The following is a 121,896-nucleotide window of genomic DNA, read 5'->3' on the forward strand; positions in this document are numbered from 1 at the left end:
TGCCCCTGTGGCTGCACAAGGACTGTCCCATAGGTATGGAAAAGCACTGCCAGGGAGAAGACCAGCTTAAAGAAAAGCAAAGGAGGAGTGATGTGATACTGGTGGTGAAATGAAGGAGGGAAGTGGGAAGGGTGATGAGAAGCTGCTTGTCCATGACTACATTCAGAGGAGGGAGGCAGCAGATTTCAGAGAAATAAGAGTTTCAGCCCATGACCCAGTTACAGCACATTTCTCTCCCATGTCTGCGTCCTTCCAGGCCACTGTCGGTGGCCCTTTTGCCATCACCCCATTCTCCAATTTACAGACACCATCCAGCAACGAGCCTTTGATGGAGGGGAGGACACCCGAGCTATTCGCTTTCCTTTGCACATGCTCCACACCTGAGGAAGAGCAACACAGCACAGCCCAAAATTCACTGTTATTTCTGGAATACTCTTAAGTTTACAGCTAGCAGGGTGATGTAGAAGTCATTGCTGTGCTGTGCAAGCCTACATAGTGCCAGGGGGTTGCTAACAGATCTATGATCATCTTCCAGAGTGGCAACAACAAATGTCTGGACTGCAGCTGCCCCATCCACCTCAATGCTTTGCAGCTCACAAACCAGAGGAAGCGCTTCCTGTAGCTCCAGGAAGACGGCTTTATCATGCAAACCTCCTGGATTCTCTTTTGGCCACCTCTGTCTTCATAGCATCCAAGTTCCAACCTCTGTAATTGTAAAGGAATGGTAGGGGAGGCTGCACGGCAAAATAGTGCAAGGAAAACCCAGGCTCCATTCACACCCTTGCATTCAAGAGGTCCAAAGCTATTTGCAATTGCTAGTCACTGTCACTGCTCTGGAAAAGGACCCGTCTCTGATTCACTATCTCTGTCTCTTGGCAGCAGTTCCTACAGCAGCACAAGGCAGAAACAAAGAAGAGCTGCGTTTCAGGTCTGCCCCTTTCAGAGATACAAAGTTTGGTCCCAGATCCAAACTTCTGCCTGTAAAATCATGGCTCCAAGCCCACTGGCGGCATAATTTTGGATTAAACCCCCTAGGTTTATCCTCCTCTAGAGAATATAAAGTTTCACTAGTTACATAGAGGCTTAACAAATGGTCTGAGCAGAGATTTCACAATGAACATGCGATGATTAACTGCGGGATCACAGAGATTAAAGGTGGGAAAGAGCTATTAGATCATTGCAGCCCTATGGCAGTTGCAGAGCTGCTCTCTGCAGCATATCCATCCCAGCACCTTGTTCAGGCTAGTTTTGAGTGGCTTAAGCAAAGGCTCTCCCAGTTTCTTTCTGGAGGCTGTTCCACACTCCAGCAGATCTTGCTGATATTCACTTGGTATTTAATTTCACCTTGCACCGTTCTATGCCTAAGAGCCATCTTAAATGATCCTTTTCCCCCACTGGTGCCCTCAAGTTTTCCACCCTTATGTCACTTGGTAAATCCACATCTATTTCTCTGTTTGCCATCATCTCCCATGATCACGATCAGCAGGGAGTAAACAGCATACTTCCATGTACACTAATCCCTTTCCAACCTCCACTAAAGCGATCCAGTCTTTCTTTGGACAGATGACATTGAATTTCTGTGGTTTGACTCATCATATCATCTCCTGCTCCTGCTTTTGACTCTTCATGAGGTGCCAGCACGACAGAGAGCAGGACCCACCAATTAATAAGATGTAAAGATAGAAGAAAGGGTGTCTGGAGATGATTGTTTTTGGCAGCTAAGTACGACAGGAGACAGATGTGGGCTCGACCTGAGACCACACGGATGGCCCCAAGTCAGTTCCTATAACCTAGGTCCTGGGTGTAGGAGTAAAGTGCCACAAGCTGGTGCTGATGAAAGGAAGTTTGATTCAGTCTTAGCATATAAGAGCAGCACACTGCAACTAACTCCACAGGCTGAGGCTGGGAAAAATATATCCCTCTCTTCAAGTCACGTTAATGGAATATTTTCTGCTGGATCAGGATCAAACATTATAAGGTAGACATTGTCTAATACAGAGAAGGATGTGGGATGAACAAATGCCAGCGCGAACAGTCCTAATGACCCTTGCTTTAAGGAGCCCCAGAGACAAGACAGAACAAGACCAGAGCTCCAGGAAACAGCCCAGTGAATGCGTGCACACATGTGTGTCCTCCAACAAGCTACGCCCAGCCTCCCTCCGGCACACCAAACAGAGCCTACCGCTGCCTGCGGGCGCCCTGCTTCAGAGAGGTTTCACGTTCCCCCAAACGACAGCGTACACACAGAGCTTTAGCTCCAAGAGCTATCACACGTGGGAGCGGCTGGTGGTGATCCCAGCACTTCTGAATTCCCTGCTCAGGTAGCGGAGGGTATGGAGCACAGAGGTGGCCTCAAAAGAAAAGAGATATATCCCAGCCACACAGACTTTGCTGTAGCAAAGTTCAGACTGGGAATTTGCATATGTAAATTCTTTATGAAGGTACTCCTATTAACAACTTGAACTGCACTCTGAAGAGATTACAGCAGTTGGGAAGAGGTAAATGAGCTCTGTCAAAACAGGAACAGCTCTAAGTGATTCCCCAAAGCAGGATCGGGGCATGCACCGTAGCATACTCTGGCAGTGGCTAGGGAAATGATGGAGGTGTTTCTCCTCTGCTTCAAAGCAGAGGATCTGGCAGAGTTTCTTGTCCAACGATGCAGGGTTTGAAAAAACTGGAGACAAAGCAGCGTTGATGCAAAGAAACAAAAACCTAAGAAAAAGAGTTGAGGCTCTAGGGCAGACACCACCGAATCACCTCCAGTTCCCCAGGTACAAAGGCACAGGAGCAGAGGGCTGACCCATGGGGTCACCTGCAGCAGAGGGCTGCACCCAAGATGCATCTTCCTGCAGGAGCAGCTACTTTGGGTGCTGTGCTTCTGGGAGCCTCAGCATGACTGCGGCTCTTCTTGTACCATATGAGAGCCATAAGGCAGCTGTTTCTTCCCCAGTTAAGTCCCACTCCAACACGAGCACAGCTCTCGAGCAGAATCTGCGTGTCCCAGGTAAGTCAGGTCGCAGGACAAACGCAAGGACAGCCAGATGCATGGAGGTCCTTCACACTGCAGATCCGGCTGTCACCAAAGAGCTGCGCACATCTGCCACCCCCCATAGGTGTCAGAAGCTGCACACAGACACACCTTCACAAAGCCCGCACAGAGAACTCTCCCATCTCCCTAATCTTCACCCATTTCCCAGGTTATGTCTTACAGACCTCTGTGATACCGGCCTGAAGGAAGCACAGTGGGTCTGGCAAGCATCAAGGGTTTAAAAGCCCTGCAGCCAGCTGCTCTCGCTGACCCCCAGACCTTTCCAATCCTGCTCAATCCCTGTTTCTTCTGTTCATCTCTGGGAGGAGAAGGAAATAACTCCATGGGTGTCCTGGTATGGTACGTGGCCCAGCAGATCGCTGACCCACCCTTGCTCAGGGGGCTGCCCCGTGCTGGGTTACTGATCTCCCTGGAGGTGCACCAGGGTGGATTATCTGCCCAGCCGGGCATGTTTTGCTTAAATTCACCACATTTTTGATCAAAGAGTGAAATGAGGACAAGAGAACTTGTAGAGCCTGTTTCCCCATGTAAGCAGTGCAAGCTTTAGAACACAGACACTGGCAACAGAGTTGGTGAAGCCGTATGGTTATTATAGAAAGGAGCAACCCATTTGCTGAAGTGACAGAAACAGGCTCAGAGGGAACAGCCCCGATGGTGCCTCTCCAAGGGCCAGGTAAGTGCCATTGGAGAGCCTAGGAAAGATTTCTCACAGGTGGGGCATACCACAGAATGCAGAATGGGGTGGAAAGGACCATAAGATCACCCAGCTCCAACCCCTGCCACGGGCAGGGACCCCTTCCACTAGAGCAGCTTGCTCCAAGCCCCTGTGTCCAACCTGGCCTTGAACACTGCCAGGGATGGGGCAGCCACAGCTTCTCTGGGCACCCTGTGCCAGCGCCTCAGCACCCTCACAGGGAAGAGCTTCTGCCTTAGATCCAACCTGAACTCCCCCTGTTTCAGTCTGAACCCATCACCCCTTGTCCTGTTGCTGCAGTCCCTGATGAAGAGTCCCTCGTCCCTCCCCAGCATCCTTGCAGCCCCCTTCAGACACTGGAAGCTGCTCTGAGGTCTCCACGCAGCTTCTCTTCTCCAGGCTGAACAGCCCCAATGTTCTCAGCCTGTCTCCATACGGGAGGTGCTGCAGCCCCTGAGCATCCTCATAGCCCTGATTCACCACACTTACAGGATCTCGCCACTGTGTATTTACTATGGACAGAGGAGACTGCCTCAGGGTCTGCGCTGTGCCCTGGGAGGGCAGGACTGAAGCCCTGTGGGCTGGCACTGCCTCACGCTCCCAAACCTGCAGGGAGCTTACCCCAAATTCTCACTTGTTTGAACTTCATCTGTGCTCATGTGCTGGGCTGTGCTCTGAGGCAGCAAATAAGCCTGCTCTGCTCTAAAAAGAAACAGCCTGTTTAAACCTCCTTTTTTTTTTCCCTGCCCTCTGAAACGAATTACTGTCAAGCATCACCCAATAACACTCCCTACCGCTGAATGCGTCGGCACTCTTTGTGTTTCCATGGCCATGTTTTCCTTAGGAAAACCAGTCCTGTTTTCTCCAGTGCTACAGGAAGGGCTCAGACAAACGTCAGAACAGTGACTGACAGACTGCACAGGCAAGGAGAGAACCTGCCTGTGTTCGGGGGCTGTCAAGTGCACCAAGTAAACAGAAGGCTGGATCTGGGTAATTTTTCCTCACGGATCTCTCTCAACAACAACTCCCATTTTCGACGTTAACTTGTGAAGGAAAGCACAACACAACGGCAGTGTGCTTTAAGTATAAAACGCCATCAGTTTTGACAAATGTTGCTCTGATAAATCTTATTATAACTGTGAGAGGCATAAAGCCTAAACACTATTGTGATTTTCAGAACCCTTTCAGTGTCAGGCTTCCTAAAACTGCCATTTAAGAACCATAACATGTTACTGTAACGCCCTGGTTTTGTCCTTCCTCAAAGCCAACCCCCAGCTCTTCCCCCAAAATTCTCTCTGCTTGAGGCTTAGCAGCCTTCCTATCCCGTGTACAACCAGGACGGAGCCCTAGGATCTTCCATGCTTTTTGCTCAACTTATCATAGAATCCCAGTCTGGTTTAGGGTTGGAAAGGACCTTAAGATCATCCAGTTCCACCCCATGCCACAGGCAGGGACACCTCACACCAGACCATGTCACTCAAGCCCCTGTGTCCAACCTGGCCTTGAACCCTGTCAGGGATGGGGCAGCCACAGCTTCTCTGGGCACCCTGGGCCAGCGCCTCAGCACCCTCACAGGGAAGAGCTTCTGCCTTAGATCTAACCTGAACTTGCTCTGTTTCAGTCTGAACCCATCACCCCTTGTCCCATGGCTGCAGTCCCTGATGAAGAGTCCCTCTTCAGCATCCTTGCAGCCCCCCCTTCAGACACTGGAAGCTGTTCTGAGGTCTCCGTGCAGCTTCTCTGCTCCAGGCTGAGCAGCCCCAATTTGCATCTCCCTACTTGATGAGGTTGTGCTGAATACAGATACCTGGGTGAAGAATATTCAGGTTTAGCAGAAACCACCACCACCACCATGGATGACAGAGCTCACACAGCTCCCCACTGCGGTACAGACTGCCTGCAGGGCTCAGAGACCTAACCTCCTAAACTGGGATTTATGCTCCTGCCTTGCCAGGGACTCTCAATCCAAGGGAGCAAGAGAAAGAGCTGCATACACAGGTTGGATTTTTAAATCCCTCTTTCTGACAGCGTGGTGCAGCTGTGTGCTGCAAGCACGTCTGACAGACCAGGGACTCAGGGGAGGATCAGCTTTGAAACACCTTCCCTGGGATATTTTTTCTCCGTCTACCTCATTCTCTGCACTTCCCTTAACTCCTGGGGTGGGTAATTTTCCTCAGCCAAAAACCAGACAAAAGAGGGGCGGCGGGAGGAGAGAGGTATGCTGCAGTGAGTGGGCAGGCACAAAGCAGCTTATTTCACACAAGCCAGCGCAGGGAGCGGGGTTAGCAAACGCCACAGGCCACTGCAGGCTCCGTCTGGCCTCTGCCGCAGGGCAGGAGCACCCGTGGCTGCGAGCAAGGTGGCAGAGGAGCACCGCATCCCCGGGCGCTCCCATGGGAAGGGACCCAGGCAGGGAGAGAAGCTTCCTGGGGGGGGTTTGTAACCTCTTGCACAAAGCATTCATGCTCCCCCAGAGCAGCTTAGCCGTTTGTTAGTGATGAAAGCAGAGCGAACCATTAAGTGCTTGCACCCACAGCTCTCTCCTTGGCAACCCACTGCCCACCGCTGGGGCCGAGAGGGGCCATCCGGCTGCTGTTCCAAGCCCACAAGCCTCGCACCCTCCATCCATCCGCTCCTGTACAGCGGGAAGGATTCACCCTGCATCCCACTCGGACCTTCCTGCCAGCCAGGAGAGCCACGCTCCCTCTGCACGCCAGGTGGCCACGCCGATGGCCACCGGCCCCTGGGCGCAGCTGCGTGCGCTTACAGCATGCCTGCGCTGCCGACGCTGAGCATTTGTGTTTGCCATCAGACTATTCAAACTGTTTCCTATTTATTTTCATTTTACTTCGTGTTTTCCCGGTTCTAGCTGGAATTCAGCTTTATGCAACACGCAACCCAACGTGTGAAGGTATCTCAAAGCTCAAAACGTACAATGCAACACTAGAACATAGCTCTTTGTGATGCTAATGATTTCTTCCTCCCAGCTGCTCCCGCAGCGAGTGCCAGGGGGAACAAACCCTTTCTGCTGCGAGGTCCCTTACGTCTGTGCCCCTGCCGGCACCCGCAAACCGAGCCCAGAGGTAAAACAAAACAGCCCCATACCGCAGCTCCACCGCCACGGGGAGCGCAAGCTAGGAATCAAAAAGCGATACCCTCTTGACAGTCAGGTTGCCATGATTTACATTCTCCTCTCGGGTCCCCTCCCCCTCCACATGCATCTTCTCGGCACTTGTGGGCAAAGGGGGGAAAACCGAAGCAGTGTGGGGAAAGATCCATCCAGTCAAACCTCAGAGGCTCTGCCGAGGCTCTGATTGCGGCACCCGCCGGGGGAGCGCCGTGCGAGCACCAAGGGCTGTTAGCGGGCTGGTGTCATCCTCCTGACAGCCAGAAAACGGTGCGCCTGCATTATTTAAAGGGAAATTAAGCTCCCAAATAACAGCAATAAAAAAAAAAAGGGGTTTCATGTATTCAAAATTCAAAGACTGAAATTACTGCCCGGCTTGCCTTTCGATTATTTATGTTGATCTGAGGTTAAAAGAGGGTTTGTCTTGCCCCTGTGTTTCTAGAGCCTAGAAAAATATGTTATGGATAGCATATGAAAAAAAAAACAAAGGAAAAAGGGAGCTCTGGCAGCTGGAAAGGTACCACTGGCAGCTTGAGAGGCTCACAGGACCACTGGGAACACGGGGCAAGCTCGCTAGCTGAACGCCTTGTTTATAATGGTCACTACTGAAAGACCTCCAAAGCTGACACTACACTCTCGTCTTTAAGCATCAGAACTAGCAAAGGGGTGCTTTCAGTGCAGGGATAAGCTCATACAATAAAAACCCCTGTCTCAGCCCACATGCAGACTAAGGAAAATGGTCTGACAGTGCCTTCTGCCCTGTCCATAGTTAAAGATTTTCTTCATGACTGTGATGATGATACAGGTTATTCTGAAGTTTCAGTATCGCAGCAATTCTTCAATGAAGGTACAAGTCAGGAGTGTGCTAACACCTCGTAACTTCCCATACCAAACACAAAAGGAAATTTGCCTTTATTGTACTGATTAATAAACCAGAATCCAATCTGTCACACAGAAGAAGGGGTCAAAGAAGGAATAACAGGTAAGCAGCACCAGCAGGTAAAATGCGAGCTGCTCAAGATCTAAAAATCAGTCAAGCTGTATTTTCAGGTTAATAACAATGACAGTATCGATAGAAATTGAGAAACACAGGTCCCTTTGGTCATACTTGGTGAGATTTGAGGATTTAATTCCTTGAATTTGAGGCAAACATACTACTAGTAGTACATTACACGTGCAGGGTAGCAACACATGACGTATGCGCACTGTCTGATGATTTGTAATATAAAGGACAACTGCATTTTAAGCCAAAACCACACTGCTTTGTTCAAAGGAATAAACGGCCCCATGGCAGCTATATGGCTAAGAGGATGTGGCTAGTAGGTGGGGCCTACTCACAGGATAAGTACAGAGGATTTCACCCCGAGAGCAGCAATGGATGGAGGCAATAAAAGCATACGAGGGATTTTAGGGTTGCTGAAGGAATAAAGCACAAAACTTACACATATACGGAGAGACAGGAACCATCTTGGAATTGAGGAATAAAACTAGATTAGAAAATGATCTGCTGCTCCACTCCAACTAACAGAGTCTCTCCCTTCCTAAAGGGGTAAATACGGAGCAGCTGGTCCCATGCTGTATGGGGTGGAGGAGGGGGATTGCCACATGAAACTTGTCCCGATTAAAAACTAAGACAAGAGGGAAAGGCAAAACCAATAATAACCAAAGCTGTGGGTGGTCAGCTGGTACAAGCAGGCACAACTTCTCCTAAACTCAGGGGCACAGCACCCTCTCATTCACTGCAAGGGTCTCACTGCCCATCACCCAGCTGCAGAGTGTTTCTGAAACATCAGCCAGCAAACTGCCAGAGAGCACTGGCGCCCAGACACAGGTTACAAGTGAAAATGCTCAATTGGAAATACAAGGCAGGTAGGAGAAAGGGCAAGCAATGCTGTGCTTCACCTTCCAACCAATGGAGACATACAGCCACGATAACTACAGACCACTTTCTCATGGAGAAGGCATGGCCACCAACCACTGCCACTCCACCAACCTCCTTTGCAGCAACCAGAGCCCTTAGCTGCTTCAGGATGAAGATACAGCACACAGTACAGAAAGAGGAGCCCAGTGGGGTATTCCACAGGGAAAGTACCACTGCAGGAGACAGCACTAAACAGACTGCCCCTGAGCAGACAGACGGTTTGCCTCCTTCCTCTGACTTTTCCTCTCGCTGCCCACGTTCCTCAGAAGGGGAGATTGAACACAGAGATTAAAATAAGTTAAAGCACTTGCCTACCTGGACTTTTGGCTGGATCTGGAGAGAAGCCTCCACACACCACGCAGCCCGCACGGCTTCTGCAAAGCTGAGGAACTGAAACCCCACCTTCCCCAAGGTGGGCTTAATTCCCTGCTACGATTTAAAGACTAGGGAGAGCAATTAACAGGCCAACTGTTTTCACATGGGCGCTCCCCTAGAGTTTAATCTAACCTTCCACACCTGAGCCCAGGCCCCCTGACCCCGAATGGTGAATTCAGTCTGCTCTTAACAGCCACAGCTGCTTGTTTCCTGCTCTCTGCGGAGAGCCCATAGGAGCGAAGGTCTCAGCCTAACCCCGCTCAGCCCCGGGGCCGGTTTGCGTTCCCCAGTGTACACCGGGTACACCCCATATTAGCAGCCTTGAGCTGAGCAGGATGAACTGCTGCAGAGGCGCTGGGCACCCTGCCACGGCTGTGTTTACATTAGAGAAAATGGACCTCCCAGAGACAGTTTGCAAACAGCCCAAGACGAAGCCTTGTAAACTCCCTGGGTTTAGTCATCTTTCCCCATCTGTCAGAGGAGTTAAAGTGAGGCTGAAAAAACACAGGAAATCACTGTGTATTCCAAGCAGTCGTGACTGAGCGGCTTGGCTGTTACATGGGATGCCTGGTGGAAGATTCACATCTCCCGGCGTTTCCAGCGAGGTCCTCTGCAGCACTTCCCTGGCTAGGATCTTTCGGCAGGCTCTGCACAGCCTGCCAGGAAAAGCCTCTGGGGTGCTTTGTGCAGCTGCAGAAACACTCATAGCAGTACCGAGGAGCCCCAGAGGTTACCTCCAGAAAGCAGGGGCAGCCCCTTTATTGGAAGCTGCAAAACAGGGGACAGACAAGGAACGGGGTCCCTTTGGGACGCTTCCACGTGAGAGCTGCATTCACGGAGTGAAACAGCAGATGAAATCCTTCATCCCACAACTGTTTAAACCTTTTTCTGAGGTGACTGACTGGCTCTTTCTGTGATAAAAACTTAAGAAACTTCTTTTATCAAGGTTCCTGGCACACGAGTAAGCAGCAGTTGCATTTGCTGCGCCTCTGGCTACAGTCTTTATCTCAGGGAAGTCAAAACACAGGCTAGAGATCACCTTCACATCTCCGCTTTGGCCATAGCTCTTTAATCGCTGCATCACTACCCCAGCAGCGATCTGAGCTACTGCCAGCTGGAAAGGCCATTTAGGCGAATGGATCACAACCAGCACGGGCCGCCGGCGCGGCCACGGAGCAGCCCAGACACCCTGCACCCTGGTTAGTGTCTTTATAACCTTCCTTTAGCTCATGCTGCACCTCCGAACCAGCCCCCTGCTTCCCCTGAGCAAACCCAAGAGGCGGTGGTACCCAGCCGACCGCCCCGGAGGCAAAAGGGCGGACCGCAGGTGAGAGGTGTGAGAGGAGGAGGGAGGGCACACAGGAAGATGAAAGGTGAAAAAAGAAGCAGCCTCTTCAGCACAGCTTTGCCTTGGGGTGTAACACCTCCGGGCCTGAAAGCAGCGCCTCACTGCTGCGGCTCCGCCTGCCTCTCTCGCCTGCGGAGCCAGCTGCAGCGCTGGCACTGCAAAGCGGCGCCAGCTCAGGCTGTTTCAGCGCTGGGATGCTTGAGTAACCGTGTTAAGCTGTTTCAACAGATTAGCTAATCCAGTAAAAAAAGTCAATTCTTACCCCAAAGTATTGGCTATACGTGAAGCACAATGATACTCTGTGGCTTGTTTTGAAAAGGGGACGTGATTTTTTACACTGGGATTAGGAGCTAGGTGATCTTAAGGTCCTTCCCAACCCCAAGCATTCTATGATTCTAAGTCAAGTGAACTATGCATTTCCGTATTACCCGGTGGCAAGTGATCCTGAGGGTAAAACGATGCTTCTGTTCCTAGTGAGAGTGAAACAGACCTGACAACAGAAACATCTCTTTTCTATTGCTGTTTTCCACGTGTGATTGAAGTACCACTATTAGTCTGCTGAACAGCACAGCTCTTCAGTCTTACGCCACAGGAGCAAAGTATCTTATGACAAAGAGTAAAGCGATCTCCCTAGAGAGAAGCTCTTCTGTCCAGTTATCCCAGGCAGGTAGGCCAGGATCGAGTTTAGGAGCATCCATTTAGGAGCATTTACACGTGGGACCTACGGATGAAAGGCATTACAATAATCTATTTCTTGAAAACTTGTGATACTACCAGAAAGTACTGGGGTGTGCAATGGGGAAAAGGCCTGACAGGTTTAGGCTGTTCACATGCCATAAATCAAATGAAAACCATGAAGTACATTCAGCCTAGCCCACGCTGGACATCCTGTCAAGGTCTGTTGCATTTCTGGCAATTGCACAAGAGTGTTTCCAGCTCTAACACAAAATCCCTCTGTCTCTTCTGAAGCAAACAGGATAACTCGGCGGACTCCCAAGTCCAACACATCTGCTTTCAGTATTCACTATTATTTTGCGAGGCGGGATCCAGAGAAAGCCACGAAAGACCACTCATCCTTCGTAGGCCAACCTTCATTAGATGACACTTCATCCCTTACTGACCCTGAGAACAATCAATAGGACTGTCCAGAACTGTAACACGTTAACTCTAGGTGTCCCCGGAACTAAAGAAGCTATTAGAGAGGCCAGCGTAGACAAAGAGTTACGCTGATCCATCGCTTCAGCTGGTACAAATCCAGCCCGGAAGACTCTGCAATGGTTATGTGTGCAGGCTTGATCTTGAAGACCAAAAAGCCCCTTAAGGTCAAAAAGCTTTCAGCTCCCCCAGGTGTTAGCTGGCTGGTGGTTCGGAGAGCATCTGGGCAAGCGTTCTCCTTGGCCATACATGCAAGCCCACAGCAAAGTCTGGTGCTTCTCCTTCAGACTGCCCTAAGGGCTCCTGCAGCCCCGAGAAGGCTGAGCTCCATCCTGGAGTCAGCTTGAGGTGCAGAGTCAACTGCAGGGAGCAGTCTGATTTAATGGCATTTCCTTGGGTGAGGGAGGGGAACGGGGGGGAAAGGACCCAGTAGCCGTTGGAGATGTAAAATAAAATTAATTTTGGTCATTTTAATAAATATATATCAAGGAAATTTCACTTTACTACAACAACACATTAGTATACAAGCATCTAATATTTAAGCTTAAAACATCAAGTGTTTATCAAATATCGGAAAAGAGCAGACATTTACTAGACTTATCTGGGTATAACACATGAAAAAAATCAGGGTTTTTAAAAAATTGGTCCTTGTGGACAAATGTCTAAATGGTGATCCTACTCATACACTGTATGAATGAGATCTATATTTAATATTATTATTATCTTTAATACAAAAAAAAAAAAAGCTTCTGTCTTGGAGAAATCAGGTGGGACTTACACTTTATCTGCTGTTCTTCCCAATGACAACCCTTACAAACTTATCGGCTCCAGCCCCCCTCACTGCATGAAGGTTATCACCGGCTGAGGTCCTACCCTCTTGCTGGTCACCCGCCCAGTTTGCAACTGTGGGGTGCACGCAGTACCCAAAACAACCATGGGCTGAAGCCGTGAAACCCCGAGCGAGAGGGCTCTGACCCAGAGACCCGGTGGCTCCAGCACCAAGCCAGGGCGGCTGCTCCCCCGGCACTGGGGTGGAGCTCATCCTCTGGGCGAGTACCAAGCAGAAGATGCTGCGGGAGCGCACGGTGCTGTGGGAACAGGCAGCTGTTATGAGTCAGCTGTGGCTTGGATGTGGCTATTTGGCCGAGCTCATCCTGCCAGTTGCTATGAGGACTGTGGGAACTGATTAATTTGGTGGATCTAAGGCTCACAATGCACTCGGTCCAACCCCAGCTAATGTCTTCTGGGCATTTCAAACAGCACGCTTTGCAGACGGTGCACCTAGGGATGACTCAATGTTGTCCTTGGCCACTGAAATCTCAGCTCATTTCTCCAAAATGTTCTTTTCTCAAATGAAACCCCTTACATTCATTCGGATAAAACCAAGTTTATCGCCACATTTTCTGTTAACATTGTGCTTTTTGCTTTCTTTTCCTAGGTTGTTTTTTTTTTTTCGTTTTAAATCAACAGCAAAAGTCATAGAAAACTCCCGCATGCTTTTGCAATCTAAAAGAGAAATTATGCGAAACAGAATAAAGTATAAAACATGCCACTGGTTCATGAACTTCATTATACGAAGAAGGAAAAAAAAAAGAAGAGCCCCAGCAACAGACAGTTGCCATAGCAACTCAAGCATCGAATGCTTGTTTACAAGAGACATCTCTCTATTGTTTCTTAAATCCCTTCCTAAGGATGGCAAATCAAAAAGCAATTGAGCATCAAAAAGGAGGAACAGAGATGTTTGAATAGGAAGTTGAACTCAGTACTTCAAAGGTTAAAGGTTTCTAATAATATTGATCCACCCTGTGGGTCGGTTGTGGTTTTTTTTTCTTCCTCTGTTTAAGGTTAAATCCCTGCTGTAGCACTGATATATACTTAATTTTTACGCTGGCAAAAATTAAGACAAAAAGTAAGGCACCGAAACAAAACCTGCCCTGTGTAACAGCAAGCCTCATTAGTTATTACAGCCGAGGTGAAAACATGCAAGTACTGAAGCTGCACGTTGTGTTTCTGATCAAAATCCCATAACCAGATTATTTCTTTACGCTATGTCCTGTTTTGTCCGTTGAAGGAGACGAAGAATCCAGGGAGTCAAAGAGTATCAGTACAAAACGTGCAGATGGTTTCCTCCCGGTCCGTGAAGACAAGTCCTTTGTCAGAACAAATACTGAGTTACAAGGAGCACATCGCCCTTGCTGGTAGCATCAATTTGTTTACCAGACTTTTAATTCCTCGGCAAACATAACGGAGATTCTTCTTAATTAATGGCAGATTTCTTGGGGGCAGGGAGACAGAAAACGGTATGTTTTCCCCATCTGCCTGATTGGCGTTTTCAGCAACGAAAGCCACACCAGAGCTGCGCAGACCACGGCGCTAGGCAGGAACGCAACTGCGCTCTGTATGAAGTCTCCGCGCTTATAAATAGCCCTCTGATGCATCCGATCGAGGCGCCTCACACAATCTGCTCTCCAGTCATTGAAAACTACACGTAGCGTTTGGGGCGTGATTGTACCATTTGTTGAAAACTATAAAAAATCCATTCAACATGAGAAGTTGAGAGACAGACAAACAGGCTGCGCGCGCTTCCGCAGGGCAGGACGCCTCAGATTTTACTTCCTTTGCTGCAGCATGTTTTATTACTTGGTAAAGACTCCTTTTTCCTTAAGGATTTTTTCCAAGATTCACTGATGCTGCTCTTGTCGTTACACCCGGTCTCAAAACAGTCATAGGGTTTGCCTTTATACTCGAGAGCATGGGGGCCTCTTGCAGGTTCACAGTTTAGGGCTGCACTGTCCCGCTCAGGTTCGTTACCGCCTTTCTCCTCATTTGATTTTGCCTTTTCCTGATGACTGTGAGACCTGGCATTAGTGATGAATATTTCATTTGCAGGTATCTGGTCATCACTCCTGTAAGAAAAGGCACTGCCAATGTCATAATCCACCTGCTGGGAACAGCTTGGCAAAGAAATAGGGAGGGAGGAGGAAGAAGAGGAAGTATTTTCTGTACTAGCATTAACAGGGTAGGGTAGATTTAAATAGTGACTGCCACACTCCTGATAGAAGCAGCACACGTGGAGCTTCTCGTACTCCTCCTTTGCCATCCGAAGGCGCTTCCTGTACGGACAGTCCTGAGGCACGAACCACTCCTGCGGTGGGGTGCCACCGAAGGAGCAGGCGGAGAAGCACCAGTTGTTCTGCATGAGGATTTCGCCGTGGATTCTCTTCATCAGGTTGTTGATGAGGACAGATCTCCGCAGGTAGACCTCAGGATCGTCGATGAACTTCAGCTTTTCCAAAGACATGTAAAGAATATGGGCCCGCTCCTCGAACACGGAGATGGTCTGAAAGCGCAAAAGACACAGGGTAATGGAACCGAAGGCCAGGGGGGTTGTTCCAGGCAAGAAGACAGAAAATGAAGCGAAGGATTCCTCCCCCCCTGCCCCGTACCACTACATTTTTAATTCTCTTTCCGAGGCTCCTAAAATTGGCTTTTCATTTTGCACACCCATGTACCTGGGGACCTGCTTTCTCTTGGCCACAGCACTCACCCAGGGTTAGGAGGCAAGTAGCTGAGCATTACCCCGCAGAGGCAATCATGGGGCACGAGTCCAGGATGGAAGAGTGAAATCCAGATGCGCACATCTGGCTCTTTATTTGCATTTGGGATTAGAACACAAAACCGTTGTGCAGTTTTGATTTCCTACATAAATGGGCCCTATTCAATTGTCCCCTGTGGGCCTCTTGGAAAGCTCTGAATCCGAGCGAAGGTCCCCTCCAGCAGCCCTGCAGCAAGTGTCAGAGCTTTCCCTCCACTGCCAGTGGAAGAGGCCCACCAGCGAGCAGGTCTCCCTTTGCCAAGCTCCCTTCTTCTGCTCTCGTGCGCAAACGTGCATGCAGGGAGGGAAGCAGGGAGAAACCCATCTCAAAGCGTCGCAGCATCTGGTGAGCAGCTGTTGGCCCGCGTACTACACCCTGCGCTCCACGGGACCGGTGGGAACGCAGACAGGCAGGGACGAGGTCAGGAAATGAGCAGAGGATAGGGATTTGCAGAAATCCTGGCTCGGCGCCCGCGGATTTGTTCTCCCTTCCGTGGTCCTTCCAGGACTCCTGTTTCTCAGCGCTGGCGAGCACGAGCAGGTTACTGCCCCCGGGAGCCCCCGGCTCCTGCGCTGTAATCGCTACCCTGGGAATCCAAACCCGAGAGGGGGCAAGGCGTGCTACTGGAAGCACTCTTGACTGATTCTCATTTTTAGTAAGAATTGGGTTTGCGTAGGAGGAGAGCAGCACGGCACAAAGAGAGGCTGCTCGAGATCCTCCCCCCCCCCCCAATCTGTGGCTTGATCATTCTTCCCTTTCCCACATGGTTACAGCATTTTTGCAGAGTGGAAGTCGTAGCTATGAGGACTGAAAGAGCTTAAAGCACAGCTGCTTTTCACATCCATTCAGCTCTCCTCAGCCCTCCAGCTCTTTCCACAGCCTGGGCCTGTCCGCAGGGCTTAGAAGCGGCACAGTGCCTGGTAAAACCAAAAATTGGCCCCATTTCCACGTGAGTTCCCAGCTGAAGCTCTTCTTTGTTAGAGAGAGTAATTTTCTATAATAAATGACTCATTTCTAATCATATTAAGCCTATAGGTTAATTTACACCCTTTATACCTGCTGCAGCAACAGCCAGCGAAGCCATAAAAGCCTGGAGCAAACCAGCAAGCCTTCAACTGGGATCCTCCTGGAGACACATCCTGGAGGGCCACCGGTAAGAACAAGTTGTCAAACCACTTCTGCTACAAATGTTTGCCCACAGCCCTCTGCAGAGAGGCTCTGGGCCCTACCGTCATACCCTCCATGGAACTATCACCTCAGCACATAACTCTTTCTTTACCGGGCAGCAGGGGTATAGAAATGCAGAGAAACCTTGTGGCATTCTCCCTGCTCGGAGCTCAGCGCTGCAAAGCAGGAAATGCACTTGTGCCAAAAGGAGGAACGGGTGGTCCAGGGTTTCTGACGTGCTGCACCCCCGCAGCAGCGCAGAGTGACGCCTGGGACGGTCCTAGCACCCCAGTACCTCTACTGGGTTCTATGCTGCTAGAAAAGGACAAGGAACTATTCCTCCTCCTCTTCGTGAAGAAATCAATCACTGATCCAAAACTCCAACCAGCTAGCCAAACAAAAAACCTGGCTGAAATGAGAGCGATGTGACACGTGGGAGACACAGTCACCGACCAGAGCACCGACCTGGTGCTGTATATTCATTGCTCTGGCAGCAGACCGGACACCTTCCGGCATGAACAGCGGGGCAGTTCTTCACCTTCCCGGGCAGGTCTTTATTTCCAGCCAAGACTGTTTGTAGCTGAAAATCCCTTCGGCTGCTCTGAGATCCTCGGGAAGCGAGCTCGGCGCTACTGCTCGCTTCTCCTCTGCGGAAACCCCTCCAGGGAAACAGGATCCCCTGGGCAGAGCTCCCTGCCCCGTGTCCCTGGCAGGGATGAGGCACTCGGTTCTCCTCGTGTCTCAGGCGGCTGCCTCTGTGACACAGGTACAGATAATGTATAAACTCACTCCGTGCCTTGATCTGGCTTAGCTTTCTGATGCTCTTGGGACTCTTGTGATACTGCTGCCTCCCAGAAACTGTGCGTTAATCAGATTATATTGGGTCCTCTCCATCGCCAATACTGCATGGGCGGCCACGGGCCAGGTACGACCCAGCAAGGCGAGGCTGGTGTCCCAAGGCACAAGTTGTCTTTAAGCCCATCACTCCAGGCACTCCCTTCCCTACAGGACTGAACCCTCAGGGAAGAAGAGCGTCAAACCTCTCATTAAAATAAAGAAGTTAGATTTCAATTTATGTATTCACTGGCCTGGGAAATGTGTGCTCCAATGCCTCCCTCCCCTGGCATCTTTCATTAGGCAAAAACACTGTTTACTAATCTGTTCTTTTGGAAGTTATTAGCTTTTTAACAAACAGGATTAAATTCTGAAAGGAGCTTGTACTCACTTTCCAAGTCACTCTGTTTTTCCAGAGGATCAGTAATCCATTTGGGGTACATGGAACCTACTGCTGTTTCCTCCCTTGAAAAAAGTTTTGACTGAGCGGGGAATCGCGGGCTCTCTCTATTTATGCCCTTCCTTTCTGCCGTTCAAACGCTGCCCTGGAGCTGTTTCTGTAGGCATGCTCTAAGCTAAGAACAAAATAATCTGACAAACCCAAACCAGCTATTCTCAGCGTTTCCATTTACAGTCATTACAAACGAAGAAACGCCTTTGCTTCTTAAGCAACCCGATGACAACAGAACAATGAACGCGAACAAGTGACAACTATTTGTTTCTGACCAAACAGCTGGATCGCTCTCCCGATTTCAGCCTCCTGGAAATGGGTCAATCGGGGGTTAGTTACCAAGCATCTGAAACTCGGAGTGAAAACAATGACTGTTAGAAGACATACTTTATGCGCGCAGCTGCTGAGCGGCGGGTGAAAATCCTCTTCTTCCACATATTTCCTTTTAAAGTATGTGATCTTGGATGTTGTTACAGGAGTTGAAATTCCCCTGTAATGCGATCCTGCGGGTGGTAAATCAGATACGACAAATGACACGCGGCTCGACGGAGGTTCTCCGAACACAACGCTTCTCGTTTCCCTTCCCCGCGCTACGGGAGAGCCCCGCCGCCTATTTCCACATCTACCTGCGGCCGCAGCGATAGCCCCTGCCCGGCCCGGCCAGCGGGGAACGGGGAACGGGGGAGCTGCTGCAGCGCTCCCAGCACCGGGACCCTCCGCGGCCCCCGGCCCGGCGCGGTGCCTACCTGCGGCGGGGGAGCCGGCGGCGGCGGCGGGGCCGGGGCGGCCGCAGCAGGGCGGCTCCCAGAGGGCGCGGTAAGCGGCGAGGTCGGCGGCTCCCTCGGCGGCGATGGGGCGGCCCAGCCGCTGCATGGGCAGCACCAGGGTCATCGCGGGCGCCGGCACCTGGAAGCGGAGGAAGCAGCGCGGTGAGCGCCCCGCAGCCCCCTTCACCGGAGCCCCCGGCGCTCAGAGCCCGCCGCTACCCCGCATAGGCACGCGTTCATCCCGCTTCCCTTCGCAGGGCACGGAAAGCACCGGCGCCCTCTCCCCACAAAGGGCGCGGGGTGCTCGGGAGTTGCTGCGCGCCGCCCGCTCCCGGCCCCGCTGCTCACACACCGGCACGGATCCGATCACTCGCTTCCCATTCTCCGCTGGCGGTGCTGGCACGGCGCGCTCGGCACCGACGGGCGTGCGAGCCTGTGTGTGTGTGTATGTGTATGGTGTGTGCGTGTGTGTGTATGGTGTGTGTGTATGGTGTGTGTGTATGGTGTGTGTGTATGGTGTGTGTGAGAGCGAGCGAGCGCGCCCAGCAGTTGGGGATCGCGTTTCTTTCTTCTTCCTTCCCTCCCGAGCGGAGCGAGACAGCAGAGTCTCGGGTAGCTGTTTCCACCAGCCCCGATCGGGCTGAACTGGATCTGCCTCCTGCCGTCAAAACACTGCGAGACTAAGGCAGAGAATTGGCCGCGGCCTCTCGCCGCGCGGTGCAGCCCCGCCGGAGCCAAGCACAACCCCGGCGGAGCGGGCGGAATGTTAAGCAGGAGCGGGGAGCCCGGGGCCAGCGCCGGGAGGGGAGGAGAGGAGGAGAGGAGACGGGAGGGGAGGGCACGGCGGGGGGCAGGCAGGGGAGGGAGCAAACTTTCTGCGAGGGGCTGAGTTCATCGTCACCTACTTCTTGGCAGAGGAGCGCGGAACAATGCGCCCAGGCACGGCCCGGCCCCTCCCTCGCCTTCCTCCTCCTCCTCCTCTCTCTAAGAAAGCGGCTGCCGCTTCCCGGTGCGCAGCCCTCCCGGAGGAGGATGAGGGGCCGCAGGTGGGCAGGTGGAATTCCAGCCTTGCTCGCGTTAGCGGCTGAGAGCTCTCCGACAAGAGGCAAAACCCAACCGCAGCACGGGAGGGAAGGACAATAAATCACCCGCATCTGCCGCTTGGTTTCCTGCGTTCGGGAAGAGCGCGCGAGGCCGCCGGCGTTACGAGGAAGTGGGATGGATTCCTGTGCCTCAGGTGGGGGCTGCCCCACGCTCCTGCCGGCTGGGAGCGGGATGCGGAGGGGCCGCAGCTCCAACCACCGCCCTGGAGGGTGCCGACCCGCCTCCTCAGCATCGATCCACTCATCCTGCACCACATCTGCTCCCTCCCAGCAGCCCGTTAATGCCGTCTCGGTGGTCCTGGGCATAGGAACAAAGAGGCGGGGAATGGCAACCCGCTAGGCTGGCCCGTTGGAAGTTACCCCAACACAGCCGACACGTTGTTTCTTCCCCTCACCTTTTGTGGCCAGCCGAGCACCCACACGCAGGAAGACTGGGCGAAACAACAAGTGGGTCAGGCTGCTGCCTGAAGAGCAGGGCCAAAAAGTGGCCCAAGAACCAGGTAAAAAGCCATATATTTTGTGGCTGAAAAGATCACGCCAACATTAGAAAGCACCCATGGACTCTCCTCATTAATCTGCAGTAAGGAATCACTCACAGGAGGACATCAATCTTCTCGTGTTGGCACGATGTCAACGCTCAGCGGTTGTCTTTAAAGAATAAGGGTTGGAAGAAACCCACTGCTGCTTCGGGAAAGTCGGGATTTCGTTGCTCCTAATGAATTCGGCATCTCTTTGTGGGATTTTGTTTAATGAGAATATGAGATTCTGGCTGTGCTGCTTCTTATGTCGTATTTCATCACAAACAGGCCTTTCTGTGCTTGAACAGGGAGGGAGGGAGGGAGGGAAAAAAGGGAAGGAGGGAGGAAAAAAGGAAGTAAGGAAAGGAGGGAAGTGTCAGGATGCCTCCTGCACAGCGCTGCTGGTTTATCTTGAAAACTGAGTGTTCTGGACAGCTGGTAAAATAAATGAACTGCTTCTGCTATTTACAACGTGCAGAATTAACAGAGGCGAGCCAGCGAACTGCCACAAACAGCTACTGTCCGCGCACACTCCTCGTGTTGCCAAAGTGCACAAAACCAAGCCATAAGTCATAGATCTTCCCTAGGAAAAACAGAGCAAACCAAAAGCCCAGAAAACCAGAGGACAGACCAAGCCCACAGGTCTCGGTGGGTGTTGCACTGGTGGCACTCGGCTACAAAATAAGCCCCACTTTATAGTGAAGGAATTGCTCCAGCAGACAGGGAACCAGGCCCTGAGAAGGGCTTGTGACTCTGGGTACGCTGTTTGCTCCCCTCTGGCTTTCCAGAGCACTGATTTCCAGCTGCTGCAGAGGAGTGGGAAGGGAGCTGCACTTGGCACATGGGAGAAGTCGGTCTCCTCGAAGGCAAAGCTGGAGGGGGCAGAACTGACAGCCTGAAGTACAAGATGGTGGTTACTACAGAAGCACTGCTGGACCTAGCTCCCTAACCAGGACCTCTGGTGCTGCTCCTGCAGAGCCAGCCTACTGTTTCTCCCCGTTAAGGGTGGCCAAATCCCCTCCTGCACACCCAAGCAAATCAGTGTCAGAGCCAGAAACAGAACCAGATCTCGCCATCCTCCAGCCACCAGCCCAACCCATTTATATTACATCACCCTAGGCAGTGGAGGGATTTCATCCCAAATCCCATCCACTCCAGTGAGACTTTGCAGAACAGCACGCGCATTGTTACGTTCCCATTAACGCCACTGGAAATAAGGGATGAAAGACGCACGTTTGAGCGTACAATACATGTACTGTACAAAACTCCAGCAAAAGGCTGACGCTCAGGGCTGGATTCAATTTTGCAAAATCCACTTGGGAGCCTCGTGTGGGCTCCGGTGGCATGGAAGCCAGGCAGGGCGTTATTGAAGCCAGCCCTCCAGCCGTAGGCTACCACAAGGTTTCCGTTTTGTCAGCCACATGCAGGCGGTGTGAGGACACCCCGAGGCATCTCCAGCAGCCTCAAGGTTCAGACGCCAAACTTCATCCGCGTGCAGCTTTCCGCAGTCACACTACTCTACATGGTACATGGCTCCTGCTCCATTTGCTGGGGTTTGCACTCACTATTCCTCCAGAGCCATTATGATGTTAATGAGAGAACCGTAATGATGCCATTCACGTTACAACAAGCCTGATGCCATGTCAGTGAAAAGGGCTCTTTATACAGTTCCAGAATGCCTCTAAGAACCCAAACTCAGACATAAAATGCCCGTGACAAAAACGCTGCAGGTCTTACCCAGATCAATAAGGAGAAGGGAACAGACGTAAGCTGGCTATTCCTTTCTGAACTGCCGGGTTTGTACCTGGGTACTGCTGCAGCTTGAGGCTGCATCACGTATTCTGGAGTGCTTCCATTGTATACTGATAACGACTTGAGGAGAGAATAGCGTTTCTTAGCTGCACTATGCACTGCTCACATCTGGATTTCAGTGCTTAGGAAACACAATTGCCATCATTTTGGTAGCTGTTACCTTCCTGGCACTATAGGAAACGTGCACTGCGGAAGCAATCAGCAAGCCTGCTGCATGAGCACCGCACGCAGGCTGCGCAGAGCGCAGTGACAGCCAGGGAGGCGAAGGGGAAAGGCACAGACACTTACCCATGCTGGTGTGGTGTGCGTATATTAAACCCAACAAACCCCAGCTACATCACCCGTAAGCAATTCCAGGCTGACTTGGCTGTAAACCACCATGGTTGCTGCAACAAAGTTTGGTATTGCCAGCTCAGCTGAGTGAGGCAGGGCAGCCTGGGGGCAAGAGCATCATGGAAGAGGGCACAAAGGCTCCCTTGAGAGCAGCAGGTAAACGAACGAGGACACCGGCATCACAGGTGAAGAGAGCAGAGCTGTGCGGCAGAGACAACGGTGAAGCAATGACAGCCAAGGCAGAGCTGTGACCACCTGACATGGAATCCTACAGTCCCAGACTGGTTTGGGTTGGAAGGGACCTTAAAGCTCACCCAGTTCCAGCCCCCAGGGACCCCTTCCACTGGAGCAGCTTGCTCCAAGCCCCTGCGTCCAACCTGGCCTTGAGCACTGCCAGGGACGGGGCAGCCACAGCTTCTCTGGGCACCCCGTGCCAGCGCCTCAGCACCCTCACAGGGAAGAGTTTCTTCCCTGTGTCTAATGTAAATCTACCCGCTGTCAGCACGTGAACATAAAAGGCAGGAGGTGGATTGGCTCTGACCGCAGCAGTGGACAGGGAAGAGGATGTCGGGAGCTTGTGTTTGAATAGATCAAAGTGGCTGATATGTCACTAAGTTCAAGGAGGAGGAAGCTACTAACAGAGATGAGAGATAACGGGGGCCTTGGTTAAAATGCTTCTTGTCTGGAGAGATGCGCGTGGAGTTGTAGGGGCATTATGAATGAGGCACTGGGAACACTGGGACGCTGAATCGCAGCCCAGCCACAGCAAATGAAAGCAAAGAGTCAGAGACAATCCCTTTGCTCAGAGCTCTGCAGGCAAGGTGAGCAGCAAGGCTGCAAGAAGGGGAACAGCATCTGGAACTGGCCATGCTGGATGTACACTGAAGACCGGGCTTCCAAGAGACAGTCCGTGGGCTGGGGGCAGGTGGAGAGATCCCCTTCTTCTCTCATTGATATAAAACAGCTGAGATAAACTGCAGTACCCCATGGTGCCGGGGCACAGAGGTCCCTGGTCTGGTGAAGGGGAAGCTGAGCAGCAAGCTGGAGATGGCAGGGGAGAGGCAGAGGGAAGAGGGGAATGATGTGGCAGTGAGACAGTGTGGGCCCCGAGCCATGGCGAGCTCCTGTTCACCTCATCCCAGTGACAGCTCTAACACCAGCTAAATATGACACAGGGGTGAAGTGAAAGGGTTAAGGCTGGCTGGAATAACCAGGCTGGTGGAACAACGGGTTCTGTGTGCCAGCGGGGTCAATTCAGCTTTTCATCCCTCAGAGGTATAGATAAACTGCAGACCTGCCAAGTCCAGTGTTTGTCCCTGTGTTTCTTGGCCCTCACTTCAGGGAATTTCAAGGAATCCACTGTCTTTTCCATTTTGCTCCCACCCCCCCCCTTTTTTTTAGAGCCGGACTCACTGTTTGGTGGCAAAGGAATGAATCTGAAATCAGAGGCCGGTTTCTGTGTCAAGACCCAGGCTCCCTTGAAAGTGGCTCAAAGGTAGCTTCGCTCCGCTTCTGTCCCGGTTCAGACTGTACAACTCCGGATGCTTGTGTGCCTCTTTCTCCAGAAGACATAATTCCAAGCAAATACCTCTCTGACTTTCCCAATTCCCACATGCTTCTTCGAATCTTTGTTCTCCTTTGCAGAGTTTTGGGTTAAATTCCTGACAGAAGGATTTTTCTGGAGTTCTGTGTCCCAGGTTCTGGAATTCCTGGCGTTCCTCAGGGAGGAAACAAAAAAGATAGAAAAGAAAATATTCCTTTGAATTCTTAACAGTTGTGCTTCCTCCTGCTTTGGGCTTCTGTGAAGCAGAACTAGAGGAGGTTGCCATACTGACAGAAAAGAGGCTTCCTCTGCCAGCTCTTTGTAGGTATCCATCACCTATCAGTGCTCTTGGTAGCCTATACGACCCCTTAAGTGGTGTTTGGTGGTTCTGAGAGAGTCTGCCCCAGAATTGACGCAGATAGATGACAGTAAAAGCCAATTTGCAATTATGCTTTTTTGCCACAGGGCTCTGGTCCACATCCCAGTGACATCGAGTTTGCTGCAGCCGTGTCCCGGAGGCCGCTTCACCCGCCTGCCCTGGGAGAACAGCAAAGCCCTGTAGCTACTTAATAAGTCTATCTCCCAGTGTTCCCAGTCTGAACATCCCATTCACTTCGTCCCATGGCTTCGACACAGAACGCTCCTTCCAGGACCCACCGCAAAGCACTTCAGTACCCTGAAGGTAAAAGGTGCTCCTATTGCCGCAAACTATGACCACCTCCTTCTGATTAGTTAACCTTTGCAACAGGGTTTGGCACTGAACAGGAGCTAGGTGTTGTTATCGGGATGGAAGCCAGAGGGAAAAAGGGGTCCCAGCAGTCAGGAAGGGCTGAGGGAAAGCAAAGCCCTTCTGTTATCTAAGGAGCTTCCCCAATGACAAGGCAGTTCTCACTTGTTCTGTAGCAGAGGTACCAGTTAAAGCCACCTCCCCACTTAACGTGCACTGCGGTGCAGCATGGGGTTAATGATGTTGCCTTCTTCACGCTTAGCCTGCTGAAGAAAGTAAACAAACCAAACCAAAAGTGTTTTGGAACAAAGAGCGAGTTGTCTCCCGCTCCGCTGTGTGTGACTTTCCACCAAGAATGAGAGCTATTATTATGCTTTTACAAGTTTCCTTCTAAGGGAAATAAACACCAAAGGTAGGATTCCAAGGAAATGACTCACAAATATTGGCAACGGGCTCCGAAAATTGGATCCAGTCCTTGCAGAAGCCTTCAGCAGAACGCGCACCCCTCTTACTGCAACATAAACTTGCCCCAGATGAGCTGCACACCCGCTCGGTGCGCGTGTGTGCACGCATGTGTCTGTGTGTGTGTGAGAGGAAGCAGAGGCAGGAACAGAACCCATTTCTCTCATCTCCCCCTCTTCCCTGTGGGGCATGGCTTCTGATGCCGTTTTTAGCTGGAAGCTGGAAATCTTTAATAACCACTGAGTCATCCTCAGGAGAGGGGGCAGAGGGATGCTCCTCACCTCGCCGAGCTGCCGGCCCCACACGCAGAGACCCCATTCACTCCAAGCCCATCCACAAGAGCCGGCAGGAACCTCTGTGCTCCAGCGGTAAAAACGAGGGGCAGAAAGGGGAAGGGAGTTGGTTTTGTTTCAATCCCCTGACTTTGCACTGAATCCGTGAGGGCAGGAGCAGGCTCTAACACTGTGTTTTCAGCCCCCGAGTTAGCCTTTCAGATGTGCAGGAGGTAACCGCGCGCCGTGACTCATGGTTGAGCTCTCAGCCAGGAACCCCAGGAACCAGCAATGCAGGCGCTGGAAAATCAGGCAGCTGAGCCCAATCAGCGTGGCAGGACTGCCATCTGCAAACAGAGCAGTCTCCTTTGCATATGTATTCCTCAGCTGGTTAAAATCTCCACTCAGAGATGCACGTTCTGCACCGCTTGCGATGCACACGTTCTAAAAGGCTCCTGTTGGCTTTGGGGATGGGGGTGTTTGTTTGTTTGTTTGTTTTGTTTCTGAGGATGCAAAGCTGGTTAGACAAAACTTGCAAACCTCACAGTGGATTCCTTTGTCGCTTGGGTCTACTCAGACAAGCCTTTCAAATGAAAGAAGCTGGTCCCCTTACTCATTTCCTTTGCAAATTCCTATTTAACTGCGCCAAATGGAGATGAAACAAACAGGGACTCTGGTCCGGAGTCAAGTATTTTTTATAGCAAGTCCCTTTACAGCCTGCCCTAAAACCCGCTGGCAGCCAAGTGCCTCCTTAGGACGCTGAAGGTTGCGGTAGTGGCAGTTTTGTGTCTGCTTCACGGTCTCCAGCATTGCCAGGTAGTTTCTAAAGCCTGTAATTCACTAAGTGCCCGACAGACACTTCTTCCAACGGGAGCTCGAAGGAGGAATGATATTTATATAGCCGGAGACATCGGAATTGTGCTGAACTCCAGCCATCGCTTAACCAGCTACAGCTGGCTGCCAGGGCTGGGAAGGAAACCAGGGGAAATCAGAGCAGTGCTGCCTTCCCAAGCCTGCTGGAGGGTGGCACAGCAAGCTGGGAGCTCCTCGACCCCACATCACCGCAGTGTTAATGGGGAAGAGTCACAATTGCATGGCTGGGCGTTTTAGGGACGCAAAGAAGGGATCAGCTGGGAATGGCAGCTGCTGCGGGGAAGGACACGAAGAGGAACGACCACCAAGCCAAGGAGGGGAGAAACAGGAATGAGAGTGCGAAGAGGGAAGAAAGGCAAAAGGCTTTTCATCCTGTAATGTATGGACTTCATGAAAAAGAAATTATCTGTCACCAGGAATAAATCCATTGTGCTAGCACATGATAGGAAACACTTATCCCAAGAACAAGGGATGGGACAAGAGGAAACAGCCTCAAGCTGCCCCAGGGCAGGTTTAGATGGAGCTGAGGAACAATTCTTGCCCCAGAGGATGCTCAGGCATCAGAACAGGCTGCCCAGGGCAGGGCTGCAGCCACCATGGGTCAGTGGTGGCAGTGGCAGTGCTGGGGAACAGTTGGACTGGATGAGCTTAAAGGGCTTTTCCAGCCTGGTTGATTCCAGGGTTCTATGATTCTGTTTATCCACAAGTCAAAAAATCACTGCGATCGCTTTGGCCGTACCTTCCTCAGCCTCTTGCACCACTCAGCTTTTCCCAGAGCAGCCACAGCAGCCAGCCAGGATCCCATCCCATCCCATCCCATCCCATCCCGACTTCTCCCCTCGCTGCTCTGCAAGGGGAAACAGCACTGACCTGACATCTGGTGGAGGTGCCTGCGGGAAGCTCCTTCCCGGGGACTGATGCTGGGATCGCTCTTCCCAACCACTCCAAATACCTGAGAACAAGTTTAGTTACAGGGTAAAGGTCTCCTGGATGCACCAACATGGCACGACTGCTGAGAGGAGGTGGGAAGGGAAGGGGGACAGCCCAGCTTCCTACAGGAGATAGGCGGTGGTTTACAAACGTATATTAAAATGTTTTCTTTCCACAATAAATATTTGCAATGCACAGAGAAGGCATCAGGAAAAAAAAAAGAGAACTGTCTAAATAATTAAAAGAGTATAAAATTATGATACCAGGGCTGCTCAGTGTCCATTCCTTATGCTCATGAGGCTACTGGGCAGCATGAACAGTGGAAATCTGCAAGAGGCACTTTTGGGCAGGGATGGATTAGTCATAGAACCACCGAATCCCAGACTGGTTTGGGTTGGAAGGGACCTTAAAGCTCATCCAGCCCCAACCCCTGCCACGGGCAGGGACCCCTTCCACCGGAGCAGCTTGCTCCAAGCCCCCGTGTCCAACCTGGCCTTGAGCACTGCCAGGGATGGGGCAGCCACAGCTTCTCTGGGCACCCTGTGCCAGCGCCTCAGCACCCTCACAGGGAAAAGCTTCTGCCTAAGAGCTCATCTCAGTCTCCCCTCTGGCAGGTTAAAGCCATTCCCCTTGGCCTGTCCCTACAGGCCCTTGTAAAATTCCTTTACCTCTGTGCTCTGGCGACAGCTCCCAGACAGGCTTCCCGGGCCACCATCACGCATTAAGAGAAAGGATCCCATTTTGATGCAGACCTTAACATCTGACTGACTGTTTCTGTCAGGACTTTCAGCATTCCAGTTGTCTCCTACTGACACGACTTTGCCCATTCATTTCTCAGCCTCTCTGCCTACGTTGCTGCTTTCGGGCTCTGACATTTATGATCTGTAAAAGCAAGCAAACAAAAAGATCAATTTTATCAGTGTTTAAAAGGCTTTATTTCTGCCCCAGTTCACAGCTTGGTGCTGCTCACAGCTGCCAGCGCACACCCAGAGAGACCACAGCTTTTGAGAAGGAAGTATTATCAATTCAGGTTTCATTTCAAGTCCAACCTCTTGATTTAAGAGCTGAGGGAAAAAGTAAGTCCTTTGAAGCCGGGAGAATGAACGTAGAACACTTCTGTAAGTGATGATCGTGCAACCAAGGAGAGGGAGAGGGGAAAGAAACCTGGTACAGGCAAAACTGAGGTGAGAAAAGCAGCTGAGGTGATGAGAGGGTTAATCCAAGCAGATACAGGCATTCCTTGCACAGTTTGCCACTGCAAAAGCAGAGGTGCAGGTTTAGACGATCCTTGGACCGATAACATGCTGCCGTGATCTGCATTCAGCTATTGAGCTGGTGCTACAGAACGGGGTTGTTCCTTGTACCTGAGCAAGGAACAACTTTGTGTGACAGTTCCTTGTCATTTAGGGAACTGGTTTGAGGCACGTCCCCGGCGAGGCTGGGACCCGCAGCTCTGATCGACACGCACGGCAGGGACAGCACAGTCCAATGGGGACGATGCTCCCGGGGACCAGGAAGGACCACGCATCCCGGCAGTCCCCTGTGCCTGCTCCTGGCAGAAGGACCAGGTAAGGATGTGGGAAGGAGAAAACGTGTATTCAGCTACAGCAACCCAGCTCTCTGCAGGGGAGTACCCCTCCTCTAGGCAGAGCCAAAAGGAGCCCAGGTCACCTAATGCTGAGCCCAGCAGTGGGAGGATTTGCTTTCCTCTGCCACAGACCTAGGTAGTCTCTAATGTCCAGAAAGGAGGAGAGTGTCGATGTGTGGGACAGCATCTGAAGAGCAGAACCTGGTGCAGCAGCAATTACCCAAAGCGATTCCTGCTTGCCTGCTCCAAAGCCACCTTGTAGCCACTGCACAGCAGCGTCCACCCTCTTGTTTACCCATATGACATGACATCTGAGCTCCAGGGACTGGGCAGATGCCCGAGCTCGGTCCTGTGAGGTTTCCTAGCTGGTACGAGTAATGGCTGGGGACATGCAATTGCTTTAGTTTAAACCAACCTGTGCAGCAATATTCAGGATTTCAATGGAATACACTAGTCCCCAGACTTCAAAACACAGAAAGAGGAAGCTATGGGGAAGCACTCGAGTGTTCCCTTATATTTTCACAGTATACTGATACTCACTCCAGCGCCCATATCCACTTCCATCTTCATCCGCAGCAGCAATAGTGAAGAAACGGAATATTCAGTCTTGCTCAAGCATGCACTCAGGCCATGAACAGTGACTGGTGTTATGCTGAAAGGAGAGAGATGTTGAAACTTCACCATCAGTTCATCCATCAAGCCACCAGGAAAACCTGAACAACGATCAGCTTCAGCTCAATTATTCAGTTGATTCAGTTCTGTCATTGCAGGATGAACTCTAAGATAGAATCCAGATCTCGTGTTGCATCTCTGCAGTATTTCTTAGCCCCAGCTTAGCTGCTGCTCTATGATAATGATTAAAGATTGATTTCCTTCCTGTGTCTACTTCTGCTTGACACATTCCTGTTTGCCATCCATCCTTCTCAGTTACACACACACTCTGCTGCTCACAAGAGGAAGAAAAGACTTTCCTCTCCCTGTTTCCAAGAACCAGATGTTGCCAGCTCAGCTCCATCCAACTATTCCTCAAGCTCACCTTACTCCATGCATGGCTTCACTGGATGATGAGCCAGGGAAATACACCCCGGTTGCCTTGAGCAGCAGTGCAGCACATCCTCTGAAGGATACATCACCCTAGAGAAGAAATCCCAACAGCTGAAAAGCTGGATGCTGAGAAATGTACCTTTCAATTACAAAGTAAATTATACGAGCCTCCTGCGTGTGGTTCTGCTCTCAGAACTCATGAGCAGCTCCTTTCTACTTCACTGCAATGAGATCAATTTCTCTTCTTAGAGAAGCACAGTAAATCCAAAATGAAAGCTCCTCAAGAAAAAATATCCTGGCAGCAATTCCTAATCCGAAGGGCACAAAAGGAGTTCAGGAACAGCAGACCATGGCCAACAATTGAGAAATAAACTGGGAGGAGAAACGATTCGAGGAGCCAGAGTGGGTCACACTAAGTTAAACCATAGACTTGGTGTCTGAAATTATTCCAAAAGGAAAATTACTCCAAGAGAGCAGGAGAAATATCCCCAAGTAATTCAAACCAAAGCCCGGATGTAAAAGCAAGGCTGTTATTCAGTCGGATTCCAAGTCCTTGTCTGCTTGAAGGAATTAACCACTCACCCAGGTTTTGTGCTCTGTGTCCAAGTACGGAGGCCGGAGAGGATAGCTCTAGGGGAATGCAGGGAATCTCAGGCAGGACACTAAAGTTTCTTATTCAGTTTGCACCCTGTGTATGCGTTTGAACAGTTGATTTTGCCTCCCAAAATGGGATCCAGGTAACTCGGAACACATCACAGACTCTGTTTCAAAGTATATTTGGGCAGAGGAAACAATCACTTAAATAAAATCTCAACGTTAGATGCACACATCTGAAAGCAGACTTTAGAGCTGGGGTTTACCCTCAGGGACAGTATAGCCTGCAGCAGGGTCCTGCTCAGCCTAGGACTGATTCACAAGGGGCCACTTCAGCAATTCCACACGCAGGTGTAAACGTGAAGGCTTTCAATAAGCCCAATACTTGGTATGTCAGCTCACTCTGTGTCTGTGTGCGAGGAACTACGCACCCGCTGCGACGCTAAAACCACAAGTAAATGGTTAAAAGTTGAGGAAGGAACAAACCAGCCACTATCACTGTAAGAATCTAGCTTTAACAGGCAGCATTACGGATCCCCTCGGCGCCCACAGAAACTTATGCTCCGGGCTTCCCCAGGCTGACATGATTCCCTTCACCTGGAGAGGTTCGAAGGCAAGGAATACCAATACCTGTAAAGCATCGGTTTTCCTTCACTTTCATGCTGCCAAGGACTCTTCCAGTCATGTTTCTTTTTCCAACCATTAGCAGTATTTAGAAATAGACACATGGAGGAAGTCCAAAAGGACTGATGGCTATGGGAATATCCATGGAAAGCAGCAAGCCTGGAGACCTTCCTCTTGCGCAGTCTCTCTGAAGGGCTTCATAAACTTGTTTGGAATAACAAGATTTAACATCAACAAGATTTTTCAGACGAATAAAGGAAAAAAAAACCCTTCAACTTAGCTGGATTCAATGCAAGCCAGCTCAGTTTAGTGGAGGGTTTCTTTACTTGCTCAGTGGCTATTTCTCAGTATCCATGTGAGGGTTATTACTAAGATCCATGAGCCAGCTACTCCTCCTACAGGTCAACCCGTCGAGATCGTTGTTGAGGAAATGGTTCTGGGGTTTCAGAAAGGGCCAGGCTTTCCAACGCCCCGGCCTGGTTGCACCCTATCTCTGGAGGGGAACAAGCATCTCCTGCTATCCCCTGCAGAAGGGATAAAACCACGATCTCAATTGTTTGCATTCATTAAAGATCCTCCAATACGTTTCATAAGAGTAGGTTCTTTAACCTCAAGGCTTTGGCCAAATTCCAACTCAATTACTGTCTACCTGAAATTCCTCCTGTTAAATTAGGATTGATGGATTTGTCTCCACCCTTACACTGCTGAGCAGCAGCGGCTTGAACTGCCAAGAGCTTTCTAGGCTTCAGCTTCCAGCTGGCTCATTACTGGGGTAAGAACACCAGTACGCTCGCCTGACACAGGACTATGTACTGCCATTAACATCTGTTAAATGCTGCAAAAAGCCATTTGCAAGAGGAAATATTGGTGTGCTAAGCATAGCTCCACACTGTCTCCAGAAAAGGAAGCAGGTAAGAGAGGATGAGCGGTAACTTGTTGAGGAATCAACTGACAAGAGCTGGTGGATCCAAGCAAAGGCTGAAGACCTCCACCCCTGTGTGCTAACCTGTGTTCAGATCCACCCCTTGCATAAATGGCACTTCTGCTTTTGGTAGCAGGCAGAAGTGTTTGTCATCCAGTGGTTACACAGACTGTGAATTCATTGAATCGTTTCACACCTCTTGTTCTTCTGATCGCAGCATTTACTGGGGATGCTTAATTTGGGCTGCCCAGAACGACGATGAGCAGTTTAAACATATTCTGCATTTCAGGCTGTTGACATAATAGAAACATAGAATCCCAGAATGCTTTGGGTTGAAGGGACCTTAAAGCTCATCCAGCTCCAACCCCTGCCACGGGCAGGGACCCCTTCCACTGGAGCAGCTTGCTCCAAGCCCCTGTGTCCAACCTGGCCTTGAGCACTGCCAGGGATGGGGCAGCCACAGCTTCTCTGGGCACCCTGTGCCAGCGCCTCAGCACCCTCACAGGGAAGAGCTTCTGCCTTAGATCTAACCTGAACTTGCCCTGTTACACTTTGAACCCATCACCCCTTGTCCTGTCACTGCAGTCCCTGATGAAGAGCCCCTCTCCAGCATCCTTGGAGCCCCCTTCAGACACTGGAAGCTGCTCTGAGGTCTCCACACAGCAATAGAGCATAACAGAGTTAATGCTGCGTGTCTGCCTTTTGAGAAAGCTTTCAGTGAAATACTATGCATAATTAGAGAGGGTGGGATATGGACTGGGAGAAGAAGAGAACTATTTCTGGCAGTGAAATGGTTGCCCAAGGGCAGGTCACCCCATTCCACGGAAAAGGCAAGAAGGCAGTGGAGGAGCAAATCTGCGTGCGAGATGTGCTTGGGTACCCGCACCTTAGATCGTTACAGCTAGGCTGCAAACACAGGCTTTCCAATTACCTTCAGCAATTGCTCCATCTCAGCTTCTTAGTGGTGCTGGTGCTCCCACATCAGTCACAAACCACCACGTTCCTCCCAGAGAGCTCCCTGGGGTCCAAGCATCGACAGTAGCGATCCTACAGTGACTTCGGGAACAAAGACAACTCCACTGTGGGAGAAGCGTTCCAGGGGTGGATTGTTCTTGGAGGTTTAGAACGCCCAAAATAACATCAGCTGTGTTAGAAGTACAGAATTTTAAATGATGCCATCGCCATGCATTTCCTAAGTGATCAGTTTTGAAAGGATGCACTATTCCAGAACCAAGCAGCAAATTCTGTCCTATCAGAATGACTGCCTGTCATGTGCTTCAAAAGTATTTGGGTTCATTTCTGCCTACCCCTATGGATTTCACTTCTTCAGGGTTTTCAGACTAAGCACAGGAGTGCTTGCATAGATTCCTCACAGTCAGCAATGCAGAATGTGTCCATACTCACTGCGACTTGTCTCAGGCAGTGGTTTCAGCATCCTGTTTAGATGAGCCAAGTGTGGATTGCCTGGGGAAGGACAGCTCAGCTCCAGCAGTGCAAGTCCACTCTCCTTGCACTGGTGCTGGCACTCATTTAGACTCTGATTCAATCGCACTGGGGAACTGAGCCCACTGAAAACTTCTCACCGGTCGTCTCAGGCTTTATCTTGCCCCTTCAGTGACTTGTCGATAGCAGGCTCCAAAGCCAGTCTGCCTCAAACATGGAATTAAAGGCTATTCCCAACCCCCAGTCCCATGCTTACACCAACAGACACCAGCACACCCTCACTTCGCGTTGTTAACGGGGATGCTCAAGAGTCTGGAAACAGCCCGACTTCCATTTCCCAATCAATGCTACTGCTTCACAAGACACACCGGTGCTGTCGATGACAGGAGCTTGTATTCGCTGACAAGCCTTCTGTGGAGAAGTTCAGTTAAAACCCCATGTGCTTGGGAATAAGGAAACATATAGAACAACTTCATCCCAACTGTCGGCTTGGCTGCATGCACAACAGATGGTGAAGGCTGAATGGTTAATGCTGTTCCTTAGCCTATTGGCCTGGCTTGCGTGCTCCAAAGTGGTTTATATCGTGTCAGAGAACGGCAGCAAGATAAGAGTGTGATGATTTGCCACCGAGGCTTCCCGAGATGTAGCTCCATATTCATGCCCTTTAGCCTCGCTGGCTGATTCGGAGCTTTTTAAAGGAGCTGATTAAACGGCTTTTCTTTTTCTGCCTTTTTTTTGTCTATATAAATATGAATGATCGCTCTGTTCTGTATCTCCCCGATTCCCCACGAACGCCAGACATCTTCTGGTGAAGGCATTAATTAGCAAAGGCGTGTGTGTGAGTGACATTTTAGTCTATTGGTACTTTAGGTGTCTGCGCAGGCAGATGAAAACGCTGTGGCATCATGGAAAACGTATACTTAACTCGAATAAACAAACGGGGCACAAACCTGGCCTCCTTCAGCGTGTTTAAGCCTGCTCCATTTCTGAACTGTTGAACCACTGCGACAAGAGCTGACAGGAGCCACTTAAAGCTCTGATTACCGACCCATTATTACCCTTTATGCTCTCATGCGCTGCTTTTATCGAGCTGATTTGGCCAGGAAGTGTGGATTTGTGTTTAATTATAAGCAGTGGGCTACAGAGATTGAGCTATCGTCATCCCAGTTCTTGACCCCGGGGCTTCCCCAACTGGGAATGAAAGACACGATGGAGTTTCCTCGTTTCACCCTAGCAGAATGTCAGTTTTGCTTCATGCAACGGAACAATATGAAAGGCTATGAGGGGAGACTTCCATTCTGCCTCTGAAATACACGTATTACTTCACCACCATCTTACACAACCTGACAAGAGGGGCTTTATTATTAATAAGATGATATGTAAGGCTTCTAATTAAGCAGAAGCCCAACCAATGTCAACTACACTCAGAAGACACAAAGCCATCAGGTTTTGAATTTAACACTAAGGCACTTCTGCAAGGCCCAGCTGATTTGCTGCGCGATCTGACTGACCAGAGTTTATCTCACTTTTACATTCCTTCTCCTTTCTTCTCTCCTTCCTATTCTTAATGCTGATGCAACAGCAAATTCTGTTTTTCGAATCCCTGTGCTTCAATGCAGTCACTCAAACAGGTAACATAACGCCTTCGTGGTGGCTTCATTAACTTTGGGGAAGTAACTGATGGGTAAAATGAAACGCATGATATGAACCGAATGCTAAATTAGAGCAGCACTGCTGGACTGGAAACCCAGAAACACTAGAGAAAGGAAATGCATGCTACAGATTTCAGCAGGAGAAATGCCCGCAGGAGCTTTTGGAAGCAAGTAACTGGGTGACTGCAAAGAGACTTTAAATGCTGCCTAATGTGGGATTTGCCACCTGCAGACAACTCTTCAGAGGAAACCTCTGACCGGTGAAGTTGTGTCTGTGTCCAAGCGATGGAACTTGGCTCTACCTGTCTGAAGCAGTCACTGCTTAACAACTATGAGCACTGCGCGTTATTCTGCTCAGCTACATGCGTGAAACATGGGTGGCTGAAAGGGGCCACACGTGCAGCTGAAAGCTGAATTTGATTCACGGGTGTGTTGAAGCTTTTTCCTGCAATCTTTGAGCAGAAAATGGCTATCACCACTCAGTTAACATCTCTATTCCGCTTATTCTGCCATGTTCTCATGGCTTCACAAATCCTCACTGTTTAAACAAGCATCTAATAGTTCAAATGATCACCTCTTAATAGATCTCTCATAATCTGGAGAACAGTAATTGTGGCTGGGGCTCCTTTTTCTGCTAGACAAGGGTACCAGGTGCCTTGAGACATCTCCTAAAGGATAGGGACACAAGGCAAGTGCTCCTCTTGAAGCTTCCAAAGTACCAAGTATGTACCAGTCTATATATAGAAGGACAAGCTACATTTATGTACATAGCCTTTTGAAATTGCCAGCCTTAAGAGCAGCAAGTACCATGTTGCCATATTTGTGGAAGTCCCAGGATCTGCACAGATGATGAGGATGGTTCCAGATGATCAGGATCACACAGCAAAGAAACGCACCCCTTTCTCCACTCTCAGCTGGTTAAAGGCACTGGGCTGCGCTCCTTTCATCTGCAGAAACAGGAAGAAATGATGGAAACTTTTTATACTGAGTCTTCCCATCTTTAGGTAAGGAAGGGATGCTTTAACTCTTGTAGCAATTGTTTTTTTCATGTACGCTAGTATGGACTAAACCGTACCTGTATTCAGGCACATCCCAAAGCAGAGCTGCCACGAGAGAGCCCCGAAAGCGGTTTTCTAATGCATACCACAACAGTCATTAAGAGGATATCATAGAAGATTGAAGCTGGGCCCCAGTAAAATTACAGTTGTCACTTATGGGAAGTGTTCTTTCATGTTTGAAACAAACCTCACCTATTTGAGTCTCCTTATTCCTTAGAAAGTGGAAGCAAGGCATAAATACATCTGATGAGAGCTCTTAGGAGATGCACACGCGGAACAAAGAAGCAAAGAGAACCACAGAGGACCCCAGAAGAAAGCTGTGTAAAGCCAAACAGACCCATCACCTGAGCGTGTCTTTATTTGCCAGTCTGCACATCATGTTTGTCTGAACGTTACCACGCTGCTTAGTTTAAAACTCTCCAAGTAGAAGATTCAGGACATCAACAAAGACTGCTTTGTTGGAGGAATAGAAAGGGAACTGGGGAATCTTAAGGAATTTGGAAACAGAGCCAAAAGGCATGTAAGGGCCAGGATTAGGTGGCCAGAATTAAGGTTTTCTTCTCCTTAATGCAGACATCGGTTCAAATGGTTGACCAAGCCTTACCAACCAGCGAAGCCTGCTCCATTTGGTTATGATCTAAGGAATTCCAAAGGAAAGTGACACCAACTGGTTTGAAAAGTGGTTTTCCCTTTTTCTTTTCCCCCAGATACTTCCCAGCAATGACGTTCACATGCAAAAAGCTGATTCCACAGACAGAAAATATTGTGAAATAACCAAAGGAGACCCAGCCCAGTCCTCCAGCCGACAAAAAAAAACACACTTCACAGGCATCAATACAAATAGAGGAAGCAAACAGAATACAAACCCACAGCTGCACAGCTTCAGATACGCAAAATGACTGTTTTAATGTTGTGACACATCCATGGTTTGAAAATACACTGGAGCGTGTCTTCACCAAACTCCCATGGGGTTGAGGCTACCTGTGCTGTACAGGTAAGTGTGACTAAAACCAGCTGGTGGCATTCTGCCCTTCCCCAAAACAGTAACGGGATGCATACGCTGAAAGTCCATACGAGAGAAACGACGACATGAAGCTGAACTTGCACGCAGGAAACCCTTAAGATCAACATACAGGAGCACAACAATGATAAAGGCAGGCTTTGGCGAGGGAGTAATCAAGAAAACAAACCAACAAGCATCTGACAACACATAACTGGAGATACTATAGATACACTTCATTATAACCCCCCTGGGAACTTACAGTCTGACACCCAATAGGCAGATTCACGGCCAGAACTCCCGTTTTCACCTGCTGCGGACCAAGATGCCCTAAAACGCACGTCTTCATCTGGAGTACAAAACCAGGTTCTAACAAAGCCCTTAAACTTTAATAAGCTGCATAAACAGTTGCAAACAGTCATTTGCTCTAATTATATTACTGTCAAAATGGAAGAAAACCCCAGAAATATCTGAGACTTAATTACTGCTTTTTCAGCTTAAAACTCGAGCAGAAAAGCAGCTCAAGGAATTCTGAGAATCACGGAATGGTTTGGGTTGGAAAGGACCTTAAGATCATCCAGTTCCAACCCCTCACACCAGATCATGGCACCCAAGGCTCTGTCCAACCCGGCCTTGAACACCGCCAGGGATGGAGCATTCACAGCTTCCTTGGGCGACCCAGTCCAGAATGGGGGTGAATTCAATCGCAGGCATTAGTTAAGGGCTCCGAGGTTCTGTACAGAAAAGAAAGTATAGAAACAAACTAAGGAACTTCAAGAAAGGCAATAAGCACTGGTATTACACCTCGGAAAACTGGAGCAAAACCGCTTCTTCCTAAACGCAGATGATCAGGAGCATGGTTGACAACATGGCTGCAAGATACCCACGGTTTACAATCTTTAACCGAGATAGAAAAATAATTCTCCTGCTTCTGTGCCAAACAGGACTTGCAAATCCAAGCTATTCCCACTAAAACTGTGCTTGGTGTCTTAAAAGCTTAAGGCTAGACACGCATTGAAATGTAAGGAATTGCAAATTGAAACAGGGGTTGAAAACCGTGTTGTATCACAACGCTCCTGCAACGGAGGGAAGGAAATGTACACACAAGGCAGCGTGAGCCTGTTTCTGTAAGACCCGCATACATTAGATAGTTACTACATATCATCAGGGCTCCAGACACAGAAAAGCCAAATCTGTCCTCAGGTGTTAGAGTTATAAAACAGGTAGAACAAGCTAATTGGACAGCACTGACTGACTGACGTTTTTGCTTTTGCCTTGTGATGGGCTTTTGCTTCAAGTGCACGCACAAATACAACCGAAACACTTTGCTACTGATACAACAAGGCACAGCCAGTCAGAAAAGAGGTATCTTGAATTCTCAGCCGTGAGTTGCATTTACAGAAGCCTGGTTTATATGCGTTCAAAGAGAGCCACTACATCATTTCTGTCTTTAAGTAACAGCAAGTCCAAACATTGCTTGTCCGAGGAATTAGAAACAGACTTGGATCTTTGGTACACACCACGTGACACTACATCCGACACGGGAATCAATCAAGAATCAGCAGTTGTATGAGGAGGTTTCTTGGAAAGGGGGCTGAGGAAGGGAAGGGAAATACTTAGAATCAAAGAAATGCATTGTATTGGACGGAACTGCCGTCTGAAACCTCCTGTACTAGGAATAATCAGGTTAAGACATCTCTTCAGTTGCAGTGCCACTGCTTACACAGCAGAAGTGGAGTTTCTCTATGCATTAGTTTCGTACAAAAGAAAGAAGGCACCGAGTGCATCGGTGGCATACAGGCAGTATAAAAGCGTGCAAGAAAATGCTACATGCTGTGTATTTAATACCTTTTCAAAATGCGGCGATGATTCACAAATCCAATTCCTTATATCCCAATGAAAGAATGATTTAAAACGTGAAAGAAGAATCTTGCCGATAGCAGCACGGTTCAGTATTCACGAAGATCAACGATTAGCTTATAGTCTCCAGGAAGCAAGTTCAAAATCACTGAAGATCAAGGGAACTATAATCTATAACTACACTTCTGGGACAGAGCCAGCGGCCTTTACTCATGACAGATGTCCCACGAAGAAGGGAGAGGAGGCTCAGTTCTACCACTATCGCTCATGCTCATAGTGCCTTTCCCTGAGTCATCCCAGAGAAACAGATGGAACTGCTTATAGGGAAAGGTACTACATAGCACGAGAGAGACGTGGTTAAACCAGGACCTCAGTAAAAGGCAGTAGGTTCAGGCCCTTAGTCATTTTATTAGCACTTTAGATTGTGTAACAGTGATACAGCTTGCTCATAGAGCATTTTATTTTACCTTGTTAAATCGTCTTACATAAAAATAGGTAAGAAAGCTCTGTAAGAAAGTATATAGACTATATAAGGAGAAACCTCTCCTTAAAAAAAGCAAAGAAAGGGAAAAACTTGAATAGAAGGTTTCACTTATTACACTTTGTCATTAAAAACAGCTACCATAAGCGAAACAGTACTGAGCACTAAGGAACCTGGTGGCTGACTGGAAAGGACAGCGAGCTAGCTGGACACTTAGAAAAGATCCCTGCTCTAGCTCCTTTTTTGTAAAGATTCCCTAATACAGTCAACAGCTTAGAAATTCTCCTCCAATGTCACAGCAATAGCAGAATTTGCTATCAATGCTTGTTCAAAGCCTCACACTACGGCCTTGAGATTCCGTCTCAAAGCTCTGATCATGCTGTTAGTCAATTCACACTCCCGGTTTGGAAATGAACCCAGTGTCACAAAGCAATCCCCTTCAGACCCTGGGCACGCAGACAGGATTCACAAAGCCTGATACAATGGGCAAGGCTCCTGGCCCCTGGTACAGGAGAAGAAAAGGATGACAGTAACTACATCCCTGAATGTCCATGAGGTATTCCTTCAGCCGTGTGGCATCACTGCTTCTGCTCTCCTGAGCAGGCTCTTCAGACAGGCAGCTTTTGAAGGCTTTATGCCAACTTGACCAGTAGATGCTTCCGAGGAAGTGAATGAATTCTTCCTGCTATTAGGATAGCCTTGTCCATTTGTTAGTCTTCATTCCTAACAGGAGCAAAAGTACCTGCTTTCCTGATTCCTGGCACGTTCCTCTGCATAAGGGTCTTCCTTCTGCATTATACCAGCGTCAGCCTGCACAGGAAAACCTGGTCAGTCATGTATCAAACCGATTTATTAATTCAATCACACCATGTTCTATATGAACTAGGCTTGCCAGCATTAATACAATGATGCCATATTCAGGTAGGCATAATATAAACAGACGCAGGTAAGATTTCTGCACTCTGTGCAGACAGGAAGAAACCCTGCCTGAACTTAAGGAGGGGCAGTGATAAGTCCTTAAGGCTTAACTAATCCATGTCACTGTAGGGCAGCTGGTACTCACCCTGAGTAAATGAACATCATCTACCCTGCTTACATCTGTAAAATACACTAAGTTAGAAGCCATGCAATGCCCAGACAGACTGGTGCTCCTTGGAATGCATAAACTCCCACAGTTCACATGTCCTGGTTTCTCTGAGTAGGGTCCCCCGAGGGCCACAAGGCTCCAAGAGTGTGGAATTCAAGTCATTTTTGCTGCCACTGTATGAAGCAGTCTCTTACTTTACTGCTTTCGCTCTCAGATGACTTCTCTTCATCAGGCACTGATTCACTGACAAGCAAACACTGCTGTGCCGTTCCCCTCTAAAACCACCATCAGAACAAAGTACTCTGAAATCCAGCTGTGATGCACTACAATATCTGGCAGTTGAGTTAAACAGACCAAAAATACAGAGAACGCTCTTGATGGCTTGCTCTAACAATGGGTTTGCTGAATGCTCCAGTGAGAACGATCAAGATGTTTGGGCGCTGCTTGAACAGTTTCCATATTAAGTTTTAAAAAGACTTCAGAAACTGAGGAAAGGGAAAAACAACAAGAAGAGATAATGATTAAATAGCACACACATGACAGGAGCTGGACACCTGGTTTCACACCTCCATTTGTAACTGAAATCCCGTTTGATGGTGTTGCAGATGCCACGCTGTAACACTGCTCTAACCGACTGATCCTACTGCACTTCATCCTTTCACGACCAGGTTCACCCTCCTCTTGATGCCCACGGGCTTCCCACATTAACATTAACAGCAGGCAGGCATGTGCATCAGTGGCTGAATTAAATGGATGTTTAGCTGTTACTGAGAATTCGGCTTCAGGAGGAAGTCAGTGTGCCTTACAAGTGACAAGCCGTCATTGTAAAGACTGCTTTAAACAGGCCAGGTTATTTTCCTCCAGGAAAGTGTTTTGAATAAGTAAAGGGCTCGGTACAAGTCTCATTTAAATGAAAGGGCATTCTGCTGTTAGTTTCAAGTCGGAACAGCTCGGGCCAAAAGGCTTCCCCTCAAACTTCATTCTCTGGTTTTACTGCAGACTTTTTGTTAGGATTTGTATGCGTCAGAGCGATCTGATTTTGATTCTTACAGTAAAATGTCTCCTTTGAAGCAAAAAATGTCTTCTTCTGCTTCAGTATATTAAACCTGATGGTTTGCCTTCAGGATGGCTTGCATCTAAGATGGTCTGCAGCAGTGCCTTACTGTAAGAGGTGCAGAGAGCCTCTGACATCTAAGGTCCAGTGACTGCACAGACAGCTTCTCAGGGTGCTGGGGAGTTTGCCAGAGCAAGTCATTAGGGAGAAAAGAGAATAAATCAGTAACAGAAACACAAACTTTAGACAACAACAACAAATGGCTCCAAGGGTGTGAAAAATGGGAAGGGTCTGATGCTGGCACCGCATCCCGCCATCAGGAACGGCTGTGACAAACGACAGGCGAAAAGCATCTCCTACAGCCAATGCCATCAAATCTGCTTTCAGCTCAAGTACTCTCTACAATGATAAACAAGGTTCAGTTCCAGTAAGAGCACATACATTCATTCCAAGGGCTTTCCAGATTTTGCAATCTAATTAACGAGGTTAGAGAATTTTAATCGGATGTAGAAATCAAGCCATATTTTTCCAGTAGCAGAACTCACACTTTGCCTAACGTCCACCTTCGCAAGGGTGGTTACAAGAAGGATGTCATCCCTCCGCACAGTGATTTCATGCTTGCCTGTGCTGCCCTTCACAATCTTGCCCTTAGCACAGAAAGGACCTAACCAACTTCTTCATATTTACACCACTTTAAGAAGGCCTATGTGAAATCTGCTAAACATTAAGTCAAATAAGTCACATACAGAAAGGATGCTGTTATTTTTGAGAACAGAATCTGTGAGATTGTCACTGTTCTATCACTATTTAAGGCTACACTGTCGGGAAACAGATTCAATTCAGGGATTGTAATCTCCACATGGTATACTGGCACATGGAAAAGTACTTCATGTGATAACTTCTTCCAAGGACTCGCTGTACTTTTGAACAAAGGTAAACAACAAAAAGCTACGAGTAAAGAGCACAGACAACTCTGAGGAAAACACAAATGCCTCCAGTTCCTTTCTGATGCTTTGTTCTCCAGAAATTCTGTTCCATGCTTAAGACCTAACTGAAGGCACAAAAGCTATGAGCACTTAGGCAGGGTTTCAGAAAACCAGCATCTAAAAGGCAGATTTCAAATACAAAAGTATAGGTTTGCATAAAGCAGCAAGAAAAACAAGTCTGAAATAAATCAAATCATAAGAAAGGCATCCAGGACGAAAACCAACATGACAGCTATTGATACTCTACCTAATTCATACAAATCCCAGGGCGAATCCAGTTATTGGCGTGACTGGGTTTGCATGGCAAATCCATATTCCACTGCCTCAAAAGTGAGCATTCATTTTCACTCTTTATACAGTCAGTCCCCAGCCCTTGTACACTATAAACCCAAGTAAGCCAAACCTCCTTCCGTGAAGCACAGACTGGACCTGCATACCATGGGAGAAGGCACACCATCTAGAGAGATTCCTCTGTCCAAATGTGCCCAACATATTCATATAAATCCCTGCTGTGTCTAAATTAAGATTTTAGTGTCTTAGAAATCTGAATGCTTGGATGTAAAATTGAAGCGGCGCAACCTACAAACAGAAAGCCAAGTCATGACACAGTTTAGCTCAGTTTGGTTCTGCAAGAGGTTATTTGCTGCCCCTTCCAAACTGACTTCTTCACTTACTCAGTGGTGGTGGTAAGTATATTCTCCACTGGAGTGAATTTGTTCAGTTCTTGCCGTTAAATGCTGCACGTTATTTCATAAAGCAAAACCTGTGCAAACATCAGGAGACAACTTTGGGCTTCAGGAAAGAGTATCCAAATATCCACAAACAGAACGAGTAAAACCACTTCCACACCCATTAAAAAATCGCTATTGAGCAGCATCGATGTCAGTGTTTCTATCATACGGAAAGCTGGAAGGATTGGGAAAATCCAAGCGTTTTCCTTACGCGTATAAAATCAACGTTGATTTTTTGTTAAACTCTACACTCCACATTACGTTTCACAAACTGAGCAACAAAAAGGACTGAAAGAGATAACCTGCACTGTACTACCGCAAGACCATTCCTGGTTCAAGACAGTTTTTGCATTACCTGTAGTTAGTAAACAAAGCTTCTGTAAATGAAGCAGCAGCGCAATACCAGGGTGGAAAAACCCAGAAAGGCCTGTAGTGACGTTGTCAATCTCTAAATCAATAAAAACTGAAAGCCTGGCTCTGCAAAGAAACCCCTCCAAAGGCACCAAATAAACCATGAAGTGGAATTACAGTGTCTATCAAAAAGGACTTTGTGATATTGTTAGTCAGTGTGAGAATGTGAAACCCACGTGGTATGTCTTTATTGTTGAATACTCACACTCTCGATCTCACTGTACTTCACTGTCTGTATATCCTCAAGCCAGGATTGCTCACAAGTATTATATAGAAAATCAAGAGAAAAATACTTGTCCTAATGAGAACGCTCTAGGTTATCGCTAATTCTCTCAACACAGTCCAAAATTTCACCCTTCTAACCACCAAGTCCTACACCAGTCACTGAGATCCCATATTAGTAAGACGTCACCATCATTTATAAGAAAAGAAATCTCTTGCTTTCCATACAGCAGCAATGAAATGAAACTTAGAATTACACAGAAAAAGAGTATTTTGAGTTGGGAAGCTCTTTAAGAAAATGTTTTCTCAATAATCCACAGTGAATATAACACGAATTATATTCAGCAGCCAGTAAATTAGCGTGATTCCCACGAACGTATCTGGGACGAATAGGAATCTCAGAAGCACTGGTATTCCCCCAGTTTCACTGGAAGCCATAAGGGTTTATCTGATGGCAAACTTGCTTGGGATACTGTGGCTTCTCAGTCGTGTCATTAGAAAGCTGTGTTTCCCAACCTGAACATAAGCAAAGCAAACTTCTAACTTTGAGTGTGAACATTCATTCAATTGCTGGCAAATCTCTGGAAAAATAACTTACTGAGGGTTCTCTTCTCCAAGAAGAAAGGTTAAAAACTCCTCGTCTGCTCTCTACTTCCAACACAAAGCATATGGCATTCCCTAAAACAGCTCAGAAGAGATTCAAATGGAGACCTATTTCAATCAAAGCCACAGCACTTTGCATTCAGTCAGAGTAGCTCATCCGCTGCTACTTCCTTCACGTCTTTCAACCTACCTTCCGACAGCTGGCATCTTAAAGAAACCTGTATCAATTCATTCTATGGAAAAATATTTTAGTAAAGTCGCGCTCTATGAGCTTCCTACATTGGAATACACGAATACAGGAAGTGCTTTCAACAGAAAGTTACATAGTTTTACAGTACAACCTGTCTAAGGAGATTTGGAAGGGACCAAACTAATGATCTGGTCTCTTTGGATTAGGCAGAAGTACAGGCAAAAGGGGAAAACCCAATTTATGCCATATATAGAGCTCGTTCCTGTCACAGATTGAAGAAACATTAGCTTGATGCCAAAGTTCACCTGTCGCCGAAATGCTAAGATTTTTCAAGCCAACCGCATATCGAAAAATGAGAACTTATTTGTACTCAGCTCCTGGAAAGAAACTCAGTGTAAACCAACAGCATCGAATTATCTGCTGCATTACCAAGTGTTCTCCACCGGTGGGTTTTAATCTTGCTGTACAGATCATTCAGTTTTTCTCAAAGTGCAAATTATTGACCTTTAATCTGAACACAGGCAGGTCAGAAGCTACAGTGTTAGAGCAATACAAAAATTACACGAGGAGGAGCTTACACTGATTTGGAGAACCTTACATAAAATGTTTCTGAATCCAAAACCACAAAACAAACCCAAACAAATACAGCATCAGGTAGATGGGAGAGGGACCACTAACGGATCTGTGTACAGCCAGGCTTCTCTGTCACCAAGGAAGCGTACGTAGGACTCTAAGTGAAGATTATCTATTAAATCCGCCCAGTTTGCATGTTGTGCATTCTTTATGATGGAATGTTGACCTCAGTTTTCATTTTTGACTTCCACAACGCGTCTGTTGATTGTTACCAGGGATGATCGTCTGCCGGAGACCCAAATCTCGTCCAACCACGACTGCACTTTGTACCATCCGTTACGATTCTAGCAGAGTATGCCATCTACATACTTGCTGTCCTTTAGATTCTTTCATTTCAGTCCAGTGATTGAGTTCATCTTCTCCTGAGCTGTTGAGACCTAAGGAAATCCACCCTATCATCTCTTTTCGTTTCATGCTGCGCTTATTATATACAGACAGTATGAGCGTCACATCGGAAAGCTGAAACAGCGCCACTTGGAAAACGAAGGTCTCTTTGTATACTGGATTTGGCTGACCTCGGCGGATTGACGTTTTGCATTTGGACATCTCTTGCCCCATCGAGTTCAGCAGCGTTAACTTAACATACGTGTCTACAAAAGAAATCATATTTTGGAGTGTCAGATATCTCGGAACCAAAGTTTTCCAGAGCGAGAGGTTTACAAGACACAAGGATATGGTGTATACCAGGTTGACTGAACACAGCTTAGTTTAGACACATGGAAAGACGACGAGTAAGCAAAATATTACAAACACGCTAACAAATTAATTAGCTTCAGAACTGTGTAAATGGGTTAAGTTAAAGGTATACCTCATAATCCTCTTCCCATCAACCCCTCTTGTTTGTACTAAACAAACTTACATTGCATTAACACTTAGCAAGCTCCAACTAGCCACAACACCGTGAAGCATACCACTGAACTTCCAGAGAATAGGAATAAAGAAAATGGAACAAAGGCAAGAAATGAAGATTAAAGAAATAATGTTGGTAAAACAGCCAGAATGAAATGCTTAAGAGTAATCTCTGCATGGATGTGGCTCTCACTTTGGGCTTTTCAATTTGAGATATTTTAAAGACCTCAATGTAGCAAAGTGCATTTAAAGGTGGAACTTTACACAATACAAACAACCCTGCTAATTTGTACCTTCATGAAGGAACACATTTAATACACCTTTAAAGAGAAATAAGGTTTTGCGTCATTTGTACGCTGCTCTTAGGAGGTACATTTAAGAAGCCGACGGAGGCGGGGTTAGCACACACCGGTTGTTAGTATTTGGGTGGAAACCCTTATTTTTAAAGCTCTACTTTCATTTGACTAGAATGGCACCAAGCCATGCTCCAGCAGAAGGATGCGTATTCCATGAAGTTAACTCATTTTAAGAAATATAGAGCTGTATAAAACAACCTGGTGTTTCATTCTTTATATCTGTCATGTTCATGTTAATGAATAACAGTATTGGAAGACTGGAGTGATTTTATGTAGATTTGATGGAAGACTTCTGTAAAAAGAAACACAAGGAATATTTTCACCTTGCAGGTACACTGAAATCCCAACATCCATAATCAGAGATAAATGCAACTGGTGCGTTACAGAGTGCCACAAATAATAAACACATACTTTTATAAACCGATATGGTAGGCAGCTGTGCATAGCTTTACTGCTGGCAAGTTTTCTTTTGCATGAAAAAGACAACATTCAATTAGCTTCTACAAGAACTCACCTCGGATTATATAAACCTGTCCACCTATCAAGTGTTTTAGACAACAGAACAGTCCGTCTGACAACGGGGGGTGGAAAGCAGGAAAAGAAATAATGACCAGATGTCAATAGTTGGGTGAGAGAGGATCAAAGGTTAAAGTTTAAGAGGAAACACTATTCACTGGAGTGGAAGAACACAAACCCCTAGTAGCACAGAGCAGAAAAAGGATCGAACGAAAGGATTGTTGGGTAAAATTTAATGAAATGAAACTTTTTGTGCAGTTCTGGTGTAATCTTTAACAAAAATTACACTTCTTCCATAATGGATTACCTTAGCACTGATAGCTACTGGATTCTACAGCACACTCGACATAGAAAGAATCATGCAAATGACTAGGCAATAGAAGACTGGGTAAAAAAATTCACTGTAGCTTTTACCAAACCTTATGCTTTTTCATGCAAACTCCAGCATATTAAGAAAAACTGCACACAGTAGTTTACTTCATATATAAAAAGCAATAAAATGAAAAATCAGTGAACTGAAAACTAAGCTGGTTTTGCCTTAACTTTTATAGTTTCATATATTCGATTGCAATACTTCAGTTCTTGAGTAGTGACAGACTTGGGCACAAGAATGATTCTGATCTAATCTCTAAAAATAGCTGAGGGATGCTCACATCTGAAATTCAACTCTGGGCCTCTATTTAAAATGTAAAGATCTCACTTGTTTGAATCCATGTATTTATGGATTTAATCTGCATGTGCATGCATACACACACATCCATTTGATGTGCAAAAGCTCTCACCCTGCTTCAACAACGTCTGGAAGAATACTAAGAAGCATCTTTTTCTCAGGCAAAATACTGACTGCCACACCGAGAAACAAAGACACGTATCTCTCTTCAGAACAAGTCCCGACCAAATACTTGCCTACTCTAAATAGTAAGAACTTGCCTATCTGTAGAGATTCTACAAAGACAAGCATAAGCCACTTACTGTTTCTTCTCTAAGGGAACACATGGTCCCTTCTCTCCAGGTTTTCTTTCCTATTCATTCCTTCCTTCCCTCACCCCAGTCTCCTTGTGCCTTCTTGGCTCTCCCCAACTATTTCTATGCTTTGTCTCCAAACAGGTGACTCTGGGACAGCTACCTAACCATATAAAGCACTAGCGATTCTTTCACTTTCCTTCTCTGGCCACGTTAACAAAGTCTGGCTCCATCAGCAAGAAAAGTATAGAGAAAGCAAAGCAGAGTAAGGCTGAGCCAAATGTAATTACCGAATAGAAGAAAACATGGGTCAAGAAAGAAAGAGGAAAGCACCAGTCTCAAGTTGTTTGGCTTACTTCCTGAACTCTCAAGACAAAGTGAGATGCGCAAACCACTTATAAAGCGTTGGCAGCCTGATACATAATCTAGTAATGCCGGATAATCTGCTAGTACCATACAAATCTGCGGATTAAGAAACAGAAGGGCTAAAACCTGAGCCCTCCCCCAGCCTAAATCAAGAGGAACAGGCAGGTACGTCTGGCTACACCTTATGTCCATCAGCCTCATCACGTAAAAACCAGTACAAAATAAATGCGATACGAGTTCATTACTGAACTTTCTCAAGCCATATCAAAGAATTAGACATTAAAAACACTCTGTGCGTGACACCCCATCTGCCTCCAATTTAGAGTTCACAGATATTTCAGACAAATGTATTTTTGAACAAATGCTTGAGCACACAGTTCAAGTCCTTTCTGATGGTGAATATTCCTCCTGCACAACACGCCAGAGGTCTCACTTTGGTTTTCTGTTGCCTTCACTGACATTCCCAAGCTACATAGAGAGCCACCACTTCCACAGAGGCATAACAGCAATTACAGTCTGCAGTATCAACTCCTCTAGGAAAAGCAATAACTGCTCACAATGTTTATATTAACATTAGCTGGCATGTACTTTCTCTTTAAACACTAACTTTTTATTCTTGGCCTGTGATGCGAGACATTAGTAATTTAGGAATTAATCATTCCGATAAAGGTAATTTATTAGTCAGTCATCATGAAAAATTTAAACAGTCTTGTCAACTTACAATTAATGTTTTGAAGCTGAGATTTTTGCTATTTCCCGACTGACTGGAAATATCAAACATGAAATAGATTAGTTGATGATTGCTCTATTTCATTTTGATCGGGTACGACTAAGTGATAGGATTGAAGTCCTTGCTACCGAGAGCCCCACCAGTCCAGAAGCATTAGGATGCATAAAGATTTTCACTCACTGGGTGGTCTGTTCGCTGCCAAGTTTTTGAAGTGGCTGCCTTTTATCACTTCTGCTGATAATCTTCCAGTTGTAGCGTTATAAAGGAGGCCAAGGAGGATTTCTGGAGCTGAGCCATGTACCAGAGACTGACAAGAGGAGGTACTTTCGCTGCAGGACACTTCTGACATGCTCATTTGAGAGTCACAGCCCTAGGAAACAGACACAAAGTTGCATGTATTTTGCAGAACGATGTTACTGGGAAGTCGATTTTTAGAACTATGCACAGAAAACTAGGAAAGCAACTTACTGACAGTAACAGAAGTCTCATTCAATCACCCAATAAGGAATGTACACCCTAAATATACACTCCGTTTGCGCACGTGGAAGCAAACAAAGACTAAAGCAGTCTGGAATTAAAAAAAAAAAAAAAAAAAAAAACACAACAGAATTTGTGTTCCTTTTGCTTCATAATTCAGGAGAAATACAAGCAGAAGATGAAGAGCAGCCTTTGTGGTCCCTGTTTACTTCAATTGCTGTGATAGGACCTGTAACATAATTTGTCAGCATCCTGGAGAACATTAAACGCTGGAGTCTTTTACTTTCCCAGACTGGAAAACACTAGTGGAACTTTGAAGATAATAAAATTCAGGCAATTCTTATTCCTCTCTTGTAAAGGTTATTCTCAAGACTGAGAATTTACAAGTAGCAAAACAACAGAACGCATGCACGGAGAAAAATGCACTGTCTAGAATAAATTAGCTCACAAGGAATTGAACGGATCCAGAGATACGGAACTGCAATAGACCCTTTGTCTTGGGTGGGAAAGGAAGGATGCCATCCTGAAGCTCGGCAAGTGATGCTTTAATTTCCACCTTAGAAGCTTTTCTCATGCATTCTCACCACATCCCGTCTGGGACGGGGGCTTCTGATGCTCATTTTAACCCCTCATTATTTGCCTTAAAAGAAAACTGTACCTTCTTTATGCTGCCACGCTAGTCATCCCCTCCTTGTTCCTACTTTCACTTCTTGCTTTCATGCACTGGCACGTAGAGTTGTACTTCTGAAAACAAGGAACTGGACAGAACCTCGCCAATGGCACAGCAGTTTGCTCAATGGCTGAGAAAAGACTTTTGAATGACCAGTACATCCCTTTAGGGTGTACATCCCTCTCGGAAAAGGGGTAATTTGGATCCACAGAGTTTTCAAATACGGCTTGAATCGTTTGGGAATCTGGCAGCACTCTTCCAAGGAGTCACGATGGGTTTGTGAAGCGGATTCTTCCAGATTCCAAGTGTCTCCATCATTTCTAGCAACAGCTGACGTGGGCACAAATCCTCGTCAAGAGGCAAGTTAACTTTAAAAGCAAGTAACTTCATCTGACACATAAATCTCAGCTGCGTTTCAGAATCTCAAAGTACAGAAGAACGATACCTACAAGAAGAACCTACAATAATATCCTTCACACTGACCTTCTAACTAGTTCTTCTCAATAGAGTATTTCCAAGAGGCTGGACAGAAGGTTCAGCAGCAATGCAGTTCCTCATTAATAAACACTGTTGGTAGTCAATGTATTCTTACTACTCAAGAACCAGCTCAACAAAATTCCCTTAGGTCTCAAATTTGACTGTGACCATGCTGCAAGTCCACAAAAAAGACGTAACACAAAGTGAGCAGCTGGGTAATGCTCTCCCCACCCAAAAACCTCAAAGGCCTTTGATAACTGTACCAAGAGAAGGTGATGACAGCACTCTTTCCTGATGGTGACTTACTTATACAGTTTACTGATGTTCGAATAGGGACTCGGTCTAAATAGGTTTGTGACAGAGTTACACTGGTCACAGTGGGTATAAGAATGACTTTTAAAATGCTAGAAACAGTAAACAGTAAATGAGTGATGACTGAGCGGGGATGAATCCTCAAGTGTACCTCGAAAGGAAGAGAAGTGGTTTCTGTGTGGTTTAACAGAGTAGGGGGGGAACAACTGAAAAATGGAACAAGTGTGATATTACAAAGTTGCATAAGGATAGGCTAGGAAGAGCATTCCTTTCCAGCAGAATCCTGAGTGGATGGACAAGGACAACAGTATGCGTGTTAAGGCCAGAGAAAACAATGTGACCAGCTGAATGGTGGGATGAAAAGACCTAGAGGATGCTTCATACCTGTAAGTGGACGGAAATGCAACTCAGCCACTGTACCTTAGAGCTGCTGCACAGAAAGAACTGGTAGATGCAGTCTTGATGGAAATCTGAAGAGAAGGGTGAACTTCAATATGTTGCTGCAACCATTTCTAAACCAAAACATTTTGCCTTTTGTTTTCAGACAGGTGGCAGGTTCGAAACAAGCAAAAGCATGTTTAATCCTCAGCGTGCAATAAACTTAGGAACCTCCTTCCTACCAAATGCTGCGGTGACAAAAGTTTAATGGCATTAAAATAAAGCAACCAAAGTCACTGAAGAAAGAATCTAAACCATCCTTTGTTTTCCATTTCACATGCAAAATACTCCAAGCCATTCAGCTGCATGCTGGTCTGAACGTACTTTAAAGAATACTCTGCTTTTCAGTTATGAACTGGAAAATCCTAATAGAAAAGGAAGCGAGACATTAAGAAGAAAAATGAAGCAGTGGGGTGTGAAGCAGCTTGGAAGACAGGCTGATGTGACTGGGTAAACCCAGGGTTCAATGACATAAACCAACGTATAGTTTCTGTGTCTATGATAAGGTATGAAACAGAATTTGGGGGAAAGCAGGTAAAAGGCATGAAAAAAAGGGGAAGGTAAGGTTGTATTTTGTCAGTTTTCTTTCGGAAGAAAACAGAAGACCTTAAGAGGAAGAAAAGGAGAAACAGGAATCAGGGAAGGCAAAGAGCTGAAATCAGCAGGGCTCAGATCAACAACTGAAGAAAGTCTCTTCGTTGACAAAGTTAAACCCAGGGATACCGAGCATTATCAGATGTCTTCTCAAAAGTATGTTCTCCAAGCACAGAGTTAATTGTTCACATTGTGGAAATCCATTCCTTGTTTTACGTAAGGCATTTCGTGATTCTCACGACTGTTGGTAAGCAGCCTGACGTTAACCCTGTAAGGTGCATTAGAAGTGAGTAACAACTGGTTTTCAAGCCTGTTGAGAGGGTTTGTTTTCCTGTTTCTAGCCCAAATTCAAGAGGAGAGCTACCAAACACAACAAGAAAAAAGTCAGACAAGAAGTTACATTTTTACCTGCTCAAAACGTAAGCTTCAAACTGTGCAATATTAACACTGGAATTGCTAATTGGTACAACATGAGTATAAACTTAGCTACAGTGAAGCCTTCATCTCATGACAACATCACAGTGCTACCAGATGCTTTTCATCTCCTCACAGATCTGCATTCAATCTATCTGTAACTCTATCTGCAGGTGACTCTGATGCTGTAGCTTCGTTGTGGGAAACAGAATATTTAGACCAAAATTACTATTTGTTTGAAATATTCTGTCTACCTCAGTTTATTTTTACAAGTCTTCCTTCTCTTCCTCTATAAACACTGTGTGTATTTTAATAAGCAGGGGAAAAAAGGGACTGAGGTTCCCTAATTGCAAAAGCCTTTCAAGGTCAGTGAAGCACCAGAATAGCCCAGTAAGAACTGCAGGAAAGTCTTAAACGCACAGTTTTAAGAACTTAGATGAACTGTCAAGGTATTGATGATCTGGCCCCAGTGCAAGGATTTGGCTCTTGAGTTTGGCTCCAGGATGTTAATGCTAAACTTCCAACCTATTCTTGTCAATTTAGCCACAACAACAACCACAAAAGCTATGGACAGGAAATACAAGCAAACAAATATTAAGCAAAGTCTGTTCCAAATATTTGGTTCAAATACAGTAAACCACGATTTTTCAGCTTTTCATTTTCCAACACAGAGCTTTGGGCAGAGGACCTAAACATTGCCCTTATACACCACGGGACAGCGCTTCATTACAAAATCAGGTGGATTTCATTTGGTCAACACTTACCAGAATCACTGCTTTCCACTGGGTTATAAATGTGTTACTCTACAAAACCTTAGTTATTACTTCTCCAAGCTACTGTCATCCTTGGTGGCTTCTCTGCACACAGTATGTGGGGAGGAAGCATCACTTTCAAATAAATACATATTAAAACCATTCCCATTAAGTGGTATTTGGGTTTCACACGTTCCTATTGTACAAAAGTTGGCAATCACAAAAGAAGGCTCTTTCATTTTTCCCTAGTGTCAGTGGAAGTGAACACACGCAATACAGCCTGTCAGACCTGAACCCCTAAGGATGTTCAATAATCTTTCTCTTTGCCTAGAGAATAGAGAATAGAGAATCCTCTATTTCCAACAATGATAATATATGTGAAATGTACTTATTTGTCTTCCTTCACCAAAATTCCATGGAAACAGGGTATTTGTTACTTACATATTCATGTCCTACTGTTATTTTCCTATAGACTGAAGTTCTGCTCCTAAACTCTGCTCCTACGCCAACTGGAGCTAATCACAGGGATTAACGTGGCCATGCTCCGAGGGCAGTTAAAAGTTCACTTCCCTCAACGCACAGGTTAAAATCATGCCTCCATAGGCTTACGAAGTGAGACCATCTGATCCTCTTGGCTTTTCAGAATAGACACAGGAAAGATGAAACCTTGCTGACAATCCTTCAGCAACAAAAATCTGATTCACAGCATGTTCCTTGTCAAAATGCCTCTCTCAAATTCTAAATGTTAATGTTATACCAGTAAATCTCGTCAAGGACTTTTTTTGCACGTTACTTTCTTCTTCTTCTTCTTTATCAATACAACCGAGAGGTTAGGGAAGGAAATTTGAATCCCAGCAGGCAAACGAGAGAACTGAATCCAGGTCTCCAGCATTTTAGATAAAAGTATTTCTCTCTCTTAATCACCAGTGTGGAACCCCGAAGCTACTGTTCCACTTGGAGGCAAAAGCTTGCTGAGGTGATGAGAGCACCCAGGCAACCAAAGAGGCTCCAGACCAGCTCTTAGCCTGGAGCCCATCCTCTGCTCCTGCACTGCGAGCCAGGAAGGAGGAGAACAAACCTAGAGGCTCCACATCCCTCATTAGTGGCTGAAGCACTCAATGCTTTCTAACAACATGTTTCAAAGCCACACCAACTTCTGGAAAAAGAAACCAACCCCAAGATCATTCCTGGGAAAGAGAACTTAAACCACCTGAAGTCAGCCCCGGAAACACAGGGATGCGAAATCATTGGGAATGTCAAAGAACGGAGCTCTCTAATGTTGAATTCTGGCATCTAAATCCCGCTTAGGTGCTATACTGGACACTTTGATGCTTTTGCAAAGATGTCAGCCTCAGGTCCTCATTGCTTCTGCTCCTGTTTCCACTAACTCACAGAAGAGCTGCAAGGACCAATACTCAAGCTAGTTCCTTACATTAAATAATTGATACTCCTTCTGTATGCCAATACCTACAGGATGTATCAACTGTTTGTTTCTAAAGGCAGACCTCAAGGGGCACATGATCCTCAAATTAATATGGATCAATGTTTTCCATAACAAGGCCACAGCCTTCTTTAAATGACAATGCTCTGTCCAGATGGAGTTACTCCCTATGCTCGTTAGAGAGATGAGTGGTAAATAATTCCATTTTCCTCTTTCATTATGCTCTTTCAAACTGGTTAAAAAGATTTAGTGAGACAAATCAAGTAACAGTTCTTATTACTAAGGCTAATAATAACATCTAGTAAAGATGTTCCAATTAACAGAATGCACATTTTTATTCCTGTACTTGACACTTTACAGCACTGGTGTCTAGGCCAAGTGAAATCACAGACATTCAGGGAAACGTTCAAATGATTTTTTCCTTACGCACCCTGAGTTTAGGAAACAAACACATGTATTCTGGGAGGAGTGGCGTGCTTTAAACATTACCAGGATTTCCTAGACACAAATTCAAATGTAAAACTCCTTAGCAAATAGACCCGGTCTATATTGATTTCACTCACCTCCAGTATAGACTTATTCTGATTATTAAGCTATGATTAATGTAGCTGAAAATCAGAGTAGCTGAAGTGCTACAAATTCCCTTTTCTCATCAGAAGCTCCTGCTCTGACTTAGTTTTTACTCTCGAGGGGAAAAAAAAAACCTTCTGGATGCAGAGTTTTACAAACCAAGTTGTTTTCTCACAGATGAAACACGGGAAGATGGAGACGAAATGAAAAGTAATTAATTCCTTAATTCACTGCAGCCAAGGGACTAACACCTCAACAGTTCTATGCGCAGCTTTAATTTACTGTAGATACTGGCCTGTACAAACCTACAAGCCTTCCTTAGACACATGATGATACTGACCCCATTCCGAAGTAATTTAAGAACTAAAGCCCTTGTGTGTTTTCTAAGAACAATCCCGTATTATTGAATCAGGTTTGTTCTCAAACTTTAGAATACCATAATTTCGTCATAAAATTAAACATTTAAAAAATAGTGAGTTTTAACCCAAACTCTGCTTCTCTAAAGCATTTTGACCACGTTCACAGCAAGGTTTCTGTGCTGCTTTTCGTATTTCAGGAGAATTTGCTATTAGCACTTTGTGTCTACAAGTTTTCAATATGATCAGCTCTGCACAACAGAACATTAAACCTCTATTGAAAGGGAAACATTTAAAGGGTTTAATTTAAGGGTTAAATTAAGGGTTTAAATTAAACTTCTTCTTGACTGCACTTAAATGACTCCTGTGGCTTCCCTGCCTCATGACAAATGGACTTCACGGGCTTGAAATTCGCAGAGCACACGTGAGCAGTAGTGGGGGCAAACCTGGAAATGAACGTACAAGGGAGTTCACAGCATTCGCCACAGTGCTGGGTTTACATCACAAAAGTCTACCTGCTTTTTACACCGCCATGGGCAAGGAGGAAAAGAGGCCTTCTATTACTGCGTTCTGTTTTCTGAGATAAGACACGTAGCATAAAGAAACATTCAAGCCGTAAAAGCTCTCAGATGTCTGTGCTGGCAATTTAGTTGAGAGCATCTGACACAAAAAGCAGACGTTTCAACCTGCGCTCCTGAGGAAGCCACATCAACAGCTCCCACCCAGACCCACCCCTGCCTCCCCCTCTCCTTACTCCTGTCAACCTTGTGAAACCACGGAGATGTTACTACGGGCCAGCTGCCAAGGCCACAGGCTTCTTTAAGTGACAATGTGCTGTCCAGATGCAGTTATTCTCTATGCTTGGCGGGGAGATCAATGGCAAACAATCCAATTTTTGTACTTTCATGCAATTATTTTCCACTAATCCGTAACATTAAAGATAGGTTTGTAATGCATTTGTCAGTGCAACTATTTGTGATTAACAGTTCACCCAGCTCTATTTCCATCTGCTGGTGGTACCCCTTTTGATTTGTTCGGGTCATGTCTGACCCCCCAGTCCAAGAGGTTCAACAGGTGCTCGCAGTTGAGAGGGATCTGCTTCAGTTCTCAGAGCTATCACACACATCACAAAGAAGGGCAAGAGTTGGATTCTCCTAGCGCCAGCTGACAGCTGAGTAACCCAAATCAAAGGACAGAGGCTGTGAAAGATGCTGCACAAGGTCAGACAATAGGAGAGCCAAGCCTGACAAGAGGTTAACTCACTAAAACTAAAAGGATCCCTTGCTAAAGACCTGTGAAGAGAAATGCTTATCTGATATCAAATACAGGCTGCTTGAATATACAAAGGAAGTGAATATACAAAGGAAGACAAAGGTCTAGTTTAAAAGGAATCATGCTAATGAAGACCATTTTGTTACACTGCAAAACCCATGAGAAGAATCAGCACCCAGTCAGTAAATCAAAAACTAAGAGGTTCCACAAACAAGTTATAAACCTTCAGAGTAATAACTTCATCTGTGTGTGCCATGTCTCTGGTTGGAATTTCCCCCATTGGATATAAACGGGAGGAAACCAGTACACGGCTTTTGCCCAAGGGTGCTCAAACCTGCAAGCAGAATGTTTCTGTGCTTTGCCTTCTTCTTGGTTACTTGAAAGGCAGTAACAAAAGTGAGAAGATGCCTGGGCGTACACATGCATGCAAACAGTTCAGATGACTATCAAACAGAGCAGTCAGGAAATTCAGTTAACTCTAAGGGAAACAGGTATTTCATCTGGATTCCTAAGTTAAAGAATACATACATAGAGAGAGAATATATATATGAGCTTCTTCCATTTTATTTTTGTAAAGGTGATCAAACCCAGACATGTAATTCTAGACAATGTTTGTCACTGATGGATTGGCTTTCTGAGGAAAGAGAGTATTGCTCAAGAGAGTTACTCTGATTTAATCTAGAACCGTTATTCACAGCCTCTCAGTTGACTGGGGACATTTTGGAGACTGAAAAGCATCGTCCTATGCTCAATATAGTAATATCATGTCTGGAACACAACACATAAACTAACATATACCAGGTGATAACCACTGCCCTCAAAGTGGAGAGTACACACGTGTGTGCCCAAGGGTATTTTTACACATTCAATTCATAAATGCCTTCACTCAGAAAACTGTCACTAAAATAATGCTAAGACACTCTGGATATTTACAGTAAAGACATAGAAAATAATCCTTTATGGACTTATGATTGCCTGCACCACCCGTTCTTTGTTATGGGGAGCGCATCTGGGAGTTCGTTATGTTACAAATGGAGAATGCTACAGAAAGAAAGAGGATGACACTGAATTCTTCTCCACTGTAAAGGTCTTGTTACTGACAATACAGCACGAGCAATTCCTAGGTTTGCTGAGCAGGAAGAGGTATGCTGTGGTCATCCAAATTCCAAGGGCTGGTACTTCCAAAACCAATCAAAAACCAAAACCCAGGACTGATTGTTGCTCCAAAAAAGCAACCTCTGGGATGGCGAAGGGGATTACGCTTGTTTCTCTGCTCTTTTCCAAACAGACTGCACCCAATAAACTGCTTATGTGTTTTCATAACCACTTCATACTGGAGGCTGCTGTTCACTGGCAGGAAAATCTCTTCAGATGAGAATGAAGAACAACTGAACACAGGCCCACAGAGACTTCCTGAAGAAAAATAAGCATCAAAAGTGATTCTAAGCTCCAAGGCAAGTGAACAAAAATTTGTCTGCCGTTGTACCAAAAGGAAAATGTCTCTGGAAGCATCCTCCTAAGCAAACTACACACATGCAAAACCACAACGCACACACCTTCCATGAACTCTGGATCCAACGGCTCGTTGCTATCAAATCTAAGAGGGAGACTGTCTCGGGTAACAGTGACAAGCACTTTGGCTAGCCCTTGTTGGTCCTGTTTCCTCCTCACTCAAACATAGGCTGAACTTGGAAGACAGAGCGTGATAAAGGTAAGGGAGCCGAGGAGGAATTCCCCGTGATGTGGGAGAACTGCAGATGGGGATAATAGCTGCTAATGCAAGACATTATACACAATGTAGGAAGGTGAGGAACAGGGTGACATCGAGTGAGGAAGGTTTCTGAATATACTTGTAAATCTGAAGCCATGTGTAGCTCTGAAACCTATTTAAGGAGCATACAAGTGCCACGTGCTCCCCACGATGTGCACTTGTCCACGTCTTAACAACAACCAGAGTTGCAGGCCCCCCTTCCCGTGAGCATGCCACTGTGTTTGAAAGGCACTGAACTCCCTGGTCTGCCTCTAACCGCACTGCCTTGTTTTAGCTTTAAGCACACTGCCTTGTTTTAGCTTTAAGCACACTGCCTTGTTTTAGCTTTAAGCACACTGCCTTGTTTTAGCTTTAAGCACACTGCCTTGTTTTAGCTTTAGCCACGCTGCCTTGTGTATGGCTCTAAGGTGTCACTGCAAAAATACCGAACTTTAATACTAAAATCTAATTCAGAATTTACAATGTACCCCATGGTGGATTTTGTAATTGTAAATATCCCGAAACAACTGGATCTCTGCAAACAGAAACAGCACTTACCTGCTCCTGTTAAATAACTCCTGCCTGGCGCTTATGATGAGTTGGACATAAAGACTGCTGGTTTACTCCAGCAGAAGCACAGTAAAAAAGGAGTATGAGCGATGTGCATAAACAGACCCAGAGGCAAACACCTGAGAAGGGTAAGAACTAATGAAGCTCAAGGCCCATGCTGGCATAAGAACAAATGGTGAGAAATTGGCCGTGAAGAAATTCAGGTTGGAAATGAAACAACCTGATGTTTTCAGATGAAAACTCACAAGAGGATGACCTGGCTGTTTGCAAGACCAAGGGCTTGAACACAGGTGACCCAGGATGCCTTGCACTTCCAGTCATACACCCTAAAAAGACAATGCATTTTAACACTCTTGCAAAATAACTATATGTTAAATCCTGGTCCAAATCTGCTCATCAAAAAAAATATGATATAGGCTATAAATAATAATAGAAAAATACCTATGAACTTGGATGTGAATGAATTTTCAAAGGTTCCCAAAATCCCCACGGATCCTCATTCAAGCTATCAAGACGATGAAGGTTCCTTTCCAGCAAGAGCTAGGGCTAAGGTAGACCTGCGTAAACCCCATTACAACAACAAACTCTGGGAGATCCTTTCACTTCTTATCAATATTCTTATTCCTACCCCTCAAAAATGAGGGGAAAGAAGTGCAGACGTGGCATCCCTCACTGTCACAGAACACAAATATCAACCTTCTTATCTTTGATGCCTTCTGGAATTTGTTTTAACTCCCCCCTGCCACAGAAGCTCAAGAAAATAATTCAGAAGAATAAGCAATGCACATAGAGAATACAGTAATCGGTCAACAGCCTGGCCCGTTCACTGGCCTCTTCTGCTGGCTTTGGAGAATTTTCCACAAGCATCTATTGACAACACACACAGATTTATCAAGTACATTTGGAACATCCAATGGTTTGCTTCATGGGGTGCTTTTATCCCAGCTGTAAAACCAGCAACCTCTGCATTTGGGGCATTCACACTAGGCAGGTGAACCACTTCCCCCTTGGAACACAGCGATTTGTACTTCTTAAGGTATCATAAAAAAGCTGTTCTATTGTCAGCTGAGCCTCCTTCAGATTCAAGTTTTAGTCTCAGCTTTTACTAATTCTAATGAATGGATTTTTAGGCATTAAATAAAACGGCATTTTATTTTGAGTGCCTTTTGCAATACTCAGCTTCAACTGAATCGCCATTACAATCGATCCAACATTTTTGCATTGTTTTGCGCTATTTCACCTGAAAAAAAAAACAAATTTCCTTTCTTTCCCTTCTCCCCTTTTACTGATAGTTTAAAACCCCCCCACAAACCACCCAAACAAAATGCCCAAATAAGGCTGCCCTTGCTAAATCACCTCCTCTTCCCCTCAAAACTCCATTATTTAGCACATAGGCAGCTCTTTAGCCATGAGCATCCAAGCAGTCCTACTGCAGGAAACCCTGACAACATCACAAACATCCTCTTTCTGGACAAAAGCATGCTTAAATATCGACAACAAAGAAAGAGGAGATGCCGATCGCTGCCCAGATAGAGCTCAAAGGTTCTGGACAGTAAAACCAAAGTTTACCCTTACTGGTGCTTTGCTTTATTAAAAACGTTACATTATTTGCAAGGACAAAAGATGCTGCTCATCAGGTAGGCAGGGGTTTTTCCAGCATACAAAAATCCTTTCAGTTTGAACTGCTGCTCCCACCATCATTCACTTTAGAACCAGGAATCAATTATTTACAAGGTTCTAGTCTGAAGTTATTAAAAACGGCTCTGTGCTTTCAAAATCCCTTTCCTGTCTTTCTCTCTGGAATGGAAAATACCTATTGCAACCAAGGTTTAATTGCAGCACACGGAGCGCGCTCACTAGCATGGCTTTTTTCTTTCCCCTCTATCCTGTTTTTATTTTCCGATTGAAATGCTGTGGGTAGCAAAGTAAAGATTCTACTGTTAAATACATATGTAATTGCATGCTGACATACGTACATATATTTGCCACTACGCCCGTGTTTATTGACTGGAAATTTCTAAGTAATTAGAAGGAAAAATAGGGGAAGCTTTTGCAGGTGGAAAGTGAACGTACTTACAGAAGCTCTAAGGAAATGATCCTTGTGCTAACACAATGCTATCACTGTTGAAGAAAATAGAGCAGATGTGATGACTCTATAAATATACACACTCTTCTCCCAGAATTCAGGACACTGTGCAGCACTGCATTCTCATCCTGCCTCATTTGATACTCACAGACAGACTGTAAGAAGGTTCCAGTATCACTGGCACTGACATCTTCCCTTGAAGATTCAATTTGGTTAAGTAAAAAACCTTCTCTCCCACAACCCTCTCCTTTTTCATGCGCCGTACGCTGTAGAGTCTGAAGCGAACCGCGTAATTCCCAATCATCTCTGACTCCACGTGATTGAATTTGAATGTCTCTGTGAAGACAGGGCACGGTCCCCGCTGGATGCTGGTTTTCGCTCTCTGCTTCTTTATAGGGAGAAGAACTAGGTGTACTTGCCACGAGCTTCCACCTGTCCTGCTGTAAGTGGGAATGTCTGTGACAGCTGTCACTGTCACCAAAAGCTTCTGTTCCTGTGAGTCATAGTCAAAAGTCACATCCAGTGTGCCGTATTTAGCTACTGGCTCAGGATCAAAAGGTTTAGGAAGCTGTGAAGACGATCCTCGAGCTGACATATCCTGAAGAGGAGGAAGAAAAAAAACCCAGCTATTTATTTATTTATTTATGGTATTCTATCATTAAAATTAGCATGGAAATATATGGCTTTCCCTAAGCAATACGAAGGGACTACAGTCATCTTATTCCTTTCAGACACCATGCACTTAAGAAAGGAGACAGCCGACTAGCAGCCAAGAAAAAATCAAAAGCCTTTACCTGGCCAATACTACCAAAAGCCAGGAGCCAACCAGACAGAGCTCACGTTAAACGGGGATCCACTTCTGATCTCTTCTCTACACCCAACATGTTAAAATGCAGATACATTTGCTACAAGATAGAACTGCCTCATTCCAGTGCCAGGATGCACGCATTTTGAAGTGAACGTTATTATTAGAGTGGTTTAAGAGCTGACTAGTGACTTGAGAGCACGGTGAGACCCGGCAGCGAATACAGGAATGCCAACACCTACTTGCTCGTGTAGCTCTTGCTGCACTCCACAAGCGTTCTATGAACGTGCCAAGAGTTATCATGGTTTTCTTAATGTACTTTTACTGGAACTGTGTAAGATGCACCTGTCCTGAACACACTTCCTGAACCTCCTGCAAACAGCATCAGCCCTGAAGCTGCACTTCAAACTTACAATTCAGAACGTTTATCGTCACTGCAAACTCTGAACAAAATACAGACGCCCTACATTGTCACAACAGGTAGTTTGATAGCTATACTGAAACACAAAATACCTACAAGTGCAGGTCAACCTACTGTTCATAAGCTATTCCAGGGATGTAAACCAAATGTATTTCCTGTGTATTATCAAAGATACACTGGCTCATGCTGGACGAGGCCTTGGGTGATATGGTTTAGTGTGAGGTGTCCCTGCCCATGGCAGGGGGGTTGGAACTGGATGATCTTAAGGTCCTTTCCAAGCCTAACTATTCTATGATTCTATGATTCTGTGTACATGAATAGATACCTTCTGGATTTAAAAATGTCAGGTTTTTATTTTAAACCAATTGCTACACTGCCATTGGGATCTGTTCCTCTGAAAACTTTATTCTTCAAGTTGTTGAGTGGCTATAAAAAAAAGCTGGCAGTATTCTCAGCTCTTATTGAGTATGCCTACATTAATGACTGGTGTGACACAAAACGGGAAGAACTAGGATTAGATTTGCTGCAATCTGTTAGGGTTTGAGGACCATATGTACACACGCTTCTTCCCCAGTAATGCAGATCATACAGATTCTGGTCCTAGCTCATCAGCAGGTACATACAGAGTGCTAGCTACCTGGAGGAAGTTGCAGCTGCACCTTCCATGTGTTGCATCAACACCACAGGTATGCAACATCAGCTTCCCAAGAGGTCTACTAAAATAGAAACAACTGCTGACACATCAGGACTGAGCCCTAATATGCACTTCAAATCTTCGGGTAAAAGAGGCAAAAGACAAATGTGTACCAAAAAGAGCCCCTTCTGCACATGACGTCACTAATGTAGCCTTACCACTGGTAGCAGTGCAGAAACGGGCTGTTAAAAGACTTGTCAAGGAAGCACATGTCAGAAAATAGGATTTCCTCATAGTAAAAATAAATGGGTATCTTTACAGTTCATAGCAGAGAAGTGGACCAAATCTCTATACTACCATTAACAATTTAAAAGAAGTCTTTGTAATGCTTCCTTCCCTCACCACCCCCCCCCCACCCCCCCCCAAAGATGTTTTACATTATGGGGTGTTACAAGCAGAAATCCTATTTTTAATAATTTCTAACAAACTAAACGAATGGGGTGCAATATCAGTGCTCGTGTAACTGTGCAGTCATCTTTAGGTAACAAAAGGATGCTGAGGAGCAGCATCACTGCATGACGCTTCAGAACACTCGGCTGGTTTTATTTACCTCTGGACTAAGGACAGCCGTGCTATCACTTGGTACATCCTCTTCGTATCCTTTGTTATGAAAGCTTTCTATTTCGTGTCCCGTGCTTCCCTCGCTTGGGCACTTATATGAACATCTTGGACTGTTGCTACATTGGGAGAATTCACATTTACTGTCTCCGACTTCTGAAGGCGTACAGGAAAGATGAGGAGAACCACTATCATCCTGGTATGGAGGCGGCTGCAGTTCATCCAGGGGAGGCGTTCTTCTCATCCTCTGAATGCAGTTTGCTGAGAAGAAGTGAGAATTCTTTACTTACTTTCTGCTTATTTACTGGTGAGACACATCTGTGGCAAATGGTCACTGTAAATAGCTGGAGAGAGTGGTTAAAAAACTAGAAATGCTCTTTTTTTTTTTTACTTTACATTTCAAATGAGATAAAAAAATACTACCGAAACGTCTGCGAAAAGATGGAAATGAATGATCTCGCAGATGAAAGAGATGCAGATAAAAGCCAAGTATTAAGTACACGGACAGAGTGGATTTTGTAAAGCAGATATAAATAAATAGAGCACAAATATGACATGACAAACATTCTAGGCTTGAATTGCAGGGATGCTTACCTTGCAAAAACCTGTGCGTCTCTTAAGTCAGATTCCGTGCAGGTGGAATGTAGACCAATTAAGGACACAAAATGCACTCCCTAAGGCCATGATATCAAACTTCTGATTACCTCCCATGAAGTTGCTCACCCAGGGAGATACTAAATTAAGCTCCGAAGACAGCTAAGGTGCCAACAAAGGCAGACATAAGCATTTTCACAGAAGTGAACTCTGCTCACTGGTGAATTTAACAAGTGAAGCAACGTCTCAGATTCTTTATTACTTGTTAAGGACAGCTAAAGGGTATGCATGTATCTGGTGTCTAGAAGTTAGACACCAGATCCGGTCACTAAAGACAGTGGAAAAGGGATCATGAGCAACCTTGTGCTTGGGATGAATACTTGACGCTGACCATCTCTGCTTCTCACACTAGACAGACAGAAACGTGGTTATACATCTCCTCAGAAAATAAACCTGATGCATGGCTATGGATACAGGAAGTTAATTCAAAATAATTATATTTCCATGTTTGATCTCATATTGTGCTAGGCAGCATTATTATAACCTCATATTGTGCTATGCAGCAATACACAGCTGCTAGACCTGGGAGGAGACAGCAAGGCATGCAGTAGTTGAAATAAAAGGAATACCAAGAACAGGTAAAAACCTGTATCCCATTTTGTGTACACCTTCTGTAGAGATTTTAATGAAGATTTCAATGCCCCTCACACACACAATTACCTCATACACAAAAGTTTTAAAGCACCACTGTTTTCTGGTGTCAGACACATCGCTTTCACCCACAGGAAAATCTGCCAAACGAGGAAGTTAACAAAAGTATTGACGTCAGAACAACATAAGCTTTGATTTCAGAGTCACCTAACAATGGAAAAGACCTTGTTTCCCACAAGAAAAAGGTGGTACGTTTTAGCTTCGTCATCAATTTTTTGTATATAGGATTGCCCTGTCTATGTCCTGAATTCTCATCAACAAAATAAACCTTTTGTCTGCTTCAGAGGCAACTGCCAATTGTTCAACCTGTCACACAAACAGAGTATGCTTAAGAGCTGCTCTTTATGGAACAAGGCTGGAAAGGCAATAGTATGGCTCTCCTGAGAAACGGTCTCAGGCTCCCTTTTGTTCTCCTTTCCTTCGGAAGTCTGGGCTGTATCCAACTGTGGATATACTGGAACATTTCACACCACCTGGGATGATGGAAACCCAAACCACCGTTGTTTCAGTGCATACAGTCCATGGGAAGGAAACCCAGCTACATTGGCTAGAAGGGAGCCGATGTGCACTGCAGATCCCCAGGGCTGGGCAACTGAAGGATAGTTTATTATGGAGAGTATGCTACTGCCTGGATAAATATACAACTGGGGAATGCAGGGCTTTCCTCTCTTTCACTGGGCTCCTAATGGAACCCCTCTTAGCTTTAGCTAAGGCAAATCAGTAATTAAAAAACACTCCTACAGATGACACTGCTGTCAAGAACCCTCTCTTCTTTGATAGACCCATCAGAGCCAGCCTGCCATTTAGAGCGAGTCCAAATTACTGTTACAGTGCACCTGTAAAAGGTCTTCTGCTGTTAGCTAGCCCAGTGCCACTAACACTTGAAACTCCAGTTCCAAGGGCTGGAAAGGAAAGCAGAGCAGGCAGGGGATCCTATACTTGAAACATAGTCATCAGTCTAGCAGATACACACAAAACCTTATATAAGAAATAGAGTGAAATGGGGCAGTCAGCATCTTGAAATCACCAGGCAGCAATAGTGAGAAAGCTTTATTTACAAAGCAGAGAGATGGGAAAGCACTTGGGTTTGGGGTTTTTGCTAAGGTTTTGGTGTTAGGTTTTTGCATTAGATAACTTGTGCCTATGAAACTAGGTAGACAAAGTTTTAGAATCTAAACTGCTACTTTAATCATAATAATCTCCTTTGACTCCCTATACCATGAAAACAGAGCTTCCTTTTCGTGATTTCTATAATGAAATACTCCAGGAAACATAGAGCAACAACATTTCTGCTCATCGGAGCTAAAAGGCAACAAACAGCCTTAACTGAGACAGTAACCACCAGGCAGTAGCTATGTAGTTTCTTTCTTTTCACCTGCAGTCAAGCCTGTGAAGACTTTTAAACTCCCAGCTTTTTGCATGATCTAACGCAAGGAAAGCGCGGCTGGGTAACTATCAACACATTATTGTCTTACAGGAGTAAATAAGTGAGGGCGTGACTCACTTTTTTCACTTTGATGAACTCCATTATACATCCCTATGGGAAAACGGCACAGAAAAGGTACCTTTAATGTAGGTGGGAGAAAAGTGAAGGAAATTCTTATTCACCAGCTGTGATTACCAAGTCTCAGAACAAACTGAAACACTGGGGCAGGGTTTAGCTATTGCATTTGGAAAGTATCATCTACCAAACAAAGCAGGTAAACTCTTCAACCAAACAGCCTGGTTTATCACTCTAAGGACACCCCTGCCTAAACAGGTAGAAAATGGTTTTGCACACCGTTTACATAAGAAGATAGCAAAGTTGAATGCATAAAAATATACAGCCACTGCTAATGCATGCTGGCCTAAGTGACTGTATTGGAGAAAAACGCTTGGAGCTGAAAGGAAAGCATGATCTGAAGCGTTGGCATGTCTCCGTGTGGAACCACTGCCTCTAACATACCTTGCACCATTCATTTAAGGTGTAAACTTAGACACAACTACACTTGCACACAGACAAAGCCACAGAATACACTCCAAAGACCACCGGATGTGCTAATAACAACTGCTATCATAGAATCATAGAATAGTTAGGGTTGGAAAGGACCTTAAGATCATCTAGTTCCAACCCCCCTGCCTAGCAAATGGTTACAGTGAGAATCCAAAATGAATCGTTGCATCGTTTCTATGCAGGTTTCCCCAAGAAACTTTCCACTCCCAAACCAGACAGAAAATATGTTTTGACCATTCTCCCAGTTAAATTAATCATATTCAATTACCACCCCCGTTTGGACTAGACAAAACCAAGCCTGGAAGTAATAATCACAGAGAAGCCAAACTGGGTTTAGTGTGAGGTTCCTCCCAGCCAGCAAATGCCAGAACAGAGGAAAGACAAATTAGAAAGAGAGATCCCACGTTCAGTTTTCTACCCAAAGTGTGGGAAATGCCTTCGTATTCTCATAATGCATTGTTATTAAATTGTTTAGCAACAAGTACTTAATAAACTCTAAATTGAGAATCCAGTGTACTGCTGCCAAGAGGCAGATTTGAATAGTCAATCTTTTAAGGGTTAACTGCTTTAGTTAGAATTTTCACCCCTCTTTAGGGGGCTGGGAAAACACTCATACAGTGGTAATAGTAAAGTCCTTGCTGAAGAAACCAGAACTACAAGTGAAATACCAGACAAACACAAGCAGATTAGCACCTCGCTGGTATGCTCAGAGATTACAGCATGTCAACTGTCATTAGCACATTTAAGTCAGAAGAACATAAATACCTTCTCTTCACTGCTGTTTGTTAAACAATGAAGGTTCATCTGTTTTCCCAAGTCCCTGCACTGACTGAAAGCTCAGGGGACGTGACACACATCTTGCCATCAACCTCAGGGGACTGTCAGTGAGATGTGACACAGCAACCTAGGCCAAAACATGCATTCCTGGAACACACAAGTGGTAAGTCTGAAGAAAACACACAAACTTTTCCAGGCATTTTTCTGAATGGAATCACAGTTTAAAGATAAAGACAGGCTGAGAACACTGGGGCTGTTCAGCCTGGAGAAGGGAAGCTGCGTGGAGACCTCAGAGCAGCTTCCAGGGTCTGAAGGGGGCTACAGGGGTGCTGGGGAGGGACTCTTCACCAGGGACTGCAGCAACAGGACAAGGGGTGATGGGTTCAAACTGAAACAGGGCAAGTTCAGGTTAGATCTAAAGCAGAAGCTCTTCCCTGTGAGGAGGGTGCCGAGGTGCTGGCACAGCGTGCCCAAGGAACTGGTAAATTCCCTATCCCTGGCAGTGTTCAAGGCCAGGCTGGACAGAGCCTTCAGGGGCATGGTCTGGAGTGAGGTGTCCCTGCCTGTGGCAGGAGGTTGGAACTGGATGATCTTAAGATCCTTTCCAACCCAAAGCATTCTATCATTCTATGATTCTATTTGAACTTTCTGCTTCTGATGCTCCTCATTTCCCCTCTCTGTCCTGTTCCCCTGTGGACCACACTAGCTAGGCTATACCACATTCCATCATGAAGCTGGTAATGTTCCTTTCCACGTTTACAACGCTTGGACTTTGCTATTTTAATGGATTTTCCCAAAGGTTCTCAGCAGCACAAACCGAGCTCTCTTTAGCCTGTATTTCCCGAGCCATTCCAAGAACATCCATCTCAACGGATGGGAAAACAAACTATCCTTTTAGTTTTAATTCCCCTCTCTCAGTAGCAGTAATTAACAACACTTCTGCAACTTGGCGTTTTTTATATATATATATGCGTGTGTGTGTGTATATATATGTTCTTTAAATATTCATACTATTGTGGGAGGCAACAAAACTTCTTTGGCAATCTGGTTTCCAGGTCCTTGAAAACGAATAATCCCTATATGACTTAATCATTTTAGCAAGTCCTATATTGTAATTATCAGAGTATCTTCACGCTCCAACAGCACCTTTTTGGCCTCTAATAGGTCTCCACATACACTAATGCTCCCTAATTATTTCTTTTTCAAACCTCATGCAAACTTGGAGTTTTCGAGCCTTCAAGGGGCTCTCTGCAAATGTTAAAGACAATTTAAGTGAAACAGAAAATGAAACGCGTTTAAAAAGTCAAGAAACCTTTCTGGTTCTGAATGATTAAATACCCTTCGAGAGTCCCTGTCTGCGCAGCCCAAATGGAAGTCTCATGTTTGAACTCTTCTACTATCCAAAAATACAACGTTGACTGAATTAGCCCATGTTAGGAGGAGTATAAAACCCAAACATTAAATATTGAATGAAACCTCGGGGCTCTCCTTCCATTCAAACGAAAAGCTTACATGCATCTTTGTCAGGGAAAAAAACACCCCATATTATTCCACAAATAGAACAAATTATCTGGGCATTATTCTACTTTTCCGGGAGTTATGACACAAGTCTCGCTTAAAGAAAGAAAGGGAATACAGGAGTGCTATGGGGTTGTTATGAGCAATAGAAAAACACCTTAAATTAACTTTCTTTTTGGATTTGCCATGTTTTTAGACTTTCAGTCACAGCTCAACTCTCTTCTACATCAAGCAATTCACCAGTAAAGATGAAAAGTAATCATATCTCTGTGTTATTCCTAGCTTTATTTGTAGTTTGGGGTTTGTTTTTGTTTTTTCCACTAAAAAATAATTCTCTTTGGTTTCCTAATATTTAGAAAATTCCACATACCCTGAGCCTATGGCAATCAAAACAGCATTGTTGCCATTTCCATCTGACTTCACAGGGAGCTCTTAGCAGTGCATTTGCCTCACCTTCTCAGCTTAATTCTACTGGTCATTCATGCAAGAAAAAGGTTCTCTTTTGCACTGATTTTGGGTATTTTGTTTTTAATAAAACTCATAAACGAAATACTGAATTATCTCTATGTCCAGTCCTTAAAGCTTCTGTTTTCTTTCTCAGGAAAGGTCTAAAATCAATTGAAGCTAGCGATGCTCGTGCAGTGATTTTGCAGTTCTTTTGTTTCCTGTTGACACCAGGAGCCTGCAGAAGCACAGCTTGGTTTTGCTGGCTCCAAAAGAAATGTGCCTTTTCCTGCACTTAGGAGAGCACTTCCCATTTGCAAGAATTCATGGCCCGTTTTACAGAGCAATACAGAAAAGCACCGCACTGGTGAAAAACCCCAAGCTTTCGCGTTCCAAAATGAGCCCAAATTAGAACATTTAAAGTACAAATACGTTATTAAAGCATTATAGCCAGCTAACTGTCAAAGGCAGCCTTTTGTTTCCTTCCCAAATATTTTGGTCGTCTTTAAATGAAAATTACACATTAGCATCTCTTGAATTCATTTGCTTTCAACTGAAGTATCATTCTCTGCTTCCTTGTTCAATGGTCCTACTAATTTGGATAGGAAGGAATTGTGCTACCTGGCTCCGGATTTATACTTTCCCCTGTACAGAAGAAACCTTAATACTGCTGGAATGTTTCATCTCCTATTGATGCAAACAGCAATCAATCAAGCCTTCCAGAACACACATTAATTTATTTACTTATTGAACCTCTGAAAAGCAGACTTCAGAAACCCCTTTTCTGAGAGTACCTCTGCCTCTACAGCTTTTTGGAAGCCGTGATCTTTACAAAGTGGAACTGTACAGCTGTTTGCTTTCGCTTCCATTGTTTCATTTCCTTAGGTAAAACATTTGTACTAAGTGTGCTCATTCAACTTCTTAGGGGGAAAAACTTCTTTTCTGTTCCAATTAGATGCTGGTTTCACCTCTACTGCTTAAGAGCACCCAACTTTCCTTTAAGCTACTTTTCAGATCATAGACTCATAGACACAACCAGGTTGGAAAAGCCCTTTAAGCTCACCCAGTCCAACCATTCCCATGGCACTGCCAAGGCCACCACTGACCCATGGCACCGAGGCCTCGTTCCTGGGCAGCCTGTTCCAATGCCTGAGCACCCTCTGGGACAGGAATTGTTCCTCAGCTCCATCTAAACCTGCCCTGGGGCAGCTTGAGGCCGGTTCCTCTTGTCCCACCCCTTGTTCCTTGGGAGCAGAGCCCAGCCCCTCCTGGCTCCATCCTCCTGGCAGGCAGTTGTAGGGAGCCATCAGGTCCCCCCTGAGCCTTCTCTTCTCCTGCCTGAACCCCCCAGGTCCCTCAGCCGTTCCCCATCACACTTGTGCTCCAGGCCCTGCCCCAGCTCTGCTGCCCTTCCCTCAATGTCCCTCTTGCAGTGAGGGGCCCACTGTGTTGGCTAACTCCATAAATGAACAGTTATTCCTTTGCATCTCTGTTCACTTTGTCCATGTTATCACGACTGTTATAAAAATACCACTTCCAAGAGACAGTCAGTTAAATGAATTCATAGAATCTTCCTTCTTTTTTCCTCCTTCTCCCTTAAAATGCACTTGAGGTCCTGCTTGCTGAAGCTGACTGACAACCGGCTTTGAAATCCTAGAGTGCCTTGGTGACAAGGAAATGCCTTTTATCATCCCTGTGAAAACGCACCCAAATTTGACTATCTCACCAGCATTTACAGGTGCTTAACGGAAGCTCAGAGCAGAACAGCCAGAAGCTTTGAAAGCTGCCCACTGCAAACCAGCTCAGGCCTCAAGAATCCCCATTTCTCATCAGTGTGCGTGCACCAGCATCCCCTCATACCTCTGGACAGCAGCAGGTAGATGTGGGCTTAGGAAATACTTCCCTGTTACTGCTATGCTTCACTGGAGTACAATTCTCACTTTCAATGGCAGTTGCAAATTCCAGGTCAGTTTAATCCTAGTACAGCTGCAGCATGAAGCACAGGAATGGAGCAGCAGGGTAAGTGCTGAAAGGGTGAAAAAGATCCCCCAGAGGTCTAGAATCAATTCCCAGTGGAGCATTGTAACGCACAGCTAATACTCCTGTAATGTTCCTGCTCTCATTCTCTTTGGTCTCAAATGAGGAAGGCGAGAACGGTTAGAAAGCAAGAGGAATGTGTTATGCGTATAATTTTCTTGAACGTTTCATATTTTGCAGCTCATTTCAGGCCCATTTCTTTTTCTTTTTTGACAAAAAAGCAAATGGAACACAAAGTTTTCTAAGCAATACCGGACCCCCCTCTAAGATCTCAATAATTATTCATTTGATGATATAAACAAGCTCCATTCAGCAGTATAAACTGCACTTAAATGCGTTGCTTTACTATTAGAATGCCATTATTCCTTTTCCCATTGTTACTTTAAATAAGATACAATTACTTCCTTTTAGTAAGAACTCCTTCTGCAACTTTAATGCAGCAACTTCACCATCCCCTAAAAACAGCTGCAGTTTGTCATTTTGATCAAAACCATTATGCAAAGTTCCCTAGTATTTTAGCTACTTATTACTACCCTAGCTGGTGAAAATGAACCAGAAAAGACATTTTGCATCAAGAACTGCTTCCAGAACAGGGACACAAGGCTTGCTTTGATTCCTTTGCCTTATTTTCACAGCAATTTCAAGGGATACTCTGCTGGAGTGAGTCCCTAACACAGAGCAGCATAATACTTTTTTGGTAGGGCATGGGTTACATTCGCTGCCCATCTCCTTAAGATAATGCTATGTTCCCAGTTTGGTATCATGTAACAGTTAATCCATGTAAGTGAAATATATATTATGGCGAAGAACAGCATTACCACCATAGCAGAAGTTAAGGTGTTCAGCATTTTACAGATGGAGAACTCAAGTACAGGTTTAAGTAAGAGGCAAAGATTGGTGCAAACCCAGCTCAGAAGTGCTCATGATCACAATAGGCTTCCAGTGCAGTGTGGAACTAAGCCCAAGTCTTTAGATTAGTACCCTAGCCCTTTCTTCTGGGGTTTTATTCTTATTTCTTACGTTTACTTCAAGCCTTTTAAATTATTATTAATCTAGAATTCACCTGAATTGTGTACCACCACCAAAAAGGAGACCTCCAAGGCACTAGCTTCTAAAGATATACCCCCACAGACTTTTCCATTAGCATCAGCTCTGTCTGTAGTGGAAGAGAAGAGCAAACAAAAAATACACTATTAGGGTGGGGGGGGGAAAAGTAAAGGAAAGCAGAAAAACAAAACCCAACTGCACACAAAATAACCCAACAAAACCCAACTGAAAAGGCAAAAGGACAAAGCAGATGCAATGATTCAGAAAGCAGTGATAGGTTGGTGGTAAATGAACAAAGGGAAGAAATAAAGGGAGAGAGCTTGGTAGATCTGTATAGGAAATGAGAAGAGAGGACTAAAGAACAGAGAAGCTGCAAACAGGGAGGAGAAATTACAAACAGCTAAAATAACAAAGCAAAACCCTCAGAAGAAAGGTGAAGGAATGGGAAAAATAAAAGAACACTTGACACGCCAAGGAGTGGTTCAGAGCTGAGAAAAAACAATGTCAACAGAGCAAAGAGGTGAAAAGAGACATATTATGTGATATCTGAGGGGTGAGAATAGCCGGGTTTGGAGGCGAAAATCCGCACAGCCTAGAGAACACAGCTAGTGACATCCCAGGAGAGGGAAGACATTCCTCAGAACAAGCACTTCTTTTTGTGTTTCTACTTTAGATCTACTCCTGTTTTTCCTTTTGAGTGGGGAGACGGTGTGTCCAGATCCTGAGATTTCAAAGGACCTTGATTTCTCTCATCTGTTCAGGCACTTCTCCCCCTTCTTTCCTTGCCACACTGGCTCAGTGGCTTGCTTTAGTACCCCAGACTGTATTTCCTGCAGTACATTAGAGTGTTCCTGCAAGAAGGATTCTAGAAAATTCAGGTTTTCTTCTTTTTGATGCAGTTCTCATAACTTGCCCCAACAAAAAGCAGCTGGAACCCAGAAAAATCAAGGACAATCTCAGCCTGCAGGAGTAACTGCACCAACAGATGAAAATTGTCTACATATGCTCAAGAACTCGCCTAAAAGCTTTTAGATATTAGTGTATGCTTAGCTATAATGGCACTGATACCACTTTTAAGACCAAACAGGCACTGTGAAACCACGGGCAATAGACACGCCTCGAAAGCAAGCTATCTTTCCCTCGCACACTCAGAGAGAAGGCTGCAAATACTGAGAGAAGGCATGGATTAAGCCACTGTCACAGATGAGCTGCTTTACTAGGCTTATATGTAATAGATGATGTAGTTGTTGCTCTGTTCCCAGAGTTGTCACATAATCCACAAAACAGGCCATTTGGTGCATGTTGACAGGACCGGATGAATAGGAGTCTGCCTGGTGAAGGTGTTTTCAGTCAGCCATAGCACCAGTCACAAGAGCTATGGCAAGAGCTTATAGAATCATAGAATAGTCCATAGGGTTGGAAAAGACCTTGAGATCATCCAGTTCCAACCTCCTGCCATGGGCAGGGATGACTCACCCTAGACCAGCTCACCCAAGACTGTCCAACCTGGCCTCTAACACTGCGAGGGATGGGGCATTTACCACTTCTTTGGGCAACCTGCACCAGGGCCTCAGCACCCTCACAGGGAAGAGCTTCTGCCTTAGATCTAACCTGAACTTGCCCTGTTTCAGTTTGAGGCCATTATGTGGATAACAGAACAGTGGCCACGCTGCATACTGCAGACAGAGGGCTCATGAAAGTCTACAGAATGCTCCTTGAGCCCACAACCACCAGCAGGAGAGGAACTCGTCTTCCATGTCCTCCACCCAAAGAAAGGAGAGTACCGAACAACCAAGAAACAGAGCCTCAACCCATTTAACTTCCCCAAATACTAACTGCAAAATCATGATTGCGGTGCTATACCTACAATATGAAACGCACTAGCCGTTGTGACAGAGGAAAACCATGCAGAGCCATCAAAATCTGCTTCCCACAGACCCTTCTTACACTAGCAAGAATTCATACCCCCAGTTTGATGTTACTGTTTGACGCTGCTTGTTGAGTAAGAGCCTTAAAGGTGATGCACAGCAGTTAATTAGCAATCAAAGTCTGACAGCTACAGCTGCAAACTGTTTGTATGATAATTTCAAATTTGAAAATGATTTATTTCACTCTACATGAAATTAGTGTACACTCATTAGAGTCAGTGATTAACCTGAAAAGCGCTACTGGAACACATCAGAAAGCACACAAGATTTGCCTTCAGACCTATTGCCACCTCACCCTTTGTCACAATTTGGTGCCAGCAAAGTTTTTAGATCTTCATATTACAATCGAAAACACGTTTAGTAGATTTATGTTTAACACAGTTCATAACCTGCATACTAATTCTTTCAAACCTCAGCTTTAAGAGTTTACACCATTCTATTAATAAACTACTTTATAGTAGTTTTATATAGCTATATATGAAACCGATACATAACTGATACAAGTACATGCTGCAAGAAAGGAAACTCTGATTAAGTAACAGGAAAAAACACTTTAAATGTGTCAAAGGGAATGGAAGAGGTTACCCAGAAAGGCTGAGTAATCAACAGCCTTGAAGGTTTTAGGGACCTGAGAAACCTGGTCTAGCTTCAGAGGCAGCTCTCTGAACTCCTAGCTGATCTCCACAGGTCCTGCTATTCACTGGTTCTACAATACATACTGAGAACCTCAGTTCGTGACCGTAATAAGGAAGGATAAATACAGGTATCTCAAATATCTATAAAGCTCCTTCTAGAACACAGCTGTTTAACAATTCACTGGTGAGTACAACTCCTCTGCATAAGCCAAGCATCCTGCGTTAAACACATACACCTACCAGCATAGTACTTTCATTGTTAAAAGCAACGCAACCCCCCCCAAACCACCACCACAGGAAACCTCAACCCCAAAGAAACACGTAATACAAGGAGCAAAAGAGATTTGGTAAACTAGAGACCTTCTACTGCAGCGTACCTTGTGGCTGACTAGTTTTAGACAATGTAGTCCTGTTCACGTTTTTACTTTGCTAAAATGAACATGCCAAGGCACAGACTTCAGTTAAAAACCAACAGTTAATGCGCACATGGACATACATGTGAACACACACAGATACATACAAACACACCCCCATGGCCATGCGTAACAGGAACAACGGCAGTTATATGTGATATTCAGCGTAATTAAGAATACACTGAGGAAGCAATACCCATTACAGAATGCTGCTGTTAGACAACAAATATTGATCTTCGTAATTTATCAAGTGAAAAAGCCTTAATTTGCTTGTTAGTCAAACTTGAACAACAAGGCTGCTTAGATGGCAGAAAGAAACCAACCCACAGCATTTGCCATCGCTTTGCAGTAACGTTTTGACCAGTCAACAATTCGGCAGTGATGAAATGTGCCCTTTGATACGAAGTAAGACAAGGCTATTTAAATAACTCCAAATAAGAAATGGGTATTGAAACATTAGAATTTTGATAAGCGATCACAGCTGCACTCGAATTAGTTTCTATAGCAACAGAGGAAATAATGTGGAGAAATGCACTGCAATACAAGATGGATTCCTTACAAACACTGCTGTTCAAATAGAAAACTTTAAAATCATTCACTGTATTAAAGTGCTTCTATTAACATGGTTATTCAAATACCCTAAACCCTGCACTTCACACACTGTTCTATTTTCCTTCTCCAGGATTCAATTCTAGTCTATCCATTCAGGTTTCATACTACATTTTCACACTTTGCCCATTGCTTTATTTCCTATTTCAAAATTAATTAAAGTGACTTACTCTGGAAAATACAGTATCTTTGATCTCAAACTAATCTGCATTTTCACTGCTTTTTTTTTTGTTATCCCCACCTAGAAGCACTCCTCACATGGATTTTGCCAGCAGTGCACTTATAAAACATTAAGAGAATGCTTTGCACACGCTATTCATAAGAAGCTGCATCACAGCCGCGAGAATTAACATCAGTATGGAACTTCTGAAACTTGGGAGTCATATGAGACTTGCACTGGGCTTTCATCAATGTGTGCTCTCGTGTCCTAAGCATGATTAAGAAACCACAGCAAATCTATTCATATTCATGGACCAAATACCCCAAAGATGGTAACATAAAAGCTTTTCACTTGAGCATATCTTTCGGTTTCAAACGCTGCTCCTTTCTAACACTACAAGTTATTGTTTCATTGCATCATCTCTGAATCTAGCTATTTTTGGCAACTAATTAAAAGCATATGCCTGAACCTTTTATGTATTTTGCCCTTATAATGAGACCTATTACTCTGGCTTATTCTATCCTTTTGAGTTCCAAAGTATCTTTCAAGTTACCATGGATACAAGTGATATGCTTTCTCCCACAACTGCTTTGTGTGCCTTATCAAACACCAGAAAAGTGACACAGTAGGAATCTGAGCCATCAATACAAGATGAATATCTAACCCCTTGAAGTGTTCCTCTTTCCCCCACAAACAAGGTTAAAAATGAGGTATGCCAGATACTAACCTCGGTAATGAAACAAACAAGCAGGTTCTTTTCCACCTGAAACCTCGTACTTTTGCTCAAGGGAAACACGATGAAAAAAAGATGCAGACATTAAAACCATTTACTCTGATCAACCCTGAAAGTGCTCGAATGGAAATGGGAGCACGCAGAATCCTTCTGAGTTTGCTGTTAATACTTTGAGTTGAGAGAGCTTAAGTATTCCTAGACTGGTATATCCACTGGAGATGTAAAGCACAGCAAGTTTCAGCACACACTTCAGGCAGGAGCTGCGGAAACACTGTATGCAACTCCAAGATTACACAGAAGTAGAGTAAATAAAGCTCCCTTAAACAGTTTAGCCTCTTCATAGCAATTTATTATGGACGTTTTCAAGCACAAATTGCATTCCAAAAGCTGAGAATGATTTGCACTAATCAGTGAAGAAGAGGACAGTTACTAAACTGATTTTACCATTATGTTTCTGTTTTCTGACCTCTTAAAAAGAAAGGACCCTCCCACTCAGACAGCAAAATTTACACGGGATTCAAAACCCGAGTGATGATATGAATATAATCTGAATTAATGTCGGAAAAGTAAAGGGGAATAACCAAAAGGAACAATAAATTATTGTAACGCGAACTCGATCCAAACTCATTCAGAAGCATCCCCAAACTTTCAATGCAGTAAATCACTGAAGACATCAGCTGCACAAGTAAGGGCCATTACTGCAACTGAGAGCTAGCAAGCCAGAGAAAAGCAGGCAGGCAAATGCTGCTCTGGCCTTTTTTCCCCTCACTTATCTAAACTTCTCTTAGAATTACAGCAAAACACTCAACAAAAAAAACTTACCCGACTTGTTGACCAGCGAGGTCAGGCCTGCTTTAAAACAGAGAGATTATGCAGCATAGTATGTGAACCAGAAACACTGAAGCGTAAAACCCAGACTCTTGCCCTTGCTTGTACTAACGTGAAATACCCATTATCATTTTGGACAGTTTTCTATAAGCACATATGAACGAAAGATATATTAAGTACTTTCATTTTTTGAACAGTGTCAGTCTTAAGCTTGTATGGATTTCCTGCAATGCGATTCTTTCAACTTTTAAATTTCACTTTGCAATGTTTCGGGTTATGATGCATGTTCTGCGGATGAAAAACCCGCCCATAAAAGGTTTTTACTGTGCACGTTTGACTGGGACTAAACTCTTCCCCCCTGAAAATTTCTTTTAAAGGTGACTGGAAGCTAGAGAACAACGCCAAGGATCTCAGAATTAACTGCTACATTGTGCTGTTAATGCAAGTCATCTGTATTATCAATATATTACTAATTCTATAGTTCCATATTGGAACCACTCACAAAGAACCCTGAGCATCTGGAAGAGTGGAGATATATACACAATGCCTCCGTACTCTTGCCATTACATGTACAATAATTTCCCCTCTGTCCAATACTCTCCTGCATTATCTGCACTGTGCACAAAAGCACTCGAGAGATCCTGCATTCCTCTCTGAGGACAATCCAAGTGCAAGCCAGTACTTTTTAAGCAACCACTACTGATACCATCCTTCATAAAAAGGGTTCTCAAGTTCTTCCTTCACAGAATCTCCAGTTGTCTGGAAATTGCCACTGTTGTTCCCTACATCTCTTGAGGCCACAAGACTGCCTTTAACGCTGAGGACAGCTACTGGTTTCATTTCCAGAGATTCTCTGCTTTTACAGCCCCGTCTTGTTAACAGGAAGGAAAAGGCACCAGGAAAAGCAGGTGATTCAGAGCAGCGGTTCTCATTGCCAGCGAAAGGAATTTAGTTCTGCAAGCACTCAAAGGTAACAGCTATTGTCAAACAGGGTGATGAGTTTCTCTGAAGGACAGCATGAGACACTGGGCTCTTAACAGACTCTGCAGCTACAAGGGAAAATGACCATCGACTCGAAACAGCTTTTTAGATAATACCAGACCTACTCAAGAGTTATCTATCGGCCAAATTCTGTGTGGATGTACAATTCATGGTCCAAGCTCTGACAGGAAAAGAGGACCCATATATATCAGAGTAGTACAATCAGCTTCATAGAATCCCAGGCTGGTTTGGGTTAGAAAGGACCATAAGATCACCCAGTTGCAACCCCCTGCCATGGGCAGGGACACCTTCCAGTAGACCATGTCACCCAAGGCTCTGTCCAACCTGGCCTTGAACACTGCCATTGTTTTCAAGAACATTTACTTGCAAGTTGTCATAGGACTACTTCTGTACCAGACTTCTGATTTTCACTCAGCTCATTAAATTACTACAAAGGTAACATATGCAGCAGAAAAGCTTCGACGTATCATAACTCTTAACAAACGGTGGCATAGCTGGCACTGTCCTCATTTCAGAGTTGCCTGTTTCCTATAAAGATTCCCAGGAATTTGGACAAAATGCTTCAAAGACACTCCCTGTTTTACATCCTACCAACACGGGGGTTTCAGTGCTGAGGATTTAAACCCCAGGTTTCAGAAGTCACTACACTTACTACTGCTAACCCACAGACTGCTAAAATACAGCGATAAGCAAACAACAGATGAGATATGACAGTCACAGGAACTGTGAGATACTGGAAGCCACAGAAAGTTTGAGCAAAATCAAGTAAACAAAATCCCCTGAAGATACGACTCTAATGCCTCTAATCTCAACCAATTTAAACAGGAATAGGCACTGCGTCTCTCTTTAAGCCAGCAGAGGCAGAGCTGGCTCCGACCTTTCGGTTCCAAGTGTGTTTTGTGGTACAGATGTCAACTCCCTGCAGCAAACACGAGCAACCGTGTCAAGTCGTGTACCTGAGCTGTGTTCGTTCAGGCTGAGCATTTGCAAGGAAAAGAATATCACACCTGAAGTCAGCCTCTCGAAGACACGAACCTTTTGTAGTTCCCTTCTCCCAGATTTGGGTTTTTCAGATACACATGCTCTTATCAGCTCTATTTTTAACCTGCTGCTCATATAGGATACTTAACATTCTGAACATGTTTACATTATCCATCCAGCAGGCTAATGGAACTGCGTACCAGACAGTCATGCATAATTCAAATCAATATCCTCAGGCTTGCAACTCTAAGTCAAAGCTGCCTTTAAATAAGCTGGGTGTGACTTTAACGTGAATAAAACGTATCTAATTTTTAACCTTTATCTGACAAATTGATGTATTTGCAAAGGAATGTCATAAATCTTCTTTCAAAATTAAAACAAATACAAAAGCACAATAACTCAAAAACACTCGTAGGGACAAAATTTAGACCAATTCAACAAGCCTGAGTGCAAAGGTTTCCGCAGCAGAAAGCTGGGTGGGTTTTTCTTTTCTTTTCTTTTAGGCTACACGTACAAATATATATACATCAACCCACATGCTGGCAGAATATTAAGCGCTGTGGAAGGTCAACGTAGCAGGACGGCCTCTTCACAAATGCAAAGATCAAGCTGTAATTGAATTGGGCCCAGGTGACTCCGCACAAAATCACACCCCCGGTTAAGCACCTCTGCCAGCTCCTCTCTAAGGACCGGAATCAGTATTTCCATCCTAGAATCATCTTCCCTATGATTTTTCCTGCGTACTTTCCAGAGACCATGATTCCACCAAAGCACAGATTACCTTCAGCCACCCTGAAATGACCAGAAGCATGGCAACTACGCTACCGAGGATCTATTTCCAGCTTACTTGTAAATACAGTGGAAGAAAGATAACTGGAAACAAAACCCCACCCCAGCACCCCCCCACAACACACCCCAAACCAAAAGAACACAATAAAAGGACATCAAGTTGGACAATATAAGAGATCATGCTTTCCCTTTCCCCCAAGGAAAATACCCAGTAATTCCTAAAAGTTACCCTAACTGTATAACACAAAAGAGCTGTAAGTAGCAGGTAAGAGTGATTTTAATAAGAAAATGAAAATAAAGACAGATCTTTGCCTCCACAGAAGCTATAGACACAAGTTCATGTTGTTTACTCGGCTATGATACAGTCCCCATAAATACTATACACAATTAAAGCAGCTCTGAAAATAGTCATCCTAACAATAAAATAACCCGTTATTAGCTACAACATTGTTCATCTTGTACAAGGACAGAATATTCATTAAATAACTCCAAGAGAATACTTATGCTACGAGTTACAGTGTGCCTCTGACATTGATACATATGCATAAGGAAAATAATCTACAATTACTACGACCAACCAAAGAGATGGTTGAAATGGAATGCGATCAGATGATAAAAAACAGTGCTAATGGTAACTGCTCTTCAACCTAGGGGAAAAAAGCACAACCGAGAGACAAACGTTAGTCTCTAGAGTTAAAGATCTTTTGACTTGAACCTTGAAAGGTGACAAGAACTATCCAGTTATCCACGGGTACTATGGAGGAAGAACTGATCAACTGTTCTTCTCTAATATTACTATGGAAAGTTATAATCAAGTCTGTAATTCTCATTTACGTAACAAGTACCGCTCCATTCTGCTGACCAAGCAGCAGGTGAGTACTGGGTCTATGCAGGGTAAAATTCTTCTTTTTCAATGCACGTAGTAAATGTCTACCCAGAGGTTTCCAGTCTACTGTTCAATCCTGTTCCTCAGTCACTCCAGCCATGAGAGAGCCATGGGATCTCTGCCATTACGGTTAAGATGAACAAAAACTACCTTCTTTTGTCTATTCTGTGGGAATGTTTCAAAACAAGTCATGTCTCAGGGTGCACATGCATAAAGATGAAAGAAACTGCTCCCTTATATCACTACATTAGACCATAATATAAAGAAAAAGAATGCCTATACCTCATAGTTTTTAGATCTACTAGTACAAGAAATGGCCAGTTTTCAATGTGAGCATTCAGAATCAGCAGAAGTAGCAGGTTCACCAAGGAAGAGATCTTTTCTGTTCATACAGTACCATATCTTGTGTTCATATAAAAAAAATCAGGTAGATGTTATGTAGATGTTACATAGAACATCTATATCAAATACAATGCCACAAGGAACTATTTCAGCCACAAACACCTATGCGAACCTTTCCTACTTAATGACAGATCTTGATCCTTTCATAAATTCCAGATTCAAATAGAGGAGAGACTTCCTGAAATAGCATGTTTACAATAAAACGGAAACTTTCCTGCAATTATTAATGTATGATTTACATCGCTTCAGAGGCATCACATTGCTAAGGGTGACTTTCTTCAAAGCCTTCACATCAATGCAAAGGGTATCTCTTCAAAGACTTCAAAATGCTGGCAGGAGGAACCTGATTTGTGACATTGCTTTGCTCACTTGTGCACATCAGGAAGAAAAAACCTCTTTCCCACTGGAGGACGGTTTTTCCTTCCCTCTGGAGTTGGCCCGGCTGGGAAAGGAATTCTCCTGTTGAAAATCTTAGCATCACTACTGACTTGGACTTAGTTACCAGTTTCCTTCTCTCAGCATTAGGAGACATGCATGCTTTAACAACACCTTTTTCCAGCATCTTTGCTGCTAATCATGGAGTAAGTCCGTGATTTCCGAATTATCCATTCTACCAAGCACTTTCTCGGGCTTCCTTCAGTTGACAAGATTGTGCACAACTTTGACATCATCTATCTGGCTTTTAGACTCAACTTCCCCATGTAAACCCATTCTCTTCCAAACTGTGTTTCAACTCGGACGCAGATCTCCTTTGCATTTGAATCCCAGGTTTAGGCCTTGCCACCTCTGTAACATTCCTCAAGAGACAAGCATATATACGTACTTTCTACCCCTATTTGAGAATTCTGTCCGTTCCAGGTATCCAGGCTTTCTAAACACTGTGCTTGCCTGCCATTCATGCAGGTTAAGAACGTAGGAGGCAGGCATACACATAATCAGAGATCAGTATTGCATCATTGCACTCTCTCCGCTACCACATGAGGGTTTTGGATTACTCTTTGAATAAAAAGTGTCAAGGGTAGATGCCTTCATGATAGCAACCAAGCATAAGGAAGCTGGCTCCACTACTGAAATATTGTCATAAAAAAAACCAACCTTTTTTCTCTGCCCAAAATCTCTAAATATAAGTGCATCAAGAAGGCTATCAATAGTACACAAGTATTATCAGCTGGAAGATAATGGAATATTATATATACTCATATATATCTCATGGATATTCATATATCAGATAATGGATATTCATATATCATCTATATCATGGATATTCATGTATCCATGAAGATCTGGAATATTTTGTACCTGTAACATGACTCAGCCTTCAAAACACACTCTGAAATGCTTAGGAAGCACTGCTCTGAAGATAACTTCAGATTTGTTTTAAAGCATCTTTACCAAAGACCCTCTCGAAGTATCTTGATGAAAGTACCACGTGAGACCTGGGTCCATCCAAAACTGCAGGCCAAAAAGAGCATTTTTGTTCCAATAGGTATTATACCAGAGAAATCTCACAGGTAACGTGATAAAAGACACATCAGAGAAAAACGGGTGGCTCCCTTCTTCCTAAACACTCATTTCCACTGTATTTCTAACTCCTTTCTTTAAAGCACATTAGAGGAAAAAGAGAAAAAATAGTTATGATCTAGTATTGAGTCTTCCAGTCTGCATCCTGGTTCAGAGTTCTTATCCCACATCTTCTATGCCTGCAATCCTTTGCATCTGAAATGAACAGGTAGATAGACCAACTCTAAGAGAACTTTGTGGACCTATTTTGCTGAACACGATACATCCGTACGGAGGCCCTCACTCTACAGTTTTGAAACAGTAAGCTTTCGCTCACATACGGCTTGAAAACAGGTCTGCTTATATGCAGGGAATAATGAGAGAAAGTAAATTGGACAACACACGGGTATCAAGGGATTTGCTGAGTAATCCATTCTTCCTGTCCAGCGGCTTTCACCTTACCTTGGTAAGTCTGAAGAAGCAGACTTACCCTGCTTTACAGAAGGTATTGACTGAGGAAAACTGCCCCAGGTTGCTTTAACGAACTGGGGAGCTTCACTTGTGCCAGTTTTGAGGTGCTCATGGAAGAGCTTTTGGTGTTTATGTTGGGAAGATACTGAAAGAAAATTTTGGGGTACGTCTCCAGGAGTTCAGTGAAGAGACGAAAACTACCCAGAGAGAAAGGAAAGGCAAAAAAAGCTGCATAAAGAATCAGCTCCAAGAGATTCCAGAAGAACAGTCGCCTTCACGTGCAAAGATTGACACGGAGGAGCAAGGCAAACATATGTCCAACAGACACATCAACATAAAGTGCCGAAAGCCTAGAGAAGAATAAAAGCGGAGAAGATAAACTACAAAAATAACATCATACTCTACCTTCACAATATGGAAAAGATGGATAAAATCCAGTAGCATATGCCTGCTCGAGCAGCAGATTCTCATTTAAGACAACTTATGTTTTCTCACTGCAGTCTTTTAGTGCTTCCATATGTTTCCAAAAAACCTTGTGAAATGTAAGGCGCTTGGGCCAACCTCAGAAATAGAGCCTCTGAACAAACACATCTTCAGCCATGGGGCTTCATCAATTGAGGAGTTACAGAAAGACTGTAAATAGGCTAGAGATGGAAGCTGGGGTTGTATTGAGCTGGTAAACTAAAGCTAAATAAAGTACATTAAGTACTTTAAAAAATGGCAAGCAAGCAAGCTTACTACCTTTATCCACCATGATGTCACTTACTTTGCCTCAGAATTGGGAACAATCCCCCTTGCTTGCTTCCTCGTGTGGAATTTCGCACACTTGTCGAAGAAGTGACTAGGCCAAGCCATGCTTTAAGAAAACCATGTATTAGCCATGGAAGTGCAGACTGTTTTATTCCCCAGTCCTACCTTTCTTTTCCCAGGGGATTCAGAGAATCTTGATTTCAAAAGCAGAGAACCACCTACGGCTTTTGACATCAGCCTGCAAAGCCTAATTTCAATGTATTTACCCCAGCGTTCCCAAACGGAAACATTTCCATTTTTAGGAATTTAAGGGGCTGCTTCCTTAAAGAAGCTACGTTGTCCTTTACTATGAAGCTTTCCGAGGTAACAAAACCACAGCGACTTGCCTGTATAATGCCTGAGGTTTTTAAACCTCAAGAGAGACAGAGAGGCCGGTTTAACATCGCATTGTGCATCTCTTTGGAATCTGAAGTTATTAAGAAGGCATGATCACAACAACACAGATGCGAAATAATACTTCCAATTACCACAGCCCAATGAAAAATGCTGATTTTCAATTTAAGGGCTGTACACTTCCTTATTTAGATCAGTTTCAATCTCTTTGTTGGCAGAAACATGGCTTTATTTTTGCGGGGGTTTTCCCCGATTTTTGTTCTTTATTTTCTGAAACAGATGTGTAATATCAGAGCCTATATTAATGCCCTCTTCCAAATTATTATAAATAACTGGAGCACATAAAGGCAACACTACATACTCAACAAGGTAATAATAGCCTTTGAAATGGTACAGAATTAACAGAAGAAGTAGGATGCACACTATAAAAATGAAAAGGAAGTTTTGTCAGGGTATGTGCCAGGGGAAAGGAATAAAGACATCAGGAAGTATCCATACGTTACTGGATAACATGAGAGAGAACACAAAGGATATTATTGCATTAAATAAGATTTCAAACATTGAGCTGAACCTAGAAGTCTGGGTCTGAGCATAGATACTGGCTTAATTCCACACAGAGATACCAAGAAATACTATAGTTATACATTTTTCTCTTTGCTGTCATTGACAGTTTTGGGTCATTTGTGCAAGAATTGGAAATTTCAGGTGTAAAAATGGTGCAGGAGACAGGTTCGCTTGTCATCATCGCGTTTTTCTAACGATGCAGCTGCTCCTTTAGAGACACTCTGGAATTACACCTGCCCATGAGGGGCTCACTGCTGAAGTTACATCAAGTGGATCAGACAGGGATTATAAGCAGCTATTTGTGAACCAAAATTTAACACTCGAAATTTCTTAGAGTGAAGTAAAGTGCTACTAGTACATTCCATCACCCAAACGTACCAACAAACCCCACAAAGGGTACTGCTTTCTTCATTTAACTACAAAAACCCTCTTGCAAAAAGCGATGCCAGTTCTATATAAAGATGCTGAAAAGGAAGATTACTATGGCCATCTAGAGGAGAAAAGAACAATGTGAAAACATACCACACACATTATCAGGCTTCAGAATGAAACATTTTGAGAGGCATGCAGCCAGAAAAAACTAATTATGTAATTGATAACAACTGAACCTTGAAATCATACGATCAGACATTTTTATGGTCTTAGCAGTGCAAACGTTAATCTACATGTTTTTAGCAACGCAAGTAAAGCTTACGGGGGGTATTAATGAAGGCAAGATGGTGTTTTTGTCCCCTTGAATTGTACGCGTGCACTGTTAAGTGCAGACACTGAACAAGTGGGTTTAAAGGGTGAAAACAGAAGCGCAGAATAAACAGTTATTAGTAAAACTGCTCACTGGCTCCTTTGAAAACGCAGCACATTGTTGCAAGATACAGCGTGCGATAGAGATTGGGGACAAAATAACATAGTTCTTTCTGGAAATGAAGTCATATTACTCTGCCTCTGGTGGAAGTCTTAGTGATACCATCAGAGGCTGACTGACTAGCAATGAGCGGGGGGAAACAGAGATGGACAAAAGTGAATTCTGCCCTCTCATCGCTTCACTGTAACGCTGTCAAGCCCTGCTCACCATCGGGATGATCAGTGCCTTAAGTGGGAAGTACAGCTGCAGCGTTTAAGTCTTGGAAGTAGAAATGCTAAAGCATATGAGGAAATAGAAGCACACAAAGTCACAAGTATTGTCAATTGTTTCTTAGCTGAAATAAGTGCAGAGGAATACAGTTTGCTCCCCCTCCTCTACAGAGAGCTAAGAAATGGTTCTATCATTTGCCTTCACACTTCCTATAAAAAGAATTCAGCAGTCATAAAGGCAAGTATGTCATGAAAGATCTTAGGATTCCTATGGCATCAAGTCTTCTACAGGTTTTATCTGCAACTTCAAGGAGCTTTGAGTTTTAAAATTACACCTAGGAAACACCTATAGCATTGATGCTCTCCCTTTGGAATCAGAGGTTTTTAACCTCAGTTGTTGAGTGAACTCTTTTTCTGAACATAGGTGGACTGTTTGGTAGTGACAGCCAGTCCCTCATTTAGTTCTGACTGCAGGTTTCCTTCACATGGTTTCCACCTTCCCTTTTCATCACAGTTCTGGTTTGGGCAGCTTTCCCTTTGTAACGGTTATAACATAACAAGGCATACTCCGCCTTTCCCTCTATTCTAACACATTTTTACCATTGTGTAAAGACTCCCTCTTTCCTGTTTGAAATCATTTAGGAACATAAAGAGTACTAGCACTAATTATTCTAGTGTGCCACCTTCAGGTCACTGAGGAGTGACAAATACTAGGCTGCTCATCTGCTTCCGCAGCCAAGACAACCAAACTCCCCTTAATCGCATTGGACATAATTTTGTCGAGATTAATGGATTACAAACCTGAGACTAAATCAGTGCTCTGATTTGCAAGCATTCTGCAGAATGACTGCAGGCTATCAAACAGCATTGCCGATTCTCCACTCCTTGTAAAACATGGGAAGAGAAAGCTCTCGCAAGCGGCAGGAAAAGCAAAATACTGACCTTCGTAAAGCATTTTGCAAGCAGAAGCATGTGGTTAAAAATTTACAAGTTTCTAAGTTAGAATGTTTTGATGGTTTTTGCTTTGCAAGGTTTCTTTTCTCCAAACCCTGAATGTTCTCTCATTATACTAAATTTAATTTGCATACTAATTTTAGAGTGAATATGTGTGTGTGCATATATAAAAATGGGTTTAACATCCAGCCAGCTTCCTGAATGGAAAGAGCATTGAGAAGGGATAGCAGCTGGCAGCAGATATCTTTAGCAATACAAGACAAAATGAAAGAGGAGGAGAAGGGAAACAGTTGTAACTTTCCCGATGCAATACCTGGACTTGACATCAGGGCCCTTTTGTCTTGGATTCTAACTATGACATAGAATAATAGAATGGTTTGGGTTGGAAAGGACCTTAAGATCATCAAGTCCAACCTTTACCCTAGGACTGCCAAGTCCACCACTAAAACATGTCACCAATTCCCCAGAAGAGGATGAAAGTCATCACCGATGAATTCTGATTTTCTGAGAGGATGCTAAGGAAGAAAATGATGAAAACAAACCAAAAACCTGGATACAGGCTACCACAATAGCTCTGGAGCTTGTATCTCGTAGTAAAAAGCTCAGGTGAACTGGGAACCTTTCCCTGAAATGATGAACTAGGTAGGGGAAAAAAAATAAACCTGAGCAATTGTGGAACAGAAAGAGGAATATTAGATGCTCCTTCCACCGTGGAATTGTTCTGTGACTATTTCAACAACCAGCCTCAACAGTCTGCAAAGAGACAAATACACAATTCTGGGTATCTGAAAGTACTCTTCTTGTATCATTTCAATCTGGTTATTATTTGCTAATAAATACAGTTGAGTCTTCCATCTCCTGTTAACACACATCACCATTCTTTCCGAGCCACGACATAAGCCACAGAAAAATTAGTACCTTTCCTATTAGTATTCTCAGTAGATATAAAACCCAAACATGATACTTTCGCTATCCCTCTTCCTTGCCGTCCTGGTCCATCACAGTGTCCCAGGATCAGATCTTACCACCTGCTCCCACTTCTGCATCTCCTTCCCTATTTGCTGGAACTCAGACTCCCAAGCCTTCCTATCAGATCACAGCAAATGAAAGAACCAGTATTTCTGATGATCAGGAAATAATCCCCTGACTCTGCAACTTACTTCAATCATGGCTTTCACATCCTTTGAGTCTTAACTTGGAAGTGTGAATGAGCATGCACTGATTTCAAATGTCAGTGGCAAACAGACTTTCATATTATTCAATTACATCACATAGTAGAAACTCGGACATCTGCGAGCACTTCCGGGCTGTATAGAACATCTGAGGACAGATATCTAAGGATTACGTGTATGACGTTACATGAAAATATCAATTAGTAAAAAAACTTTGCATTTTAACATATTAAAAGGAGACCAACAAATATCTTACTATAACACAGCATCTATATCAGAATCTTTTATGTAACAAAAGCTCACTTTTCACCCTAGAAAATGGCCATAGACACAGTTCTCACATATTTTCAAGCACAGAAAGCATATTGACATAATACCGACAGCAGAATTCTTCGCCTCTATATCAGATTGTCACCCTAACTTAAAATCAAGAAATATATACCACAAAGGAAACAGCCAGAGTTATTAATGCCATGGAAAAAAGATATTAATCTACTATTTGTGATAATTTCTTCCTGCGATTTCAAAAGAAGAAAAGATAGAGAACATTTCAGTAATGCACACTGCAAGGACCATATGCACCGTAACCAATAACCAATTCCAGTTACTCTGCTGAGATGACAGCTTATCAAGAGATGAGTAACAGGTTGCCTTTGTATTTATAATACCACAGAATTCATCAAGAGTTGCCGTATTGCCTTCCTAAATCAAAACGGCTTTAAATTCCCCCCAAAACAGAATTACTGATGATAAAATGCACAAAACTTCATATAACAAGGTACCGCATCACTTGCATGAATGTGCACAAGTCTCTGCCGTTCTTTTCTTTGTCTTGAGCATGCACAAATATAAAAGGTATCTGGATATTTCTTACAGACGTTGACCATTTACAAGTCAAGCTGTACGTGACTTACTTATCCAGAACATCATTCTGAAATTTGGAATAAAAGGAATGCTTTTAAATCACTCTTACCTTCATCTATTGAGGCTTCACTACTGTATCCATCATATTCTGCGGACAGGGGACTATATTTTTGTCTGGTTTCCCATACATAGTTTTTTTGCTGTCTGCCATCCACCACTGGCAGCCTGGAACTCTGGGTTCTAGACAAGGCCTCATGATATTTACCCAGTGCTTCATCTTCACTCTCAGATGATGAACCATGCTGGTCTTTACTCATATAAGAGTTGTCTGTTTGAATAAAATAAAGCAAATCGACTACAGCTCAAAACAGAATACAAGAAAATAACCATCAAAGGTTATAACTGAAGATATTTATGCTATTTCAATTCAAATTTCTCTAATATTTTTTAAAGATCATCTTGTTGTAATTACAAGTATTATGTGATTCTGTAATCGGTGAGAGCTATTTTTTTTTCCTAGAAAAACTGAAAATTCATTAAGCCCCCAAAAAACCATTCTAAAACTTATTCAAGAGAAAATGGATCAATTTACATAAGGCAGCACACACTCAAGTTCTTGAAGACCTTCATTAAGTAAGAAAAAGCTTAAAATATTTTACGTAAAGGAAATCCAACACTACCCAACATTACATTTGGATATCTAACGTATCAAAAAGGCAGCTCCCGATCCTCCATTCCCAGCTGATTTTTGCTGCCAGCATGCAACATAGAAATGAAACCAATTGACAACAAGAAGCCTACAAAGTCATCTTAGGATATTTGTGTCAGTAGTGCTTAAACTCACAGTAACAAATGGGAAAATGCTCATGAAGGATGTTTTCATGCACGATATTATTTAACTTACAATAAACAGCCACTTGTTCCATAACTGACATTAATGAAGATTCTCATTGCAGACATCTGGCAACAGCAAAAATTACACAGAGGGATCTATCTCGTTAATTCTCTGATACCCGCTCCATAATGCCTGCTCCTGCTGCCAACTTTCTCCAGCTACATCTCCAGCATGACTTCCTCCCACAAGTCAAAGACTCAGCTGCAGCTTTATTCCTGTAAAAGGAAAGTTTCCTCCTCCCTTTTCCACACCTCAAACAGATGCTGTCCAATTTTAACATGCCACGCAGAGGTTCTGTACATCTCTAATGCTAAGAGGAATGAAAGCAAGTTCCTGTAAATGCACTAAAGGTCAGCATTACCACTACCCTGAAAGCCAACCTCTGCAACTATACGATTTGTCAATGGATTTCCGTTACCAGCAGAGCTCTGAGAGGCCAATAATGCTGGGTTTCAGCTCCTGATTCTGCAAGGGAATATTGTCAAATACGTTATCCAGCCGTGCTCAACCCCTTCTCCACTCCCTGCTTTTATGCCACCTGCCCCCTCCCTGTCCTTAGCTCCAGTTCTGCATTTCCCCTCCCATTAGTCTCCTCCTTCGTGCCCAGTCAGTCTCACTCTTCTGCTCGGCTATTTGAGGTAAAGGAGGAATTCAGCTTGTCCATAATTCAGCCATTTAAAATTTAAGTAACTTAACCTCGGGCAGCCGCCTAGTCAGAGATCCTTCCCACTTTCAGGGAAGCCTCTAGAGGAGACGAGTAAAACCACTTCCCATTGAGGTCTATTTCTCCCCTGCACTCACAAAGAAAAGCCTATGCTGCAAGCTTAGGTAAGACATGTTCTGAAAAATCACATTTATCTGAGTAGAACCTTAACCTAAATTCGTGTCTCCTTGCCCCACAGTCCAGGCTCCTGCTCCAAGCATCCACTTTAGGTCTCTTATGGGGATTTCCTCTTTATTCTCCTTGTCTATTCAATCACAGATTGTATTTACTTGCACCTAAACCAGCTACTCGTGTAACCTTAGTCCTTCACCCTTAGTCCCTCCACCTTCAGATAATGTTATCAGCTCTCTTCCTAGCTGTCACTCAGCCTACGTCAAATCCCAGTCTACCACTTGCATCAGGTCACATTCGTTCAGGAAGTTTCTGTCCTCACGTAAGTCATGTTTATTCTCAACCCTACTAAAGGACACTGGAAGTTTGAACAGGACCTAAGTATCATAAAGCAGGAGAAGACTTTACTCCGTTCTTCCGCTCCTACAGTGATGCATATGAGTGCCAATGGAACAGCTAGTGAACATAATCAGCAAATTATAACGAGTGTTTACTCTGCCTTTTCAAACAGCAATGTTTCCAAAGATTTACAGCTTGGGCGAACATTTTGTTCCACAGGAGAACATGGGCATCTCTGACACAGGAAAAGCGCTCTCCCGCATTTCAAGTACACATTCCAATATACAAAGGTGCCACAGCATCTTAGTGAAGCGGACGTGAAAGCTACTTACTTCTTACACTGATAACCAGCATGTCTATCCCATAGTCTACTCCTGGAAACAGATTTGCAAACAAAAAACTCCGCCACCGAAAGGCTCTCAGACAGAAAGCATGCCAAACTTCATCCCAAGCGTTTCGGGTTTGGCAAATAGTTTCAGGGAACTGAAAAGACAGTCTTGAAACGGAAAGCGTCAGGAAACCTCAACTGCAGATGGTGCTACCAGTTCCGCAGGCAATGTGTTTGTAATCCTGATTTAGTCTTTATAGGAAAACTGGTGACTTAACAGAGCAGCTACATCTTTCAACTTGAATTCAAGCATAACCGATATGGTTCTTCCCATTGCATGGATGACTACAAAGCACGTTCAGTTTCGCTGATCACTTACTGAAAATATCACACCAAGCAGGATATATCCTCTGGCTATCAGATTCATTGAAAGAAGCTGCCCAGAGAAAGAAGCCTCCTTTGCTGGTACAAGAGTAAAATCCTCTCTCTCGTAAGGCCCTCAACAGGTTGAAACCTGCCACCTAGGAAACTTCCACAGATTTCCACAAGTGTAATTAAAGCAGGGCGTAGCAGGAATAAAATCTAGTGCCATCACTATTAGATGCATTATTTATCGTGACAAAAAGATGCATTCACAAATAGGAAATCAGGTTCGTGAATCAGCCTGCATAAAGAATGGAATGGTGCAGAACAGGGCAGCAACATGTCTGAAGGAAGTGCTGGAAGTCCTGTCTCTAATAATACACTGACATTTGTAAGCATCCAGAAGTTCTCCGTGACACCAGGTCTTTTTTCTCCAGTTCCTAGCATGAAACAGGAAGAAGGATGCACGCTGTCATTCCCAGTCCTGAGCCACACCTTAACTTCAACCACACTAAAGCTAAAACACAAGCTATCCATGCAAGCAGGTTTTAAACGAACAATATAAATCTGTCTCTTCGGGAAAAACAGCTCCCTGCAGACTAAAAAAAACCCTCAGGGTTTTACACCTCCCCACTTGTCTTTTGAGTTTGTCATCTTAGCTGGAAACTTGCCTAAGAGAACTCGTGGTGTTGGTAAAACCTTCCCTTTACTTGGCTAACGCAGGTCATAGGTAATTATTAACCTACTGAAAGCTATTCGTTTGCTTATTATGGGATGCCAAATGCCATTTTTGATAAGAGAATACAGAATCATAGAATATCTTGGATGGGAAGGGACCTTCAAGGTCATTTAGTCCAACCCCCGGTTTCTGAACCACACAAGGAAAAAACATACTTCACAAATAATGTATTACATGAAGAAATAACAGATCAGATCCCAGTTTATCACACAAACACAGAAACCACCTCTTAAATCAAATTAAAACCCCCTTTGTATTACAAAACCAGTTACTCCTCCACAGAGACAGCATCGCTGGAAAAGCCTGTGCTGCTTTCTAAATCTTCACTGCACGGCCTGCACAACGACTGTGTAAAAATGCAAGGTTGTACTTGTTACTTACAAACTACTACTGCAATTCCATTGTCATACTGTTTAAGACTGGATGCTGAAGCCAAGGTGCACAGCATCCGTATCGACAACACACGGGTTTTCTGTGCAAGACTGCAACTTTAAGACAAGCCTCATTCCAGTCTTTCTATACTTAAAATCACTTAATTGCCTCTTCTCACTGAGTTTTGTGTCTTGGAATCATTACCTTGCATATCCCCAAAATACATTCTGCACATCTACCACAACGTCCATGCAACAGAAGTTCTTTCTTTTGCAATGCTTTTAAAATACACAACATGAAACCCACTTTCACAGAACAAGTGCTCATTTCCAGTATTAATCCTTAGTTTTCACAAGAAACCACACAAGGCACTGCAGAGAAAGTGAGAAAAACTGTATGTAGAAGAGTTAGAACATAGGAAAGGCATTTATTAACCAGCTCCCTTAAATCATACTTTAAAAAGTAGTGAACTTCCAAGAAATAGCAATATAATTAGAGAAAGAAGTCCTGACGAAACAGCCTGCATTCATCCACAGGAAGCACTATTATTAGATGTGTGAAGCAGGGGAAGAAAGTAGTAAGTATCAGAAGTTTCAGGAAAGGCTGAAGAATGCAGTTTGCTGAGGGGCTCCTCACCTTTTCCTGCTGTCTTCTTATTACACAGCTCTCTGCCTGATTTCTTTGAGTTTTTCTTTTGACCCACTTCTGCAATTGGGGTTCCCACACCGTCTTCACCCTTCGACAGGGATTTTCCTTTTCTACCCAAAAAGGCTTCAGGTTTCTTTCCTTTGACTTCATTAATGCCACTGGGGTGCTCATCGTTCATCTTCGTCAAGCTGGAGTCGGCTGATTGCGGCTTCTGTACTTCAAGTTTTGTTTCTGAATCCTGTGGAACATTCATAGCGTGCACTTTGTCAGAAGCCTCAGCATCCGCTCCAGGTGACCGTGCTTTGACTTTTCTGTTCAAGTGATTCTGAGAATTACCTGGTGCTGCACGCAGGGAATTACCTTGTTCCTCAATGGGTTGTTCCGTAGTAAACTGATTGTTTTTCAGGTTATTATCCTTTAAGTACTTATCATTTACAAAACACTCCTTTCCTCCTACCGCTTCCCTTTTAAGAGGTCCTCCTACAGTCTTCAAATCCTGAGTGACTTCGGTGTCACTTAAACCATTATCGCTATCTGTGCCTTTTGACTCGCGCTGGTTTTTGTCCGTGCCACGGTCAGATACTCCATCCTGACCTGTACCGTTTTGTACAGGACCTAATGAATTACAATAATGAGTCTCTCTGTGCTCTGCAGTACCTCTCTTGGCTTTCACATGACTTTCCTGAGTTAATGATGGCGTATGTTCCTCTCTGCCTTCCACAGGTTTATCGTTCTGCGCTCTGGAGCTGTCACCTTCTGCACGAAGGCCATTCAGCATGTTTGTCACTTGCTCTGTTACCGAATCGGCTACACTGTAGCCGACCTCTCCCACAGCGCTGGTCAGATCATCCACAGCACTGCTGAGCGTGTCCACCAGAGAAGACACAGAGGGGAGGCTCAGATTTTGGTGGAGGTGCCTGAAAAACGCCATCTGTCCAACCTGTTCAGCAGCAACTTCGGATCCCGAAAGGTTCTCCGCTTCACAAACGGATCAGCTCCGTTTCTCCAACTTCAGAGCTATGTGCTGCTCCCATCTCAAACTCCACACATTTACCAGAGGAAGCTGCAGCTTTGCTGTTTCCACTCAATATCCATTGAAAATAATAAGAAAGCAGCTAAGTGTCTTGAAATGAACCAGCAAAACCATAGTCATTCATCGACTGCAGCACCAACTAGCCATTACAGAATTCATTACTTTCATAAATAAGACAACTGTGTGAGGTGGAAATATGGGGGTTTAATTCTAACCTGCAAGGAAGAAGTTGTGAGACATTTATATTATGTCCTTTCATCAGTGTCACACTAAACCAAGCTTTTCACATGATAGCTGCCCTAAAACACGCATTATGGAAACTTCTTCGCCCCCAAATACCCGTTGTCTTTGGTTAAGGATACATAAGGTAAGATCTTTTGGAACATGAAGACTTCATTTTTTTGGGGGGGAGGGGAACTTCGCCTCCAAAAAACCTGAAAATATATAACTGCTCCTTTTAAAGAGGTAAAGGGGAAGAAAACCTCTCCAGTTTTCCAGGGGAGTAAATGCAAGGCCTTCTCCAATAGGTTGCTGAAGGCTTTGAACAGGCTGAGTGAAAAACAAATAATCCCATTCACAAATGTACTCGAGAAGATTTAATTGTATCCCATTAGGGAATGCTTAAAATCCATTCAAGAGCCTTCTCATAGTGCAAGAGAAGTAGCTTCCCATACCTAAATGCCAACTCTTTGGTTACAGAGCCGTCGAATTTCTGTGGTTTCTGCCTTTCCCACATACTGCACTCACAGGAAAAGTCAACATTCCATGTGTTTATCACTTGAGTCAAGTGATTGTGTATTTCTACACATCCTTGTAATAATGGGTTCTCAAAATTAAGGTTAGTACACTGCATTTCAGATACTTACAAAGTTTCTCTTGTGAGTTCTTTCTTGTAGTGTATCCCGAATCAAGATCTGGGAAACCACTGACATTTTCAAAACACATCTTCTTATTGATATATAGAAAAAGCAGCAACATGAGAACAATGAACACCCCGACGGCAGACAGGAATCCGATTGCTTCAGGAGATACTAAAAGAAACAGAAGGAAACACATTTTCAGAAGTCTCGTGAAAGTTTAACTCGTAAAAGTTATATTATCAGAATTGATCATTAATAAATACTACTGAGGTTCCAAATATATGTGCAAGACACAACTAAAAACCCCACACCCCTTAAATTTGAGTTAATGTTTAATCCTCTTTCCAAAGAACAGAAATGTAACTGGTCCTAACCTAAGGGAGGATCCGTAACAAGGCAGGATCTCTGCAGACGATGGAGGGATTATCACCAGATGCCAAGGCTGAGTTTTGATAGAGCACACTGGAAAGAAGCCAAGAGCATCCTTCCTGGAAGGGGTTGGAGGTTTGGCTACCTCTGGCAACCCAGAAAGGCTTGATGTGAGGTGTTGGAAGGCAACAGAGTTGCAAGTTTGTGTGAGAGGTTAAACTGAAGTGCTATAGATCTATACTTCAACAACATTTGGGTGCAGTTTGTAAGAAAAAGGGACAGAACTCAATATATGGTTGCAATTAACAATAGTGTAAGGCATTACGGAACTGTGATTCATAGTGGTATATTTATTAGATAATCAATCTGTTATTTGGTTTATTAATAGTGTGCTGATCAATTCATAAACAGTATAGCCTGCTACATCAGACATGTCTCAAACCTGCATTCCAAACAGGGAGAGGAGGACCTTGAAGTAACAAGACACCTTAACATTAAAGTGGTTTTGGGGGGCCTCAACACACAGATATGCATCTTCCAGGACTGAAAGTGGCTGTATTCATCTGGATGAAAGCCAGGATTTCACACATCCCTCCTTCCTGCCGTTTTTGCTAGTCTCTACTCGCTATCATAAATCCCATTGTGGGGGTTGAACTTTTTCTATTTACAAAAGATTTATGAAGATTTATCAGATTTATGCATTCCATTTGCCAAGATCTTGGCACTTCACTTTAGGAGCACAATGCTGCGCGACAACATCTTTCACCACGTAAAAAGGAGTGGGATTAAAGAACATTTGGCAACAGCTTCTGCATTCTCAGAGCTGCAATACAGATACGAAAGGACAAGAGGTACCAGTCCAAAGTAGCAACAAGGAAAATTCCAGTTGGAGATGAGGGGAAAAATATCCCGGACTAGGAGGGGCTTATCACTGAAACAGATTGCCTAGATCAGTTCTAGAATCCAACTGTAATGTTAGTCCTGCTTTGAACAGAGGGCTGAACTGTGAATTACTGCCCCACGAGCCTTCCCAGTGAAATCAGTCTACAGATGCCCTTTGTAAACTGGACTCGTGCATCTGTGTCAAAATGCTGGCTGAGACACACAGGCAGCTCCACAACCTCCTCAGTTTGTGCTGCGGGAGGCCAGGGAACATTTGTGCTTGTGGTGCTGCCCATAAATAAGCATACAGGTGGGTTTTAAGAACTGGAAAAGAAACCTTCCCCAATCCTTCTACGGAATGGGCCAGATCCACACTTCTATTTTGAGCTGGACACCCAGACCTACCTGAAACTGAGGATTTGCTTCACTTTTTACCTCTGAGCAGAAGCGATCGCATAACATTGTGCCTAGAAGCCTGACCGTTTTCACACAGAAAGGAGCCTTCCGATACCTCTGAACTACCCATCCTGACAAACTGACTGAGGAAACGCCAGAATAGCAACCAAAGATGTCCCAAAAGGACAAAACTGAGCCTCTACTTAGGCAAAATCAAGCTGGAGTAAAAGCCTTCCTTCTTTTGTTAGATCCTATCAGGAAACTGGGAAAAGCATGAGCAATTCTCAACAGGGTTAGGCTGGGAACACCGTCTTCTGCAGAACTGGAGGCAAAGCCAGAAACAACTGGAAACCTTCCAAATGTGACCTTTACCTTCCAACCCACTAAAGTCCAAGACAGAACATGAACCATAACACAGTATAACTGCTGAAGAGGGCCAGAACAAACAGTACAGCAGGGAGGAGCACGCCTCCAATACCTTCAATCTCAGACAGTAGAGAAGAAACACAGAACTCCATAGAGAGCTCCTCACCAGTCCTTTAGGATGGAGCTGTCCTGCTGCACCAAGCAGAGCAACACGGGGAGGAAAGTGCAATTCTATTCTGCACCAGAACGGAAAGGAAGCCAAAACTCCTTTACTATTATGAATAAATAGGGGTAGGAAAAATCCCTTTGTTCACAGAAGACGTTGGCTGCACATCCTACTAAGATTACCTGATATTCCCTCCAGGAATCTGCTTGGAGTTGCCCGCAATTTCATTGAAATCACTTGTTACAGCTGAACTTTATGGCAACTGCCTTACCCTTTTTGTTAGGTGCTGTGTTTCAACACAAAATAAGCCATGACCAAGCACGAACTGAAGGAAGAAACCTCACCGCTCTATCGGTGTTCTTTACTTTAGTTCTTCAAAAGCACTAGTGCTCCATGATGAAGAGGGGAACATCTGGCACGTGTCAGGTGCTCGTTCAGCGGTGGTCCGTTGTCCATTTTCCATTTTCATGGAGCCTTCCTAAATACAGGAAAGCTCTGTGATGGGCCAAAAGCCTCTGTTTGCATATACTCATTTGTGACCCCAAGGTTTAACAGATGAACTAGATGGAAAAGATGAACTAGGATGGAACTAGATGATGTTAAGGTCCTTTCCAACCCTAACGATTCTATGATTCTATGAGTCTATGAAGTCTCCCAAGGTTCTGCTGCCAGTAGGCAGGCTCCTTCCCCTCCCAAGGCTGCATATGGACAACGGGGAATGTCTGGAGCCAGTGGAACAACATCCAGTGTTCTTTGAATTATTGATTCTAACCCAAATGAGCCTAGAGACTGAGCTAAGAGCAGAAAAATCTTCACTCTTCTGCAACGCCTATCAAAGACAGCGGCAGCAGCAGAAAAGGCAGGAGGAAGGAACTGTGAAGACACATGAGGAAGAGCAGGCAGATAAAGTGGGATGACAGAAACTGATCCATGAGGACAACTGCTTTATTCTTGGAGCACTGGGCCTGAACTCATCATCACCACTGCTTTGTGAGGAGACTGAACTGAATTCCAGTCGTTCTTTGATAAGAATAATCAATAAAGGACAGTGAATGCTTTCTTTTAACAGGATACATTAACTGGGCAACAACTTCAACGAAAGGCACACTTTGTGGTATTCAGAGCACCACAGAATCCCAGGCCGGGTTGGGTTGGAAAGGACTGCAAGATCATTCAGTTCCAACCCCCTGCCTCACACCAGACCATGTCACCCAAAGCTCTGTTGAAGCGTGAACACTGCCAGGGATGGAGCATTTATCACTTGTTTTCACGTTTGATCGTTCAAAGCTGTAGGTTTAAGGGGGTTTTATGCTTACACTGTCCAGCAATCAAGGCTGCTTTGACCTATCCCAATGTGGGCTCAAGGAGCTGAACCACAACCTCGAAGTAACTTGAAAACACAATGTTTTGGGGGTTTCTCTGGAGTGCTTCCTGGGTCCTAATTAGTTAAAAAAGACACTGTGTGCAAACTGCATAATTCCTTATGGAAACACAGTATCTGATGACATCTTTCTGGAGTGTAAAAAAAAAAAAAAAGCATTGGCTGGTACCTTACAAAAAGGATGAAACTCTAGCTGCAGCGAGCCTACTTCATTATTTATGCCATTCAGTGTGAACACAGGACTTGAAAATTACATTTCCATATCAATTTGCATCCACGTAAAGACTTCTAGAATGCCTGTTCACAGATTAAGGATATTATTAAGTTAAAATCCTTTAATGTGTTACCATTATAAAGCCGGAAGGAAAAAAAAATCAAAATAAATCAAATTGGACTTGCATTTTCCACATGTGAATGCGTACGGATTCCCAGCTATGAATAAAGATTTTACGCATCACATTAGGCCTTCCATTAGTTTCTCACAGTTGAAGCACCGAGCAGTTCTGCTTCGCAGGCAGGGAAAAAGGAAGTTCTTTTCTGCATGTAAAATACAACTGTGCCACAGGGAGCACCAGAATTATTTTGATGCAAAACACAGTGTCATAAATTCTGATCAGTTTGAGCACTGATCGCACCATGAAAAGCATTCTGAAAACTCACTCTCAGAGGTTCCCAGTGGTTTCTCCTACAATCATAAACCAGCAGAAAGGCAACAGTTCCTCGAAGTCATATTTCAAATTCAACCGTTCAACTGATAAACTTGATCATTACCCTCAGTTCTTAAGAAAAACAGCAACGAACGTTTGAAATTCGCAATAACATAACCCAGTTTTAGGCATACTAAAAGACCAAATGTCTTCCTGCAAAGTTATTAAGGCTAATTGAATTGCTGGCTATGGAAAAGTTATAGTCATCACAGAGGTATTACATTAACATCACTCTAATTCTCTTCTATCAGCATCGTCGCTAGGATTAGAATTATTAGAACACAGAAACTTACCATCGCCTCATCTCAAGCACCAAATTAGCATCTTCTTTCGGATAATAACTCCCCTGTTATTAAAGAGTTTCTCTTTTCCAAAAGATGTTTCAAACTCGTCAGAAAATAACGGCATCGTTAAACACGAATCACCAAAATAACACCCCCAGGCACATTAAAAGCATTGGATGTTTCAAACATTAAATATTAATATTAAATTAAAAAGCATTTCATGTTTTTAATATGGATCTAGCCCCCCAATTATACTGAATATCCAGTCAGTTATTTTGGGAGCTCTCACCCTCCACATCACACTGCTGAATTAGGCAGCGATGTCCAAAGCCACACGGTTATCTTAGAGAGGGAGACTTTAATTATTCATTTACAAATGCAACACTATCTCCTCTGTGCACAAATTAAGTGACCAGGGCTATGACCAAAAGAACCTGTTACCTTTAAGAGCTGAGCACAAACCCACTTGAAATGAAAAATGTGACCATGTTTTTATCCATAACCCTTTTGGGGGTTTTTCTTACCACTTGATTTAAGGTATTTTAGACTTTTAAGATCTTTTAAATTGTTTTGGATTTAGCCCTGATGAAGAGTTATTGTTCTTAGTTTTAACCCCATCACATCTTCACACTACGTGACCACAACCCGTGCTGTCTGACTCAGAAAAGGTTTCATCCAGACGCCCTTCACTGCTGCTTGTCACTTTGCAAGTTTCCTGGCTTGCCCAAGAGAAGAAGGTGGTTTCAAGACGCTGAACAGGTTAGTGAGCCAAAAAATGAGCTTCACGCCTGGGCTGCCTTTTCTCCATGCTCCAGTTATTTATCTCCTCACAGTACATATTTATTCCTCACAGACAACTCATGTCACAATGGAAACGAACAAATCAACCCCTCCGATACCTCGGAGTCAGCTCAGAAGTGAAACACTCGGGTCTGACTGATTGCTCATGAGGAATAAGCACTGTATTTCATATGCAGCGGTTCAAGTGTAGGACTACTTACAGAGGGTGGTCTCTTCTCTAAGAGCAATTTAAAGGCTACCTAAGATTCAGTGCTCTTTCTAAACAGCTTTTCTGTGACAAGGTAAACTCAATACACCGACTTTCACCATAATTTAGCAGAGTTAGCTGCCTGTTTGCTGTTGTAGTTGACATGAACAGAACTTAGTTTACCTGGACAAAGGTACCTACAAGGGGAAATACTTTATCCAGTGTTGTGCCAGAAGACTTAAACTCTTGACCGACTGCACTGTGTTACAAGCAAGATAAACTCTACGTGGCAGCTGACATTACTATTGAGATTCTTTCCCATAGAGAAATTGTCTACCTGATGTTTCTGCAAAAAAATCAACGACACTGAACCGAGAAATTCCCTCTAAACATTTTATTAAGCATGGCAAAAGGCAAATTCACAAACGTATTTCCTATCCTTACTGTTTTATTTCGCATTCATCCTTCTTTCTCTCATATACAACAGGCATGCTGCGTAATGCCTTCTCACAAATGTACCTGCTGCTTCCCTATTGTGCCAAAAGAAGCCTCAGGCAAAGTGGCTTAGCTCAACTTAAAACGTGTGATTAAATCTCATCTATGAATGTTGTGTATTTTTTAGTTACATTTAGGTAACATCAAAACTGAAACTTTTCTGTCTGAAGATGCTACCCCCTTCAATTCAAACTGCATTCTGCCTTTCTTCTGCAGCACAGACTTCTTAACTTAGCCCACTGCTAATTTGTCAGTGTATTGTGTTAAATATACATTATAGTGCTAGTCTTCTGAAGCTCCTTTCTATGGGTTCCTCCTGCATCTTGCACTGTTACACAGCAAGATTATGCACTCTCCGGTACAAGCACATGCTCCATGAGCTACCTGGATTTCAGCACTTTTGATATCCGCTATGCTACTCTGATATACAATTTTCAATGAACATAAAGTGAAACAGCCACTGAATTCCAAAACAGAACTGAAAAGAGCACTGCGTTTCCTACGTAAGAAAATTAGGAGCCATTTTTAGCAACAAGGACCTTTCACAAGTTGGGAAAGACTGACAGAGTGAAATCAGGCTGGAAGTGTTCGTTTCACTTCCTATTTGGAATAAAGATGCCCTTTCGAAATCCTATTTATAAACCTTTCAAAGGAATACTGGGGAAAAACAGAAAACTCACATTCTCTGCAGTGATAAATGATGCCATTTAAAGGTGAATTTATTAAAAAAAAAGTCATATACCTAACATTAAGTAAAAAAAAAGAAAAAGAATGTGTTTTTTGCCCATGGAAAACCTGACTGGAATTACTGTATCATGACAACTACACTGGTCCGGCTACCATGGCACCTTTGTTCCAGTGGAAAGTCATCAGGAATAAAAGCCATCTGGCCTATGGCCCTTCACACTGGCTGAAGGATAATCTGCTGTGCTACAGAGATAAAGGAAAGCTGCTTTTTCCCCTCATTTTCTTCATATCTAATAACAAGGACTAATAAAAAACCAAAGTGTTTTAACATCTGGATTCCAGGACTTCGTTCACCCAGGAAGAAAGCCTACAATGCATTTTAACTGTAAAAATCCAATTTATTTCATTTTACTAGGAGCAATTCAATTACTTGGCTAAATATTTACATCAAATAGAGTTCAGTATGCTTCATATATTATAGTTTGCATTAAAAAGGGCTGGGTTCAGCAAGTTAACTCATCATACCCATAACAGCACAAAACCCCTTGCTGCAACGCTAGCACTGCCTCTGCAGATTGCCATTTACAGGATTCCTTTCCATTTCTGGTAGGATACCATGCTGAACCTGTCTTTTGGAGATGGATTTAATTGTAGAGAAAGAGGAGCCCTGAGCTCCAAAACAGCCACGGGTCTAAGACAGACTTTAGGAATAACAGGCGCAATAGTCCGAGATGGAGATTGAAACTTGGACAGCAATCTTTTAATTCCCAAATCCTTCTGGGCTGAGGAAGTTGTCAGCCTGCCACCCCTGCTGAGTTACAGTCCTCAATGCCTTTTCTCTCCAACACAGAATTCATCTCCTACTAAGCAGTATCCCACAACAAAAAAATCTCTGGAAAGAACCAGTGAAGGAAGCATCGCACTGCTACTTGCAATAGACGCAGATCATGGAATCATCTTGATTACCAGCAAATCCCAATAATCTGGGGTAACTACACAGCATGTTACACGGCTGTTCTCCACGCAGCGGGTAAGAAAACAGCAGTGATACTAGATTTTTAAAGGCACTCTCAAATAATCCTCCCAGTGCAAAAGTACTGCAGGCCTGCAGGGGTCTAGAGACTTGTGGTTTAAAAGTTGACAGCTATTGCAAAGCAGCTCTCCGTGGAAAACAAAGATCCATGTAATAAAAATCATTTTTCCTATCAACCACGACAATCAACAGCACAGTGTGAGGCAATCCAAGATCCAGAATCCTGAGCAACCAGGTTTCGGTGAGCAGCAGACAGATTGCAGTGAGCACCTCGGATGCATAGCGAAGTACCGAGTAGTGCAAAATGGTTAGTGAACATCCTAAGGGAAGAAATGCCAGCCTCTGGATGTAGCAAAATTCTTACACATAAGACTTGCTATGGAAGCGACTACAACAGTTGGAGTTACTGAGCCCAGGAGCTTTCCAGAAGATTCCAGGACACACAGAAACGTAACTTTCCTTCCTGTATGGGCATCAATAATGTCAAAGAAATCCATTTACTTCATACCAAGTTTTTCTCTAGTCTGAAATGTATACACACAGATCAGCTTTCCAACAGAGGGAAATAATTAGTATATATATATATTTAGTATCTATAAATATATAGTCCCACACTGCCCTTTTAGTCCTCATCACACTTGTAGGAAGCACAGGTAAGCCCTTCCCAAATCTTTGCCTGCGAAACCAAGCCAACAATCAATCGATCAATATATAGTATATATATTTAGCATGTATACTTTCAATTTTAACATGTAGCCATGCTTCTATTGTATCTCCCAAATCTGTTCAGTTTGGTGTTCACGGGATAAAGAACACCGTTTCCTCTAGCCTGGGAAGCAAACCACGTATTTGCCTACTTTGAATTAACTAGTGCACACTTCTGAACAAATTCCTGTTTCCTGCCTGTATTACAGAAGTAGCTTTAATTGTGTGTGCTTCTAAATGAAGGTTTTATTCCTCTCTCTGAAAAAGTGTGGTTTCACTTTTTACTGTTCAGCTCTGAACCTATAAATGAGCAGAAACAACATCTATTTATCAAGTTTTACCTTACTGTGAGGTTACCTAGTTAAAAGATCCTTGCTACCGTCTGTGGTATTACCTTTCTCCTGATGAACTTCTGCCCACTGAATGACAGGAGAAAGGGGGAAATCTGGTTTGTTTCTTTTTCAGAAGCATTTCCTTAGTGTAGACTAGCATGAAACCAGTAATAGAACTTGCATGTGAGACAGCTGACTTTCAATAAAACAATGTTTCTGCTTATAAAAACTCATGAATAAAGATGACTTTCTTTCCATTCAAATTAAATTCAGTTGGCAACTTCACATTCCAATACATGCAAATGGATGAGGACAGCTGACCAGAACATTAAAGAGGACATAGTTCTACTCAAAATACACCTCCACCAAGACAAAAATTCACACCTTCTTATCTTTTCACAGCTATTATTACTAGTGACATCTTTTGCTGTCAGCCAAAGACATTGTCTTTTTGCACCTTCTTTCTTTTGCATATTGAAGAGCACTTCTGTTCCAGTATTAGGCACACAGGCAGTGTGCTGAATAATTTCCTATGAGAGGCTGTCACGAGAATAGAAAGAGCATCTTGCGAAAGAAAAAAAGGGCTTAATAAATCATTCCTAAAAATCTGGGCAACTCAGACCTTACTCAGCTGCATCTCCATGAATTAAATACCAAACACACTGCTGAGTTGGAAGCATCACTTTGCCTTGTTTCCAAAACACACAACTATGAAAGGTGAGAGAACCCTAAAAATAATATGGCTATGCATTTTCTGCTTCAATGCCACTTCCATGCCATACACTGAATACTACAGGGATCAGAATATGCCACAAAAGGGTTTTCTTCAGTTATAGCTCAATATTGTAAATGCCCGTCACAAGTCTCTCTTCTCTCTACAAACAGAACCTGAAAACAGCCTGAATTAAAGTACTGGTGCACCTACCAAAAGCCAGCTCCATGGCAGACTGGCACCTAGATACAGAGCACTACACAGCCAAAAAAGGATGCATCCTCCTGAAGCCTGATCCCAAGTTCACCAAATTCTTTCAAAGTCCATAGCAAATATCCAGAGAAACACCTTAATGGAACTCTCCCGACTCTCTCTAAACCACCTCTGTATTAGGAAAATAGCCAAAAGAGAAGCAAACCTTTAACTGAGTAATCTCAGGAACCCAAAAGGCTTGGCTTTCACAGCACAGCCAAGAGATGGCAAAGAGGCAGATCTCCACACCACAAAACCTTTCAACTCCACCCTGCATTAAGTTTGAAGTGAGTACCCAGGGGCATTAAGGACAGAGCTGCAACACCTGATCCGGCCAGCTCCAGACTGCTGGCAGCCAGGAATTCTCAGCTTGGAAAGGGCTCCCTATTCCGAGAAGTACAATATGGATCTTGCACTTCCATCCTGGCAAACAAGCAGGCAGAGATGACTGGCAAATAAAGTAATCCTCGGGAGCCCAGCCACTGATCAGACAATAAAAACATCTTGAAATGCCTAGCAGGTGATGTAAGGTCTTAGATAGAAGAACCAGAACACTACATGACTGGAAGATTCGTAGTACAATGGCAAGCACCTTCTGCTTTATACATATACCTCAAGTAAGGAGAGGGATACACGAACGCACCCACTCCCACACTACAAGGGGAAATTTGCCAGTAAGATGACTGGACATAGGTTAGAATACACATGGAAACTCGCGTGAAGGAAAAAAGGAAACCAACATATTGCGGGTACAAATGGGGCTAGGGGGATATTCCTCTTTTACTCACTTATCCCTGTGTTAATTTATAACCACCAACGTAAAACACGGGCTTCATGCAACTGTTGTTCAAACAAAACATTCATAATATCGCATCAATGACAAATGGAGCTTAGAATCTGATGTTCAAACATAACACAGAACCTTAAAAAAAACCCTGTAGAGCTTTCACTGTAGCTTCCCAGCAACAACACTAAAACCCATACAGCACTGCCACCCAGAATACAGAAAAATGGGTTTTCTTAAGATCACCAAAATGAATAGGAATTAGCAAAATTAACAGATGCTGAGGTTAGGAGACATTAAGCAAATGTTTCCAAAAAGTTACTTTACTAAAACCAAAGTGAATGCAATGGAAACCGAGCTCTATTCAGAGGTCAAACAAAACAACTTCCCACCACGTAGGATGTGCTTTGACAACACTATTGAGCCAGTCTAACAGTTATTGTCAAGAGTCTCGTCTTCCTCCTCTCCAACCACACCTTTTGCAAGCACTGTCACTGACAGTGAGTCAGTTCAAGGAACCAGCCCTCAAAGAACCTTTTCTGGGTTTTGGTTAAGATTAGCTTTCAGAACACAGAGATTCAACAGCAATCATGCAGAAAGGGGGACAGGGCTGGCAAAGGGGACAGAAAACAGAACTGCATCTAATCATTGTATCAGCAGAGCTGTTCTGTCAAGTCCCAGTTTCAGTCACTGCAGCTCAGCCTCAAACCTGTGAAAGTCCTCTCTTGAGCACAGCTCTGTTTCATGCTCCTGGTTTCATTACTGCTACAGTTGTTTTCAACGAATTTTCAGTCATCAGGATCTCAACTGGAAGCACAGGCAGAGCTTGCCACTCCATCACAGCAGTCATTTAAACATATATCGACACAACTACTACTTCTAAAAGTAAGAATCCTACAGCTATCTGGACAAGGCAAAGATCAAATCGCTGTGGTTTCCTATCGCAGCTGAACAACATCGGAAACTTCCATCCAACTCAATGAATATTTGACGAGCACATTTTTCCTGCTTGTGAAAAAGCAAATTTTGGAATTTCACATTTCATTTCCTTCTTTTTCTTTGTTTCCTTGACAGTGTCGGGATCAAAAGATTTCGCAACGCCAAGATGCAGAACTAAGATCAAGAAATGTCACGCAGCAGGTTTCTCACCAGTACTACTCACAAGGCCAAGAAGCTCGCTTTCCCCACTCACCGCTTACCTTTCCGGATGCAGATCAGCTCATGTACACCACAAGTTCGTTCTCCACCTGTGTGGAAAGAAATCATGAGAAAATAGTATCAGACTGGTTTCTCAGTAAGTCAGTATTTGGCTTTTTGATAAGGCTTATAAAGAGTAGAAAAGCAAAAGCTGTAAACCCATGCCATTCATTGAAATGAAGAAGACTGATTCAACACATTTTCCATTTACACATTCTATCCTTTGGAGAAAACAATAAATGTACCTTTGGCTTAATATTGCTAATGATGGTGCAGGGAGAAGAGTTTTACAGATGAAATCACAAGACAAACAAGTTAATGGAAGCCACACTAGTATTTCCCAAGTATAGAACAATTTCCTGTTCTGTAGCCATCTACAGAAGACATCTCAAAACAGCACCTGTATTGGTACCCAAACAGAATGCCAAAATAATGTTATGAGTCTCTTCCACAGTAAAATACTGTTAACATGGTAAAGGCTGGGTCCACCTGCAATTTCTTCTTAAGGGTTTTTTTTTTTTTGGTAATTAAGAAAACAGCTATACACAATTTGAGACATTCATGTGAGAACAATAAAATCGATGCTAGAAAAAGGAAGCTTTACATTTTAATAAAACCCATTTTAATGCTAGCATTACAGCTATCAAACAAACACCAACACATACTGCACCTAGTGAGGACAACGAATGGGGCCACAAAGGAAAGAGCCAACCGTGTGGAAAGAGGAAGGTGTGATACAGAAGGGGACATGAAACAAGCTATTGCTAAGCACTGCAGAAGAAAGGAACAGGCACTGAGGAGATTCTTTTAATGACACCCAGAAAATATTGGAAGAGCTGCTTTCTTAATTAAGATGACTTTACATTGAATGCATTTAGAGTATTCATGATCCTCTTTTAATGATACACCCCGCGGTCGTACGTTAAAATTCCATATGTAAGAATCACCAGTAGGCTCCAAACACTTCACAACACCCTAAAACAAGCCTTAGATAACAAAATTCCTTCCACCTCAAAACCATGGAAGTGCATTATATACCTCTTATTCCTCTCCTTCATTCTGTAATAAGGCAATTGTGCCATATAATAAGGGCTATTATGATATAATATAAACTAGTCCTGAAAACTCATAATCGATAGCACTAACAGATAGTGTTGTGGAAGTGTATTTGTAGCCAGATTTATGTTTTAAAGAAGTAGTGTAGGAAATGAATGTATTAAAGGGAAAAAAAAAAAGGGCAAAAGGTGTCAGATAAATGGGAGTAAAACGTACTTACTCCAAATGAAATTAAATGTCTGTGAGGTATGAAGCTGAAATACTCCTCATTTTATGACAGCATACCCTTTTTCATATTCAGTCATGTAACACACGAGCCTCAAAGATACTCCTGAATGGGAAATCAAGTCTTAGTGAGACTGAGCATCCTGTGAGGTGTGTATAGTCATGGCTGGTACAACACCCGTGTAATAATCCCCTCTTTTCAGTGTGTTCTAGAAGCTGGACAATATCATTTCCATTCAGGAAACATTTTGGAATGAAAACATAACAGAAATTAAGTAAAAATAATAAACTCCCCTGTTTTTACAATGAAGCGTTTTAAATAAACCCCAACCTTTGGGAGGAGATTCCAATCTTCTTTAAAGTCACTGCAATGACTTGCATGCTACAGAAGAGAAACGACAAGTGACTGGAACTTCTCTCCCTATATTTTCTTCCCCCAACAGCCTTAAAATCAGCAGTGAAGAAAGAATGAAAATGACTGAAATAGAGGATTTTTTCATTACACAGATGCGAGACAGGCAGTTAAAAATAAAGATTCACCTCGAAATGACCAAGAACAGCAGCAACATTAGATTTTACTCCACCACCTTGAAATCTCATCTTACAGAACTCATTTTAGGGTTAGATTTTACATTGCTCCCTACTGTTCTAAAGAAAGGTATCTTTTTCCAATAGTTTAGATGCTAAAATATTGCGGTGTTCCACTAAATAAAGGCTTTCAATTCATGGTCACGTTACTTTCTGTTGACCACAAGGCTATGCAATGTATTTCTGTATACAATTTAACATTCATTCACTCAGGATTTCCATTATGTTTTGTTAGGAAATGCTGAATGAGATCTCTTATTTCATAGGCAATTCATCTCCTACTCTTTTCCCAAATTACTTTGGGATGGAAATCAATGGTTAAATAAAAATCCATCAAGTGACCTATGCGTTTTGAACAGAAAGTTGAATGTCTTTTCTCTTTTAAATCAACCCATTTATGGAACACATGAAATATTATCCTCAAGTGACCTGGGCAGATTCTTCTCTTCCCTAGTGCTTTTCAAAACACACTACTGACACCCTGCTTTTACTCACAGATTAACAAACAAGCCCAAGGTTTTCCATCTTCCCAATTGCCAACAAGTCTCTCAGCTTTGAATAACGTGATCACTGGAAGAAGCTGAAAGCATTGTGCATGACAGCCAGAGGTCAACTGCTACTTTAACATTTCAGCCTGAAAAGCCCGGTTTTGTGCCATTTAGCCCACAAATCCCAATGGTTCGGTGACACGACCGCCTTACCTTCTGCAGTCTTGAAATGTTACTTGAAAGTGATTCGACTACAGTGGTAGTTCGCTCTAGAGTTAATTAAAATTTAAGTTTGATTTAGATACAAATTGGAGTTAATTCTACTGCACCTTGACTATGAACATGATCTCCTCTTCAACAGTTTACAGTTCCAGGTGAGTTTGCATATAAAACTATGTAATACTTGTCCAAAATGTAATCAGGGAACACAAAAACCCAGCTGAGGCATTCAGCTCTTCATCATTTCAGACAACAGAAGTAACACGAGATGGAATCATTTCAGAACAGCATACCCAACAAAACTTAGGGGGTTTCCTGAGCAAGAACCACCACCTCGTGGCTCTAAAATCAAACTCATTCAAAGGCTTGGCACAATCAGAACAGCCAGCTGTTTTACAGAGGCAGCTGAAACACCTCGAGTTTCACCTTCTCCATTTGAGACAGAGATTGTGCATCCCAAGTCTGTGTTTGCCCAGACGATTGCCACACCAAGAAGGTTAGAAGTTGTACATCAAACAAGGTAAAGTACCACCTGAATCGATTCGATTGTCAAGTTCTGTCTTTCTAAAACTACTACAATTCAAAGTTCTACGTCCTCACTTTAGCTAAGCCTCTACCTCTACCTGCTGAAAATAACTGGCTAGGAAATCTAACACAGGCATTATCATAGAGTGACTTAGACTGGGAATGAGCTCTGGTGCTCAGAGCAGGACCACCTTTACAGGAGGTTCCTCTAGGCCTCAACCAAGAAAGTTCTGCAAGGACCAAGACCCCATCACCTCTTGGGGCACCACCAGTTCCTACGGGAAAGCAGGGAAGGTGTCACCCTGCTCATTGAGAGCACTTCTTTACTGTCACTCAGGACTTCCCTTGGTGTACCTGTGCTGGGTTAACACCAGGTGCCCACCAAAGCTGCTCTGTCACTGCCCTCCTCAGCCACACAGGGAAGAGCAAATACACCAGAAGGCTCGTGGGTCGAGACAAGGACAGGGAGAGACACTCACCAGTTACCAGCACAGGCAGAACAGACCCCACTGGGGGACATTGAGCTGTTACCAATCAAACCACAGCAGGGTGATGAGAAATGAACCAAATCTTACAACACCTTCCCCCCACCCCTCCCTTCTTCCCAGGCTCAACTTCACTCCCTGTTTCTCCACCTCCTCTTCCCCAGTAGCACAGGGGATGGGGCTGGTACATCCCACCTTGTCTCTGCTGCTCCTTCATCTTCAGGGGAAGACTCCTCACACTCCTTCCCTGCTCCAGCATGGGAAACCTCCCACAGGAAACAAGTCCTGCTTGAACTTCTCCCAAATGAATCCTCCAACAGTCACACCCTCCTTTGGGCATGCCCCTGCTCCAGCATGGGGTCTTTCATGGGCTGCAGGTGGAAACCCACCCCCCCATTAAGCTCCATGGGCTGCAGGTGGAAATCTGCTCCCCCATTAACTTCCATGGGCTGCAGGTGGAAATCTGCTCCCCCATTAACCTCCATGGGCTGTGGGGCACAGCTGCATCCCCATAGGCTGCACCACGGGCTGCAGGGAAATCTCTGCTGCAGAACCTTCTCCCCTCCTTCTGCACTGACCCTGGTGTCTGCAGAGCTGTTTCTCTCCCATGTTCTCACTCCTCCCTGGCTGCAGCTGTGCAAGGTGTTTTCTCCACCTCCCAGCTACGTTATCCCAAAGGCCCTACCACCATTGCCAGCTGGCTCAGCCTTGCCCAGTGCTGGGTCCATCTTGGAGCCAGCTGCATTGGCTCTGTGGGACACAGGGGAATCTCTTGCAGCTACCAAAACCTCACCACACAAACCAGATACAGTAGCTGACACCCATTCCCTCACGTGCACCTGAAGAACCCACCTTCGCCTCTTAGACACCCTTACGGAGTGAAAGGCTGCAGCCAGAGTCCCCTTCAGGTCTCCCCAGGCCACACAAAGCCATTTTCCAAGCCTGTCCTCATGTGCCGTGTATTCCAGCCCCCCCCAGCAGCTCAGGCAGTGCTCTGCTGGAGTCTCTCCAGTTTGTCAGTCTCTCTCATACTGGGTTAAGACACCTGGATACAGGGCAGAGGCACAGGGCTGGTCCATTTCATCTCCCTGATCACCAGGACCCTCGAGTTCCTTTGTGCAGAGTTCACAGCATCCCAGCACCATCAGTGCTGGAAGGGCCCTCTGGAGCTCATCCAGCCCAACCCCTGCCAAAGCAGGGCCACCCAGAGCAGGGCACACAGGAACGCGTCCAGGCAGGTTTGGGATGGCTCCAGAGAAGGAGACTCCACAACCTCGCTGGGCACCACTGAAAAGTCTGTGCCCATTCTCTTGGCACCACCTTTGAGATGCTGACCTGCATTGATGGGATTCCCTCTCAGGCTGCTCTTCTCTGCACTAACCAGGCCCAGCTCCTGCAATCCCTGCTCACAGCAGAGATGCTCCAGACCCCTGAGCATCCCTGTGGCCTCTGCTGGACCCTCTCTGGTAGCTCCTTATCTGTCTTGCACTGAGGAGCCCAGAACAAGAAAGACAGGTTGCTCCTGGCCAGTGTGTCTGCAGCCTGTAGTGCTGCACAGGCTTGGAGTTTTCAGTTGTCCTTCAAGTTCCTGCTGTTCCCTTCAGCCCATCCTTTGAGCCTGCTGAGCACCTACCAGAGAGCACCCCTGCCTTCCATCTAATTGAGCACCCACAAGCTCAGCAAGGGCCATTCCATCCCATTAACAACCATGTCACACAGCCTTGGCTCCAGTATCGATACTGGGGTGCGAGTTAGGCTACTGTGTAAAAACCACCTTATTCTTCGCTTCAGCAACAAATCCATCTTAGTAGCTGCAGCAGAAAATTACACCACAGTGATAGAAGTCTTTGTCACCGGGTGTAAGTTTTGGGACATACTTTTTATATGATAAACCTCTTTCCTACTGAGAGCTGTGTTTTAATCAGCATTTGCAGGAGCCTGGACTACATTCAGTGAACACTTACTTCGCATTTTATTCAACATTAGACAATTATTGTTTTCCCTTGACAAATCCATGAAATTCCAGTGAATGACAACACCGTGCAGGCTGAGAAGCATGAACAAGGTAAGGGGCACGGTGCTCATTACAGCCCCAGAGAGGCCATCCTGTCAAAGGAGAGGAGTAGCTGCTGCTCACACACACACAGACATGGCCATGGGCATGGATTCAGCAGAGCTGCTTCACTCCTGCTCCGTGACCCTCCATCAGGCAGTCAGCTTCCAGATCACGGGTCAGGCTGGCCAAGCATGCAGGATTAGAAGGCCATGTAGTGACAGGGCAAGGGTGATGGGTTCAGACTGAAACAGGGCAAGTTCAGGTTAGATCTAAGGCATAAGCTCTTCCCTGTGAGGGTGCTGAGGCGCTGGCACAGGGTGCCCAGAGAAGCTGTGGCTGCCCCATCCCTGGCAGTGCTCAAGGCCAGGTTGGACACAGGGGCTTGGAGCAAGCTGCTCTAGTGGAAGGTGTCCCTGCCCGTGGCAGGGGTTGGAGCTGGATGAGCTTTAAGGTCCCTTCCAACCCAAACCAGTCTGGGGTTCTATGGCTGTTAAACGAGAAGAAAACAGTGCTGTGCAGCAAATGCATAAAATAGAGGTGTTATGGTGCAGAAACATAACAGGGGATGCAACTGATAAAGCCTAACACACTTAAGGTTAACATGTCTGGAGCACGTGAAACCACTAACACTTTCACTGTGAATATAAGCTGCTTAGGAAACCCATTCTTATGCTAAGCTGTTTCAGACAACATATCACAAATCTGTTCTAAAAGACAACCATAATGAAAGCGTTCTGGCTTACTTATAGCAACAAATATAGTCCTTGAAATACAGCCTCATACCATGAGGTGACTTTGAAGAAGAATCCGGGTTTCAATGAGCAGACAGCTAACTGGAAAGGAAAATAAGCAACAGCTGGAAAGGCTTCCACAGAACAGCATACCCGACATACTCATCAGGCCATCCCCACCCAGGGTGTTAAAACACCTCTGCATGCCTTTAGTACCCTCTTTACAATTCATTCTGCAAGTAATACTGCATATGTACAAAATGACACGGTTGAAGTTGAATGCTCAGAAGTAGTCAAAAAAGCAAACTAAAAAGCAAACCGTGTTGGAATTCCCTAGGAAAGAACAAGTTAAAAAAATCAAATTTGCCATTTTACGTATTCATTACGTGCCCACATCTTGTCTGTTTTGTGCAGTTCTGTCCCACCACACAAGTCACAGAGAAAGGCAAACCCAGAAGTCAATAAAAATGGTTAAAAACACACATGGGTTCCATATGACGAGTGCTTTAATAGAACAAGACCCTTGGAAACATAGATGCAACAGATGGTGGGTGTAAGCAGGTGAATAAAGAACAGTTACTTACTTGTCTAACCCACTAATAACAGAAATAGGCACCAAATTAAATTAGCGGCAGACGTGCTCAAGACCAGAAGTTTTCAAGAGTAAAAGTCAGCAATCAGCTCTCAGCAAAACTCCTCCTGTGAAGACTGCCTTCCTGCTAGCACCATTGGAAATGACTGCTATCTAGTAATGTCTTACCCTAAAGTCATCCACCTGCCCTCACTTAAGCTGGGAATATTTTGTTCGTTTTCCGACCACAGAAGTTGCAACAAACATTAACTTTTCATTTTCACCTGGAAAATGTTTCATTTTAGTTATACTTGTCATCAACAGAACCAGCAGTACTCATCAGTGCCTCAGCAATCAGTGGCAATCAAGCACAGCATAGGTACTGCTGTTTCCCAAACAGGTTTTGCATCTGATCCTACCCTCCCTGAAACAAATGCAAGCACATCCCTGGCTTTACAGAAGCCAAAAAGCAATGGAGATAGGGCAGATTTTCCAAGCTATGGCACAAAGTAGAGATGTTGAAAACAGCATCACAAAAACAGTATCATCTCAGCTTCCTTTCTAGCCAGAACGACCAGAACAACATCCCTCCAACCAGAGCAGCAGGTCGAGGGAAATGGTTCTCCTCCTCTAATCAGTCCTCGGGAGATCCCACCTGCAGTACTCTGGAGCCCCCAACACAAGAGTTATTAGTTCACAAACTCATTTGCTGGCTCACAATGAACTTGCAAGAGCATCTCCAAGTTTCTCTATGTCACTCTAGAGGCAGATTTACATAGCAATCAGAGAACACCTCCCACCTCCAGCCGTTAAACACTCAAAAATTAGGAAGCACAAGGACTTGAAACCCACTTCAGTCCCCAGGTGCACGTTTGGTTTTCTACGCAGCACAGGACCTTTGCCTTCTGCAATTCAAAACCCGACAACACGCAAGGAAAAGTGTGAGTGTGCCAGCTGCGGATCCCTCACAGCACTCATTACAAAAGCTGGAAGAACTGTAGCTGAATTAGGCTGTGAGTAAGGTGAAGAGAAAATATGCCCCAATGGTTAAAGCAGCTCAAAGTTCTCCACAAGACAGTAAGAGTCCTTCCTCTCTTACAGATCCCCTACACTTTGACGGGGATCTGCATTTTCAATCAGCTAGTGACTGTGTGTTTGCGTTCCTCATGCCCATCCTAAACCCCAAGAGTTCCAATCTGCAAAAGCACTCAGCATTAAACATGAGCAGAATTCAGGAAGGATTTCACTCCAAACACATCAACTGTTCTTCAATCAAGTATGATAGCTCCATCTCAGCCCACAGGGAGCTCCTCAAAAAGAAGTCTCTAAAGCATTAGAGGTTAGATTACTGTATTTTCTTTTGAGAGGTAGCCTACTCTGTTTTCTAGAAGGAAATACAGACCTGACAGCTTCCTGCGTAGGATCATGGAACAGTTAGGGCTGGAAGGGACCTTGAAGATCATCTAGTTTCCTTTATTTCGGTAGATCTACAGCACAAGAGTGATGGCGGTGTAACACAAATCCCATCAGAAAACTGGTGGGTTTGCATATGGCACAAGGTTTTACTCTCATCAGCAAATGATGCAGGGAATCATCCTCACGATGACAATTCATACCAGGTACTGAACAGTTTTCACTACAGACAGCGAATGAGCATAAGGCAGCATTAAACAGATTCTGCGTGGCTGATCAAATCTGATACCCTGACATTTGATCCACCCCCTATTCAACAAATGTGTTTAAAAGTGGGCATAAGTATGAAAGACAGCTTCTTATGTTCAGGCTTTATTTCATACTGCTGCTGCTGCTGCTGCTGCTGCTCAACCCTTACCAACTTGCATTCAGAAGCACTACTGACAATTCAGGTCAGTGCTAACTTGAGGACCTCTGTATTACCTTACACCCTTCTAGTACGTGCGCCAGTGACACCTGAACATCCCAGGTAAGTTGGGAGTCAGGCTAAAGCTGCTCCCCAGCTCGGATTCAACGGATGAGCCGCACATACGACACCCAGGCACTGTACACAGCTCAGTGCTCTTCAGCTTCCTTTTCTGGATTCTGGCAATCTGCAGTTAGACACAGTTTTCACATAACCTGTATGAAGCAGCATTCTAAATCCTCCCTCTTCTTATGCCCGTAAACAAGACGCAGGTTCATTCAGTAATTTCTGTCTTTGTTTCCCAAGGAAATGAGTGTTACATAATTAAACAGCTCATTTTCTGCCCCATCCTTCCGTTGCTACCAATTCACTAGTTAATTTAAGCCCAAATTGTCAGGAAGCTTTAGGATCTTAATACTATCAGGATTCCATGTTTCATAAAAAGCACAGCAGTCAAATACAACACAAACACAGCCAACCAGCCCATAAATCCCTGCACAGCACATGCAGCCGCAGCTCCCTGCTCGCAGCCAAGCAGCTGGAAAATGAGGAGAAGGAGGAAAACCTTGTTAGAGAGCTCAGGACCAAAAAGAATTGACTCAGCTCGCAAAGGTTCATCTCTAAATGTATTCCCCTCCTTGGGAAACGTACATGTCTCTATAGCCAACATCACACTAAACCACGCTCAAGTGCAGCCCAAGAACCTGGTAAAAACAGATTCATGAGGATAGGCAAAATGTGCAACCCTGCCTCAGAGAAAGCAGGCACTTAACCTCAGACTGCCCACCAGTATGGTCTTACTACTGCTTCCAGTGTGGCCTTACTCTCCACCACATTTCCCATCCTTCCCATGCTCAAGCTGCCTGTATTAGATGAATTTAACCTTTCCCTGCGAAGAAGTGGAAGTATTAAACAATAAATAACCTCGCAACTGAAAACATTATGGTTTGGAAGACAACCATACAGAAATAAGAACTGGAAGCACAATTCTTTAATCTCCTTTGAGCCAGAACTTTCCCAGTTGGGCTGCTCTCTGCTGGTCCCTCACAAATCTCAGATTGCCTGACCTGCACACGCTATAGACTTGATGTCTCCCGAAAGAAGGAGTGCTGAGGCGCTGGCACAGGGTGCCCAGAGAAGCTGTGGCTGCCCCATCCCTGGCAGTGCTCAAGGCCAGGTTGGACACAGGGGCTTGGAGCAAGCTGCTCTAGTGGAAGGGGTCCCTGCCCGTGGCAGGGGGTTGGAACTGGATGAGCTTTAAGGTCTTTTCCAACCCAAACCAGTCTGGGATTGTATGAAAAGTAAGAAAGCACTGATCAGAATGACAGCCCTCAGTGGCCATGGCCAATGGCTCCTGCTTCTCCATAACCCCTGCTAAAAACCCCTCACTTTGGCAAAACCTTGGGGGCTTAGTGATAGAACCCATGCAAACTGGTATGCTGACAAAATGACACTGGAAATGGTACTTACAGACTTTCTGTGTAAGAACAGCCCAAAGCACTTGATTCCTTGCAGCTAACAAATCCTATTGTAATTTGAGCTCTTTCAGTTTTGTGCACTCTTCAAATATAACTGAGTATGTCCTGCTTTGAAGGAATCACAGGAATACAGAATCAGCTACGTTGGAAAAGACCTTTAAGATTATCAAGTCCAACCATTACCCCAGGACGGTGAAGACTGCCACTAAACCATGTCACTGAGGGGGGTTTCGGACTTCATAGCTATTCTGCAATCAGAAGTTTTCACTCTTGCTCATTTCCCATTAAATTTACCCCAGAAAAAAACAACTAAAAAATAATGTGGACAACCGCAGGGTCTTTAAAAACTTAGCAGAGTATTTCCTGCTTACTTAAATACGTTTACAAGTGTACTTGGACACCATGTAAATGCTGTATTTTGACACTTTATGAGTCCTCTGGTTTGATCCTGACTTCAAGAGTCAGTATTCACCCAAATGAAACTCGTAGCTTTAAACACTGCTGGCCAGGAAACAGTACTGCTAAACAGTACAATCAAGGCAGGCACAAACAGGAGGGAGAGAACACCGGGATACGGAAGGAAACCCATAATGCCTACTAACAAACCTACGGCAATTAGCTGAAAGCAACGAGGATGCTGCACACCTGCTACAGCCCACAGCAGCAAACCCACTGCATTTTCTGTCTTCAGGAAGAGCACTAAACCAAGACCTAGCAGCTCACTTTCACAACTGGATCCTGCTTCTCAATCCCACTCCACATCTCACTGTGTAAACTACGCACTTCTCAAGAGCTTAAGTGCCATTTTGGCAATTTCACATAAGTGTCTACAAAGGCAGCTGGGCGGTTTCTGAAGGGCTGCATCAGTTGCCAAGGCTAGACTGCGAAATCCTCCGAACAACTGGAACAACCTGGGATGATGCCACCTGAAGTGAAAACAGAGGCAGATTTTGAAGCACTGGGTTTCGTGGGGGTTTTCTGAGCTTGCGTTACGTACGAAGCCAAGACCCAGGAGAGATTTCTGCCACCTTCCTGATAACAGCAAGAGGGCTTTTCGGCAGAACAGAACCTAACCAACTTAAAGCTGGCCAACTCAAGGCTGCTGGCATGCACAGCCTCCAAGGCTTTGCTTGCGCAGTGCACCTTCTCCTTACAGAGGCCTGAATTACTAATTCAAGGCTACTGACAGCACGGGAGCATCCCACATGCAAAACAAACAAGCGCAGTTGGATCCTTCCCCCCTGGTCTCCTTCATTCCTCAGGTTACGACAGCAGATGCTTTCGGAAGAACCCAAGGCGAGGAAGCAGCACGCTTTAGGACCTTCTCTGGCTGGAAATAAAGTTCTGGGATTTTATTTTTGTTTTAAGAAAAGGATTCCTAACGAGGTGTAAAATCCCTCCCAGAGTCGAGAGGGAAGGCTGCAAAACAAAGCTCAGAAACCAGCCCGTGCGTTGTGCAAGGGCTGGAACCCGATGATCTGAAGGTCCTTTCCAACCCCAACCCTCCTCGGATTCTAACCCTGCCTACGAAGACGATCACCTCCGAACCAACCCAACAAGTGTGTGGCACATCCCACCGCCGCTTTGTTGCTGCGAAGTGATGACTAGGAAGATCGGCGGACGCGAGCTGCTGTACAGCCCGTTAGCTCCCAGGAGCCTGCCTCGCCCGGGGCATCCGCGCTCCCAGGGACGCTCAGTTTCAGAGCGGCTCCAAAGTCTCTCTCTCCGGGTTACACGGCTGGAAATCGCTGCGCACCCTCTGCCCTCCGCACCCGAACCAAGGGGTGCTCCGGACACCCCCGAGCCGCATCAGCCCCCGCCGACCCCCGACCCAGGGCGGCCCGCAGCGGCTCCGGGCTCCTCCGGTCCCCACCGCGGCCCCCACGGCCCGGCCCGGCCCCTCCGCGGTGCGGCGGGAGCGGAGGAGGCGCCGCTGCCGCTCCCCTCAGCCCGGCTCCGGGGGAGCCGCTGGGCTCCGGCGCGCCCCCCCCTCCCGGCTCGGTGGGAGCCCGCCCCCGCCACCCGTGCCCGGGGGAGGAGAGGGAGAAGGAAGGAGAGGAAGGGGGCGACCGGGGGCGAGGGGAGCCCGTTATTGGCCTACTTACCGTCAATCGCCATGATCCGCGGTGGGCCGGACCTGGCGCCGCGCACGCAGCTCCCCGGGCGGCGCGGCCCCGAGACGGGAGCGCTGGGCGGAGGCGGCGGGGAGGGGCCGGGCCCGTGACTCCTCCCGCAGCCCTCGGGGAGCCGCGGGGCCGAGCGGGCGGGGGAGCGGCCTCCGCCGCGCCGGCACCGGCTCCGGCCGGGCCCCGGCGCTGCCCAGGCCACCGCAGCCCCATGGCACTGAGGCCTCGTCTCCACGCTGTGTTAACGCTTGCAGGGACGGGGACTGCAGCCCTGCCCTGGGCAGCCTGTTCCAATGCCTGAGCACCCTCTGGGGCAGGAATTGTTCCTCAGCTCCACCTAAACCTGCCCTGGGGCAGCTTGAGGCCGTTTCCTCTTGTCCCATCCCTTGTTCCCTGGGAGCAGAGCCCAGCCCCTCCTGGCTCCATCCTCCTCTCAGGCAGCTGTAGGGAGCCATCAGGTCCCCCCTGAGCCTTCTCTTCTCCACACTGAACCCCCCAGGTCCCTCAGCCATTCCCCATCACACTTGGGCTCCAGGCCCTGCTCCAGCTCCAGTGCCCTTCTCTGGCCCCTCTCCAACAGCTCCGTGTCCTTCTCATGCTGAGGACACCAGCACTGCACACAGTGCTGCGAGCGGGCTCTCACCAGAGCAGAGCAGAGGGGCAGCATCACCTCCCTCAACCCCTGGTCACGCCCTGGGGATGCAGCCCAGGACAGGTCTCACTTTTGCTAAGTAAAGCAGCAGGAAGAAGGAATTGTCAGCATTAAAATTACCCGTGTAGCCTTCACTTGCTCCTCAGCACGGGGGGGACACGTCACAACACGATGCTGCTGCACGCTCGCACGCTCTTTTTCTTCCTCCCATCGTACATCTGACTCTTGCACAAGACAGATGGCATTCGAGAGTGAATCAGGATGCTGTGGTGAATAAAGACACCATAAATCTCAGCTCTGGTGGCCTCCATTCCTCACCGTAACATTCTGCAACCATAGCGGCCGGCTTCCCTATGGTTTTGGGGCTGCAAAACTGAGATAACCTGGAGCCACACACACAAGCACTCCATGTACCTCCAAAACTGGTTTAACACCCCCGAATTCACAGCAGCCTCACACTCAGAGCAGCCTCCCTTCCCCTGGCAGTCTGGGGCGCAGTCTCCAGTACTCTCCTCCTCACCTCCCAGAAGCTCCATGCAAAACCAGCAGCACGCCGAGCAAAGAGGATGGATGTGAAATTCTTTTGCTGTGTACAAAAGTCCAGGCAGCGTTTGAAGCTATAGGGAAACCGAACCTGTTAGTACTTGCAAATAGGTTTGTTTGGACTGCCAAACCCAGGAACAGTCTCACAAGGCCTCTGGTACCAGTATAATCCTTCTGCCCAATGTTAAGTCACTCATCAGATCCCAGAAGCATTCCTCTCCGT

The 121,896-nt window shown here is 44.8% G+C and overlaps 2 protein-coding genes across 9 annotated transcripts; both read right to left on the reverse strand.

The window, feature by feature from the left end:
* Positions 1-12,673: 12,673 nt before the first annotated feature.
* SERTAD4 (SERTA domain containing 4) lies at positions 12,674-18,955 on the reverse strand. Its single transcript, XM_062622694.1, has 4 exons — positions 18,837-18,955; positions 18,464-18,623; positions 18,105-18,220; positions 12,674-15,009 (listed from the first exon to the last, which is right to left on the reverse strand). Exons 2-4 carry the CDS (start codon positions 18,606-18,608, stop codon positions 14,272-14,274), a joined length of 999 nt encoding a protein of 332 aa, XP_062478678.1. The 5' UTR covers positions 18,609-18,623; positions 18,837-18,955; the 3' UTR covers positions 12,674-14,271.
* Positions 18,956-44,652: 25,697 nt separating this feature from the next.
* Positions 44,653-120,551, reverse strand: SYT14 (synaptotagmin 14). 8 transcript variants are annotated; one of them, XM_062622698.1, is made up of 10 exons: positions 111,833-111,932; positions 108,054-108,101; positions 96,322-96,486; positions 94,411-95,670; positions 90,013-90,231; positions 63,670-63,938; positions 61,348-61,797; positions 49,201-49,390; positions 46,960-47,016; positions 44,653-45,830 (listed from the first exon to the last, which is right to left on the reverse strand). In XM_062622698.1, the coding sequence occupies exons 4-10, from the start codon at positions 95,351-95,353 to the stop codon at positions 45,517-45,519; spliced, it is 2,442 nt and encodes an 813-aa protein (XP_062478682.1). In that variant the 5' UTR covers positions 95,354-95,670; positions 96,322-96,486; positions 108,054-108,101; positions 111,833-111,932; the 3' UTR covers positions 44,653-45,516. The 8 variants fall into 8 exon arrangements, with proteins under 8 accessions (XP_062478682.1, XP_062478687.1, XP_062478684.1 ...); XM_062622703.1 differs by lacking the exons at positions 94,411-95,670; positions 111,833-111,932 and adding an exon at positions 120,458-120,551; XM_062622700.1 differs by lacking the exon at positions 90,013-90,231.
* Between the last annotated feature and the right edge of the window lie 1,345 nt (positions 120,552-121,896).

This window comes from Pezoporus occidentalis, unplaced genomic scaffold, assembly GCF_034315485.1.
Source record: "Pezoporus occidentalis ecotype Australia unplaced genomic scaffold, CSIRO_AGI_Poc_V1 ctg245, whole genome shotgun sequence".
Taxonomy (NCBI): domain Eukaryota; kingdom Metazoa; phylum Chordata; class Aves; order Psittaciformes; family Psittacidae; genus Pezoporus; species Pezoporus occidentalis.

Coding starts and splice junctions, on each gene's coding strand:
- SERTAD4 (XM_062622694.1), bottom strand. CDS start 18,608: ATGACCCTGGTGCTGCCCATGCAGCGGCTGGGCCGCCCCATCGCCGCC. Junction 18,221..18,463: donor CGCCGGCTCCCCCGCCGCAG/GTAGGCACCGCG, acceptor TACCACCCGCAG/GATCGCATTACAGGGGAATT. Junction 15,010..18,104: donor TCAGCAGCTGCGCGCATAAA/GTATGTCTTCTA, acceptor TTGCGCTTTCAG/ACCATCTCCGTGTTCGAGGA.
- SYT14 (XM_062622698.1), bottom strand. CDS start 95,353: ATGGCGTTTTTCAGGCACCTCCACCAAAATCTGAGCCTCCCCTCTGTG. Junction 61,798..63,669: donor CGGCTGTCCTTAGTCCAGAG/GTAAATAAAACC, acceptor CCTCCTCTTCAG/GATATGTCAGCTCGAGGATC. Junction 49,391..61,347: donor AACCTTCTTACAGTCTGTCT/GTGAGTATCAAA, acceptor TCTGTTTCCTAG/GGCTGTGACTCTCAAATGAG.